This window comes from Myzus persicae, unplaced genomic scaffold, assembly GCF_001856785.1.
Source record: "Myzus persicae strain clone G006 unplaced genomic scaffold, MPER_G0061.0, whole genome shotgun sequence".
Classification (NCBI taxonomy): domain Eukaryota; kingdom Metazoa; phylum Arthropoda; class Insecta; order Hemiptera; family Aphididae; genus Myzus; species Myzus persicae.
The window spans coordinates 1,027,685-1,171,863 of NW_019104266.1; the positions used below are offsets into that span (position 1 = coordinate 1,027,685).

Consider the following 144,179-nt stretch of genomic DNA (forward strand, 5'->3'; position numbering starts at 1 on the left):
ATAACAATTAGTAATTTATTTAAATTCAACATACAGAACATTATTCTGCATTATGCAGCAGACATTTTATAAATAGCGTCACAATTTTGTCAACATCTACAACACTTGTAGCCTGTAGGTTTTAGTTAATTTTACCTTTTTGTTGATGGTTTATCTTGTATTTAATTTAATTTAAATGTTGTGTTACGTTGCGTACTAATAATTTCTATTCAGTTTTATATAATTCTCCAGATGTAATTAATGTATAATGCGTAAAAGTGATTGTTTTATTCAATCTTTCAAATATACAAAACCACGATGATAATTTTATTATTTTATAATTGAATACAATTTATCATTTACCAAGTATATTTTCACTTAAACTGTTTATAAATTGTTTGACTAATATATTTTTATGATTTACAATACAATGTGTCGCCAAATTGCATTATCAAACATTTTTTTTTTATGAAAGCTTGACTCGTAGAGAGGTTTTGTACAATCCCGGATAAATTACGAAAATATTATATGTAAAATTGAATACCAATTTACATTTGATATTAGTTCCCAATAAGATATTTAATGTGTAAAAACGAGGTTCACAAGAGTTTATAAACCGTCTACCAATTTTTAATTGGTATTAATTCAGATGTATCTTAAGTTCTAAATCAATACACATAGTATATTTTAGATAAAGTATTATAGTTTGAACTGCCTCTAATGTTGAGCTTGTATTGTGAATTTGTGACTATAGGTTGTTTAAATATTTAACCAAACTAAAAATAGAATAAAATATTTGAATTTCAAATACTTGACAAACTAATACAATATTGTTTATCATATTATATTGTATAATTACTTATTATTATAATATTGCTAAAATATCATATCATATAGGTATTTATTTATCTTATAAGATTTTAAGCTTATATCGAATTTAAAAAATAACGATATTACTGGTACTGTAAACCTATTATATTTTATGAATTTCAAATAAGTTTATCTCTTCATTGACAACTGCGTCAAGCGTATACTTAAATAATACTTCACAAATTCACTATACTATCACAATAATAATTAATTTTTCATGAAGCTTTGATCATCCATTTATTTAACAGCTTGATGAATTTATTAATGATAGTGTACTTGAATAATCACAATCAATATTTGAATGCTTATGTTTTCAAAATATGCATCATAATTACATACCTAATGAATGGGTGTGTTTTAAGATTGATACAGTCTCAGAGTTTTCGGTCTGTTTTCAACCGAATGCCAATGAATAGTAATTTTAAGGATGAGGGAGAAGGTTTAGGGTAGTAACTGGTTAGTGATTATTGAATACAGAAATTCTTGATTCTGAAAATTGTTGAGTTGAACACTCCACAGCATGTTTATACTTCATATTAATGAAGAAAAAGTAAGTCGAATAATGTGCATGAACATTTTTATACGCTTATATTTAAAAAATATTAATATTAGATATAGGTACAATATTTTTTTTTCTATATAAATTGTAACAACACTTACAACACTAAATAATAAGTCATTCTTAATAATATATACTAGAACGTTGATTACGTAGCTGTATTATATTGTTGGTTGGCCATTGATATATTATTTAATCTTGTTCTTTAATCTTTTATACCTGCCGACTACCATATTTAAATTATCGTGACGATTTTGCTTTTACTTATTTCATATGCATCCGCCCTAGTAGCTATATGTTTTAATATTTATCATAGTTATTGCAGCTGAAATGTGATGTTAATGGGAAAAGTTGCTAAATTATTGATAGTCCGAAGTCAAACCTGATATAGAATTTAGATTTCGACTGGTGGGGATAGTTTAAGTTTTAATTGATTTGACTTTAACATGAAGAACATGGTATGTCTTAAAGGCAAATCGAAATTCCAGGTTTACACTCCTTATTAGTTGTCTTTAAAGTCATAATTAATCTATAAAGAATTTAAAGATTTGAATTCTGATAGGATACATATATATAATAAGATTTAAGAACTAAATACAAACGTATAGTATTGGTAACTAAACGGCAAGCATAACAAGTACCTACATATGTAAAACAACTAATACAGCTTGTAGAAATCGAACTAAACATTAAATTAAACTAATAAAGTATATTTATTACACAGCGCCTTATATATATTATTTTAATAATTTTATTAGATTATTCCCAGTGAGAAGTTAACTATATAATACTGAAATATGGCATAGCTGGTACTAATAAATGTTTACAACAAATCACTATCTATTGACTCTTAGTTTACTGTAAACTTAAAAAAAACCGTTTAAAATAAAATAGGGACATAATTAAAATATTGTTGTACTTTTCATTTGTTTTTTTTTTTTAAACAAATTAATCGATATTTATATGCGTGGGGTTACTGTCTGTATCTAGTGCTTACATAGATAACAACAATTCATTGGGATTTATATTTCACAATATACATAAAGTATCAACATTGCATACATGTACACTAGGTTTCTATATTCAGATTTATTCAAGGTTCGCGTAATTTTGAACATTTAAAAAAAATAACGGCCTCGAGTGTCTGGCAATTTTAAAAAAGGAAAAATAATAATAATAAAAGGAAAAAATACAAATGATTTAAACGTTTGCGGCATATATACAGTACGTACACCTCAAAAGTGGTTCGCCCACGATTCAAAATGAGATCGGGTTGCCCTTAAATACAATTCCATCGTAAATCAAATCATGGAGGCGCCAACATTCTGGTTCGCATAAATTAGAACCATAATACACCACAGGCGAGAGACACAACGTAAATAAATTCTTCTTTTCACTCTTATTATCCCGTGTATTTTACATGCATTTTGCCATATGGGAATAGTATCATGGGTATGGGACCTTAAAAAATAAGACAGACAAATGTTTAATCAAAAAGATCCTATTAAAATAAAATGGGAAAAACATGGTTGTTTTTAATTTTTTTTAATATTGAGTTCTTTAAATAGGCACATAATAATACCTATACTGTTTTCATATCAGGTATCTAAATTCAATTTTAATGTTTCCTTATGTCTTTAAGAATACAGCCAGAACACAGTGTAGGTATTAAATGTTGTCATAAAGAATTTTGTTTACTCTTATAAACCTATTTACCTTAATATATTTACCTATTTATATTTAACCTTATTACCTATTGTTGTACAATATTAACTTTCAAAAAGGACTAACACTAAGGCTTGTTATCTCTTTTTCATTATTCTGGAACATCGAGGAACTGATGATTGATTTTAGAACTAAAATTCAATGAAAATGTATTGCAAAAAATAATTTATGGTTATCGTAGTCCAATGCTGTTGAAAAATGAGTATCATGAAATAATCGGTATTTATTCTATTATTAATAAAAGCCTAAAATACATATAATATTATATATATATTATATCTGTATATATATATTTTAAATAATTAAAATAAATAAAATTCTTTAGTGTGTAAGTGAAGAAATTTGAATAAGTGCCATACAACTATTAAGGTAATTAAGGGCCATTACATAATATGATTTTTGTTCTGATGATATACGTACCTATATTATATTGTAAAATAGAATAATATATGATTATTATGACGTGCAATGTATGTAAATAATAAATGAAGTGCAACGTGTTATTATGAGTATATATTATAATATGAGTGTAATTATACTTGCCGGCTGCCACTACAGTATAGGTAACGTATACCTCTTTGGTATTTTAAAACTGCCTCTGCAATGAAGGAATTTTTAGCTTCAGTGATACAGTGCTTCACTTGGTTTTTTGTTCCTTAATTACATAACTTTACTACTAATTTCCATAAGCTATTTATAAAATGCTCCAAACTTAACTATGAGCTATATTGATTTTCAATAGCTGTCATTATTTTATTTAGCATTTAAACTTGATTGGCTTTTTCCAGAATAAATTAATAATGTTATGCATCAAACCTACAGTCCACAAAAATTAAAGCATATAAAATTGCACAACATTGAAGTGTTTGTCAAGTGCCTACCTATTCGAGTACTTGAGTATCTAAATACAAGTATTCATATTACTTTTTAATAACGAATGGGTTTATATGAGTGCCTATGATTTTCATTAGATAGACACTTATTATACTCACATAAAGAAAAATTTGATTAAATATCTATTTTAACTAGGCAACACAATTAATACTAATTTAAATTTTAAATATAAATTAGGTAAGCTTTAGCAAATTGTTTTCATGAGTTTTATTTGATACATTATTCTTCTAGCTGTGACTTGTGATAAATATAGAACAATCATGATTGGTATATTAAATTAACTATTTATAAGGTTTACCTGAATTTTTTTTTATTAGTGAGTATATAATTGAAAATATATAATATAATTATGTGCTCATCCAAAACCCAAGAATATTATTTCCTATTAGCATACTGCCTGTGTTTATAATGTTTAGGTATGAGCATTTACAATGTGATTTACTTAACATGATCACTATTTATTTTTGGGGTTATAGGAACTCAGTTACAATAATAATAATATAGTATAAAAGTGACTATATATTCAGACCATAATTTAAACGATTAGAAACGATTTTTTTTATCATCGTCCAATTTAGTACAATGAATAATAAATATCGTTATTCGTGTTTAAGATTTATTCAAGAAATTATGATTGAACGCTTAAGCGGCATAACGATTCATTATCATACACATTGGTGTTCATTATCTGTGCCTATAATTACATACCTACTGAGGGTTGAGAGATTTTAATACCTTCCCATTTTAAAGTGTACAAATCTCACCGCGATACGATGTCGTAAGTCACGTAGCTTAAGGTTCCTTATGCGGGTCTACAGCCCAAACACCACATGTGAAAATATTATGTACCCATAAAAATAAATATTTAAATATTATTCAGTATAAAGGAACGTTTTTTTTTTTTATATGTACAAATACTCTTGCGCTGGAATCTTCTCTCTTCCGGCTCGTTGAAGGATGTTCGTCCGTAATAATATTGTCACTACGATAATTCATCGATTTCCACATTCCGATAACCCTTCCTTACCATACAGTTCACGTGATCGTCACCGCGTTCTGTCTTTGGTAGAACGTTTGCGGTTCCGGCTCAAATATAAAACTGTATACCGATACCGATCTGGTGCCCGCCTGTTGGGACGTCCGACCGTACTATCTTAATAACAATATTATAAGTACTACATACGCATAAAATATCGTACATGAGTACATGACGTATGGCGTGTAGTGTGTAGATTATATACAACATACAGTATACATGCATGTCATGTACACACACACACACACACACACACACACACACACACACACACACACACACACACACACACACACACACACACACACACGATAACACGAGTTTAAGTAAATTGATCTCTATTTATTACACCAGAAGATAGAAATAGTGAAACTTGCGCCTGTCCGGCCGGAGGGCGGAGATAGATGAATATCAACATATTATTATCTACCTATCTATACAATCATATTGTTTAGGTATTATGATATTTAACTTCAAATTCATTATGTCAATTTAGTGTGAAAAAAAACTTTTAATGACTTTCCGCGTACTTTTTTTCTTTACACCCTATTCGTACTGCAAGCGACGGTCGATTATAAATATATAAATTACGAGTGCTCTATATTGAGGTCACCAACCCCTTTCACAGTTTCAAGTTTTCAGTACAAGACCATCCTTCTTGAACTCGTTGTATGCCGGAAACAGCGCGTGAGGGATTCATACACCATGTTTGGCGGCATATCCTTTTAGAAAAAAATTAAAACAGTAGGTAAGTATAGGTACAAAAACCGGAATTTTTTTCTGGTATAGATCGATATGCCAGTGTGTGAGCCTATTGTATCATCAAATGTGAATAATTAATTTATAGGTGCCTATAGCTGATACTACCTACATAAAATGTAGATTTTATATTATAGTAAGTATATTTTTTTACCTTTATAATACGATACATAACTAGATTTACGTTTAGTTTCGATTAATAGTTAATGGTTTTTAATGTCTGTAAATGTCTATAATAGATTAATAAAAAATTATGTTGAAAAAGATGTTGTTGTCTAGTACAATGTAACATTTAATATTTTAATTGTCTTACATAAAGCAATCAGCTTCATATATGTATCAGAGTAGTAATCCAAACATTTCCACGTACCCATAGGTATGTTTATCCGTTTTTAGATTCACATAATATATTCTATATTTCCAAGCTATGAGCAGAAACCTTAAATGTTTAGTTTCTGGTGTCCGTGGCATGAGTGACTTTGCTTTATATTACTGTTTTTCTTATACACGAGGTGCATCCTGTCTTCACTGCGTATGTTGCTTGTTTGGAAGACATATACTTCGCAAAGTGCTTTTTCCAATAAACATCACATTGTGATGTTTACGTTTCCGTAGTTTATTCTGTGGAACGTAACGATTTACTCTTTTCTTAAAATTGAAATCAATACAAAACTTACATACTAGATAATGGAGTAAGTTCAATTTTAGTAAATTACTGATAAACACACCTAGATAATTCATACAATAACACCCATGAAATTTGCCACTACTCATTAAATACATTAAATCAATTTTTCCTAATACTTGCGTGTAAAGTAAGAATTAAATATTTAAATAGGTATTATTATTTTATGACTAAATAATAGTATAAGATAAATAAATAAATGTAATTTGGTTTTGTTTTTACATAACTCAATTGCGCTCGAGTAACGTATATACTATACGTATACTATGAACCTATATAATAGCTGCAAAATAATTATCATAAGAATTGTTTACTTAATAAGTAATAAGTATTACGAAGTGACAAAATATTGTTTAAAGATTATCATGTATAATTATACTTATGATATGTCTAATAAAACATAATTAATTGACAACTTAGATATAAGTTAACGATTAAAATATTTTTTGATTAACATTTAAAACTTTGATTTATAATAATATTAAAATTAGTTAATATATGTTCAGTCTTACCTATGATAACCAGGAAGTAACTATAACTCAAGACTATCACATTCGTAAATGCAACTAACAAGGCCAAAGTAATGAATTCGAACACCTTGGATTGCTCCAATCACCCACGTATATTTTCATCTGAAGAGTAAACACTCTTAAAATGTAAACGAGTAAACATGTTCATATTTTAATAATTTTACTACTTTTAAAAAATATCTTGAATGATGAGAGTTTATTGATATTTGATATAAATTAAATTAACATTTAAAATTTTTTGAAAATGTCATGATCTTCAATTTTTTTCTTACTTCATTAACATGTAACGTCATCACATTAATAAAGAAAACATCAAGTTTATTACGTAAATAATCATATAAAAAAGTGCATTATACTATTTGGTACCTAATACCCTATAGTAGCCTAGTATTTATTATTAGTTATTCCCTGAAGCAAAATGCTTATAATTTCGAAAAATATTACTGGGACAAGGCAAATAAAATAATTATTTAAATCTAAATTAAATTCAAAACAGTTAAAAATAATACAAAATAGTTCTTATTTCCAATAAATGAAATATATTAAATACCATTAAATTTCATATTTTAAAGATTTAAGTATACATGTAAATCATACAATTATGCTTACTTACTAAATTATTGAAAGTTTTAACTTTTTGAATTTAAAATTATTTTACTGCACTATCTATATAAATTATAAATATTTTGAACAATAACTATGAAAATAAAATACAACATTCATAGAGTAAGGAAACCTCATATTTGATGAACTTCAATAAATTATTAAAAGTTAATTACTTATACCTAATATTATTATATGAGTATACTCGTATATTTCTGTTAATCTCTACTAAAGTAATGTTCATTATTTGAAATAAAAATAAAACATTTCGCAGAGATATACTATTAGATGTACATAATATGTTTAATGTTTATACTTAACAAAACAAGTAAATAGTATATTTGTAGCTCTATTGGATATTTTGGAATTTAAAAATATTACAAAATATTTTAATTATATATAATATATATACAATATATTATAGGTTGTTATAGGTACTATTATCTATTCTACTAATATTAACCTTATGATGATGATGATAATAATATGATAGTTATCAATAACACTGTGCAAGGGCTTATAGCCAGAAATTTCATCAGGTGAAGAAACATTGGGTATTTTTAAAATTGTTATCCCAATTTAACATTTTGCTAAACATAAATATATATTTTAAAAAAGTTTTTAAGTTGGATGACGTCGGTGGCTGAGTTGTCTATAAAGCGGTTTCAATTCACATCACCTTCGGTTCGAAATAACTAAACTCTGAAGACATCACTCTCTGGGAAGAAGACCGCTATAACATTACAGAAACAGAAAGGTGCCCAAATAAGAATTCTATTAAGCAGGCGACCAACTTGGCTTTTGGACCTACACTATATACAACCTAGCTACATAAGTAAAGGTAAACAGCCATGAGAAAAAAAATTAGCCTTATATCGATTGCTAATTGTGCAATTTATTGTTTCTTATAACTTGTAAACATCTATAGGTAATATAATAATTCTTAAATCTGAATAAACATTGTATATTAATATCACAGTCAACACATTAAAAAAACTATACTATATCCTGTAAGTAGAATTTGGTTTAATAGTGGTAAATGCTTATAAGTAATAGGTAACCTATTGGCTATAGAATGTTTTCAGAAAAAAAAAATATAACCACAAATATGAAAGTTACTTTAACTACCTTCATAATTTGATGTTATTTTTACCATTTATAAAAAAGATAAAACATAAGAAAACAAATTAGAATTTTTTGTTTTAATTATTTCACGTACATAGGTTTTTTAAAAACAAATTATGGATTTTTTAGTTGATATAAGTTTTATAAAGTTAAAAAAAATGATTACTGAAATGATGAAATATAACGCTAAACGTCAAGTATAAAATTTAAGTAGGTAGTTTTTTTTAAATCCATGCGTCAATTTAATTTAATTGCGTGCACAAGTATATTAAAATGTATAAGAATTGCACGAGGGCATTCATGTAGAGTATTTTCAACATTTTCAGTCAGCACAAAGTAATTTGGTATAGGCATATAATAATAAAATAATTATAAAAAAAAATTCAGATAGCAGACATCTTTATACTAAATAAATGTGCACAAATTGTATGTAAGTTGTAATGCTTAAATTAACTCGGATATGTTTGAGATACAAACAATTATTTAAATGAAAAAAAGTAAAATATCATATAAAACTGGTACATCTACATTATAAGCAATAAGCATATTAGTATATTAGGATAACAATTTAAAAACGCTCATTTTTAAAGCCTTATTTCTGTTTCTTTACAAAATTTGGTATGACACAAATATTAGTACTAAAAAAATATGATTTCTAGAACTTAAATGTTTTAGCAAAAATACTCAATCGTGGTATCGTGGTAAAAGTGTATAAACCATAATACAAAACACATACTTCGTACCTATCCGGTATTCACCCCACCCTTTTCACTAAGACACCATCCGTGCATTTGTTCATAAATACAAATTTAAGAAAACTTAAAACTGATAAAGTTATCATAGGTAATTACCTCCATTATTGCTTACCATAATTTATGCAATCGAAAAAATTCCACCGTCATGCCTAAGCGTCATAAAAACCTTTTCACCACGACTATGGCTATACATCGTCGATAAATATTTTCTGTCACCCTACGGCTAAAATTTAAATGCCACCCACTTCCGTGTTAATAAATTAGTAATTTCGGGGAGTTATAAAATATTGTTATACTTAAAATATTTTCCACCCTTTAAATATGCTACCTCAGGGCAGTAAATGCCTAAATTGCATAATATAAGCTAACCTTAAATGTTCAAGCACACCGAAGTGGTAGGTGCGTAGTGTGCGCAGTGGCAATGACGATTTTATAATAATTATTATAGCCGTATATTATTGAAGCGAAAAATTATCGCAGCGGTTATTTGGGACTTGAAAAATGTATAAATGTTTACTTTATTACAACATTTTGGGTTACGCCAATTTAGCGGAGTTATTGGTATTAAAAATGAACATCCCAGTTATTTTGATGTTACTAAAATAATTGACGTTAAATTTTCACTGTCATCTACTCAAAAAAAGTTTATTTTTAAAATTGCATATGTAAATAAATAACAAATATTGAATTAATGCACATAGTTTATAGTTTACAAGCGTATATCAACTAAGATGTAATTCAAATGTTTTAATGTTTACATTTTCATCTTTAAGCTATTGATCCCATAAAAATTATAATAATTTGTAAAACCAAAATAGTAATAATTAAAAAATGCGTTTGTTATTAAAATAAAAAAATATCCAGTCTGATAACACATATAAAATAGGAGAACAGAAAAAAAATTAAATTGGAAAAATATAGTATTTTTCAAGCGCATTAAAAAGTATTTATTTTTGTACACTACATTGTATTAAAATAATATGATTTTTCTTCTTGATGTGACAAAATAAAAAACATATTTTGGTTTATGAATTAAACTCAAGGGTACCTGCAGTTGTATGCTAGTGAACGGTCGGTGCATACGTGCACAGATCTGCTTAAAATTATTAAACTTATATTAGTTAGTAGTTACCCACTAGTAGGCACTAAGGTACCCGCTCACTTTTATTATTTGTACTATTATGATAATATTATTTTTGCGATCACTGTCCCGAGCGCGAGTACTTCGAATTGCCGTCGTCGACACTAAATAACTTATATTTTATTAGTATTTATAGGTATTTACCGACTGTCGTAACGACAAGCGATGATAATAATAATAATAATAATAATAATAATAATAATACGAGACAACGTGTTCTCTCGGGACAGACCAAAAAGAAAAACACGGTTGCGGTTGCGGTGAACGCCCGACTAGGTCTGGAGGCCTCCTCACTGGGTCACTATGCTCGTGTATACACTATATTCCGTGTGTTCCTAAACTTTTGCATATTGTTATCAAATCCATCGGGTTTCATTTCAGTCCATCCTTTAGAATAGCAGATTGCCGATAAGTCAATCGGCTTGATTACCTTCTCCCCCAGCGGCTGACCAATCTGATGAATTTAGGAACACACGGAATATCTACACTCTACGACGTGATAATATTATATATTTTGTGGAACGCATTGGCACTGGCGATAAAATTACGCACGTCCATCGATAATAAATATCATTGATAATAGATAACGTTGTGCCTAACCCATTCCGTCAGTCGGCTGACCGCGATGTTGCACCCGTGGTCTGTTAAGTGGTATTGACGAGCGCCGCGTCCGTTGTTTTGATGTATCGTACACATGCCTACCAACTAATGTCTGTCATGGGTACCTCATCTGGTTATTATTTTAATGCGTGTAATCATTGTAGTGAAATTGTCTTAGGCGTTCGGTTGTAATTTTTTCCGTGGATATTTCGAACTGGATATTTTTTCTTCGCATATTACAGAGCCGCATATTTTTACCCGGATTCTACGGGCCGAGTGGGCGGGCGGGGGGCAAATCCCCCCGAGAGCTTCCTCTCACCCGTCGACTGTAATTTCTTTTTTATCGAAATTTTAACAGCAACAGTACGCGAGTACACCCATGTTGATATGATATGCCTTATTTAATATAATATGCGGTGTAAAAAACACGTGGAGTCGCAGGACGTGTAACTGACAACATTACTGTGTCCAGACTGTACGCATGATGGATCGACTGGAGTAGTGCTATGTAGATGGTTTGTGGCAATTGTTTGAATTGCACGAGGTTTTTTTATTGGTCTCCCCCCCCCACCCTCCCCTCTCACCCTATTTTCAGTATTGCCGGCTACGCGTCTGACGGTCCGTAAGTATATTATGCACACTCGTTTATTAATAATTATCATGAACACGTTGCGGTTCTCGGAAATACGGCATTCGGTCGTGACGGCGGACGGTGAACGCGAGAGGTCCACTAGAACGGAATAATAAAAACATTATAAATAATATTAAAAAAAAAAAAAATATTTATAATATAAACATCACGTTAAATCGGTTTATAGGTATTATTATATTAATAGGACGGTATAATATTATGTAAAGGTGCTGCAAAGTTGTGCTACGCAGTTTTTTTTCGACCAGCCCGCCAATCAGAAAAAATAAATTCCTGCCAGGTTGTATCCAACTCGTTAAACGGTACACAGGCGGATTTCGATCGTATTACACGATGGTATGGGTACACAGGTTAATAATTATCACAGTGGGTATTAATAGGTAAGATTTTTACTGCGGTCGTTACTCATCAGTCGTCAATCATATATTAATATTGTACGAGCGTATAATATGCATTCATTTTTACCATCATATATGTTATTAAATATTTTGAAGTTTTTTTCTGAGGTTAGGAACTTTTCATTAGCTTGTCGGGAGTATTCATCATGATATATTGACTGACGCTCGCATTACTGCCGTTTGTAAAGTTGTATAATATAGCAAAACGTGTATCGTACATTGGATTTATCGAGTATTGGTTTGTATGGACGTATTTATTTATTTTTATTTAAATTTATATCGAAAGATTACCAAGCCTTACTAAGAAAAACTCGCGTGGAGGCCCAGGGTTATCTTAGTGAAAACAGAAGATGCGTTATTTATCAATAATCAGTAAATATCAAAAATTATGTTTGGTTATAAATAATTATAGATATTATCTTTATTTTTATATTAAAAAAAAAAATATTTACATCTATTCAAACAGCGTTATTGAGTAAGTAAATTTTAGAATGCAAAAAAGAATATTATGCATAAATAAAGATAAAACACTTGACTGGAGAAACCATTCAGTATTCACTAATAAAACTTCAATATGATTTTTAATATTGATCTATTTTTAAAATCTTTTTTAGATTAGGTATTTGCATTTTAGAATGGGTCTCTTGACCGTTTCGTTTTAAGTCAGCAATGTTATTTGGGATGGTGATAGCCACTGGTTGATGGTTGATGACATACGTGATATTAATAATGGATTATCGCATGTTGAGGGATTTTCACCCGAAATCGTTTGTATTGGAGGCAGTGGACGCACATTTGACCTCATATATAGATGTTAGACTGTAGGGAGATTATTATATGTATATAATATGTATATACAGCGTGTAATGAAAGAGAAACACCCTATAGATTACCGGGAATGGTTGCATGTTTCTAGATCAATATTACTTAGTTTAAAATATTGTAATATAAATGATATTATTATAAAATGGTGATATTATTACCTTTTTAATCCTTGTAGCGGTTTCTTTATTGAAACCGTCGTTTGCGTCTGATGTGTGAAACGAGGTGACCGATTTGTATTTTAAAATAATATAAAATCTTTTGATTAAGTTCACTATTATACATTTTATTTAAAGTTTTAACATACATTAATATAAATCTTTCTCTTAAATTAACTTATACGATTACGCTTTTCTGTATGGACGATTTGCGTGGTCTGTCACACTGGCGCTTGAACGTATATACAAAAAGGCAATAATAATACGTCTGAAGTGACGACTGAATGCTGAGTTCCTTATATCTAATGTCGTATGTGTGTACGAGTGTGTGTGTGTGTGTGTGTGTGTGTGTGTGTGTGTGTGTGTGTGCGTATCGTATTGTTATATTTTATTCTATTTAATATTTGTAACTTATTCTTATCCTTAATGACTAATAATTATTATAATTACTGTATTATACATATCACATTTAAAAACAAGATATGATGGCTTATGTGCACATCATTCCAAGTATGACGAAATTTCGAGTAAATAATCAAATTTTGAAGGACCTTCCTATCATCACCGGCCCGATGAAACACTTCACCCAATTTTCGACGATTTCGAGTCAGCAGATAGGTGGGATATGCAATTCAGGTAATTATAGTTGAGTAATAAAATATTGGTAATCATATATATCTATATACATATATATATATATTATATATATATATTATGCATAGCCTCTAATGTTCATTGTGAGAATAATATGAACATTTCATACACGACGTAAGACTATTCGAAGCTTGAAAAATCAAAATAAAACCTTTGTAAAAATTAAATATTGAACAAAAATATTATACATCACTATTTATTGTATGCATTACCGAAGCTTTGTATTTTTGATTGTTCAATATATATATGCATAAAGTCATATAGATTCTATAAAAAGAATTATTATATTATTTAAAATATAAGTCACTTATTATTCAAAAATCTTCAAAATCTTTTTAGTCTTTTCCAGCCATTTATAAATGCATGAGACATTTTTAATTTTTACATTTTTTTTTCAATTATTATTGATAAATAATTTTTCGCTCTGATGTCAAAAAACCTGAAAATGTAGTACAAATTTCTGATTCTCAAAAAATTTCTATCCTACCCATTTTCAGGACACATTTTTCATGGCGCTACTCGCTACTGTAATAATGGATGTCCGTTATAATATATAGGTACAATAAATTCTACCTTAACATATAACTTTATCGGACTTATATCGTTTGCACGTTAAAATATCAAACTACGGTCGTAATTTGTGGACTCAAACGTATATACGATTCTCCGAGTATATAATTTATTATTGCCATCAAGACAACGCATATTTATTGAATTTTTTAATCGTTTCGTTATTTTCCATGGATAATAAAATTGAGTATAATCCATGCATTTTACAATTATATATATACCAGCAGTCACGTTATTTTGTATGTGTATATTATATATATTATTATTTCTTTTTTAGATTATTTATTTAATCAAATTAACATATTTTACTAAGGACAATTTTTAAATAATTTATCTACCTTTTTTTAAGCAAGAGCTTGTGGTGGAAGCAGACAGTTAAAAGTTACAGTATTATATAACATTTTAAATTAAAATAGAAAAAAATGTGTTGTTACATAGATATATTAGGTTTTACAAATGTATATTATACGCTATTAAATACAGGATGCAAGTAACCATTCAAGTAAAATATATGTGTTAGCATTAAAAACCTTATTTGAATAAATATTTATTTTTAAATTTAAAGCCATACAATTATTATAAGTTGGTGCAAGTAGTCTACTATGTTTTTACCAAAAGATTTCTAATAATAAATAACTTTGTCATCAATATAACACATTTTTATTTTTTTCTGTTATTAAAATGTTATATTTGATTGATTGGTTGTCTTATTTGAATGATGAATTTCACTTCATTTTTAGAATTTGAAATGCCACGATTAGCTCACAATATAGTCACCCGAATTGCGTAATTGTGAAATGTTCAAAACTAAACAAAATATATTGTTAAATCAATTTTTTTTAAATTTAATTATTTGAATTGGTTATTATATTTATATTAGGTACAATTAAATGTTACTAATTCATTCGTATTTAGCTTTGTGGCAAGTTTACCCTGTTGCCTGGGGTTGCAATTTCTTTAGTCCATTTAGGGAAGTGGTAAATTTATGCCTATTATTATTGTGTATTAATTGTGTCAAGAAATAAATACATTTATTTTTATTATATATTTTAATTATTATTATAAACTTCTGTTAAAAGTTTAAAAGCAATTATTACATCTCAAAAATGTAAATTATTTTAATTAGTCTGAAAACAATATAAATTATTACAAAAATATTTAACGTCAACTATGAACTAAGAAAGGTGTTTTGCGTTGGCATTATTGACAATTTAATCAGAAATAACAAGTAAAACAGATTTTGAAGAAATGATCACTTTATTTTCAAACCTCCAATCTAGGAGAAAGTTACAAATGTTTCAAGATTATTATTATTAAAACAATTAATACACTTAAGATTTAAAAAAAAATGCAACAATAATGAATACATTATAATTTTATACCTACCATAACTTTTTGATTCATTCAATAATATGATATCACATATAATGTACAATAACATTTTTTACTACTGTATAAAGTGACGTTAAATGGATTTTTCGGCGAACACAACAGTTGTTCATCCGTCACTCAACTTTGGAGAGATCTCGGGACGAACGCTTCCTGCAGTGGACTTAAAAATTCGTCAAAAGGGTTGTCCAGCGAACACGACCAGCCGGATACAAAAGTGCAGACATACTACACAGCCGCGAAAACAGTGAGAGCGGAGTGGGTGTGCGAACTTCCAAAGCACACAACGACGTTTAAAAGCCGGTGCCACTTTTTATAAGACTTTAAAAACTCTAAATGTCAATAGCATCACAACCAAACATTCACCAGATCTCTTCGTCTGGGACTGACCGCTGTTACCATCGGGTCCGTTCTTGCATCTCCACGGCGGCTCCGGGTTACCGTGTGTTGGAAACCAATTGTCTCGTGGTCCGGCGGATCGGTCGAGCCGTTTTTAGACTCTCCATCACCAAACTGTGATGTCAAACTTGTGTGTCAAACTTAACTGCAGCCCGTCGGATTCGACTGGCCAAACCGGTAGCAAAGATGACGAGACGGACGACATTGTCTCGATTTCGTTAACTTCTATGTGGTGGCAAGTATCATTTCTGACACGTCAGACGATTCGACAGACGTCGAAACGTTCAATTCCGTGGATGTGACTGACGGAAACCCAATATCAAATGCTCTACTGCCAGAGACTTAAAATATTTAGCAGACACCAATTACTTATTATTAATTAGGTACCTATTTAATATTTATATTGATGGAAGTGGTAATGTTTACATTTGTGATACTTGATGAAAAAAAAATTATTATTTTTTGAGGATCTACGGGCGTAGGTTTGAATGATTTCAAGTATTGCCATTTTTGTTAATTATGCGTAATATATGTATACTAACCGATATTCTAAAGCTGAAAAGTTAACATACAGTTTGAACACAATCTTGACTACAAATTTAAATTATTATTTATAGTTTGTAAAACTAGCGGCGGCGTGCAAAAGCTAATATTCGCGTCCGCAAATTTTCGTCACCCATAAGAGCCTAAGACGTAATTTTAAATATAGTACACACTTATTATTAACTGATATAATATTATCGACTTAAACATCTGATTAGGACTGGTCACCACCGTAATATGTCACGAACGAATAACGATAAGACAAATAAAATAAAACCAGTAATGCAAAACTAGCCATTTTTATTACAACCGTTTTACAGAGCGAAAGCGAATATATTATTAATCGACATGCGTTTATGGTGTACTGTAATCGAATATTATAATACCGAATGGTTAGCTATAAAAAATTCGACAACGCTGAAATGATGAAACGTCCTGTCGCGCCGAACGGCTCGCGCCTAAAAGTCCTTCTGGCGATGAGTCATGTAGGTATACCGTATACGTATTACGTGTTGTTCTTGCTTACCTACGTATAAATCGTATAATATAATATTAAATTGATTAAAAAGTGCTTCGGCTGTTCATATGTATAATATGTATATGCTTTAAATAGGATTTCAGAACTAATTGGATGACGACAATACTACAATAGCCTGCAATAACCTATATTAGGTATTTCCTAAGGTAAATTCATTTCGATGTATTATATGACATTAACCTATCGATTGTGCATATTGTGCCCAAATGAGTGGAAATATACTAACGTGGCATACGTCTATTGCACTATATTGCCCTATTATAACGTATATTGATGTACTGTAAATCATACGATATATTGTGCGTAAGCTTATTGAATTTGATCGGGTACATTTTTTCTACTCAAAAGTCTAGTGAAACTAAAAACCTGAGCTAATGAAAATATTAAATACGGTTAACAAAATATAGGTATACACTAGGAACTACACTGATTCGAGTTCGATTTTAATGTGACCTAGGTAGGTATGCTTATTGTGGTTGTTCAGCGGTATCGACTGCAGAATGACATTTTATTAATGTAGGTAGGTAGGTACTAGGTATAGGTAATTATTATTATATTATATAAACGTAATGAGTCAGAAATGTACTGATCATTATCCGGCTTATTAGTTATTGTGGTATGCACTTTCCTCGTAAAATTTTAAAAGTACTAATACTCGTATCATATATTATATTATTGTACATAATAATAATCACGAGTACGTTAAAAGTGGCACTGCACTATTTTTTCTAAATTCCGCGAAATTGTGGAAATTCTAAAACATATTTTCTACATTGGTACGTAGTACTACATAATTTTATACGAGTAGATTATAGGTACCCGCTCATTATAAAAGTATTATGTTCACTGGTCTATATACTATACAGGTACAATGACAACTATAATAAGCGTTTTTTTTAAGACACGCATACATACACACACACACACACACACACACACACACACGCACACTTTTGCCCATCATGTATAGTTCTTGAGAACTACTGGTATCCGTAATATAACCTGACCTAACCGTCGGAACTGATAGGAAATGTTTCGGGGATCGAGACCAAGTACCTTCATATTTTTATTGTATTATGATAATATTTACATTAAAACAGAAGCGTACACATGGGTGCTAAGGAAGCTTCACCCCATTGACGGTATTAAAGCATAAACTGTTCTTGATATACAATCACCGTTAAAAGAAAAGTGTTAATTGTTTTCGAAATAATGATTGTTGTACGTTAAAATATCATCCTGTATAGGTATATTATATTATTATAATAACCTAATTATTTTTCTCAAAATAAAACTCAAATAGGCTAGTCCTTGCTTACACGTATTCTTATTCAATACCTATAGGATATAGTTCATCTATTGGTATCATTACACGTCTTGTTAGTGGTGTGTTATGTGGTACAAACTACAAACTTAAAAAATGGCTGAAATCACCAAAAATTAAGATGTGGCGCAAATTACACACGTTTATACATATTTTTTTTTAGTTGGTTTTGGTGCAAATTACATACTCCCATTTTCATTTTGCACCCAATGCATTGTTTTTGAAAGTCCCAGGCAATGTTTTGATTCTGGATTTATTTTTTAGAGCATTTAAATCCAGGCCATAGTTATAGCCGATTCTTATAATAGTTTTTATGATTAAACACTTATTTTCTGTATAGAAGTATATAAATAATATAATATAGACTGAGTCTTCCGTAAAGACCTTATGAGATATACACGTGTATGTGATAATATAAGTAAGTTTTATAAAGAAAAATCAAACATAGATGTTATATATTATGTATATATTTATTGTAAAATAAGAATTATTCATACTCCGAAAAAATAGACAGAGGAGGAAATTGGTCCAGTCGGTCCAGATTCGGTTTTTTACTAATAAATAATACATACACATATGGCCCATATTAATATAATATAATATGTTAATATTCATCAGAAAAAATAATATTTAGAACTAATCACGATAAACTATACTTAAAAATAATATACCCTGTAAGCTGTAATCAGTAAAACCACGAATTAGTAATTACATTTAATATTTGAGTATATCTATCTACGTTAATAATAGACTCATTATATTTGGCGTCTACAAATCGTAGAGAATATTAGAGAAAATCAACTAATATTAAGGCACCTATACTTAATATTGTTGTATACCAATGTTGATCTGTGGGTAAAAGTGGTAAGCGTAAGACCCGTGGTTCGAGTGATAAATTTAGGCGGTGGTGATCAATGTCAAACATGCAGAGTATTAGCTTTGGAAATACAAAATGTTCACTTTGCTGATGTCAGTGAGCTGCACTAGCATCCTGGTATTTTAGCGGGATTGGGCTAAGGTATCGTTTCTTGGGGGAGTGCCCAAATATGCCAACAGTGGAATTTTCAAATCCTCAAAAATAAAGACAGAATGCCATACATTCAACGTAATGTATGATTCTTATGTGTCGGATAAAAATTTTTTTTTCTCAAATGGTTTCTTGTAAATGCAGCTATTTCACGTTTATCCTGTTGTTCAATTTGTTGACGTATGTCAACTTATGGCATTATCTGAGTTACAAAAATAACCTAATAATATTTATTTTTATTATTTTTATAAATCATGCTTACAGGATTATAGTCACATAACTTTTTTCAAACAAGTTTTTATGTACTTCTTGTATGTCTCGTAGTCTCGTGTGCCTCCTTATGTAAACATTTGACGATATGGGGAAGTAAATTAGACATTAGTACATATGGTCTGTTTCTAAGTTAACCATACAATTAGTTTCATAAGACTCGTGTAAGAACTAAAAACAAGCAATCAGGTTGTGGTTTCGATCTTGGTGAATAAATTATCCCCCCCCCTAGTATTTTACCCAGTTTTGGCACTGTGGTTATACGTGCCCATAATATACACGTCGTGCCATTGCGTGTCAAATCCAATGCGCCCCTGCAAGTACTTAGTACACCAACGAAAAACATTTTATATGGTATTTTTACATTTTTCATTTTTATTTGGGACTCGCGAGTGGGCTTCCTATGACTCAATTGTCGACTCTTGTAACAGCTCATCTTAGGAACCTATATGCCACGTACATAGAAGAGTTTTTTTTCGTAGCGACGACGACGCCGATGATAACGACAACTAACAAGTGGAGAAACGAAAAAAAAACACTTTTTCCAACGCGTAACGACTGTTGAAATGACGGCGACGGTTGATAAACATTTTAATAATAGTAATAATAATATAATGACCGGTGCACAACGCCGTACTACGTAAAATACGACAAACGCGGCGGCGTTGGTGGCGTGTGCCGTCGAAGAAGAAGTCGCCGCCGTCTTCGGCGCGTACGAGAAACCCACGGGCCGGCCGGGGGACCACCGGCAGCGCTGAGAATTGAACCTTGTCTGCATAGGTGTCGGACACGTGGTGCGCGCCGGTTACGCATGCGCGGCACACCGGCCACACTACGGCGGCGGCGACGGCAGCGACCGGCCGGCACACTGGTGTGCTGCGGTGCGCGCGTGTGTTTTATACAGTGTCCGCCGACCGTCGGACGTCTTACACGCGTTCGCATACGATATCTGCCGGGTGTGTTCCCCCCCGACGACGCGGGCGAAGTACACAATAAATAATAACAATATTTTATATTATTGTTGCTCCGTTTTTTTTTTCTACGGACGGACCGCGAATAATTTTTGTTTCACCGATCGTAATTTTTTTAAATCATTTAAAAAATATATATATTCAAATATATTTCATATTATGTTTACCGGCGAAAGTTATACAATCACAATATAGTAGTATTACCGCCAATACTACTTATTACTACTAGTACATTACTACTGCGACTACTACTACTACAACAGCTGCTACTACGACACCTACTACTACTACTACTACTACTACAACCACCACCACTACTAGTACTACTTCTGCACTACTATTAATATCATAATATACTGATAGTAAAATAACCGCGGCAAAAGTGTACCGAGGTAGTTTGTTGGACGCGACTCGCGTGTAATAATATATTCTAGTCGTATACGGCAACATTAAATTGTTGTTGCATTAGACGACCGCGACACCGGTGACTGGGAGAAAAAAATCGTCGCCGGTGGCGACAACGGCGGCAGCGGTGGCGACGACGACCACGGCGGCGGCGGCGGCAGCGGCGTCGGTGGCGATGTCGCGATCACTGTCCGCGACAGACGACCCGTTTACCACCCAGCACATTAGCTGGACGATTAGCTGGTACACCGTATAGAAGTGTACGCGACAACAACAACAACAACAACAACAACAACAACAATAATAAAAATATTCAGTGAAAAAACAGCGTCAAGCGTGCACCACCACCAGACGACGACGACGACGACGACGACGGCGGCGGCGATACATTACGGTACAGACAACCGCGACCACAAGCAGCAACTGCAACCGAATCCGCGACTGCGGCGACAATCGTCTGCAGCCTGGCCGTATAGTCATGATGCCGGTGCAATTATCGGCCGCCCGATGAGTTGTTATTGGCCGCCAGTCGCGTGTGTAACGACGTCGCCGCCGACCTGAGCGTTTGTGGGAAGTATGTGGAAGACACGTAACCGATACAATTGGTCGTGGTCTATACGTATTGTCGTTGTTGTAGCCGCCGCAGCCGTAACGCTCGCGATGTCCGCCGCCGAACCACGCGAATCCGCCGTCTCCTCGTCCTCTTCTCTGCGTTCTGCTTCCTCTTTGTCGTCACCACCGTCGTCGTCGTCATCCTCATCCTCCTCCTCGTCTTCGGCCGCCGCTACCAGTGCGGTAACCATGGTCACGTCACAACTGGAAAGAGCGCCGTTCGGCCGCGACGGCACCGAACAGCAGACCAACACTCCAGGTAAGTCTGTCACCCTGCTTATCCTTTTGGCGTACGAGTCCTGCTATTATTGTAAACGCAGCCGAGTCGCAATAGCTTAAATCAAGATGGTTCGAAAAATTTGACTTTTTGTTTTATTCCCCATGGGGTTCGGTTAGGTTAAATTCGAGTTAGGTATCTCGAACAATACATTTTACGTCGAAAAATATGTTTTTCAACCTTCATCTTCGAGTTATTGCCACTTAGATGTACTTTGTGTTATCTTATAGTCGTCTTGAGTAGGAAAAGTTTTGTTCTCCGTCCGAAAATAGTAGGACGCGGATGTTCTTCTGGCACGTCCTGGGGTCTCCCTACTCTGTAGTAAAAAGCTTTTCCACACAACAGACAGATCAGTTATTACTTATGAAAATATACTTATATATGCCCGATAACGAGGCTTATCCTTCGATAGCGTTCAATGATTGCGATTTATGATTCTATCCAAATGCAACACCTGTTGACTGTACTCGTTTGTCATGTCTTCTTTTTTATACAAAAAAATGTTGATACCCACATGACACATACACCCGTACTTGTTAAACGCAACTTTTTTTTTCAAATTTCAATTTGAATAAAACCGGTATTATAATTGAATCATCAATAAATTGTTGGTTGGTACACATATCTAACATAATAATAATAATAATAATAATAAAATATGTTCTTAAGTACCTACCAAGTATTACAATGGATTTCCGTTAAAAACCGTGTACTTGTTAGACGTTAGTTCGACATATTATTATTACATTGACAATCATTTACTTGATTATTTAAGTTGGATTATTTTTTTTCACCTTCCCCATTAGGTACTTTCCCTTTTAATAAGTGGCTTTAATATGAATTTATTTTACATTTATAATAATGTAATACGCGCAGAAATGATTTATGATTAAAAACTCGTTTTATTTACGTTCTCTTTCTATTGGCTCTTCGGTTTGTTCATAAGCTGATGTGGACAAAATTTTAAATGCTATACTCTCAACTCATAAAGTCGTAATTATACAAAAATGTAATTTGGGAAGTAGTCGCGCACTTAAATTAATACGTGGGTTGTGTTATAATACTACGGTATAATATCGTTTATTTGTTTATGAACCTCGACTTTTTATATTATTTAACATCGAACGACTCATCAAATTAACTTACAAAATACAAGTGCACCCAAACGCGAGCTACATTAAATCATTTGAATCATCTAATGTTTGTAAAAATAAATTCTCGCTATTCTTTTTTCATTGGAATTGCATTTGAATTTATTTGCAGATAGCTAATTAATATTATTATTATTATATTATATTTTTATACAATTAAATATTGAATAGGCAAACATAGATGATAGATTTTATATGCCTGTAAAATATACATTATGGGAATGTATAATTATTCATAAAGTGAGTGGAAATTTGAGTTCTAATAAAATATATGTATATAATGAAATTGGAGAATAATCATACATTGAGTTGTAAATCATTGCCATATTATAATAAAACAAAAAAATGATTGCGCTATATATAATAAATAATATTTTTTGATTAAAAACAGGTTTGAATGTTGAATAAAATATAGATCTTCTCTATTACCCTTACCCACGTTAAAATTCCAAAATATTTTGGTACTTCGATTTATTAACTATATAGATTCTATATTTCGTAACCGTTTTAAGTCCATCGGTACTACGAGTGGGTCTGTTTAGAAACAATTCTTTAACTATAACCAGCATAACGTGTATACGTGTATTACACATTAAATCGTTACCTACTGGTACTATATTATATATACACCTACATTTGAATTTGGAAAGAGAGGTAAACTTATGTTTAAATGAAGGATAATGGTGAAAACTATTTATTTATATGCGTAAATTAGGATTTTTGTTCTATAATATGTTATACACCGTCTACGTCAATGAACTCTTAGATATCAATTTTTCCCGCACATGTCGAAATAAACGTAAGTAGGTACCGCCTATATAGACATTATTATATTATATTGATAGTATTCTCATATGTCATATAATATACCAATATCATAATTTTCCGATAATTTATGTTTCGCATATAATAATATATCCTGGTATGGATGGATTGATCACCACCGGATTATCTGAAATCGCCTACGAAAAAAACTAAAAATAAATAAAACTATTCAAAATGTCCCCCTCTCTCATACACACTTCTTCAAACAATCTGGCCACTCGTTAATTACTTGTGGCACCACTTCTAACGGTATTGAAGCACCTGATTTTATCTAATTAGCTTTTAATAATTCGATATTTTGATGTAATAAGAGCAGACCTTCTTCTCTAAAATACTCCAGAGTCGGCAGCCCAAAGGGTATAGGTCTGGACTTCCAGATAGCTAATCTTGGCTAGTGATAAGTTCAGGTAAATTACCTCAAACCAGTATTGTGTCGTTTTTGCTCTATGAGCCAATAGCTCTGAATTTTGTTGAAAGATCCAATATTTTACTACAAGCAATGTATCACTCTAAGGCTTCAGTACTTTTTCTAAAACGTCACTTTGGTAATGAATCGCACGTGTTTTCACTCACTGCTCACAGTAATGCAGCTGAGTAACGCTCTCATATTATGACACTTGCCACCAAAAACCATCACTGACGCTGGATGATTTCCCCTTTCTACTCTTTGAATTTTTTCAACAGCCTCTCGAAACTGTGAGCATACTCTTTATAACTTTGAAGGTTTAATTTTTTTAATTGTAAAGAGTATTTGTTTGTGACCATTTTTTCGCGTACTGATGAAGTAACTTCTTTGGTCTCGTCGCTCTAATTTTACATAGAACTCCCGTCAACTGCTGACCAGTGCTTTTCCGATAAGCACCAAGACCAAAGTCTTTTTTAATTATGCTTGAAATGGTTCCGGGGGGGTGAGATTTTCATTTATCGAACAATGATCAATAAATGTATGGACCCAACTTATGGCACGACTAGGTATATACTATAATAGGTACTGACTAAAAATCGCGAGGTAGAATATTATTTTCTTATGTTGGACCAGTACCAAAATGACGAGACTTAAACGAATACAATTTTTATAAAATAACCGTTTGACTAGCTATTGAAACACGGAGCCATACTGGTTTTTTTTTTTTGATTATCAAATGAAGTTTATGTTATATTGTGTCATTTTATTTTTCCAGTAACAATAATTGTTATCACCGCCACGCGCGACTAAATGCAGTGTATAATGCACATTGCATTTGCACGTATATTCTAAGAGCGATCAATTAAAATATGTTCTGCCGAGATGAAAATGGCGTGTTCCAAATTATTATGCGCGGTGTATACATTATTATTAATTATACGGGGAAGGGAAAAAATCATCGAAAAGCGTTTTAGCCGTGACGGCTGTCAACGTGTTTTCGTCGGACAGCCCGTGGCGGCGGCGGCATGCGCTTATACAGCTATGTAGTATAATAATATACGGCGGAATGATTGTTAATTTCTTTCGTTTCGGCCCCATACGGACGACATAAAGACGCGAACGAATGCGCCTCAGCCGCCGCCGCCGCCGCCGCCGGGAGAGGCGGGTATAACCCTCTCGGGCTCGCGGTGCACCATCATAATAATAATAATATTATAACTACATCGTCCGTACATTGGCCGCCGTGTGCTGCAGGTTTAAATGTCACTTGTGAAAGGTGACCGTCCTAAAAGGACTTGAACGGGTAAACTGGTATGCGCCACACAATTAGCATGCATTCTCCGCGACGGTGCGACGTGGAACGAAAAATATGTGCGTCTGTTTATTTAATAATAAATTATAGGCATATATAAATGTAAAGTATATAAGTACGCTGACACGTTCGCCCGTGTCAGTGCCTTGTCGGTCGGATCGAAACCAAACAGACTTTGGATCGATGGGATACGCGTGGTTGTATTTATTGTACGATTTATCTAATAATATAACAATAATAATATTATCATACGTACCCATAATATATTATATCGTTCAGTAAACGTGCATGATGGGTGGGTGGGCATGCAGTTTAGCGGCTGCTTACTCGGTTGGCCTCGACCACGATATTTTACAAAAGTTTCGATGTCATTTTTCAAAAAAAAAAAAATCAAATTCAGTATCTATACTTGGATCGGTAGATGGGCATGTATAGGTTAGAGTGGTTAGACGTAATGCTTATAAGCAGTTCCGACAGCGTCGTCGATGCCACAATAACAAAAAGAAAAGACGAACAGTATTATATTGGGTTAATAAACAGAAGATTACAGACTACTTTATCCCCGTTGTGTCCGTCTGTCTTTGTTAGGTACCTATAAGTACGTATAGTTACCAATATTGATACTAATTATTCCATTTTAATATTTGTATTTATAATTCAAAAATCAAAAAACTAGAAATACTTACATTTAACTAGAGTCTTATTATTATAAATATTTCAGTACTACAGTTGAATTAATAAATAATTGTATAACTGTTCTTTTCAAAGGAAATCCATACGGCCAGTATCAAAAAGTATCGAAATATGAGTAATTTAATATAGATTCATACTAATTACCAATATTAGAAAATAGGTACCAAAATATTAAGGTTATAGCCTCTTAGAGTGCGAGCTTTCCTAATAGGTATGTTATATTTTATACGCAGATGTCGATTTTCTATTTTTCGTATTTCGATTTTTGTTTCTGCGTGAACTCGTCTCAAGGAGCATACAATTGCAAGTCACGAGATGATTGTATTGTCTTCTATTTTTATATACGGTTGTAACGCACATTTTCTAAGCATCTATAATAACATAATGTTATACATAATGTATGCGCAATTAATGTTATATATGATATATAATATATAAATAATATATACATATTTCATATATTCTAGGTTAATCTCATCAATCGAAAATTCAATTGTAAACAATTTGTCATATCGATTTTTATGACGTTTACACGAATAGTAATTTATTTTGTCTGTACAAATAATACAACTTTCTATAGATATAATATTTAATTACATCGCATACTATATTTTATATTAAAGAAACAGATTCCATCCTATTTGAAAAAATGTAATGAGTATTGTGTACTAAGGCTTTTGGTTTTTAATACTTAATATATTATTATTCATCTGAAAAAGTTTTAAATTTTAAACTGTGGGAATAAATTTATGCCCATAACATTTTCTCAAAACTATTTAAACATAGGTGATGTGTTATTAAATAACATGTTTATTTTATATATGATATATCTACTAACAAATGTCATCGTCAAAATTAGCCATTTTTATTTACAGATATTTAAAACTTGAAAACTGTATAATATACAATTTGTATTTATATTTAATTTTTATTTGTATAAATCATAATTATTAGGTAGGGATAGACTATCTACTAATTACAAAAAGGCTTTTAAAATTAAAAAAAAAGAATTTAATTAGATTGCATAATTATTGTACTTAAAATATAGTAAGCTGCATTGTTATAACATATTATGCAATCAATAAAATTTTTTTATCTTTTATAAAATCTTAGCATACGTTTTTAACGGATTATCTCGCTTTTTCCTATTGACAGTCTTAAAATAATTTTTTTTCCATTTGTTGAAACGTCAAACAGCAGATTGCTTATAAAGTATAATATTATATGATATTAGCAAACATTTGTTAAAATTAGGAAATCAATGACAATTTTGAATAGTTATGTCTAATTAAGATTAAAATTAAAACCAAAATGTATTAATATGAGTAAAATTATTCTATAATCACCTAATTAAAATTCAAATAATTTTCCAAGTAAAAAATTCAGGAAGGTAACATTATAGATTATTATATTTATATATTATGTTGTTTACTAATTGATGATCATTTCTATGACTAAATGGTATAGTATTGTGTTGAGTACCTAATACCTGCCAAGATTCAGGTTACACTATAGTCATTACCAATATTCAAGTTTATAAGTGTTAGTTCCCCGAATGCGTCGACGCAATATGAGTACTTAACACCAAGTTATCGACGTATGAATAATTAGTCATTGTAATGAGATTGATTTAATTTAAGTTTTTTAAATTGTTAATTAGATATTTTTTCATAAGAAATGAATACGTTTTAATCAATCTAATACGCTTCTGCGGTGATATTATTTATTTTAAACATGATATGTGATTGTAATTGTACTTAACATTTATACAATGCACATAATATATAAATCCACTATACTTATATACGTGTCGTATTTACGGGAGGAGGGAGGGGTTACAGAGTTCATGGATCCGAACCCCCTCCATTGATATTTTATACAACCATGTTCAATTTTAAATTTCACGTTATTTAAAAAAATAAATATTATGATATTATGCTTTATGCGTGCTTGCCACAGTTAATAATTTACAAACATGATAGTTGCATGTATTATATTATTATAGTTAATACATAAACAAAAAAGGGCGTAGATATTACAGTTAAGTCCTGTGGACAAAAATATAGACCTACCTAAAAGGTTAGGTTAGTAAAACGACTTAATTAAAACCAAAAAAAAAAATTAAAAGCACACATTATGTCAAACAATAAAATTATTACTGTATGGAATACTAAAACATGTATTTAATTATTATTCACTAATTAAATACAAATGTATTTTATTGCTTTGAATTTTTCTTATTCATTATTATTTATTAGTAGATATTGTCAAAATCACTATCGAATGTCGACGATCTACAAAACCACTGGTTTATATTTTTATGAAAATAATAATCTCATTTTATTCGCCTTACTTGTTAATTATTTCATATTGTTATAGTACCTAATGAATGTTGTAGATAAGTAACAATAGGAAAATCCAATACCAACTGTTTTATCGGACTCTACTAAGAATATTATCGAACAAAATCCAGGCATAAATATAGTTCCGAATTTGGGACTGAACTGTATATAACTCTAACGAAAAAAGGTGCAGTGGTAGCGGTAAAATTCTATTGTCTCGGCAATACTGCTGTGATTGAAGTAAATATTTCGTCCAGCAGCATTTTATCGATACCACCACAGTAATAATAACATATTTTTATAAATTATACAACATTCGTCGATAAGTACTTATATAATTTTCGTTTGTTGGTTTATCAGTAATCAAATTTCAAATATCATGATGATTTTTGTTATCAATTTGGTTATCTATTATTGTGTGTTATTTGTGGTTGTGGGCAAGTAATAATAAGTAATTATATTATGACAAAAATATGTTGAGTCTTTTAAATTTAAACCATATATTACTATTTACCGATGTATCATCATTTTTAATAAATTGACATGGTCTTTTCCAATATTCAGGATAGCCAAATTTGAGAAACTGTTATTGCAGGCTGCAACATATAATCGTCCAGAGACATTTTTTTTGTCCCATTAAAGAATATATTGTTCGTGATTTACTATCTAATAATATATATGAAATATATACTATAATATATATTTGAATTAATTATAATTAAATACGACCCTTTAATACATCGAGTAATAATTTCTCAAAAAACTAATTATAAAACTGATATAATTGAAAATTTTGAAACTTTGAATATATACCTACATTTTGAATAAATATAATAATATTGTGCGTGCCCATCATTAGTGATTGCAATGTTTAGTTTTTATACAAAATGTTCAATGAAATAATTAATATGAAAACATACTCTGGACGGGTCATAGGAGAAATGATACATTTTTTAAATTTATTGTAGCTTGTGTTCAATTTGCAAGTTTATGTTATGCAACAGTATAATATAATAATGTATTATATATAATTTCAATGTGGTATCCATTTATATATTTGATATCAATGCTGAATAATTTTATTATACCACTATTAAACTTTTAATTAAATGCGTATATACATCAACTTTGATATAGGTAAGTCTCTTTTCGTTATGAAGTTTCAATCTAAACATATAAATTGGTGGTTTGACATGTTTCATTTGAAACATGGTGATGTACCTAGTTATTTCTTTAATAACTGGTAATTAAATGTTTTGACGTTCTACGAAATACTGAGTGAATAAATTTTAGTTTAATTAGACTGATTCGTTCTTATTTCACAGTAGAAACTCTACGAAACTCTAAGAAACAATGCCGGTTAAATTGCAATGATTATGACATTAAAGTAGTTTAATAAAAAAATGTTATACAAACTTAATTTGCTCTCTTCTAATAATTTCAGCCAGGAATATTAAACTTTTTGATACAACAAAAAAGTATTTTACCCCCACGTCTCTATTTCACTTTAACAATATTCTCTTAAGGTCTTCCCTTAGGCATACACCTACACGTTATTAAATTAATTTAAAATATCTAAATTTGGTTGAATCAAGTATAATAAATTTAACAATAAAAATATATTGACAGAAGTATTGTGGTATTCGTGAAATATTTTAGCTTATAAAGCATTAACATAAGATACATCATGTATTATAGATTATTATTTTTAATTGTATAGCAATTACAACATGTATAATACACATAACTACAATAACTAAAATATGTAGTAATAATTTAAATATTTTGTTTGTAATAATGAAACTATTATTGTTATACTTAAAAGTTTAATTACACATTCGCATTTTCTTGAGAATCGTTGCATACAATTTTAGATTATAAGAAACGTTTGAAAGTATTTAAATTCTATTTTAAAATCGATAACATACATACACGAAAATAAAAAGTGTATTCGGGTATTCCATATCATTTTTTGTCAGTGTTAAAATTTGAAGATTTAACTCGCGGTATCTAAGTATATAAAAAAAACAATTAATTAAGTAACTATTTTCTTTAAGTTAATTCAAAACAAATTTTATAATATTTATTTACTGAAGTTGGTCAAAAAATAATCCAGGAGTAGGTACTGCGTATTATTTTATTATGCAAAGATAAACAATACTATACATTGGTTCTATTCCTGAGAAAAATTGAGTTATTTCTATTGAATAATTGTTTTAATCTGCAAACATTTGATTTTGATGAATAAACCTATAGCATCCTATGTTAAAAAGTTAAAAGATTTTTGAATAAATCATACCTTGAGATTATGCTTTTTGTAATACCGTCTCCGATCAAATTATATATAATTCTTATACAGTGATACCAATAATTTGTCTATGTGACTTTCAGCTAATCACTTATGAATAAAAGAAAAATTACTTGCAAAAGATCCTTAAAATTAAAGTTATGTACTTAATTATTTTTTTATTTTCAAACCTTTTCAATAAAATAACTAATTAAAAACTGTGTGATATGTGAGAGCGAATAATTTATTTAACGAAAAATATGGCTTCAAAATTTAAAAATATTATTTATGAACTTTTTTCTTAGGGGGGGGGGGATAATTTTTCTACTACCATTTTGTAATACGTATATTTTTATGGAATTATATATTTTTTTACGATATGCGTATGCACGGGCAGTGTAAGTTAGCATGAAAAAGAAGCCACCCAGCGGTAACTTTAGTGTGATGTGTTATACAATGTGTTCCGCGGGGGTAAGTGCCCAGTCGGCGTTATATGATAGTGTACCTTAAAGTATGAAAAATATCACCTTTAAGAATTGGAGGGGGCTTAATTCTTATTATTTTTATTGCTTTCAAAAATTATAATTGTTGACTACTTTTTTGTCATTTTTTAAATTTAATAAAAAATAGTTTGTACATTTCTGTTGGAATTGTATGTAAGTTTGTTAATGGCTCACTAAAATAGGTTTAAAATTTAAAAAACACTACGGTAAATAGTTGAAAAGTTTTGAAGATATATCAAAAAATGTGTGATATAGGATCTGTAGTTTAAAAAAAAAATTTTTATTTGCCCATAACTAAAAAAATAACAAAGTTCGAACCCCCTCCTTCAAAGGGGTTTTTCATAACCTAAGTCCTAAGGTATACTATAATATGAAGCCGGACGGTCACTTCCCCAAGGGACACAGTGTATATAAGCACTCATATAATACATGCGTAATATAATGTGTAGGAAAATGTTTATAATTAGTATTTATATTTAATCAGTGTAGACTTTTAATTTACTTTAGAACTTTTAATGATTAAAAATTTAAGTAACTTACATGTCATGCTATTTTGCAGTTTGAAAAAACTCTAGGTACAATGTATCTTAAATTACACAATATTATAATTGCATTTTGCTTATACTGTGATGTAACTTGTACTTGTTAGACAATGAAGTTTTACAACAATATATTTTTAGCAAAACATTAGAAAAGGTTGCTCATCTTAAACTTATTTACTTATTGATATAAGCATGTCTATGTTTTTATACTAGGTTTCTGGAATATTCTTAAATTACATTGAAGTGTAAACTTTGTCTTTGACTGTTGAACTTCGTCAATTATTGAAAACATTCCAAAAAGAAACACAACTAAAGTAAATTTGGGATGTTCTCACTTAAATTAATAACTTTGAACTATGCAACTGTGTTTGCCGTATATATAATATGGTAAAATTAAAAATAACGAAAGGTTTTTTTTTATTTAATGATAAGTTTCTATTTGAAATAAAAAGGAATAAAATAATATTAAAAAGTTTTAAACTCTAACATTTTTTCTACAGATTTGTGGGTGTAATTTCATATTTAAGAAGATGAACTTATTTTATAAATGTTCCATGATATTATTAAATTGTCTAAATTTAGCTAACTTATATTATTAATATTATAAAATCCTTTAAATTTTCCGATCAATAATTACCGACCGATAGTATTTAAGCATCATAATTTTTAATACTACAATTATGAATTATGATGGATTGTATTAACACACATAGATTTTTACGACTTCATTTGATTAATACACCTCGCAGAGTACGTGTATATATTATGTTGTATAAACATATACACCTAATGGAGAAGGCACAGTAGCCAAAAATATAATTTGAAATTGTATATGCACGACACCTTATAAGTGGCATGATGTAAATTCACAATTGGGTTATCACGAAGTGCTAATAATGTTTTGGGTGTTGGTATCCGACTATGATATTTTTAAACTTTATTCCGTACGCAAAAAACCTTCCAATTATCAGAGTAATTATATAATAATATACCATAATATATATGTATATTACATTAGACGGTAAGTGGAAATGGCGTGTACGTAATATATGCGCGTACAACATAATATCGTTGCTATTTTTCATACTCGCGTATGCAGAATATACTATAATAATATGAGTTGTGCGCCGAGCAAGACGCGCGTGTACACAACAGTAATAATAAGTAATAATAACGCAATAAACAAAAGGAAAACGTAAAAGTCGTAAAACTTAAACGCGCCTTTAATAATGTACGAGTGTGTGTGTGTGTGTGTGCGTGCGTGTGCGGGTGTGTGGTCGTCGGGGGGAGATGGGGGGGGGGGATACGGCGGCGACCAAGGCATTTCGCTTTTTCTCTGCAAGGGTAGTTCTCCGGTTACGCAGGTCAGTGTCCGTCTGGGCCGACGATGGTCGTTACGCGAGGTCAGTCGTGTCACGCACCCACTTACGCATCGCGCAACGACTACCGCCTGCACCCGTCGCGAACAACCCTCAGCCCCCGCGCTGACAGACGACGCCACGCCACCGACGGCTATCAGCGTTTATAACACTATACCGAGCATATACCGAGTATACCGTACAATATATATATATGTATATATATATATTTACATGTACATATTATTATACACGTATATATATATATACATTTTAATGTATACGCAAACACAGAAAATAAGTGTATATACTATATAATATATTATATATGTTGATAGCGTATATATATATTTACTTTAATAGCGCCTGTGCAGTCGTCCAAGGCTTCCCCTGGGGAATCGTTTTATAACCAGAACTGTGTATAATATTATTATATTATACGCACAAACACGTGCTCACATATACACACGCGCACACGCATGCAACCCAAACGGGCTAATGTACATATTATTATTATTATTATTATTATTATTATTATGTGTGTCTGTGTGTAACTGTGTTGAGAAAATTATGATATACAGTGTGATTACGTGCGAAATGAGCAAACTTGCATCGACCCTCCTATACATGGTGTGTATACAGCGCAGGGTGCATCACGCACAAACTGGCGAGAGTGCAATCTGGGGAATTTACACACACTCTCTCACACACACACACACACACACACACTCGCGTACAAAACTCGACGAGTGCATGTGTTTTCGTGATAAGACGGCGCGACGGTACAGTCAGTTAGTGTGTATGTGTGCTTGCGTTTTATGTGCATTGATCGCTTTGGTATAAGCACGCAATAAAAATGCAATGCCCTATTGGATGTCAGAATCAATAACCAGCCGGCGGCTCTTATATGCATACTATAGGCACAATATAAATGCCGAGTACGTATGTATTATATCGTGTCCATTGCGTAGCTACCTATAATATTAAAACCAAGTGTAGTGAGTGTGTTACAGACTTATAGTTTTTGTGCAACCGAGCCCCCCCCCCCACGCGGCCGTGTTGACCGTGTACATACGCCGCCATTTAGGTACGCCGCCGCCGCATCGTCAGATTCGTGTTATTTTGTATAATACTACGTGTTACACACCGTTTTCAAATTTTAAACGCAAAAGTCTAAACTACATTATCCGGTGGTAACGCTGTTTATTAACCACGGTCGATTAATAGTCACACAAAACCATATACTGCGGTTTCCACGGTACCCACAATTTTATACCCTATATAGACATCCAATTATAACAACAGTCGCAGAGACAGTCAATCCGATTTGCCAATGTCGAAACATGACTGTGTGCATATATGACGCTGTTTGATTTTGAGTTAAATTGGCTATCACTTACCAACGATGAGACATCTAATGTCGGCTTTACATGGCTACGTCGTCTGTCGTGACGTGTCCAACAGTTGAGCTCTAGAAAATCTAGAATAATAGATAATTGCACGTAACTTAAAGTACCTACCTATATGTGTGCATGCATCTATACTCTATAATGTATATAAAATTTTATAAATAAACATACGTTTATTATTACTGATATACAGTGATATGTTCGGCAGCCGAATGAAGCATATTATATGAATTATATGACTGTATATCACCTATTAGGTACTTGAGTTTCATCGAGATGTATTATCAATATACGTGATATATATATATTATATATATAATATACTGTTTATCATGTAATCGAAATTTCTACATAAAATATATCTATTCAAGTTTTTTTATAAATCCTTTTACGCTTGGTAAAAATCCACAAAGATTACCTTATGACTTAAAATATTTATTATTACTTCATGACTTTTGTTGACGAGGTTTAGGTTAACTATTGATTATTATTGTTGGTTTAATAAAAATGATTATGTAAACATAATTTTTATCTATGCATGGAGTATAATATGCGATTATTTATAATATTTTATTGTATTATTATATAACCCAATGGATTAAAATCATTATTTCGTAAATTTGAATATTTTATATTGGTACCGGTATCCGTCAGCATTTATCGCGTGTTTTATCTCTGTATTCGCCGTTTTAGCATAAATAGACATTAGAAGGAAGGGTGGCTTACACGGGTTTAGACCCCACTCCCCACCCCGAATGGAATTTTGTAAACTGCGCACATAAACCGTGTAATAGTGGGCCACTTAACTTCTGATAAGCCCTCCCCCACATCAGCTGATCCTCAGACTTTTTTGTCCCAGACTTTTTAGCCTAGGACTTTTTTCCTAGGTCTTTTTTACATCGGATTTTTTTACCGCGATTCCCTAATGATGTACACACTATGACGATGATTTTATTAATTTAATTTATTTATTTGAAGAGTTTTTGTAAATCGTAAACTTTTAGATAAATAGTAAGTAAATATAAAAATAAACTGAACAAAAATGAATGAGGCTTAATAGTTATAAACCTAATATTATTATTAAGTTATTAATTATACATTCACATAATGCTGAATGTTGCTTTTGAACTCGATATTTGTTTATATTATATTTTATTGATTTAAATTATATTTTTAACAACACACTTTTACAATAAACACATATTATAAGGTTAATATAGAATTAATTAAAATAAAGTAATATATATTAAGTGTATTTTATAAAGGCTGAGTACTTGGGTGAAGGAGCCATCCATTGATGGAACTTCATAACGTGGAGCAGTAAGAGTTGAACAATCAATGAATCCTGACACCACGAGGAGAGAATTTGACGTAATATTATTTGTTGACATTTTTGGTTTTTATAAGGCTCGAGGGAACTGCAGCTATGAATCTTGATATAATAGGATTTAAATTAATCGAGGTATTTAAGAATTGAGATTTCATTGTTAAAAGAATTGGTTTGAATGATTGGTAGTCCTCGGCTACATATGCATACTGTTTTGTTGGGATTTCAGTGGCTAGTTTTTGATGGCGGTGTTCAGGATTTATTGGTGGAGTTGAATGGAGTTAGTTGAGGACGTTTTTGGTTTGAGATTGTTGTCCTTACGGCTCAGCTGTTTGTTTAATGTACATTCTTTGTATTTGCAGGGTGTCTTCTGCTGAAAAGCATTTAGCTGGAAGGTGGGGCAATTTTGTGAAGGAGGGGGTGGGTGATTTGTCATACTTGACACTCATAGATAAGCATAGTATGTTATTTAGTTGTGGCCAAATAGGTTTGTAAATGTTATCACTGTGGTAATTTTCACTTAACATGGAAATCATTTTTTAAAACAGACACACTGTTGTTGTTCATAAACAAATATTTTTTCATTTTCTTATGTACGAATCGATTTTGGTTTAAGTTGTTTATAGAACGTTCATGTTGCACTACAGTACATGATAAAAATTAGGAAAATGTAGATGCGAAATCAATGTTAAGTAATGTCCAATGACATTCGCATAGTTGTATACGTACTGTATATGTATATATCAGACTTTTAAAATACCCCATCTATATGTAGTACTATATAATATGTCTAATATAAGGATTTCTTTTTCAAACAATTTTCAGTAATTGCATTCGATAGAACGCGTGATAAACTCAAAGTTATAAATTTTGTTATGGGATTTTAATGACACATCCTACCGATGAAGTACCTTTATAGTATATAATATATAGCAATACCAGCTATGTAATGATAACGAAACGTCCAGAGCCGGTTTATCGAAAATACGGGGTGACTCACTAGCCAAAATAAGTAATAACACATCAATAAAAATATATCACCGTGAGAAATATATACGTACTAGTTGATTGAATTAGTCACCATATTATGCAAGTCCGTTTTTCCTTAGAAATTTTACTTAACGACAAAACTTCTCAAAGTGTGTTAAGTAAGTCATAAACAAATGGATTTCGTTTGTTTATGACCGAAGTACACACACACACACACACACACACACAAGCTAATGCATCGGGCGTAAATAATAATATATTATCGGATTATCCATTACATTTTATTATGGTTTCACTATCTCACTGTTAAATTTCAAATTAATTATATAATGTTAAAAGACAAAACATACAGCGGTGGTGAGGTTATATTATTGCATTCGTAAAACTGCATCAATGTGACATATGTCGAATGAATATTAATTAAATGAATTATATTATATTATATGCAGTGGAGGTATTGGATTCAAGTCGTTTGAATGTTCGATATTTTAATGTACATTCCCTCTACTTTAAACCATAGATAAATAACATTATATTTGTTAATATTATGTGAGTATAGCAGTAGTTGAATTATGTTTATGTAAGGTAGGTAAAATTGCCTTGATATATTACTAGTACTTACCTAAATCGCATTGTATTTGTTTATTATACTTACATTCAGTATTCACAACTGTCAACTGATACCTTAAAAATATTTTCTTTCATTAATCTGTTCTCATTCCTCTATTTCGTAGTTATAGAAAATAACAACTTGATTAAATATTTTTCGAGTGGACAAGTTCAATTAATGTATGACTTGCAATTATATTATGTGCATATATTGTATAATATTATATGTACTTATGTGTAAACTAAAACTTCATATAACAAATTATTATAGATTATATAGAAACTTTCTTCTTCTAATTAGATACTTTTATTTTAAAGACATTCAAAGTTCATACTTCAAAACAACAAGCCTGATTCAAGAAATAATAAATAATTTCGTTTTGTTATTTTCAAATTATAATTATTTGGGATTCTTAATAATGTTTTATATGTATATTGAAAATGTATTGTTGATTAGAAAAAAATAACGAACTTTAATTTTAATAGAATATATTATATGGATAATTTATAACATTGAAGTATTTTACAGCTGTCAAATATTATCTTATAAATTATGATTGTTAGTTTAAATATAAGCTACATAAGGTTAAGAATAAGTTTTTACATTTTTAGTGCTTATGATTTAATTGATTATTAAATATTACTTATTATTATGATATAATTTAACTATACTAATTGAATATGCCACTTCCATTTGGTCTCCATCAAAGTATCTCCTTTCAGTGGTCCACACTATTATTTTAATACATAGAGTCGAACATGTTCAAAACTCTTTTCTGCAATTTTTGTCTTCCAAAGTAAAATCCAGAGATTCCCATTGTATTATAATTAATTTTAAAATATTGAAGAATATATCTAAATCTCTATTTTCTACAAAAATTAATAAATAATAAAATAAACCATGCAGTAGTAATAAGTAATAACTAGTAAAAAACTTAAATTTAAAATGTATAAAAAATAAAAATAAATAAAAACACTTTTAGAATATGCTTGTATATGCTTGTAGTTCTTACCTAATCTGATTGGAGTTATACATTCACTAGTTAATAAATTACCGACAACGGGTAGATAGGTACTAGGTAATTCAGTAGTATATTCATATCGATATATATAATTGAAACGTTTATGATAAAAAACAACATTGTAAGTATTCTTTTATAATCAACATTATTATTTTATCTTGTATGTTTGATATATTATTACGTATTTTAATTCTAAATAATACTGTAATAAGTAAACAGGGTTTGAACTCCGTGAATAAATACATTGTTTGTTAAACATAGATCATATAATAATTGTTATTATAATTTATAGTATAATATATTCACAATTAATCCTCAGATTGAGTTTCTAACTTCTCCATAATTTTTCTAATGTTAACATTTTATTGAGAAAAATTGATCTCCAAAGTCATCATTTGAACTCGATCTATTGCAATGCTATACATGAGACTTCTTTCTCTCAAAAAATTATGCACTGAAAAGGTTTAAAAAATAATAAATTATTGTAAATGTTTATTTTAATAATTTTGTATAACTATTTTTTTCTTGCTACTAGTGGAAGGGAGGGGGGGGATGTTGTAGGAAAAAATCAGAAATCGGAGTTGATTAAGTATATAATGAATTGAATCTTAAAAAACTGTCTTTGATCATACATAAAACTATTCTCGTCGCTTTTACCATCAGCCATCAGACAGTACCCATATTATATCAACAATGAAATTAAAAATGCATTCATATAATGGTGTAAGTTACTAAGTTCTAATATTGTCATGATGAAAATAGTATTAGTACTTAGTACTATATACTTATACTAATACCTAGTATTAGTAGTATTAATTAGTTTCGATTATAGATTGTCATCTGGTGGAATGTGCATATTGATATGATTTAGTTATTAGTTGTAAGTTTAAGATCTGTCGTCTTTAAGATGTACACGTTAAATAAAATCTTACCTATTGAAGTGGTGAGCACTATTTATCAAGCATTGTAGAAATCTATTTTATTGTATAATTGAACAGTCTGAGTGGTTTGTGCAAATAATCCAGAGAAAACTTTAGAAGTACAAAAAAATTCTAATTGTACTAATATATTCAAATAAAAAGATATATGAGGACCCTCCACACAAAATTATATAGAACTTAATGTACTTCCAAATCTCTGTACAATCAATTTGCCACATTATACGAGTCAAATAAAGTTGCGAGTAAACACGTCAACACAAGTGAAATTATATATAGTGCATGAAATTATATATAGTGCATGAAATTATGGTAAGCAAAAAAATTTGATAATATCATTGATTATCTAAGTCCAACTATGTTTAATCCTATGCCATTACATCCTAAAAAAATGTTATTCGTAATTTAAATAAAAAACAAAGTAATTTATGTAATACAAATAATTACATTTAATAACTTAATGTGAAACTTATAAACTATAGTTGTATTTATTTTGTATAGGAATTAATATATTTATCTTAAGTTTTGTATTTTTCTAAACATTTGTTCTATTTGTTGTATCTCATTTACATGAAGTAACCATTTATTTTTACATATCAAATTTTATTTTTAATGATATAATTTTATTTTCTAAAATAAAATTTAAATGTAGGTAAGGAAAGTGGTTATATTTTTAACTTTCTCAAAAGTTAGATTTATTTATAAACATATATGAATACATTTTTAATTCATATTAATAATTGGCATTAAAAAAATAAAAATACTTTTTCAAAGATTATACTGCATTTAATGGTCTTGTGATGTTAAACATTTAAGTTTTAGAATAACCAATGTTTCATATTCAAAGTTTTGTGCACAGTAAATTTGTTTAATACTTACAAAACTTAATTGGTGTAGTATAATATACAGTACCAACTTTTATTTTCGAAATATAGAAACATCTAATTTTGATTGCATGTTACAATAAAGTATAGATTATTTTTATGAACCATTTAGGGTATCACAATCCAATTTTGAACAAATAGTTAACAAGCTATTCTGTACAAAGTTTCTGAGTGGAGGGTATAAAGATGTTACAACTTAAAATTAATGTCCAGACAAACGAATAGTTTTACCTTCCTACACTAAAAAATTACTTTCCATTTTATTAATATAAAATATGAATGCATATTTCACGAGGCGTTTATTAAAAACTGAGTTTAATTTTTAATTTTTTTCATCAGCCACTGCCACGGTACTTTTTTTACGATTATTTTATATACTAAGTATGATTACAATTTAAAATAACTTAGACAGATTTGTTGAAATGATTATTACATTTTAATTAAATTACTGGTTGTATTATAAATTATGAACGCGTTAAACTGATTTTTTTTTTTAAGTAAGTATATAATTTTTAATTAAGCTTCAATTTGTTAAAGCAGTAATTAAAAAATTATTTAAAATTATTTAAAAAATTGTCATTTGTTAATAATTTTTAAATAATCAGCTTATTGTGACTTCTGAGTTATGAGTGTATAAATATTTGTACTTGAGTGGTTCACTAAAACACATCAAAACAATCTGTGGGGTAATAGTTACCAATTACTATACATTTTTGTGTGTAGTTTTATGTAGGTGCTCACAAGGATATAATCATAGTTCATGTCTGATAGATTGATCCTAATCATTTCGAGTAAACAACTATTTTATTTTTATTTGAAATAATTTCTTAATAATTATATTTTACTAATTTTACTGTTTATCGAAGTGTGTGATTGTATGTAAATTTATGATCATTGGTTTGATGCACAGTAAATCAAACTTTTGTTTTAATACAATTTATATAGCTTATGATGTTTACAAAGTTGCCGCAGTTATGCATTTTTTCATGTGTTTCACATTATATTTTTGTCATGTACTCAGTATGCAGTATTTGTTATGTTATACTGATAATCAATATGCTGCAGAAAAAGTTTGTATACTTTTTCTCAGAGCGTCTAATTTGATTTTAATATATTTTAATTGTATCAGTTACATTTTAAATTAAAATCTTCTCGAATTAAAATTATTACATTATGATAAACTTATCGCCTATACAATTTATTATAATATACACGTTATTTATATTATATTTATTAATATTTTTCTGCTTTAAATTTTTCAAAATAATTTTTATTATTTAATATCTATTACTTTATACCATAAATAATGTATTTTTATAAATATTCTACGTATTCGTGTATTTTAGTGATTTAGCTTAGTATTGGCTCGATTATCAATGGAATCTCTCCTTGGATCGAATTTCATAAATGATGGTTGATTGTTGACATTACTGTATGCTTTTACTTATTTTTGATTTCTATTGTTAGTATAGCTTAGTTATATGTATAAGTGTAGTATTATTAAGTTTTAGCTATTTAATTACCAAATGGTTGAGTGGGTATAGGATTTCCGTAATTCAATTTATAACAATTTATATTGAAGAACAGTCCCCAGAATCAATGGTCTCAGTATATACTACAATAATATAGCTGGTACTCAAGTATAGGTAGGTACTTACACATTGCAGTAGACTACGTATTTCATTACATTTATGAGTTACTCGTTAAACATTTGATATGTTTGGAATTATGTATTATTTGAGAATTATTTTTCGAAAACTTTTAACTTTAGGTTTTTTTTAATCAAAATCGTAATATTTCGAGAAAATGTGTCGCGTTACAATATTATGTATAATAGTTTATACTCTATTGGCTAATATTTATATTATAAATGTAATAATATGTAAAATAACTCATAAGCAAAAGATAATGTAGAGTTGTCTACAGTTAAAATATAAAGCTATTCAGTTAATAAGTATTCAGTGACTAAAAATAAATGTTGAATCATTATGAATAAATGTCATTCAATTATTTTGAATGCGATTATAAATAGTTGTGTGGCCAGGTGTGGTTAAATGTATAAAATAATAATAATAATAATAATAATAATAGTGAAAATATACAAAACGTGTTGGAACAATAAGAAACACATTATTTGTGACAAAAATTGAATCGGTGTAGCAGGTGTAGCCGTGTAGGTATCTAATATCTATATTTCATAGAGATATCTTATTATACATTTGGTTATTTTTGAATTTTTTTCCCCTATTTGCTATCACCAATAGACACAATCAATTTAAGTCTAAGTAAATTTTTAAGTATAGATTATAGTTAAGTATTCGAGTAGGTATATAGAAGAGTTGACAGGATTTAGACATATAATTGGATTAAAACCTAATTCAATTAACTTATGGCAATCGTTTTTGCCCACAATGTTTCGCTTAAAGATATTTTGGTGCTCTGTTTAAAGAAAGGTTATTCTATGGTTATCATTAAAATATGAATATAATAATATACACATAATATAATGTTGGTTTTTCTTTTTGTTTAAGGTACATCAGGTGGCAGACGACAGCATTGTCCGTGGTGCAAAAGAGCGTCTGGCGCGCTCCCCTTACCGGCGTCCTCGTCGTCCTCGTCGTCCTCGTCTTCATCGTCGTCCTCGTCTTCATCATCGTCATCGTCATCTTCGTCCTCGTCGGCGGCGACTTCCGGTATCAACCGACACCACCATCGGCGGAAGCACCGTCCGCGAGGCCGACGGCATTACGACAGCGCCACCAGGTCTAGCCTGGACAAACAGCGGATAGAGGCGATCAAAGAACAGATACTGTCCAAGCTAGGAATGACCTCAAAACCGAATATCACTAAGGCGCGGTCAACGAGGTTCCTGGTGGAAGCGCTGGCCGTCGAACCGCTGTCCGGGCTGACTGCCGCCGACCCGGACGCTGCCGCCGCAGCCGGTAATACACTGCCACCGAGTACACGGTTACCGACCACCAGAGACGCCGATTCGGAGCCCGACGATTTTTACGGCCGCACCAGAGAGATCATCGGATTTGCGGAACCAGGTGAGTGCCTGAAAGCTCATTATACTATTATGATTACCGTCATTATCGTACTCACACCTACGTAATATATTATAATCCCGAATCTCATCAAATAATAATAATATAGCCCACCCGAGTAGTGGGCTAGGGCTGCAGAGGAAATTTCGTCCGGACGACCATAAAGAGATGTGGTATGAGGCTGCACTATACTATATTATAGTAATAGTTGTATAGTTGTATGTATAGTTAATATCCACTCGTTCCTAAATCACGTCGTTTAGATGTCTTCGAACTCGTTAATATGTCAGTAGACGCATAAAAATTGTAAATATTTTCGTAATAAAAAAATAATAATAATAATAATAATAAAACAACAATATCAAATAAAAAAAAAATAATTACACGTTCAGCCAGTTCACACGGTAACTGCATACGTACACCGTTTTCCGTTTGTCGCGCTGGTATATAATAATAATTACACCATGTTTTACATTATAAGCGCCTGCTTAGTAGCGTAATAATAATAATAGTTTATCTTTATTGTATTTTCTTAAATTTGATTTATTTGAAACACCGTGTAATAGCATAGCCCCCCGGCCATACAAGTCATTGGCTTCTGGCCTGCGACCCGTGCATAGTATTATAATGTATAGGTAGTAGGTACGACGTACCTTTTATCTTATACGAATAGTAAAAAATTACCTAATCGAAAAAAAAAATATGAAAATAAATGAACACCTATTAGGTACGATGCATTAGCAAGATATCACGAACCAATGACTTTGGGAAAAATATAACAATTGTTTCAATAGCATTTTGAAATATCACTTTTTTTATGTCAGGACGATAACTCATCTAATTCAGCTATGCATTCTATATATCAACTAAAATTCCATTTAACTTTGACTGCAGTAGAAATATTTCTAAGCGAGTTTTGATTTCATTTAAAAATGGGTCAGGTCTGTTGGAACAAGTTTGAAAAGAATAACAGTATTTTATGTTTAACAGTGTTACACATTATTGTAGACAAATTACTCTATACACACATTTTTCATTTAATTTAATTTTCAATCACATATTTATGTCCAAGGATAGTATTGTTCTTTCATTTACATTTTATTTTTTTTAAGTGCAACATTTGTCTAACAATAAGCTCTGTAAACGTATGGCTTATTAAAAAAAAAAAATTTTACTTCGCTTGACACTTTTGTTTGCAAAACTATTTAAGCATAGAAAAGGTTAACTAAATTATAATGTTGTAGATAGGTAATGTATCTGAACGTCAAACAATTTAAGTTTTATAGTTTATGTGTACGTTAAAATAAAGCACATTACTACATCAGTCATCACATTAATATTTGTTGATAAAGTCAAATTCCAACAATAACTAATACGTTATGGTTTTATTCTAAATATTTATGTATTTATTCGTTTATAAACATAAATCACAATAAATGGATATCCTGTGAAGTAAAAAAATTGAGAATCCCTGGGTGAAAGTCAAAATTGGCTTCCACTTTTACGACGTTATAAATTATGCAATTGTTAACACTTTTGGATTAAATTTAAAAAATGTAGTACTGCTTTTTTGTGCCATTTTACGTTTGTAGACATAGTAGTTGTTTAAACTTTTTAAATAAAAATACATTATTAAATTGAAACATTGAAGTTCTCGGAACTTTTTGTATAAAAATTGAATTTGTGATTTTTTCATGTTTGTAAAAAATGCAAAACAAATATCGAAGGGTATTAAATAGATAACGATATTATTTTCAAATGTCGCGAACTCGCGAATAACGTCATCTTGCATACTATTATTATATTGACGAAAAGATATTATACAGAAATGCGTGTTTAGGCATTTTTCCATCTACAGAAAATGATTCTGAGAATACTATCGTGACTCGTGAGCATTCTAGAGATGTTTATGGTACGTAATAAACATCCAAATGGAAAAGTTTTCACTGAACAAATAGTAAAAACAATCGGAGCGTATTATATATGTATGTATAAATTATATTTTGCCCTTCTGTACGATTTGCGTTTTATCGTAAGCTCGTGCGAGCTGTACGGCCTGCCCAAGGTACGTGATAAAACAATGCGTATAATACAGTAATATTATAGGGTAATGATGGATCGATGTGCGGCAGCCTGTACACAATGACACGATGTAGGCAAGTAATTGTTTAGTACATCAGTACATGACATTTAAAATGAATCCATACAATTTGAATGAACACAATTTTTTAACAAATTTTTTACAAACGACTTGTGAAAATAATTCCGTTTGTAATTTGTCTGCAATAAGTGTTTCATATTTGATGGCATACGATTATACTATTATATTGTATGATATAATATAATAAATAATATTTATTTAAAAATGTGTATATTATTGTGGTATATTAATTCGGTTAGCTCATTAACATTATGTGAAATTAATAATTATTTATATTTATAATAACCGTTTTAAAAATAACATATAATTGCAATCTGTATAGGTACAAGATAATTATTGACAAGTATTAAAACGGAGTGGGTATTTTAATTTGAGATTTATCGCCTGAATAATTTTACACATACATATCCAATTACCATCATGCTATCAACGTGATCGGTAAATACAATATAATCCACTTATAATTGATTGAAAACTAATAAACACACTGGCGTGAGCTGATTATTATCGTAAAAAACACTCATGTAAATTGACATTAAAGCACTAATGTATACCGATTAACATTTTAGTAATAATACACTACATCCATATATTATTCAAAAAATACAACGCGCGGGCACTACATTAAGTCCCATCTACCGTCGGCGAGATTACACGCACTATATTTACACGGCGTGTAAAATATGCCTACACAAATGAAGTTGAGTTATTTGAAAAAAATAAATACATTTTCGAACGTTTCGGTGAATATTCACAATCGTCCATCGCGTGCCGTGTGATATACTACCACTTTATACAGACGGTTTAAGCTCCGTTTGTAGTTTGACGCTCAATTTATAACATTTATATATCTATCCGAAAAAACAACAAACGGACGTAGGTATACGGCTAGATCAAAGTGTGAATGAATCGGTTTCCCCGACTAGGAAAAAAAAATAATGATGACTGGAAAAATTAAATTCGAAGTGGTATAGGAACCGAAAACATAATCAACATAAAAGCAATAATTATGGATTGTCCGATATAGGCACTTAACCTATAAGTTATCGTGAAATTAGTTTTTAAATATTAGGCACGCTTTGATAATTATTTATTATGTAAGTACTTTATTGTTCGTTTCAAAACAATAATAATATCAGGATGCAGGGGCGTTATTGGCTGGATGCAGTTGTGCACTTGCATGCCATAGATTACATCATAGATCCCATACTATACAGATTTGTTATTGAAATTGATAACACTTGTATAACACTAGCAATAACACCAGTAATAACGATCGTTTTTTTTTTTTTTTTTAAATGAATTGTTTTTGAATTTAAATACTTTTAAGCTATACATATGTATTGAAGATTTTAAGTAAAACGTATTATATAATTTAATTTTACTACCTATAGTACCTACTTATAGCACTTAATATTCTAAATTTCTTTTGAATTTTATAATGTTTAATGAATTTTAATTGAAAATGTTTTCATTAATCTATGTATTTACATACCTATAGTCGTTTCTTTTATGTTAAAAAAAAGTGATTAATTATTAAAATTTCGTTAGGTATGCTTAAGAACAATTTTTAATTTTAAGGTACCTATTTTGAGAACGGTTTTGATTGTGGTTGCCAGTTAGCTATTGGTAAATTTCTGTAACAGTATTTTCTTAAAACACCAAATTTTTTCTTGTTAAAAATAATATGGACCTACAACTATTATTTAATTCTAATCGCCAAACATATTTATTATTTTGGATTACATTTTGTATTGTTTTTTGATGTAAATACATTTTTTTGAACTTAAATCGTTTCTTATTTTATCGACAAATATCGATATTATAATTTCGTTTTATATTATTGCGACCTATACAGTATACATTATAGTCGGATGGCACAGTTTCTTCCGAAACCCTATCGCAAGAGTCAAAATCTTTAACGTGCAACGGCGTACCCACTGATGGCGGTTAAATTACGCTCACACGAGCAGAAAAAAATCTAAATATATTTTAATTAAAAAAAATTTCGCTTTGGTAGCCGCTAGTCGAATTTGACGTCTGCGAACGAGACGCGTTACGACTTACCGGGTGCGCGAGCAAAGTGAAAACGCCGCCGCGCCGCCGCCGGGTCCCAGGACACCCATCGCTCCTCCTCCTCTTCATTCTCGTATATCCCGACATCGGCCGCCGGGCTCATACTAGTACCAAAATAATATAATATGTATAGCATAAAATATTATTCTTGCAAACGATATTTCTATACATAATATTGCTGACGGGCCAGTGTTCGGCGTTAGCTTTTGGTAAGCGCATACCTGGTATATAGTTATACATACCTTATACCTAACATAAGTCGTATAATAACCTATATTGTAACGGTCGGTCCTCAAAATTATTTACAAGTGCGTTTCTCATCTGCACGTCGCCAATTTCAATAAATGCTCACACGATCTGCAGTATTTATGTACATGTTTATCTATTACCCACCTTGATTTATTTCGGCTCATCTAACTTAACTTTTATCTAGATTCTAGACAAATGTGAATTTATCTTAGTAAGTTATCTGTAACTATGCCTAAAAATATGGAGACTGATGTATACGGTGGATTAGAAAACAAACTAAAAAAGTATAACAATTTGAAATGTTACCATCTTGAGAAAAATGTATAACGATTTTCAAATTAAGCATGACAGTGTACGGCTAGTTCTGCTTATGGCCGCTGATGGCAATAAGTGCGATATTTTTCATAATAATAATATCATGTTCGATTTGTCCTATGGATTATTTACAGAAGACATTGCTCCAACCTGGCTGATAACTTTCTTTTCCAGTTGTGGGGCGGGGGGAGGAGGAGGAGGAGGTGTGTTCTTCCCAACATCCCCGTGATGGGTGCCCATAATACGTACTGTTGTACAAACTATTTATTAAGAATACCACGACGGTACGCGGGAACGGTGGCGCGCGACTGCCACGGCCGCCGAGAATATTATAATATTATTATTTATTAATAATGATACGGTACTATCTTGACAGTCTGTTGATTTAAAATGATTTTATTTAAATGCATACGCGTCGCAAGGTCCGCGGTCCGGTATGTACAGTGGCGGTGACGGCACGCGCGGAGGGGGTGACGGCTCGGGGGCAAAAATACCTATCATATGCCGCAGCAGCCTCCTTTGAACTCGTTTATATTATATATTTTATTATATTAGTAGAGAAACCCTAGATCCAGATCGTTATGTCGGTAATTTATAGATACTGGTTCACGCCCATGTATTTATTATTACATAATATAATCTATAATGCCGCCTAATAAATGTGGTTATTATTATTATTTTTTAACTTATTATTTTTTAGTCTTCTTTTCAATATAATATTAATATGTAAGTATGTAGCTAATTGGGACACTGTATACTACACGTATTTGCCAACATGTAAGTATGCATTCGTTGTGTATAGTGTTTGTACTGCACCTAAGTATGTGTATGTGTGTGGTGTAGCCGTGTAGGTATGTATAATATTATGACCGTCTATATGTTTATGGTGACCGTGAGAGTTTTCAACGCACACCACTCACGCTAAAGAGGTAGGTATATTAATGTCGTTATAAAAACCGCGGTCCCCAGCGCCCAGCAGCGCACCGGCATCACTCGGCAGCCAAACCAACACATATTACATTGTAATATACGATTATAATAAATATTATGATATACTGCATCACCATAATAGTATATATTAATATCTACCGGCGCCCTGTAATGTATACCGTGGAATATTATTGGAATTTCGATACGGCTATTACACGCGTGCAGCACATCTATGATACACTGCACGGACGCACAGTCCCACAGAGATACACGCACAGACCCAATGAAAAAGAGAGAAAGAGAGAGCAAGTGAGCGAGAGGATGTGACAGAGTGAGGGGAAACACACACACACACACACACACACACACACACACACACACCCACACACACACACCACGGGCTGGAAATTATGGTTTACCCGTGCATTAGTTGTACGTATTAATGTCATGTTTATTACTAGATAATTTAGGTGATGAAGCCACTATAATATTCTCAGCCAGCTGATGTGTTTGCGAAAACAATGTTTTTTTATAATTACAAAATACGCATGCATAATAATTAATAGTTATTACTAATATTACTTTATATCAAAATAATGCAACACTAGGTACGATTTTGTTGTACATATTTTATGATTTGATTTTAATTATCCAATGTAGAATGCTTGACTAAAATCGTCTATAAAGTATCAAGTTCAATTAATAAATACTTATTATTTTATATTTATATGCATTTTGAAACTTTTTTAAGAACCATAATATTGAGCTAAGTGGAATTTCTCAGGAGATTCTTAGCACTTTAATTCCGATCATACAACTTTAAATGTTTATATACATCTAGTTTAATACATCTTGTATACTAATTATGAATAAAACTTAAACTGTTAGTTTAAAATTAAATATAAATACCTAACCCAACTTCAGAATAATCTATATTACATATAAAAAATATGAATTATTTTTATTCAATTACTTAAATTTAAACCTATAAGAAATTTACTATGAAAAAAAGTAGCGATGGTTATATCAATACGACTGTAATAGTTATGCCATAGAAATCGTTTAATAGTAATTGAAAATTATTTTTGAAAAAACACCGAAAACCGACTGAGAAAATCAGTTTTTTTATATGCGTTGAGGATATTTAAATGTTGAGTTGTAGTTTGAGTATTACGTATAACCTACTCACTACACACTGAGCTACAGTCTAAGTATATCATTATGCAGTGAGATTAGTGATAGTAATATCTAATCAGTCTGATAGGTATTTTTAATATTATAACATTTTATACGACAGTCGTTAATTATTCACGGTGATTGGTGAATACCTATTTCAAGTCTAGACATTATTAATAAAATATGGGTGAACCCAAGAGGCCAAGACATAAAGGCGTATCTAAAATATGTTTTAGATACGCCTTTAATTCTCGGGTTGTCGTATTGTTACAATAATATAATAACGATATTATATTGCTCAATACCTGCTGTCGGGTTTTTCACCGTTAATAATCATCATCCCGTTCTTGATAATAATAATAATAATAAAGTATAATAACAATATGCAGGCACAGTCGTTGGGCTGACGGGGTTTTCGTCACGATGATGAAGATTCTTACGAGTATAATAATATGTACCTATAACCCATATAATGTATATTATGTAGAAAGCGTGGGACGACCACTGCCGCCGCCACGCGTCGTTTTCGTTATTACTTATTACTTATTATTACTATTACCATATACATCTATATAAATATATACGTATTATTATATATCAAATAATATTATATTATGTAACCCGCGCATGTCATTCTACAGTGTAATAATAGTATGGTAGCTTTTGTCAAATCGCGGGCGACAGATACATATTATTATACATTTTATTTTACGTTCTAACAATATGCAATCGCATATGCCATACGGTTATACGGTTCCGAAATCATTATGGAAGGTGGCCGAATAAAACACGCCGGGCTTTTAATGTGATTTTTATGTTGCGGCACACAATACATCACATAAAGGTTATTCCTTTATCATCGTCGTGTGTATTCTAAAAGTCACTATTCTATCTGTGATTCAAGGACGCGTGTATACATATTACTATTATTATATGCGGTGTACCCACACTTGTATATGTATAAAAATAACTACAGCTGGGAAATACGGTTTTTTAGAGCCCCGTCCCCGAAAATTGTATTCGGAAAGTCGAACAAATAGTAATAAAGCATTTCGGAACGTAAAACTTTACGAACACGAGTTCGACAATAAACGAATATTTAGATATGTGAATATGTATGATTTTATATTTTGGTCTATTTTAAGTTTTAACATTAATTTTTTAGAATATACGAGGACATATTTTATTTACATATCTTATTAAATTATTTTATTATTTTATATTTATAACAAAACAAAAAGTATAAAACTTATGAATCATAACTCGCTATGTGTATTCAATTTATCATATTTATAAGTTTTCAGTTGGTATCCTATAATAGTATAAGTATTTTTATCATTAGTTAAACTAAAGTTTCATTCCATTTTTTTGAACAACTACAATTAAATTAAATTTATTTTTTTAAATGTTTTGATTAACTTATATATTATCTATAATCTATACTGTCGATATTATTTTTTAATTTCAAAAATAATTATAACTACTAACTTCTATTTTTTTTATGAGGAAATCATGCATAATGGTGTACTATTCGATTCAAAAATAGCGTGTTAACTGTTAAGCTTACATCGGGATACAAAGATCAAAGTAGGGGGGAAATGTCTCTTGTGACAAAACAAAGTTGAGATAAAATGTAATAAATTCAAACTTTGAATAAAATATTACGACTTATATTTTTTTTTACATTTATTTCCACACAACACCCATAGATGATTTTAAGATGATTTTTTTCTACCGAATGGATCAATGTGTTTTCTCATAAATGTAACTTATAATATAGGGTAATCGTGAAAACTATTTAAGGCCATTCATTTGTACATCATGTTTTTACACACATTTAATATTCGTTTTATAATCAAATCTTAAAAGTTTTCTAGATATGTTTCAATATTATGTTTAAATACAATTATTGAAATATACAACATAGACTGTAAGCAAATATAAGCAACTATAATACCTAAAAATTCTATGTGTTTGATTATAAATACAATATAAAATAGGTTCCTAGTGTGGCCCAGTGGTTGGCCTCAGTCAAGCATCGGCCGGTGCCTCTAGCTCCCGGATGGGTGACCACCCGGCTATATAGTGATGAATCCTCGTTCCATCTACACATGCCCCAAATCAACCCCTCCCCCCCCCCCCAAAAGTAAAAAACCGGCTAATAACCATATCACAATTATTAATTAATAATCACAATAAAAAAAATGTACATAAAATATGTATATGTGAGCAAATTTCAACAGTGTTAATACTACGGATTTTACCCTAAAATAATTTTAAACACTGTAAGAACGAATAAATAATTATACTTATAGCCCTGTACACCCAGAAACCGCAATAAATATCGTAATGACATTATATTTTCGTTGCAGTTTCATGACTATAAATAATGCTTGGCCGTTTTGTACTTACACTATGTAAAATAATAAATCGAACTGCATGCATTTCAGATTTTAGCCATATACTAAGACACTTCTCGTCAATCTTATATGTTATCTGTCCAGTTGACTCTGGATCTCAGCCATTAGGTACTATTTTAAATTAGTTAAATCTGTTCTTGAAATTTCATCCATTTTTTGAATACCAACTATTAAATTATTGATAAAAACGTTCAAACTTATTCTCCCAAATTATAATTATGTTTCACGTCCTTACACAAGTTGATGAAGTATAATAAATAATTCTAACTAGTTTGATTTTCTTTCAGTAAGGATTTAAGTTTAACAAACAAACAAAACATCTTGGATTTATTTTTTATTGCCATATTCATATTTAACTAGATAACTGCACTTAAATGGTATATTCTTGTAAAACATATATAATATTATTGTGAGCCATAAATAATGTGTTATATTGTTCTCTGTGCTGTTTTATTACGGACAGCACTTAGGCATATATATATATATATATATATATATATATGTTCTATATTCTACAATATTACTTGTCATATTTACATTTAATTCAACTCAAAAAGTTGAGTCTCGGGTCGTTTATTATAATAGAACTTAGTTTGACTATTTATTATTTTTTGTTAAATACTTATCGCATAAATTATTATTAGCTTTCGTGAGCACTGAAATGTTTAATTTTTTAATTTTATTTATAAATGGTAACGTCTTTCATTTTTGTTTTAAGATAAATTTTTTTTCTCAAAATGTTTTATTAGGCTATCTGTTACAAGTTTGATCAATCTTATTAGATTATAATAAATAAAATAAAATAGTTACACTGAAATTCGAGTAAATAAGCATCCTAGTGAAGGTATTCCAAAGTTAAATAAGATAAATTAAACCATACAATAATTTTTATAACAAAACAATGTGAGTTACACTTACTTGTTTATTCCCAAAAAATTAAAAATAAGAAACACTAAATATATTGTAAAACTTACTATATTAGTATATTAAAATATGTAAATACATATAGACGTTAATAAGATATTAATTATACAATTCCATAAACTTAAACTTTTAACACTCTAATACAAACATTATTGTAATATATATTTACGGTTAAGCCCGTTAATCGATTATTGGTGTACACATATCAGTTTCTTAGTTGAGACATAGAATTACCTTTAACTTTTAAAGTTAGTTGTTTTTGCAATAGAATTATTAAAATTATATTAAGTTTAACAATTTTAATATAACTTGGGTAGTATGAACATTTAACATTGTAATCTTCAAAAATTCTAATTCCAGAGCCATTCGTATACCGTAGTTCACAATTTAGTAGAAAAGATTAACTAGTTTACATAATTGTATTATTTTCCTAAGTGATGTAGCGCTTCGCTGTCTCAGCTATGTTGTAGTTGGACAAACGAATTAGTTTACATTTTAGAAATAACGAAATATTAAATTTGTATTGGAAATATGTTTAAAATTGTTTCCTAACGAGTATAGGCAATGCCAATGCTATTAGTTCCAAATTGTTGCAAAGATTGAATAGAAGTAGTAGGTAATTTAATTTAATATTTATTCATAGAAATTATACCTACTGTTGTTTTCATAAAATGTACAAAAATATGAGTGTTTATCTATAAAGTTTTATTTTATTTGGACATGATTGTAAACTTTTATTAACGTTTTAACAGTGGAGTTACTACAATACCATGAATCGACTTTTCACATAACGTCCTAGAATACGTTTTAATTTCATAGAAACCTTATTTCATTGTTTTCTTCGCTTGAATTTTACTACACAACTATAGTTGTTGTCTTAAACGAAAAACTTACAACGTACTTACATTCAGTTGTAATCTAGTTATTTTCAACATCAACGTTTTGATGGTTGTTAGTGTGGAAAATGTTGAATGTATACCTAAACAAATATATCATATATAATATATATTTTTTTTTTTGGCTTAAATGTCCATAAATATTGTGGGAGTTTGTAATTTGTACCAAAATAGTAAAGGAATGTAATTTGCCTCATCGTAGATAGTCAAAAATTGTTTTTGTAATTTGCACCAAAATGAGTATCTATATGATGTATTCCTTTATCAATAATTAATAGGCATCCTTTATACTGATTATTTGAGTGACAATACTATTGCTTATAATATTAAGATTTTAACTGTAGCACAAAAGTACATATACTTTTACATTTATTACAGATAAAAATAATGAATAAAAAATGCTATAAAAATCATTAGAAGCTCCAATTATCTAGGTAGAGTTAAGTTCTAAACAGAATCTTGATGTTTTCTGTCTATTCTATAAATAAAAACATGATAAAATAATAATGTTTGGATTACAGTCACTCCTTATCAAAATCTAAATATTGTATACAAATATTTAAAAATTATATTTTTACCTAAAATAATGCAATTATTACTGTATTTTATAATACCTTTGTCTTATAATAAATTATTGTTACAATATAGCTTTTAAGTCAAAATTTTTACGTCTGAAGTACGACGGAACGGTGTAAAAAGGCAAGTAAAAAAGTTGTTACTGTTCGAGTTTGAAATGTACAGCGTTTACCAGCTATGTATAATTTATTTGTTAAAACCATAAGGCTCAATATTATAGCATCAAGGTAAATTTAATTTAATTATATGAATAATAGGGAAATAGTTTTCGTATTATGAGACGGCATATAAGGTTATACATAAAATTAACAAGATCTTTTTTATTTCGGTTACTATAATTACTAATTAGTTATACTAAACTGTCGCCATCATAATATGTCGTGCCAAGACTGTCGAGATTCACTAGTATAAGCATAGATGACCCGTAGAACCTACGCTCAACGACATTTAGTGCGCAATTCATTATACAGACCCATACGCAGACATACTACAATATTTTATAAAAATACGCGTTGTCATCTCACAATATATTATATTATTATATCATATAAAATATAAATACAAATATATAATATGTGCCGGGCATTAAAATATTATAGCACATATTGCATATAAACTGCGTATTTAAAAAAATAAAGAAAAGTCAAGCATAGACATGTGCTTACCTATACGTCGTGTATACGTAAATGTATATAATATATATATATACACATAATGAGTCATTCTCCATAAAGTCCGTCTAGCCTCTCATGCAATACGAACGGTATTATAGAACCTGTTTTCGTTTTATATATTACAATTTATTATTTTTTTTTCCATATTTTTATTGTACATAAAATGACGCCACCGTAGCGTATAAGCATATTGTTTGTCTGCAAGCGACTCAAAAGGTATACCTTCTACTCGCACACAAACACACAAATATAACATACAGCAAGACGCGTGTGTATAGTACTCCTCTTTCGACGGCGGCGGTGGCGGCGGCGCCCACGCAGCCGTAGGTAATGCCGTATAGTGTGACGCGAGGAATTTTAACGGCCGTGTATGAAGTTAAAGATTTTTTTCGTCTCACACGCGCACACCACGCGGTTTGCGGTTTCCATTGGGCTGTTCACGCCGAACGCATTCTGTCGAGTCCATTATGTTTTATTATTTCATTTGTACCACGGCTGCAGTCGGCAACAGCAATAGCAATAATAATAATAATAATAATCACACGTCGGCTGGTTGTTGTTATAACCACACACACTTTTTGAAGGGCACTTGGATTTAACTACACTGCAACTTACTTAGATTTCGATGAAACGTTGTCGAAATGATATAGGTTTTCACTATCAGAGTAAATTGTTAATTTGACTGTATTGTGCGCATGCACACTACTGTTGGTTTAAAGTTTTACTGATTTCATAACCATTGTACCCAATTCTTTAAAATTGACTCACAAAATGTTTCAAATTTAAATTCAATTTTTAAACATGTTTATGATTTTTTATTTTTGTATGTAAACAATGAGTCTTCACTTTTACACATAGTTAGCTAACAACTACTAAGTACCAGTATTTTATCTATTTCTTATATTGTTTTCTTTATACAAAAAATTATGCTGTAAAATGTTTAAAATTTTATTTTTACTGGAAGATAATATAGATAACTTATAATTATGATTTTCAATTTCTTCGATATTAATATCAAGATATTGTTTAATCTAAAATTACTGATATTGACGATAGGATATTTAATAATACAAGTAAACAAGGTGTCATTGTGGTTGTAACTTTATTTTTAATATCCATACGAGATTACAAGATCTAAAATATGTACCAACATAAAGTTATCAATAATTGCCACCAACGAATTAAATTAATTTTTTTATTCGTATTGGATCATTTGGCATTTAGTACATAATTTAAAAGGGGTTTGTCAAGTTTCTGAGAAACTTACAAGTTGTCTATCAAATTTCATATGACTCTTTAGTCCTTATAGGGTTTGAATTTAAAAAACATATAAACTGTTACATATTGTATAAATTACATAGGTGTTTGATTAATTCAAACTTTCTTCTGGATCTAATCATCTTTATAGCTTCTTACCTACTATACTATACTACCTATACCTACTATACAATTAGTTTTCTTTCTAATCTATTCATAAGTTGTCATAAATGTCTAACAATAAAAAAAAAATTCCTTTTTTATAGTAAATAATTTACAACTCCCGACGGAAATTTACCATCGTATTGAAAATATAATTTACTTTTGATACAGTTCTCTTTTATTCTTATTATTATATTCGGCCTAATGATCGTTTTGAAAAAAAATGGACCTACCTTACACAGATAAATGAAGTACAAAGCGTCACTTTTTTCAGGATGCGAATAATATTTTATTATTATATAGGTATGTGTTTTCGTGCGAAAAAAAAATTATATTTATTTAATGTCAACCACGACCAGTCGCGTGGCGTCACAGTCGTGCCGTGTATATTATTATATTACATATTATAATATAAGTATGTATACTGTATAGCGACACTGCCGTTGACGTCTCATTTAAAACGCGTAATGTGCGTTGGACCGGTCTACTTGCTGCCGACTCGGTGCGGCAGGCTCACCCGCCCGCTCGACGACCGTAGTGCGTATACCTCATTTGAATATAATAATATAGTCTGCCGTGTGTGTATATATATTTATATATATATTAGTATACCTCATACCTATAGTTGTCGTAGTCTACTGCAAGCGCCGCCGCAGTAAGTAAAAAATATGTACAATATAATATATTATCTGAGCACACATAAAGTATATACCAATATATTGATATTATATACAACAGGGATGATACATACACAATATTATTATTATTTTTATGCGACGAAGGACGGCTGCAGACATACGACGTGAATATATAATATATTACAATAAATAATATATATCACTCGCCCGCCCGTGTGTGTGTGGTGCAGTGTGCGGGAGCGCGCGATATTGTATTTGTTGAATTATAATTTTCACGATAATTTTCGTGTTTTATTATTCGGATAACATATTAGTATGGCGATATTATCGGAGTGTGTCTGAAGTCGTCCGCGATCGCTGCGCACCGATGGGACTACGGGGATGTCGCGACCGACCATTTATGTTAGTGTTAAACGTTAGTGTAATATCAGTTAGTATACCAAGAAAGTTGTGCGGAAAATATAGACATCGTGTTATACATGAACGAGATAGAGACGACGGTGGCGATAATGAAGACGAGTCTGACGATGTGGTCCTCCCTCTGCAGTATGCACACACACATACACAGACACACGCACAACTCTTCTATATACGTACACGATATATGTATATATATATATGTATGCATGTAATGGCGTGTATACTGTATATTATATTGATTAACTCGGGGAACACATAAAATACGCGGACCCAAACGATTTAATGGATTCACATTAGTTTTATACGGCAAACCTATATTTATATATATTATATATGTTTCACTCGCGCCGTCGACGTCGTCGTCGTCGTCGTCGCCGCCGCCGCCGATGCCTCCTCGCGTCGTTCGCAGTACATTTAATGGTCTACAGTATACATATATTTTTCGCGTTTTCTGGCGTGCATAAAATAACACATCCGAAACCTAATCGATAATTATTATTATTGGGTTTGTGGTAAATTTGGAGACACGCTTTTCGACCGCTCGCATCTCGCCGAGGCGTCGAACGTCATATATACATGGGTATATCGTTATTATGTGCGACATTACGTTTTAGATTTTTCCGTCGCCCATATCGCCGCGGTATTACGACTGTAGTTAAATGTAATAGTTACATAATAATTTAATACAACTATGAGCCATATACGCCCGCAGTTGCTGTCGGTGTATCGTGTATACGTAACGCAAGTGGCTCTTGCAGCACTCATCTCGTGTTTTTCGAAAATAAATGGGCGCACGCGGTGACAGAGGTGGGTCGGCGAAACAGGGGTTCGGAGTTACGCCGTGGCTAACACTCGAACGAGAGGCCGGTGGTTTGGAGTCGATGGTGTGACTTGTGGGAGAGGGAGCGGGGTACGTGGAACTTAGCTCATTACAAAATTCGCGGATATTCACGCGAAGGGCCTGACTGACCAAAAAAAAGAAGAAAAAAAACTTTTGTGTGCATTATTATTAGAGTTGTTTTTTTTTACTAACAGAACGTGATGATTTAAGGAGGAGTGAGAGGGACGAAGGATGAAACGATATAATATGAGTACACGAGACGGAAGGGACGCGTGTTGGGGAAGTGGTATATAATATGTATGTTGTATACATATATATATATATGTGTGTGTGTGTGTGTGTGTGTGTGTGTGTGTGTGTGTGTGTGTGTGTGTGTGTGTGTAGGAGCAGCGTATAATATAGCAGTGGTGGTGGACGAAGTCGGCCGTCGTTGAGCACAGAAAGGCGGGAAAGATAAGCGATTGGAATGAAAATGTTTTGCGTGCCGCTGTGGGGTGATACGGTGCTGTGCGGCGCGGTGACGGGGGACGGGACGTCGGCGGCTACGGTGGCGGCGCGGCCAAGGAGATGGGTTGCGGGAGGGCAGTGGGGCCGCGATGACTGGGAAAGTGGGGCACTCGGCGGAAAAGGGATTTTCACTGGAGCCACTTGCCATCGATCGTGTCTGAGACCTCGCAGACGCACGCACACTGCAGACACACTCGCACGACTTAGGCCACTTGTCCGACGTCCTTTTTATAGCGCTCTCACACACACACACACACACACACACACGCGCGCGCACACGCACACACACACACATACCCACATACACACACACGCACACACACTGCGCAATGCATATTATGTATATTATTATATATATATATATATGTGTGTGTGTGTGTATATAAGCGCGTACATAACGATATTCGCGCTTGTGGGGGGGGGGGGTCGTGTGGTGGTGGTCGGTCTGAAAACGTCCTCTATATAGGGCTGTAAACGGTCGCAGCGGTGTAATATGACGTGTCCCCGGTGACGGAAGGTATATAGAGCGGTAAAAAAGTAATCTAAACCGATAAACTTGCCTATATGTATGTGTACGCACACTATTATGCGCTATGCAGTGTTATGTATTTAATGTTATTTATATATATATGTATATATAATATTTTTTGCTGAGACGTCGTGCCGCCGTACCTATTATACGCGACTCCGCACGTACTCGCGACTATTGATAAAACAATATTATAGGCAGTGCAATATTAATCGTCATAATATGATTAAAATAATACACGATCATTAAGGCCGTATTATAGTGTTTGAAACTCGATTTTTCTCTCTATTCTAATTATTCAGATCCTTCTAATTGTGAAATACGTTTGCAAATGTCGCATAGAAAAATATGTTTTCTCGGTATGTTTATTTTATCTTTCACAGTTTCACGTGACGTCCATGAATAATTTTCAAAAGATTATGTCGTAACATAACTGCCGTCGAGCATATTTCATTTCAATAGGTCTATACACAACATATTATATATTAGGTATTTAGGTACCTGAAGAAGATTTTGAAATTAATTAAATGGTGAATTTATTTTACATGTTATATTTAATATTCATACAATACTATGTTTTCAATGTATCCTATTTAACATTGTTTTTTCGTTATAATATAATCATTGGGTATTTTAAACGGAATGTAACATTTGAACCGCTTTATCAAATCAGGAATCAAAGCCAATTTGTTCCAATTGTATTTCCTTTATTGTTTTTAATATCCAAAGTTTTTTTAAACTTAATATTTTCTATGTTTCAGACTTCAGATTGAATTTGATTGAATTTTGTTAAATATGCATTTTTACTTCTGTATGTCTTGATTTCGTGTATTCTGAATGTATAGTACATAATTAATAGTACTAAGATTTTCTAAATAATAAATGATTATCAGGTCACTATTAATAAACAAAAAAATTGTATTTAACTACTAATACATGGTATGGTTAAATATTATTTTAATACTTTAGTTTATCTACTTATATTATACATTCTAGTATTTGTTAAACTACATTTTTAATTTAAATAAGTATTCTTCGTTTTATAATATTTTCAAATGCTTTTAACAATTGTTTTTTATTTACTTCAGTTTTATTGTTTTTATTTACTTCAGCTTTATTGTTTTTATATAATATACAATTTAAACTCAAGTCTCAAATATAGAATTAAATTTGTTTTCTGTTTTTCAATTTTGTATTTGAATATACGTATTTAAAAATGTCAGTACTAGGTAATTATATCGTTAAAACTATGAATGTCTATAAATAAAAAAAATTAATATTACTGTAATTTGAGATTATTATTATATAAGGTAAAATTATAATAAAAAGTATACCACAATATTTAAATACATTCGGTATGATGGAATTGTTTAATACATTTATAACTCGAGTTGAGATTGTATCAAGATATTTCAATTTCTTTTGGGAGGAAAGTGATTGAAATAAAATAATACAATACTATATATATAATATTATAGATATATATATATATATTACTAAAATGTGAATATTTCTATATGCAATAGAAAATCTGAGAAAATGAAATTGAATTTTTACGTTCAAGAATTCTTGATAATTTATTAACATTGTATAAATTGTTTAAATTATATAATATTCACTACCCACATGTTTTAATTAAAAGTACAAATCTTACCTTGTATATAACTATCATTTTAATCTTAGAAATAATATTATTCTCGCATATATTATAATAGTATTTTACACATTTAAAAGTAAAAAATTATATCGCAGCTGTTGTATTACCTACTTTATAAAAGTTGTTTGCACAAAAAAACATAAATGCGTGTGCGTAAAATCAATATAATGAGTATTATTACAGTACAGTTTGTTATACAATATATAAAAATCAAAATAGTCTTGCATGTTAGCGTATTATATTCATTTTTTGTTCTTATGTAAATTAAATAATGATATATTATGATGGTCATTTTTGAAAATAATTGGTGCCTTTAAAAAAAACATAAATTTTAAAGTTCTCCTAGACCTTGAATTTTGAATATCTTCCAATTACTATTCGAGATTTTGGAACGTCAAAAAATATTCGTCTAGAATTTTATTTTATTATAACATACATAAATGAATACATTTTTTCATTGTCATATAATATTACTGTTAGAGTAATATTGGATACGGGGGCGTTAAGGATTGACAAATAATTTTTTATCCTTCTTACCTATTTTCTACTACTCGAGAGATTGGATTTTACAATATGAATATTTAATACGTAACCTTGTATGTGTATTTGGAGTGAAAAATTAAAGGCTACCCTGTTCAAGGTTGGTGCACGGTGCTCGGTGTTCATATGTAGATAGGTACTAGGTACATCCCGCGGTAGTTGAATATAAATTACTGATAAATTATTTCACCCAAAAACTTTTCCTTGGTAGGTATTATAATATATTTAAAGCTTAAAAATAAATTCTAGAGACCTGAAAATTGTATTTTATTTTTTAACTTATAAGACTTACAAGATATTTTTTTATGGAATAATTTGTTTTCTAAAATATGTTTGTATGAATAGGCACGGTTTATACTTGATTGTGTAAAATATATTCAAACATATACAGGGCGATTCACCAAGCTTAAAATTCACCAATGATTTGAAAATATGGTAACAAAATATATTCAAATATTCCAAAAATTAGAATTTTAATAACTGCATTGTTGTAGAAAAAAGGGAACAATATATACAATAATAGTTGAATATGATTTCGACGTAGTATTTAATTTTTAAGATTCTAAAAATGAACTGTCATAAACTATTATTAGGTATACAGCTTGTACATATGTTAAAGTTATTTAATTAATTTAAATATTTACCTTATATGTGAACACATTTGGCCTAAATATGACTTCGTAAGAACAAACGTTTTTTTTGCAACTAAAACAATTGTCGTACTACAGTTTTTATCTACAACTTCATTTCGTGTCAACTGGAATACAATTTTGTTTAAATCCTGGAGTTAGATAATCGCCCGAGCTTTAACACAAATCGCAGTTGTTATTATTTTGTCGCAATAACGACGTAACTATTAAACATTATATATTTTGTTCTTGTATAAAGAAAATATTACTATGTAAAAAATATTCGGTTAAAAAATTGAAGCTATAATTATACATTCTGCAAGAAATATAATCATAAAAAACAATACGATTAATTTAATTTTGACTAATATTAAAAATAGCTTAAAATTAGTCTAAATTTGTATATTATTTCGTTGCGAATAGAAAATATCAATAAATAAAGGAACAACAAAATGTCTTAAATTTCAAAGAAACATTTTGTTTTGTATGAATGAATAACAACAAAATACCAAAAACCGTTTGAAGAATAATTATTGTAAGTTTTAAGTCCAATTTCGTTCAAATTGGACTTTTTTAAAACAATTTATTTTTGATGTTTTTAAATTTTTATTCGAACAACTATTATGAGGAAAAACTGAATAAATATTTCAAACATTATATTATAATATTCTATCAAATATCAACATAGGTCAAAAATAAATTAAAATAATTGGATATTTCAAATATTGTTTAATATCTATATATGAATAACTTTAAAAGAGCAAACATTTTATAACGTCTAGAAAATGGTCACATAGGTAAATATTACAATTAAAAAATGTTAAGTGTTTGCATTTATGCTATTCCGAATTGTAACAAAAAATCAAAATCGATTGATTTTGACAAAATTGCAGGTGTTGCGTTGATGTTCCCATTTTCCTACTGTTATGTGTTAGTTTTTCTTTAAATAGAAATAGTTTTAGTTAAGGTTTTTTAAATTTAAATGAAGTGCTGGAGTAATTATTCTGCTCTAAAACGTATAAAAAATCACACTTCTTTGTAAAATACTAAATCCAATACATACTCTTCGCTCCACTTAAAATCTAAAGTCAATTGAAATAAATAATAACTCCTAATGATTTTACATATTTTATAAAAATTCAGAACTATTAAACTTTTGATACTTAAAGTCTGGATATTTGACATTTTATTTTAATTTGATCAGAAAAAATGCGTTATATTGGTATTTTGCCATAAATCTGTTAAGATGAGATTCAATACTGAAATAGAAAATTAATAAACTCTACAATATACAACTTTTGTAAACATAAATCGATTTTATCGTAAGCTTTTAAACCCCGGAAACACCCCACTACCCGCTCGAGTGGATAAATTCAAAAACGATGCCTATTATATCTATAAGTTCCTATTCTCACGAAATGTACTCCGTCCGGATGGCAGCAGCAAGACCGTGCACCACACATTCCGACATTTATACGCAGTCAACAACGAAAATAATTATTTTATAAGGTGCGTTAAAAACTAAATTCATCGAAATATATTTACCAGGAGCATCGTCAATGAGTAGATTTTCTTCTCTAGAGACCAAACTAAAATTACTTATAAACCGCATTTAAGCTTAATGCTTATTTACAAAAACTGTAGGTTCATTAACCCCTACAAAAAAAAAAACAATAATAATAACGTAACATAACATACATGCTTTGCCCTAACCCAGCACAAGCTTAGATTTCACGGTGTAAATTAATTGTAATACGTTTGATTTTTTTATAGATTTAATTATTTAAATAATTAAATGTAATTTATTGATGAATGATCTATAAAAACAACCACTTTACATAATATATAGTTAAAATATTGGAATCGTCTGGTTCGATCGATATGCTGGTATAGCACATTATAATATAATCCCGTCACCGATTGTCGAGAAAATTCTTCGTGCTAGATGGGTGTACGTGCGTACGTGTACTATATATTATTATATACGTACACAGATATATAGTTTTGTTTTCCGAATATTAAGTTTCAGTTTTTTTGCTTTTTTCATCGCTATTCACTGACTGTAACCATGACGACTGTGTAACGTATCAGCGGAACTTATAAAATAAAAGTTATCCTTTTCGAGTTTGTAAAAAAAAAAAAAAATACCAAATAAAATAACCGAAAAATAAAAGGAAACTTTTATTTGATGTACAACGTCAGATAACGGCGGCGGTCTCGGCGTGCACAGAGGAGGACCTTATAAACTTTTTCGGAAAGCAGCTTTCAATGTCATTTTTCCCAGCCACTACGATTCTCACATCGATTGCCCGGCGTCGTCGTCGTCGCCGCCTCCGACGACGACGCCGCCGCCTCAGATTTTTACAACGAGACACGTAAACTGCCCCCGGGTCGCATAAACGTTGCTTATTACATACGTCGTTGGCGACCGCAGTGTGTGTACGTGTATTTATAAAACCAGAGAATGACTGTGAAGATGACGATAATAATAATAATATGCTTGAGGGAGGGGTGACGAGGGAGATGCTCATAGTGAGGACCGTTATGTGTTGTGTGGATCGCGGCGTCCGGGAGAGGGGCGCACATAATATAATACTATATATGGGTGACCCCTACCCCGCCGCTGACGGTCTGTAGTAAATTATATATATACATATGATATATAGGGGTTATCGAACGTTAGTCCGGCTCGGCGCGTCTGCCGGGGACCAAAATATCTGGCTCACATAATAATAATAATAATAATAATAATAATATACGTGAACCACAGCTGATAATAAATAAACACCGTCCCCAAAGAAGTGGGTCAACTCTTGGTCGGCGAAACAAAAATGGTTTTAATATTTATGAGAAATTCGTTGGACAAAAAAAACCAAAAAAAAAAAAAAATGATAATAATCATAATAATAGCAAAACTTTCGATTTCCCCCCCAAGATCATATTATTATAATGCTCCTCTGCGCTTCGAAAACGGGAAGCCCGAAGATTTCGCTCAAACGGATACCGGAAGGATTTGTTCGCGACTCGCCGCCGCGTCTGTAAATTTTCTAACGATCCTTGCGTCTTCCACGAATACTGTTATTAGCGTGGTATTCACGTGCCACGTGCGTATTATATTATTATACACGCGGATACCCTTCTTTTAAACGCCATACTTTAATTAAAAAAAATAAAAACCAAACCAAACCCATTTACTATTTTGATTTATCGTTTTCACCTCGGGCTTTTCATGATAGTATATATAAATTGTATATAATATGTATACAGTGTACACTCTTTTATATATTATATTTTTATGTATAGGTTCCTGCGTGGTATATACACGATATATATTACATATATGTATAACACACACGGGCTGTTTACACGTCGATAATGGTCTAGTAAAATCATACACAGCCATGCATTAATAATCGTGGCTCTAAGCACTTTTGGACTAAATTAAAAAATAAACTTTGAACGCAATTTAAATATAATCTACGATGTGAATTAAAAAAGTTTTCGTCCTTGAAATATGTTGTTTAATCTCCATTTACATGAAAAGGGTTTAAACACTTGGTTTGTGTACTGTGTCTTGAAAAGCTTAAATATAACACATTAGTGAAAGTTCAAGACTTGCACTGATTTTCAAAAAAACATTAGATGGCTGTACATGGATAACATTTACAACAGCGATATAACATAATATATTTATTATACTATAAATTACGTTTTTCCGTTCGTAAAAATATTAATACTATTTTCACTTTGACATAAAACTATGATTTATTAATGCATGAAACAATACGCCGTTAATAAATTACATACTTTTGAAATTTAATTATTCAGATAATATGAGAATATTAATAAGCAAAACTATTCATTATTTGCATATGAATATTAATAAACGAATGTAGAAACCTTCAATTCATATATAGTGATAATAAGTAATAACAAATATTGAATTTATTCACGGAATTTAAATCAAAATTATTTATATATTTGTTTATAATAAGAAATTAATAAACACGGAAACAAAATATTCAATTTTCTACAATATAAGAATATTAAGAATATTATTAAATAATACGTAAGCTTGTTTTTCAGGAGCATTCATTTATATATTCTATTCTTGTAAAAATAAATTTTATTTTAAACAAGGGCATGTTAAGCTGACGGTGAAACATACACGTATTTTGATATTGAGGTTGGATCAATGATTAATAAGAGCAAGATTCGTTTAACTGTTTAAACGTAAATCATCAGCTAAAGATTTAAGTTTAGAAATAAAATGCATCAAACATGTCGGTGGGTTGAAGATAAATCAGAAAAATTGTTGAAATTGCTCACAATAAATTAATCTATCGTTTAAACGGCGAAAAGAACGCAACGGTTAAAATTTTCCTGAGAAAAGTACAAACAAAAATAGATCACTTATTTTTATATGATTTATCATGGTTTCACTTTAATACTGATAATTTATTATTAGTAGGGCGGAGATGTGCAGTCCATTATCATAATAGTTCACAAGTCAACAGCTCGCTCGAGTTATTTGTTCTTCAGCCACGGTTTATACATAGTAAAATATATATTATATTGTCACACTGGTGCGGCTGAATATAGCAGCAGCTATCGAATAAAATGGCAATTCGTTTAATTTAAGTCTTTGCACAAAGATAACGAACCGAAGGTCCCGCAGAGCGCGTACCTTCCCAACACTATCGTGTCGGTGGGAAAAACGGTGGTCTGTAGTAATACGATAAGAATAATCTAAACTTAACTATACGGAATAATTTCGGATGAAAACCGCATAATAGTTAATATGTTGCTGATGTTGGTAAGTACCTACCAACCGTTTAACCCAGGATAAGGTTAAACTGGGATTAGAAAAATGTAATTTTCTAATGGCACTCGTTAAATTGATATGGACACGCGCATGCAATTGTAAGCTACAATTATGTATGTTCTATGGAATGATCTGATCGAGTGCAATTCGGACATTCGCCGTTTTTTGACTAGAATACAATTTGAACATTACATTCTTTAAATCTGATTTGCAATTTGAAAATTTCGGTTTAAGGTGAGGAATGCAGTTCGACAATTCCCATAACCTATAACTTTTGTTTTTCAAACGGATACTTCTACTGCAAATTATTTAGTTCTAGAAATTTGAGGTGTATCTCTAGGTTTTTTCCTCAGTATTATAAAGTATAAACATTTTAATGACTTAAAACTGTTAGAATTTTGAGTCGAGCACATCAACAATTTTTAAAAATGTGTATAATCCGTAAGAGCTTTGAAAATATCATTTTTTAATAGGTAAAAAATGGGGGCACTCAAACATGGTAAATCGGCATGTGCATATTATAATACCCGTATGAGGGCATTCGTAATATTGATATGACCCGGTCATAATATTGTATAATGTCATAATGTATGCGGATACGATATAATATACTGTCGTGATTTTCGTAGTGACATATGAATATTTCACTTTATTTTAGGACAATTTTTTATTATTTTTTTTGGCAGTTGCATCGTACTGGTACGGTGCGTTATACGCATACACTATACAGTCTCGGCCGGGGCCAATACAGTACCAATTAAAAAGCTCGACGTCAAAGGCCACGTATGTAATATATGACATGTACGTGTATATACTATGTGTATGTAACGCGTACAATATATATATATGCATATATATATACATCATAATATTATTATATAATGTACGGTCCCCCGGAGGAAGAGGTAGCGCGATGGGATCGGCGAGGGGGTGGCGTCATACGGCGTGTCCGTAATAAAACGCGCATATAACGTCCACGACCGCCGCCGCCGATATTATATGACTAACGTGCACATATATTATTATGAGCGTAAGTCACAATACGTGTACCGCACGCTAGCCGTCCGCCACCGCCTTTGCTCGGAACGGTCGCGCGCTCGTTATATAATATGTATATATATTATGTGTGTATGCACACACACACACACACGATATAATAATAATAATATAACGTCCCGCGTGGGGGTTTTTTTTTTGTCTCTGTTCGGTATTATCTTTTTTTTTTTTTTTTTTTTTTTATTGCCGGCGTGAGGACATCGTTACCGAGCCGTCGAGCGCCGCCGCCGCCGAACGTATTTTATTATCGCCGCACAAGACCCCATTGCGTCGGTGCCGGTCCGTCCGGTCGCCGCGGCACGGACCGTCGCATATTATATTACATATTATAATATATATATATATATATATATCATTATGTATCGAACCGCCGAACGCCAAATCCATAGATAATACTTATTTTTTTTTTAAATTATAATTATTATTGTATGTCGCGGGTATATAATGCTCGTTTGGATACAATGTCGACATTGCCCGCCTGGCCATGTGCTGCGACATTGGCCACCCCAAATTTTAATAAATGTTGGCTTATGTTGCAATACATTAGCCGCATAACACTATTTCAGCCAAGGACCTTTGGATAATGTCTTAACAATATTATATAATTATATTATGGGATTGTATTTAAGTGCGATCGCCGATCAGAGATTCGGAGACTATGAAATCAAGGTGTTGGTATCCTCACAACTGATAATATTAAATGATATTATTATAGAACAATAACTTTAAAACATAATATGACAAATAATGCACGAACATGCACAATAATTAATAATGATTATACATTCAAGTCGGTACGCGCGATCCGTACAGCGTCAAAAGAAAAAAAAATGACTTCTGTTCCGAAACGTGCAAAATATATTATTATAATGTTTATGTCGCGTCGCGGGTGTGCGAGTTCCCGTTAAAATCTCCGTTTTTATTGCCCGGCTCGGATCGCATAAAATAATATATTGCTATACGTCGTGAGTTACACAACATTACAACAACAGCCGTACACTACCCCTAACCGTGTATGGGGTATTACAAGGACCGTAACGCTCGCAGGGACATGGGTTTACTGCACCGATGATGTGTGTATATAGGCCGAGTATATATATTATATCGTTTTTATTATCGTGTACGTATATTGTATTATGTTCGTATAATAATAATAATATAATATAAAGGGTGCAGCGGCGCGAGCGTTTTCGGCCAAAGTGCGTTTCCGAGAAGTCGTCGCCGTCGCCGCCGCCGCCGGTCGGTAAACAGCCGTCAGCGTCGATGGCGCAGACTGGTCGGCGGTGTTGGGGTAGGGGGAGGGTGCAATAACCCGGGAAACGCAACGCAATAACCGCGAGCACGAGAAACCGTCACGATGTATGTATAATATCATACAGTATGTTTCCATTTACTGTCGCGGCAGTGTGTACCGACTATAATCCTAGTGGTCGGATATATCTTCCGAGATCATAACTGAATTTGAAATGGATTTAATCTGAAAATCACAATTCCACTTTTTTCTTTCAATGAACTCTTCAACCCGTAAAAATTACATTTTTTAATTTTGAATATTAAGAATTGTAAGATAGTCGATTTTAAGAAATTTTATAAAAAATTAAAATATGTTTTCAGAAGTTTTATGGGATTATAGACGTTTTTTTCTATATAGGTATTCAATTGGCAAGAGATTATAATATTCTTGACGAAGAAAAAAATGTTATTATTCGAGTAACGCTTTATTGACAAGTCCGTACTACACGTGGTGGAGCTCTCCGCTTTTTCCCGAATAGTCACAAGCAATCACTTTCAATTTTTTTTTAAAGTCGTTTAGATTTTTATCCATACCTCTAAAGCCGAAATTTTCTGAATTGCATCGAGTTGATGTTTTAATTTAATTGAATACATTTTCGAATTTTTAGACAACAATCTTATGATTTTTCAAATTTCGTTGTGATTTATGATATTTTTAATCCGTCTCTAACTCGTTGTAATTCAGACAATTATGGTTTTTACATCGTAGTCTAAACATCAAGATGACTTAAAAAAATTGGTCCATCCATCAAAATCTGATCCATTTGAAAAATTGCAAGTTGTAGTTGTTGCTTATTGCTTGTGCGCACAATGAAAATACGAAAAAAATGTCTTCAAGACATCAAAGAAGCGCAGTATTTCAGTGTTGTATATTATAATATGTTCACACGAAAACTCCATTTCAATCCGATGTCACTGCGGGACTGAAATATTTCGTGTCGCCTAAAATGAAACACACTGTATACCTACGCCACGCGCACACGATCGTATAATATAATATCATGTGACCATTTAATACGTTTTATCATAATACATAGCTACTGACATTAAATTTAGAACTAATATCACATTATTATTATTATACGGCGGAGATCGGCTCAAACGCGCGCTCTCAAACTCTGCTGGCGGCCAGTTATATTTTTTATTTTTTTCCGGGGGTGTGGGGGGGGGGGCGTGTGAATACTATATCGGCATAATAATATCATGCCGACGTGGCCGTAAAGCTGTTTTTATTATGTATATCCTTTTTGACTGCTGTTCTCGGAAAACACATCGCAACGCCGCCGTTCGTGTGCAGGCCGTGGCCATCGCGTCGGGTCCCACCCCATTAACCTGCAACTTTACGACGACGGTTGCATGTTATGTATAGGTAGGTACTGCAGTGTAATAAGCAATACGATGTTACATATATTTTGCATTACTATAATTATAGGTTTCACACGGTTTGCGTTATTGATATTTTTTGTATTAAAAGTTTTTACTGCACAATATTACAAAAAGAAAAATGGACGCTAAATAATGTATTTGCTAATTCTTTATGTAGTTAATTTAAATGTATATATAGGTGGTCCCAGTTTTCTTAGAAATCTCATGAATGGATTATCGTTTAAACCTATATGCATATGACATAAATATATGACAAAGTAGTTGAGAAAGTTCGTTGGTTGTTTGCATTTTTAGGTCTTTATGTAAGCCCCATACCAATGCTTTGAAATGCTTCAATAGTTCGTTTATTGTATGTTCCAGTTTTACTCTATACGGTTGTATACTTGTATCTATATAAGACCAGACACATTTATAAAGTTATTAGAATTTGTTGTTAGGGTTAATTTTGGATTTTCAATAATGTTATATTTATTTTCGATATCCCACGCAGTTTAAGCTGTAGGACGTGGGTACAATAGGTTCATAATATTATTATTCTGCGTAATATATATATAAGTGCAGAATATGAGGGGGTTGTATTAATAGTTACGCCACCGACTCCGGGACGACGGGCATTATTATTCATTATTATTATTATTATTATTATTACTCTTATTATTGTGATTATACGGTGTTTGGGGCTTCTACGCGAAAGCGATGCGCGTTTGCATACTCGTAGCGCCGTGTAACCAACGTATGAAACAGTAAATTATTTTTTTTAGCATCGATATTTGCTAGTATCGACCGTCGGACATCCTAGTAATCAACCAGTTAGATTTCAAATTTCGTATCGTATAGTAATTATTGTTGTCAATTTGTCATTATTGACAGAATAAATCCATCTACTCCGTGCATTGACCATCAGTAGTAGTCGTTATAAGTTTTTTTCTTATACCTTAAATGGTAAGTACCCATATGGTTTTTTTTTATTTCAAATTAAGTTGTTACGTATATGTGTATGTATATTCGTGTTATTGGTTTTTGCTTTAAAGATCACAGTATAAGTAAATCTATTTATTTATTAGCCACGCATTGTAAACGATTTTTGATTTTATTACATTAAAATGTCAAACTACTCGTTTAAAAATGTACATACCACCGATAATATACAGAATTTCCATATTATTATACTGGCCATATGGCGTGTAATTATATTATTTAATTCATAGTTGATCCACCCTGCCGTGATTGCTTAGTTATAAAAAATATATCAAATCCAAAAACTAGATGGAGTGAAGTATACAAAATATTAACATTTATTTTAGTATTGTTTTAATATTGTAAAATCATTAAGTATGTCGATAGAATTAATTAAGTTAAAAAAAACAAAAATAAATTTATTTGAATTAAAATTACAAAATATATCATCATACATAATGGATGCGCTATTCATGATATCCGTTGATAGCAGATGATGAAAATCGTAGAAACTCCCCAACAATTTATGGGCATCTATACAGGGTGGCCATGCAGGTTGTAATGTCACCGTAAAAAAATGCACCGCGACGTTGTGTTTTAAGAGAACGGTCATCCGTCGTATATAAATACATAGCATCAACGTATCAACCATTTATTTCATAGAACATTTTTGTGGGCTGTAACGTGTCAACTTATCTATATTATCCAATTATGTAAAACATCAAAAAAATACAATACAGACACTGCAATATTGATATTTTTAACACATATCTGTCGAAATAAATAAAACACGTATAAATAAAACTGAATAATAGAGAAACTTCTCGTCTTTCGATTTGGCAATTAGGTCAATCAACTATATTGTATTGACCCAGAGCCTACAGTGCCTGTCATACGAAAAATAAATTGTCCACGTCACTCGAGTATGATATTTTAGAATATATAGTATGTATAGGTACATATTATGTTTTAAATGATTCGACGTGTGTCGTGGCCGTTCTACAGTAATTAGTATTAATAATATTAAGTATTTACACTATTTGTAATATTGATATACGAATAAATAAGTAAAATAAATTGTAATAATTAATATCACAGAAATCGTGTTATTTTAATAACACAATATTATATTGTTGTCAAGCCATAATAATTATAGTAACCCGTTTGCGAAACAATTTTATAACAGTTTAACGACGTTCAGCGTAATATTATTTTGTTATGCATATTAATATTATGCGATAATGAGATGCTCGCATCGCGATACTAAGACCATTTAATATATTTACTATTACTATTATTATTATTATTGCATATACGACGTCCGCGGCGTTGGTATTTTTTCTCGCAAACGTGAAATAGAAACGGTTTCCGACTCGTTGAATTATTTGCTTTCGATTTAAATAGACGCCGACAGTTTTATGCGTGTAATGTGTATATTATCTGGCGTAACGGAAAATATTCCCAATGTCCCCATGTCGAAGACGGCAAAATAATTGCTCGGCGCAGTATTTACGACGAATATTCATAAAGGTCGAGTGTTGTGTTATACAGTTTAGTTTAAATGTGCCCCGGACCTCTTTATAGGACGAACATTAAAACCAACATTGCCAAGCCATTAGCGAGACAATGTCTAGACGCGCGTGGACAAAGACGCGGTTTCTGAAAGTAAACCGCTGAAACAGGACGACCGGCGCTATTTCGTTTGGTCGAATTACGATATCGGACTTAAATAATACTGGTTATGTTTAAAAAGGGCTGCTATTGAAAATAAAACGTCCCTGCACAGACGCGGTTGGCGGTACAGACAATATTACCCAGTCGTCTCGACGAGTGTGGTGCGTCGTACATAATATATTATTATATGTGCAAATACGTATTAGTGCATTACGCGTCTATTTCCGTCGGTACGCCGGATGTCCTTTATCGCGTACGTCTATTTGTCCAGTGGTTATGTACACGTAGTCTCTCGGCAAATAGTGTTTCTATAGTATATTATTCTGTTTAAAATTCTAAAATGCACTATATTATATAGGTACTCCGATAAGATTCAATTGAAATTGCAAGACCATACCATGCTACATTATTATGAGAATCTTTTAAAACTTTTACATGTAAGCCTACACATTCAGCGCGATTGTCGGGGCTACTGGAAATCATCTAAATCAAACTATATATAATAGTATACGCAAAAAGCACAGTATATCTAGAAAATAACATCGTAAGAAGTATCGTTAGACAAGTATCCAGAGACAATATAATTTAATCTGTTTAATATTTATTTTGTCATTTTTCTTTACTCATTCGGTCCTTTTCAGACGTATGAAATTGTTATATGGTTTTAATTAATTTCGACGTTAAGTGGTGTATTACACAGACACACAGTTATTAACTGTCCTCACCCACAAGGTAAATACATAATGTTAATCAATAAAAAAAAAAATTGCAATATTTTATTCCATATTGTCTAAATAGTCAAAAACAATAAATTACTCCGCATCTGCCTCCGACGTGACATCAAGTCCGTGCAGCGTTTATAAATTGTTGTTGATTATTTAATTGGTGTTTCGTTCTCGATATAAAAAAATATAAATGCAGCGTCGTATTTGACGTAGTTTTAATATTTATAAAAGGCTTTATCTCGTGTAATACACAATAAATACATTTCTCCGACCCCTACGACAAAAAGTTTAAAGTTTAATTAAGTTTAGAATCCTGTATATTTATTACAATTTATACAACGGGACATTTAGAATTACGTATAGAGTCCGCATCGTCTTTTGCAACTATTGCTACGTTATTTAGTAAAACACTTTATTACGACGTTTTTAACCTTGACTTCTGGTTTTAAGTAGAAAACCGCGATCGTATTGATCAAACTATAATTAAAAAATTATAATATTGAATATTTTGCGTTCTAACGTAAAATGATGTAGTATTCGAGGTTTTGTGTCCATAAACTGTTTGATATTTTTTTTCGTGTTTCACGCACGTTTTATTTTAGTTATATTTTCTGGATCAAGATTTATTAGTTATATAACAACCGATCAACGCATTCTGTTTTCACATCGCTGAGGTAAGGATCGCTACAATAACGGTTAATATTTACACAATATTTTCGTATAACCACCAGTGAATATTTACGAATTCGGTTATCCACCCATCTACTACTTCGGCGACGGTTATAAATGTGTAACATAAAATTGCGACATTGCGCGGTAATTCTGGTAACGTATGGTTTGCAAAACGCGGTATTTAAATCGGGAAGCCCGCATATAATATTAACGCGCCTATATAAAATATTATAATCGTATGCAACCGCGATTTTATTATAGTGCTCATATAACGCACCGCACGTGTTTGTCGAGTAGTATAATAATAGTAATGATATGGTCTCGTATTATACGTATTTTATTATATATTATTATTATTATGTCGTTCGAAACACCCATCCGACGAGGCCGCAGGAGAGAATTTAATTTCGATTGCGTATCATATTATTATTATCATGCCGAATACTTTGTAATGGCACGCGAGTCTTGAGTAACGACCATCGCACACCGGCGAGAGCGTCTTAACAACACAATAAACATTTTATCGACGCGACGCGTTTAAAACCGCTTCCTATGTACAACGTACCGCGACATTATAATATTATTATTATAGTGCACACTTGAACCGAAGGCGGAGATGACGAAACGACGACGAAGATGACGAAGATATTTATTAGTGATATGCGAAACGTTCACGTTATCCGGAAAACCAACGTTGGGTTGTCATCGCGACTTTCCGAGAACCCGCACGGGTTGCAGCAACCACCGAGAATAAAAGCGAATATTGTAATACAATAAACGGCGTCCGATTCTTGGAAAAGGTCACGAATTCCCGGTGATGGCAAGCAGGGTGGTATGACTCCAAAGTCTGAATTTCAAACGTCATCTTCAAAATCAAGTTTTGGATGATGCGGAATAGTTCCAGCTAAGTAAAACGGAACTTCGTTTATTGCATTCTTGGGAAATTACGAGCATGGCGCGAGTGTGTTATTCTTCTCCGAAATCGTGATAACAGTAATATTATTGTATTATATGACATACTTACGAGCAACGTCAACTCACTGAGTTCAAATCACTGAAAAGCAATATTACATTATACATATTATGATTTAGCTTAAAACTCTATCGTGTTTCGTGGATAACGTTTGTTTAAACCCTAAACTAAATTATTATTATATCTTCCGAGTTTTGAGACTGATAAATAATAATATTGCGCTCTATAGACAAGGTAAAAGAACGGTTGGTGTCGTGCGCAGTGTGTATACAAATATAAAATATAATTTAAACAATAACGAAGAATACAAATTTAAAATAATACCGCACAACGTCGTCCATTGTGGTAAAATTATTTTTCTGAAAATCGTGCTCGATGATATAATATTATGTGACTTAAAAGTTAACCATAAGATATAGTTTGTATGATTCGATAAAGTGGTACGTCTTAACTGAATCGAGAACAAATTAATTTTGGACTTGCTCGACTTTTTTTTTACTGTACTAGTCATAATATTTGGCACAGTGCCAGCAGTTCGTACAGACTCGTAATTGATATAACTTTCCGCTTTCTTCAAATAGTAGGTTATATAATAATTAATATAGGTATCAAAGTGTGTGGTGTACTAATATTCCGCGTTTAAAAATTGTTATAACCTTATAGATAGACTTTCTTTAAGAGGACGTTTCCATGAATATATTGTATTTTTGTTAGCTCCGTCTTACATGCGTACAACATGGTAAATTTATTTTTCTTCAGTAGTTGTAATAGTGTGCTGTTAGATGAGAAAATTATCTGTGCTTAAGCGTTGGTTTTTAATCGACATTTTAATTTTCAAGCGATTTATGAGCATTGTTAATTTTAGATATTTCACACACCCATATCTTGCTTGAAAATGAAAATATTAAAAAATTATCAAAGCCTAAACATAGATAATGTTCTTACCCAAAAGTTGTATAATAGGCCAATTCACTCTAATGTCAAAACTAACAGCACACTATTGAAATTAATAAATGAAAATTTGTTATGTCGTACGTTTGTAAGACGGATACAGAAAATGGATGGGTTAACATCTTTTAACCCTTAACGAACACACCATCCTTCAACCTCTTAACATAATGTTGCAACTTATAATAATAATAATAATAATGACGTTTTCTTGTAAAATGTTGTCGCTAAGTCGTTGTTTTTGTCTTAGGTATGCATAGACTAGACTGTATTACTAATTTAAAGTTTATAAAGTTCAATTTTTACAACCTCGTAGAGTATTATAATTTATAAATATGAAATGTAAACACCACTTCAAAAACCACAAGTATTCGACTCGAGCATCGTATATAGAATTACATGTTTAAAAAGTTGCATATTGTTAAATTACGGGTTAGGTACAACTTACCACGTACTTAGGTAACCACGTTGTTTCCAAACCCTTGTGATTTGAAAGTGTTTAGTGTTATAAATGTTATCGATATTACAAAATAGATATTATACGATATAATGTATTGACGATTGCACACAAGCTTGTTTTTATTAATTTGGTTTGAGTCTTAATATCAATAAGGCTAAATTAAATATCAGGCTATGATTGATAATATTATACAGTCAGAATTTCGAAATATTCGTAATATAACATACATATTTTAGTATTGCCTGTTGGATTGCATATAGTTTTTCAAATTTGAAAGACGAAATTTTGTTCGTAAAGATAATTTTCCAACATTACTTTACTATTATTATTTTAGTATAATATAAAATGTTAAGTTTTATTTTGTACTGTTCCAGGATCAACGTTAAACGGACAAACGTTATTAGAATTCCCGTGGTCACAGGATATGGGAAGCACTGATTCTGTGAAAGTCAAGTCTGCGAAGCTGTGGTTTAGGTTAGAATACAGGCCGGACGTACCCCCGGCCGCGCGTAGGACCCATCACAGTCACAATGTAACTCTGTGGCTGTTCAAAATAAACTTCCGCACGAACCCAATGCGGAATACCACGTTCCTAAGTGGTAAGGTATGTTTCGCAAAAAATACACAACATTTATTACAATTAGCGTAGTCGTAGTATTTTAGTAGATTATATTATCATACCGCTTAGATTTGTATTTTAATTCCTACAAAACAATTTGATAAAGAACTGTATTATATACGTTTATAAAATATTATTAATTATAATTCATATTATAATTCATATATTGTCTGCATTCTCTTTTTAAATTATTTAATATGATTAAATATTATGTAAGACTTCAGTTTTCTTTCAATTAAAAGGAAGTTCAAATTTTTAAACTTAAATGTTTTTACTATTACAGCTAACACTAATAATCATATATATAATTTAAAAAAATGTTTACTTAATATAGGTGCCTACTATAATTTGTTAAAAAAATTTCTATTTAATCTCGTGATTTTTTAGTATAATCATTCTTAGTTTAGAAGAGTAGATTATTCTAAATCAAAGTTATATAATCATTATATATTTTATGTTAAATGACATCTCGAGAATTAATTTTATTGTAATTTAAAACACATAATTTACAGAACTCGATGTTAACATCGTAATAATTATACTTCGGCAATGATCGAGTGCGGATGTACGTAGTAATCGATTATTGTAGTTGTACTATTATTATAAAGAATATCACATCGTCCAATGCATGTATAATTCACAACGGTTGGAAATGATTCAAATAGGTCACTAAAACCTAGTCTAACCCCAAACAAACTGATAGAGTGTATATAATAACTACTAATAAATCTTTTGACATACAATTTAATGCGATCGCTAAAATAACGCTATAATGTTTCCTAAAACAATAAAATGTGTACGCAATTACATACTGCCACGGGTGTTCAGAGTGCATATGGTAACGTTGAGTTCGGAATGATATATTGCGGATAACATATTATGATAATAATATTAAAGTGTTGGAGCGCTACGGTTTAGTACCGCAAACATTATAATATTATATGGTTTAAAACGACTATTATAAGTAAAAATGTGTACAATTGTATTATGTTGTACCCAGAGGTTTGGTAATCGATGCGAATTATTTTTATCAATCACCTAACCCCGTGTGTTATCATCCGAGCGTAACATGGGACATAATAGTATACCGAACGGTGTAGACCGTAGCTTATAACCATGTCTTGGTTTTCTTCTCTTCCACTCTAATCTCCATAATGTGATGCATGTCGTGACAAGTCCTCCTCAGACTCCCGTGGGCCAGACAGCCTTCCACGCACGTCTACGCACGCCAACTGTATTATATTATATAATACGTATACGCACGTTTCCGCTTGCCCTTATTGCTACGTGATTTCTCAACGGACGCATTTCTCCCATCATTCTCGTCTAAAACATTTTTCTCGCTAGTCGCACCCAATCACTATCCCCGCCAAACACCCCCATTATGTACCAACACGTCGCACTGCGTAAACGCATATTATGCACATTGCATACGACTCTTACAAGAGGTTGGTGGTGGGGCCATTATACTTGGAGCTTAAGATATTTTTGAGAGCCTTAATTCGATAGAAAAACGAGAAGGCGGGGACAAGGCAATGATGTCGTCACTCATCACGTTATGTAATATGTGACAAATATAATAATACATCTGTTACAATAAGAGAAGGCTAGGCATTTATAATCACATATTATATAGAACCTAACAATGGGGCTTGGGTTCATTGACGCTCGTGGGCGAGTCTGAACACATTCTGGGGAAGGAGGGGGAGGGTATTGGCCAAATATGTCCACACAATATATTTATGTTTGTAGTGTAGTTATTACTGTCTGTGTCAACTCCCAAGTTCACAATTCTGGTTATACTATATACTTATATGGATATGTAACGGCGGAAACTCAATCACAATTCCGTTTGTTTTCGATAACTCGATTTTAAGACATGACAGATTTTATAAGTGGTCTGTGATACAAACGGTCAATTAGTACACAGCTCATAATTTAAACATATGTGGCGCGGTAAATGGTTATAAGCATATTTACAAAGTCGTAGGGGGATTTGAGTTTTGGTGGAGTTTTCAGCAGTGTCTGACATAAATCCTGCGAGTTCGGCGAAAAAAAAAACAACTTGTATTTTGCCTCATCGGACGCACCGTAGTGCTAAATAAGATCAGAACCAAAATCGTTGGACTACACGTCTGATTTGCGGAAGACGGCGTTAATTTCATACGAATTTTGAACGCATAGCTAATGGTTTGCGTAGAACGTGCGGCTTAGTTGTTTTTTTAGACTCTTAATCCTTCCAAACCACCCTTAAGTCGCACTGCAGTATATAATATAATGAGAATACTGCAGCGGTAGGTACGCGTAAACAATGGTCTACACTGCAGCCAGCATGCAGTACAGCATAACGTTATGAAAATATTAATATCCACATCATAAAATAATATTACTAGAATACTAGGGGGCTTTGCCTTCGGTTCACTTTACTTTCCAACCGCCCCCCCCTCCCCCATCGACTTGCATCTTTAATTTAATATCTATAATTTGAAACGTTTGCACATAAAATACGTGGAATATTAAATGCGCATAAAACTTGTTATACTATCACCCCTTTCATAAAATATATGGCTGTAGTAGTTTTTATCCAAATAAACGACGGTTAAACTCAAAGATTTTTTGACCGATTTCAATAAAGTTATGTCAATTCTTCGAATCTTGAAAGTTGTTTTTAGCTCCTTTTTCAACCTGTATGCGATCCTATAGGGTGGTTCGATACACATAAATTTCGTTTTGACTCACGAAAATCGAATATTTTTTGTTTATACAAATGGTTTCCACCGTAGTCAAAGATTAAATTACACTGTTATTTAATTTTTAGTAATATGGCTAATTTTTTAATTTTTTTATACAGTATACTGGTTTTTTTTATATAATACAGAGTGCTTAAGGTCTATAGGTTACGATCTTATAATTTTTTATATATTTGTATTGCGTATTATATTGTATATTGTACACGAACAGGAATTCGACGAGCACGCCACGCTGGCGTCGTCACTGTCACTGTCGCTGAACAACCTGGGCTGGATATCAGTGGACGTGACGAACACGGTGCGCGAGTGGTACGGGTCCAGCGGCAAACACCGGTTGAGGTTCCACATCGACTGTTCCGGGTGCGGGGGCCTGGTATCGCCGGTGCTGTTCCACGACACCAGGCAGGCCAACGAGTGGGAAAACCCGTTCCTGATGGTGTACACGGACCCGACGGTGGCGAGGCGCGTGCGCCGCCGGGCGCTGGACTGTTCGCTGGCGCAGCGCGGCCAGTGCTGCAAGCAGCGATTCTACATCAAGTTCCAGGACATCGGCTGGGACTCGTGGATAATCGCGCCCGGCGGCTACTACGCAAACTATTGCCGCGGCGACTGCGGCGGTGTGCACAGGACACCGGACACGTACCTCAACTTTTACACGCAGGCCATCGAGGACTACCGGAAGGCCAAACACTCGTCCATATTCCAGCCGTGCTGCGCACCCGTCAAGTTCTCGTCAATGTCGCTCATCTACTTCACCGACGACGGTAACATCATCAAGCGAGACCTGCCCAAAATGGTCATCGACGAGTGCGGTTGTCCCTAATGACGACCAGACGAGAGTGGACGAGTACGCGCGCGCGCGCGCGCAATTATTATTATTATTATTATTATTGACGATATAATATTATTATTATGACTATTATCATATTTATTTTTGAATCGCGTACGCACCGCGTTTACCGTGAACATGTATCATTATTATTATTATTATTATATACTTGAAAAGTGTAATGCGATTACGTCGCATATTGTCACTCCGATGTGTGACGAATACGCGGGACAACGTGCATGGCGTATATATATTATATTATAATATTATGTCCCTCGCTCGACGTTCTTTTCTATTGTTCTTCTCCTTTTTCTTGTTCTTCTTCTTGTTCTTCTTCTTCTTCATCTTCTTCTTCGTCTTCATATTTTCTTCGTCTTTTTCTTCTCATACTTATTTTATATTATTATTATTATTATTATTATTATTATTATTATTATTATTAAAATCATTTTATTATTTTTCTACACGTATTTTCCATCGCTTCCCGCCAAAGTCACTAATCACCGAGCACAGCGACAATATTTTAGCCAACCCCCCACTATTCAAAATGATACTTGGATAATATTTCGAGCAGATACATAAAAAAAAGTATTTGATGTGTATGCGTCCCTAAAAAAAAATGATTTTTATATTGCATGGCCCATGTGCGTCCCATTTAATTACATTAGCCCGGGGTGCACCCAAGAGGTGGTGGACACCTGGAGATTACACCCCAATACTTTGCTTTGAAGAATTTTATTTTTTTAAATCGTATAATATTATTTTCAATAATGTTGTCAATTTAACATTAAATGTTCTTTTTTTATTGAGAGTTTCATCATAAATATTTTGATACTGTCTTTTCTGATACTATCTTTTCTAATACTGTCCTTAATTAATGTAGTTTTTTCTAGGTTTTGATGAGAGAATTGAATATAAATTGTCTATCAATTTGATTTTTTTTAAATATTTCTAAACATTTACATAATCATATGTCCGGATAAAGTTCATAAAAATGACGAATTTCAAATATCAACGATATAACTACTTACGCAGACGGTTTCTACCAAAAATATACACAGCGACAACAAATGCGGACGCACTTGGGTTATTAAAAAGACACAATTTTGGAAATTGGTCACACTCTGATGACTTTCTTTTTATTTAAGCATCGTACCATTATTATTATAATAAAATGACTGTTATCTTATTATATTATTACAGAACATATTTTTTTCAACAGTCTTCGTTGTCAATGATTGACGAAACGAAAGAAAGCGGAATAGACGATTAATCAACAACGATCCGGTACATATTGATAGGTATTACTTATTATACACCACGTGCGCACAGGGTCGTCGTCGATGCGTATTTCGAATCTAGTTTTCTAAATTTTCGTAGAGAAAAAAAAACCCGAAATGTAACGATCACCCAGACTCGACCGAGCCATAACGTGACGGTACCTATATATATACGCGATGTACGTGTCATAAACTGATTGGCTTATAATATTTGCCCAAAAGCGTTCGTCTTCAACCACGGAGAAACCGAAAAAAAAACATCAGCTGACGGCTTTCTTATTTTCTATTTCATGTTTTTCGTCAAACATTCAATGCTCGCCCATCTAAAACGCACAGAGGTTTATCGACGAATTACAGCTTTAGGAGATCAGCGTAGACCTGTGCAGCGTGCATTTCCGTATATTATGCGTTCTTAATATTATGCACTCGCTTGACCTACTACATCAACTAACACCGCTACCCATCTGTGGTTGGGTACATTATCGTATTATACAACATATACGCCGGCGTGATAAACCCGTTAGGTTGTTTTTCGGCGTGATTTATATAATAATAATGTATATTATTTTGACAATAATTGAATGATATAAAAATATGTACATGTCCCGCGGTACGGAGTAAAGTAAAATAATAACGATGTCGAATTCCAGTTTACGTAACTATATATTATATTGTATTTTATACTGCTGGGCAAAAAAATATAATTTTTATTTATATAGGTGTACGATGAACTTTGGTCATACAGGTATACAGGTAATCTATATCTATACTAGATATCCTATAGCTGCTGCGGAATGTGACACTGCAGTGGTCAGTGACATTTTAACCATATAGTCGCACGTGTATACAGATGTATGTCCGCGTTCGTTTTACCGCCGTTTTGTTCACGGATTTGCGCCAATGAATAATCCTATTATTAACGAGGCAGCTCTAAAATAATGACAAAAATAATTTTAATGATATTAAAATAGAACTCTGGCACGTCCGTTGAATTCGTGATTACAGCAACGGGACGAAACTGCTATTTAGTATTTTTCATGTTTATTTTCCACAGGGCCCGAAGTAACGAATTACATTCGGTTTCCTCGACTTAAAACGATGCATGAATAATAAACAAATATTAACATGTGGGATAAATCGTGTGACAATACTGCGGAAATGGTCGCATAGATCGTAGTGAAGACCATATAAAATAATATGTATAACGATCGAAGGATGTGACGGAAAATGTTCCGATTATTATTCATGTCGTCGAAACGCAGACCATAAACGGGCGTCGTGTTATACCGCGTGATTATAATATTATATCGTATAATACGCTCGGCGTGCATTCTTGGGGAGCCGGAAAACATTTCAGATCGGGTGATGGGGTCGGTGGTTCCGTGATTCTTGCATCGTTGTAAGTTAATGCGACTTTAATTTTGTAATTTTTTGGTTTTCTTGATATTTCGGGGAGAGGGGAGGTGGGGTGAGAAGTCTTGACCCCCAAAAACCCGGCTGCGTTCACCTCTGGCATTCGTAATTCAACGCACTATATATCGTCACTAGGCTATAATATACATAATAATATAAATCCAATATACCTATCGCTGTTACAACTCGTAGCTAATTATATATTTCGTGTGCACACACTTAGGAGCATATTATATACATATATATAAATTGCATAATGTGTGCATGCGTATATATCGTATACGATAGCGTATAACATTATTTTAAACCATAAATAAATATATATATACTTATCGTTGTAATTGTATAGGAAAGTATTAAATAATATTCTTCTTCGAACGCTTCGGAAATAATAATAATAATAATATTAATTATATAATATAGTAAAATTGAATTAGTAGCAATTCAAACTTCGTCTTATACAACATGTATATAGATACATTATGTACCCACTACACACTAGCACGTTCCATTTATAATTGTTGGTTTTATTAATGTTTATGACGTGAAAAGCTTAACTTACGATACTTCAATATTCCATAATATTATATACATATATAGGTACATATTATTATAAGTAATTATAGATTATATAGATTCTAAATTATTAATAACAATAAATTTTAACAAATTGTAACAATAATAATAATGATTGTAATTATTATTATTTTAGAAAAATGTTCTGTGATCTCTTATAAGGCGTTTGTGTGTAATAATTGTTATCGAACAGAAATCGTTTATTATAAATTAAACTCCCCATCGGCCATCATCAAAATGTTACGGGGCAAAGTGCATATGGAATAATATAATATATAATGCATTTCCTTGGTTGTCCATAAAATTAATTATTTAAATAATATAATTTTTTAAGGATTTTTTTTACTTTTTGAAAAACCAAACACCGCATATTATAACCGATCTCAATTGAAGGGAGGCCCCACGTCGTCGAATTTATTAAAAACGGCGATGGGGGAGTCAACTCCGAAAAATAAGATAGTGTAAAGGTTTCAATTAATCAACAATCTTTTGCAGCGTTTTGACGTTTCAATGGATTAATGTGCTTCACCGAAGTGAAAACCCAAGGCCTAATCTCCCCCTGTTTTCTACCACCATTGTATTATATTTTAAAGTGTAGTAAAAACGCTTACTGATTAAACAGACTATACGGTAATTTTTCATTTTTAGCAAAAACCGGCAAATGCGTTTCATCAGCAACTGGCAGCTCTTTAACCAACTTTACCATGGTACCTATGTGAAACTAAAAACTTATTTTGGTATTTCCCTTTTAAATGTGTTATTCTAAATTATTTCACAGATGTTGTGAGTCGTAATTACTATGATTTATTATATATTAACACCTCCAAGTAATCTGTTCTATTGGCATCAAATATAAAATGTAATGATATTATTATATTATTTTGTGAATGCCTCCCCCATATAATGTATAGAAAATCTATCAATAGAGTTTAAGAATAAATATTTAAACTAAATTGATATAAACAATTATTATCATACGTATCAAAATAATTAATTTAGTGAAATCTAATATTTAAAAAAAAAAAATTTTTCAAAAAAATTTTATCGAATGGCAAAAATAATCAAATAGACCTGAATATTTTAATAATATAATTATTTCGGCTATGAAGGTACCTATCAGAACGATCAAGAATATCCGATTTAAAAAAAAGTTTCGTCCGACGAACGTGACGCGAGTGCTGCTTAATTTTTAAATTTTTTCGAGTTTAATTGTCTGGACGCACTCGTTTTGTAAATTACCTACACCGCCAGACAGACTAAATTACTAAGAATCAGTACGATACACCGACCGCGACGCTAAGTTTGTTCGACATTGTAGTATCGTTAAATATATTATGTACGGACATCATCGTAGTAATGAATTAATATTAATTACCCGCATTAATAGAAATGTCCCCGTGACCTTTACGCGCAGCTCGCATTTTATGTCATTTAGATTAATTTGAAATGCCTTAGATGAGTTTGTTCAGAGACTGATTCCGAACAGTAGAATAGTGTTATTGTGTTAGGACTTAGGGACGTTGTTTTGTTTAATATATCATTTGTTTTTCTATCCATCGAATGGACAAATAATAATTTGATAAATCAAATGAATAGGAATACTAGATAAATTTTTAAAAGATCTTAAATTAATTATTTTAAAAAAATATGTAAAATTAAATAATTATACCTAGATAAATGTTGAGAAATAAACTTTTCATTTCCCTTTATGTATTTATTTATTTTTTTTTTTGTACTACAAATATATTTATAATAAACGATATTTCTATATATATATATATATATATAAATATAATATTATATATATATTACTAGCCTGATGTATTGTGTACATTTTGTTTTCTAAAAATTATTTTGCCCACATTGTGATACTACAAGCTTTGGTTACTTGTATTTCTTATAAGTTATAACTACTATTTTTAACTATTATATATAATATATATTATATAGAATAAAATATAATATAAATATTATATTTGCACGACGTATAAAAATTAACGGTACGATTTTAGTTTTTAGTTTTTTAGTGTTGTTTCCTTGCTATAATACGTGCTTTTATGAATATTGTAGAATTTATATTGTTGTATGATAAATAATTACTGATCTTATTATTATGTATAGGGAAAATAAAAAAAAAACATCTGTTAGCAATAAATTTGAAACACGATTATTGTAAAATATTATTTATTGACCTTTTATCATATTTGTTTACTCATTTTTCTACATAGATCACCTAATCTAGTTCCTTATCCAATTCCTCGACTTCTTGTGCATTATGATTTTAAAAGGTATTATTCAATTTAAAGTTTAAACTGAAGAGGATTAAAATTATTATCCTTGCAATGTTCAATTATCGCTGATAAAAAGGACAAAATATATTGGAAGTGCTGACATTTTATAAGGCTCGCAAGCTCCGTCGTTCTTATTGATTATATACTGACGCAACTATGGCAAAAACCTTCTATTTTATTATACATAAAATATAACCATCTTTCAAATTAATGATTATGAATATAAATAAAGATACAGTACAGAAAAATGATATTACAGAAAAACCAGCACATTCGTTGCTTTAATTCGCAATATAAAATCTGTATAATCAAAATATATCAAATAATTTATTTTAAGAAAAGTGTATTCATAATAATAACGTTGTGTTTACTTATGGGAAACTCTTTTTACAACAACATGTATAAAATGTGCATTGTACAGTCAATTTAAAATATACACCATATACATATTTATAAATTATAAGTAAGTACGTTCTACCTATCTTTACGGTACAAACTATTTAATTCATTTCAAGACTCATTTTAATTTCATGATATTACAGAAATAAATTTGAGAATTACAACAAAAATAGTCAAATCAGTATCGGAAATATTTGAAAATTGACATATAAATGCAATTAGCTGAGATGGTAATCAATATGCGTATACTTAAAGGTGAGTTTATTTAGAATATTCAAAAATGGATTTTGATATTTTTGAAAATGTAGTGTTTACAATTCATTGTCGAAGGATTAAGTACAGTATGTTTAATGATGAAATAATTTAGATTTAAAAAAAGGTCATTCTCAAAATTTAACGATTTATATTGAAACACAAAAAATGCTGCTTTAGAAGGTATAATTACGCAGTCTTTCCATTTTTAACTTTTAAGTCATACAGCTGATAAAAAACATTTAAAACTAGTTATTTTATTCGAAAAACACATAATAATTATATATTATGTTGTTTGAAAACCGACCAGATAAGTTAAGTATAGTCTACACTCTATATTTGTATTAAAGCATGATCATTTATATAATAATTGTTTTAAAAAAAATACTAGAGGTAAGTTCAAATGTCGAAGTGTAATTTATACCCATTTGAATTCTATTTAGGTACCTACCTATGTCCTATATAGTATATAGATTTTATTATATTTCATGATCATTGGCAAGTATATAAAATATAAAAGTCAATTATTTTATTAGCTATTACATTTTTTAAATTTTATTTTTAATATCATTATGTCGTTAACAAATGATGCAAATAGGAAATGGTGTCCCCAAAGAACACCCGAGAAGACATGATCATAATAAGAAAATGTTTTTAAATTTCATAGTTTAAAATATATTTAGTAGAAATAAAGCAAATCACAAAAGTAAACCAATTTTTATTCAATTTATATAATTATAAGTATATTGTAGACGCTTTTAAATAGGTACTTTTTACAGTTTGTACTTAGTATACTACCTATATTGATTTGATCATCGGCTTCTACATGGGTACTTCAAATAAATAAAGTTAGTTGAAATAATTAATTCTACTGACTCACTCACAAGTCCTTAATATCAAATAGAACACTCTGCATACAACATACATTAGATAAATTTTTAATTAACGGTTGTTAAAGATCTATAAATATATAATAAACCGTACAACACTTTTTGTATTCAAATGGTCCATTATTTTTATAATTTAGAGATTCCGAGGAAATTTCAGAATGAGTGTTAAATAAATTATAAATGCAATGTTACTAAACACAATGAGGAAATATTTTTTTTTGTACTCCATAGCGTTTTGTAAAAATGTAATTTCTTTCTTAATACATTAATTATCAGTTAAACTATAATATTAGACATATACTCATATTTATTATATTATATTTATTATTTATACATTTTTTATTTATGAATGAAATTCTTTAACCCTGTGCTAATCTATAGAAGTCCGACTCAGTTTAACAACTCTAACAATTATCATACCTATAACTGTTACTTTGTTTGTTCGTTTTATACACCTATATATAATATATATTATATATATTCATAAAATTAAATTTATGTTTGCAATTTTACCGAAAATATAGTCAATACATAATGTGAGACGTGAGTACCATCATTACATATATATTATATATATTACACATAACCGGGTAATGGAGTCCAAGTGAAATATAACAATGGCTTTGGCAGACGCGCAAACGATTCCTAGGACGATAATTTTCTTCTTTTTTTTATTTTTGTTTCTTAATTTATATCTTCTAAGAACATTAAATAAATGTTCTAAGTACTCCGAGTTCCGATACATTACTGTTCAGAAAATTACATCTGTATATTATGTAACACAATCGCACTCAATATAAGCACTGATTTTTATATATTTTGAAAACTGAATATTAATTATAAGTGCAACCGATACATTTACCCACAGAGTAAAATATGTTATATTATTACAATATTTTAACAGCAAACTCAATCTCATTGTCATCAGCACATTACATTCGTCTATATGATATTCCCTTATTTATAACGAAGAGTATGATTTTACCTTTTCATTTCTAACTATTAAAAATATACCGTTGATTTGTTGCGTAATATTTTATTCATTTTAATTGTGCTTTTATTCGAGGTCAAACCATGACACTGGCTCTGCAATTTATACACAATAATATTATGTTAGTACAATGCAGCGAAGTATAAATAAATACGAGAAGAGTTAACAATTTTTAAACAAGCAACACAGGTTGGGATCATTATAAATTATAACCAAATATTATTGAATGAAAATAAGTAGAATATTATAATTATTGTATTGGATGACACCCATTCAATGACAATGCACAGTTATTTACACTACAGTATATACCTAGTACTTATCTAAAATAAATGTAATACCTAATATAGATATATTGTATAAACTACTTTAAAGCATACAAGCGGTGAGATTTAGAATTTTGGAATGGGAGGATAAATAATTCAAATTTTAAGTAAAAAACTGATGCTTTTTCAATGCTGTTATTCAACAATCTCATTTGTCGATACTTATTTATTTTTCTCTGTATCATGATAACAAGACCAACCTAAAAATTATAGGCATTCTATAGAAATTAATAGTACTATTGGGTGTTAATATTAATAAATGTTATTACCAAATTAATAAAATAATTTATTGAATTGAATTAAATATTAATTGCATTGAATTATGTTCTTTTAAACAATTGGTACTTTCAATAGTGAATAGTTTAAAACAAAAGTTAAGATGTCCTCCATACCCCCTCCCCATTAAATACGCCCCTGGTATAACCACGTTATTGTGAAATTTAACATTAGAGCACCTGCAACATATATACACATATTGGTACAAATATATGTATAATATAGATTATAATTCAATAAAAAATGTTAACAGAATGTATTGTATTGAAATAATTGCAGATACGTACACCTTACACTACATGTCTACATATACATTATATTAAGATGTTGTGTTGCATAAGCATTTATAACATAATTAGAAATTAGAATAATATATTAATTTATTTTATTCGGACTGCAGTTATACACATTTCCAATCAGCGTATAAAGTGAATTCGAATTAAACTACCTACACATATATCGTCGGTGTACAATAATATGATATATATTCTTAATAGTTTTGTATTTTATGTTTATTGTTTAACGACTTAGGATATAAAATGTCGTATGCGAAAACACATATATTTTTTTCTACGTACGTACGCGTGTGTGTGCGTATGCGTGTCTGAAGACTGGAGCGGAAACAATGCGAAATGCATATCTGAAATAAATAATCGGGAATAATAAATAGAAAGAACAACGGCCGGTCCAAGTTAGCACTTCCGACCGGGCTCATAAAATAGACGGGCCAAAAAAAAAAAAAATAATCCGATGGTACTGCTAGCCAACCTCCCTTTTGCCGCTCTATCTGCTTCAATATATATATACATTACATGCACCAGATGAACGGAAAAAAATACAAATATATTTATATACCTAAATATACAATATAAATGTGTGTGTGTGTGTGTGTAAAATATAAAATAATATAGTCATTTGTTTGCAGTGTTTATAATATTATTATAACCAGACTGCTCATACCTCATTAAAGTTCTACCTTTACTCCAAAAATTTTGTCACACTCGACGATGTTTTTGCTTTGTATTAATACCCGTGACGAAATACCAAGAGACAAATACTTATAGTTGGGAAGTGCAACTGTGCAACTGTATAAATTATTTTTCATTTGCAAAATTGCAATGACAATTTCATTTTAAACTTAAAACATTAGAAATGTTCAGTTTAAATCATAAATCATCTCCTTAAAACTTTGAAGTTTAAACTGTGTATTCCAATGATTTAAAAATAATTCTAACTTAAAGACAATGAGTGATTTCTTTAGTTAAAGTGATCTACGTTCTATATATTATGATTCAAAATTAGCACATACATACATACCTATAATATATTATGAGCATTAGTGCATGAAAATAGGTAAGCTTATATGTATAGTAGCTTAAAAAAATGATCTCGTCATATTTTATGTTTAAGTATAGAATTATATAATGTCTTCAAATTAAAAGTTAGATAATTATTAACTAAATATACCTAACGCCCTAACTATATTACATAATATACGTACAATACCAGCATATGAATACCAAAAACGAACGTAGACATAATTAAAAAAACACTAGAGCCCTTATTCTTGAAACAATATAAAAGTATATAGCATAATATAATAATTTACGCGTGGGCCACACTCTTAAACACATATTATATAATAATCTAGGTATTTGGAAATATAATATTTAATTTAATTTTGTGCTCTTGTACCGACAACTTACTGACGTAATGTACTTCCAGTAAGCAAAACATTACAACGCACACACAGGTAATGTATACGGAGTACGCAAACAAAAATTGTGAATGGAATTTATACGATTTTTAATGTTTCTCCCACGCACAAACTGAAATTAAACTGTATTATAACAGGGTGAATTTTGGTCATAAAACTACACCTCGCAGTGCCAGAATAAATTACCAACCAAATAATAGTTGTGTGGTGACATTATGATATGAATAAAATACAAAAGTAGTATAAATGTTTAATATTGTAACGCAGACATTCAACAAACGTAAAAAGTAAGAAGTTCAAAGAATAATTATAATATGTATTTCGCATAAATATCTTATTAACCCACTTAAAAACAATTATTTTAACAACGTCTATATTATAATAATACTTACTTTCCATTTATACTGGTTAGTGATTAGTGATTACTGATTACCTTTGTTTTTTATATCCTATAGGTACCCGTATATTTTTTAAATAATAATTATATCCATTTAGTTTAGGAAAGATTTAATTTTTGTTGTGGTAAAATATGCTAATTATTATTTCATAACAATTCTTAAGGCATTTTATTACCTACTTATATTTTGTATTGGTTTAAAATATCAAATATAAAATACAATGTACTACATATTGCATAGAACTTTAACTATTATAGTTGTATATCACTCAGGCACGCCCGGAGGGGGTGGCCAGGTGGTGCAAATGCACCACCTGAGAATTTTAATAATTTGGATTTTTTAAATAAATAATAAAATATAAAAATTCCTTCTCTGTAAATTTTTAATTTATGCCCATGATTATTCCCAATATAGTAAATATTAAATACTTATTAGCTATTCAGGCATCTGACTATTCTGAGATACCACCGTCTGCCGCATTTTAGTACTGTGTACAGCCACGTCTAACCACGCGTCTATTATTAATACATTTATTTTGGTCATCAATAATATTATTATGAATTTCGTTATCTGACATCTATTCTGTGGTACACTATTATTTATATATATATATATATGTATGTGTGTGTTATACATCTAAAATTCTATCTAATTTTTATATTTTACAAGAAGTAATAAATAAAATGAGTTATGTTTTAAATATATTTTGTTATACCCATTATTGATGATAATTAATATATGTCATGTAATAAGTTTTAGGGGGTGTGGGGGGCAAAGCCCCCCACATCTTATATTGATATTAAAAATATTTTGCACCTAGTGAGCTACATCTCTGCGGGCGTGCCTGATATCACTAATTTCTTATCAATAAGTAAGCTATAAATGAATAAATCATGATCATACACCGATATTTTAAGGCACTATCGTGACCCAAATACTATATATGTCTATACATAACAATTAACAATATATAGGTAGTATAGATTAGGGATCAATGGCTTGTGGGTGGACACAACTGTCAAGATTTATTTAGAATATTCTATAAATCTATATTTGTTCAAATGTCTGTTTAAAACCAATACTTTTATCTCAGATTATCGTAAAATACCACTACTTGCAATTGCAAAAATTGATTTCAAAACTTTCCTGTACTTCAGAAGTTAGAATAGTAATCAGTATCAGTATCATCCCGATAAATGTTTATTCATGAAACATTTATGTAATAATGTAAAACTTTACTTGAACAATAACGATTATGATACCACCATTATTTTGAAATTGTTAGAGTAAAACGAAAATAAGCATTTAAAAAGAATAAGGTGGGCAGTAGCTGTACAGTACGAGACACTAGTACTGAAGTGTACTTCGTCTTTGATTAAGTCACTAGTCACTGTAATATATTATGTGTTAAATTTGAATTCAAAAATAATTTATTACTCATGAAAAAAATGAAAAACGATTTTGAGCGAACACAGCCTGTCTATTTTATTATATGAGTAATTTATTTTACTATTAGTAATACGGTAAGTAGAATTAATTTTTAGTTTTTACCTTAAACATTGCATTTGAAAATGTCATTGTTTGTATATAATATAATAACATAGATAAGTTAAAAGTTGTAAGTACCTAGAAATAATATTTTTTTCAACAAAATAACTGAAATTGTTATTCTTTGCTTAAATATTTAAATTTTTTATTACAAAATTGAAAATAATCGTAATTTTGATGAATTTTGTTGGTAAAAATTTGAACTTCAAATGCTTATAAAAACTATGTTTCATTGATATTTTTAAATGGCTTTAATAACAACTTACTAGAAAACTTATACTACATTTGCAAACCTCTTGACTACCTGTACGAAAAAGTTTTGTCGACCTAGAAAGTGTCAAATATCTATATAAATAGCTCAAAAGGAGTCAATATATTTTGAAAATGTTGTTTTGTATTGAAAATTATTACAATATAAGCATTTAGCACAATTTTAAAATATCCAAAGGGTTATTTTTTTTTTAATTACAAAAAAATAAGGCGATCGGTAGACATGAAATCGCTGTTATTTTAGGGTGAATATCCAACGTTGTTGCAATTTAAACTTCAGAGTTCAGACGCTTGACTTTTTTTTTTTAATTTCTCTTATAACAATTTATTTGGAATCTTGTATTAAGTTGTCAAAGAGTAGGTATGAATATTAAAACTATAATTTGTCCGGTTGTGAATAAGTTTGGGAAGCGCTGATATAGACTATGTAAGTAATCACTAATCATGTACAGCCATAACGTTATGTCATTAATTTATATTAACGTACCTATAGTTTTAGGTGAGTGTTTACATTGAACTCCGCATACCTATACGGCTATGCCTAATGTTTATAATGTCTAACATTTTGAAACTAAAGACTTGCATCAATATTATCAATAATATCAGTTTAATATAATATGTAGTTAATATATGTATATTAGAATATATTAATTAAAAGCATCAATTAAACGAAGACTTAGTAATTCAAAGCATTCTAAGAAATGACTATGATCGGAACTATATTCGACGAGTTTTGAACTCTGAGAACTCCGGTACAAAAGAAAATATTGAAGCCTTTTTAAAAAAAACTCTATTGAGGTAGGTAAGTACCCACTACCCAAATATTTGTTATTAATTTACAATATATACATATACAAATTAAAATACATTTTTAGCCTAAGCTTAACTAGACTCTAGTTGATCTTTGCTTGTAATTGTTATAAAACTTTTATAGGCGTTTTTATTTTAAATACTCATACTTACAATGTAATACATAATTCATATAAATATATAGTACATAAAACATACTATTATGTATACAATGAGTTGTCTGCTTACTATACTTGCTAATAATAATGTATAAGTATAACATTTATCATTAAAAATGTGTATTATAATTTAAATTAATTATTGATTAATGGTTAAAAGAATATCAGCATAATATTTGTTTTCTGTTTTTAAAATTTGGGCTATAAAATGTTCAGTAGAACCAACCTTATGTGGTAAAATTTAATATTGGAGTGAATTGACCTATTACAAATATAGTCAATAACATTACTTGTGTTTGTGCATACGATATTTTTAAAGATATTTGAGTTTCTATTCAAGTTATGAGTATTGAGTACCTATGTGAAATATTTAAAAATGATCATTACGTTATAATATAATACACAAATAATTGAGATATTGTAAAAAATCAAACGTATTATAAAAAATACCGGGACAAATATTATTACCTCTAATCTAGTCACGATAGCGTTTTAAATAATACATTGATAAATTCCCCACGTATTAGTGAATATTTTAAACAAAACCCAAATCGATATTTTATCTCAGTTTAAATTAACACATTATTATAAATAGAGTCAGTTTGTTTTGTTTGGCGTTTTCGACATGTACGAACAAAAGAAAAATCGTGTAACGATTTGTCGAGACCTTAAAAATCGTTCTATCGATCCTAATTTTATAAAAAAACATAATAACAGGTGACGAGACATGGGTTTATGGTTGCGATCTCAGTCATCTCAATGGAAAACAAAATTTTTCTCTCGGCAAAAAAAGCTCCCTAAGTGTGATCAAATGTCAAGACAATGCTGATTGTTTTTTTTGATATTGAAGGTATTGTTTATTATGAATTTGTACCCTAAGGACAAACAGTCAATCAGGTATTTTACAAAGACGTATTAATATGTTTGGGAGACAAAAATCGTAAAAAACGCCTTGAAAATGGCGAACAAGAACCTGGTTTTTTCTCCATGACAATGCGCCAGCCCATTCAGCGCTGTCGAAAAGTGAATTTTTGGCTGATAAAAAATACCTGTAGTTGTCCCACACCATCCCTATTATCCTGATCTGCCCCCCTGTGATTTTTTTTTTTTTCCCAAAACTAAAATTTGCACTCAACGAACAACGATTTCAAGATGTAGAAGAAATTATAGCGAATACGGCAGCAAGACTCAAAGTCTTAACTTCGGTGCAGTTCCAAAGGACTTTCGAAAAATGACAAGAATACTGGGACCATTGCATTTTGTCCGAAGGATAGTATTTCGAAGCAGAAATAATTAAATAATGTGTAACTTAACTTTTGTATTTATTAAAAATAAAATCCTGGTATTTTTTTATCACACCTCGTACATAAGTTTTATAATAGGTAACTCACTGTCATATTATGGTTAACAACACATGATTGGTATTTGATTAACGGAAATGAACCTATGTACCTAGGTACCTATATTATTTAGTACCTGCAGTACTATTATATATTTATATATTATACATAAATACCAATATACCATAGGTAGTAGGTCTCAACGTATGGGTCAGAAGGGAAATAAAAAATATGATGAGCTGACAACCTCCATAATATTGTTTTAATTTGTGATATCATCCATTAGTGGCTATTTTTTAGCTGTATCTTATTTTTTACACATTTTAATTTGTATCATCGTAGGTTAGGTTAGGTGGGGTTACAAACCAGTGTCTAGACAGGCCTGAGTACCTAATAATGACATGTGTCAATAAAATGAGTCCTAAAATGTTTGTTGATGGTAAACTAAAGGTGGCTCTATTTGACTGTTCAGCATACAAATTTTGTTCAGCCCCAAAGCAAAAAAAAAATTTTAATTGGGCCCATGTTACCTATTATTTATTATGCAACCATGTATAGATGTAGGTAACCATACAAAATGTTACATACAATCGACTTGCAATATTACCTGTTTATTGGTTTACGCCAATATATTCCAGCTCCGAGTTCAAAACAATAATAGTAACTCGATATCACTTTTTCCCATTCTAACATTTCCTAAATTCTAACAATGATTTTTTAATGGAGCCTGATGACGAGTGATGATGTTTTTATGTTTTTCATAATTATTTTACATCTTTAAAATATTTTGAAAATTATCGTTACGTGTACAACACTGTATAATATTGACCGTTATCAATTTTTAGAATTTCGCGCCATTTCTTTATTTTAGACATTCTTATCATTGAATACAATTCGATATTGATTACAGGTACATGAGTACATTTTGCATTATTGCATATTTATTTTTGTTATTTATTTGTTGAAACTTTTTCGTTACTCAATATTAAAATATATAACTTTATGCTTTTGTTTTAACTTTTACTTGCTGAGTTGAATGTATTAAAATAAATAAAAAATCTTGGTACTAAAATGCCGTGTGAAATGATAACGGTCCAATTGGGCCAATGTGGAAATCAAAGTAAGTAATTTAAATACTAGGAATGCGTTGCCTCATTGACAATTGTAATTCAGCTTTATTTGGACATATTATGATGATTTAATATTACCTTGTGGCTTGTGTTAAGTTGGATTCGAATTTTGGAAAAAACTATGTGCCGAACACGGTATCAATCCAGAAGGAGTCCTGGAGCCTTTTGCTACAGAAGGTGTTGGTGATCGAAAAGATGTTTTTTTTTATCAAGCCGATGACAACCACTATGTTCCGAGAGCAGTTTTGCTGGATTTGGAGCCACGTGTCATACACTCAATCATGTCTTCCAACTACTCAAAAGTAAGCTTGATGAAATTTTTTGAGTATGGTGTTGCCGTTCTAATACTAATTTTATTTAGCTTTACAACCCTGAAAATGTCTATTTATCTAAACATGGTGGTGGTGCCGGAAACAATTGGGCATCAGGTTTTAGTCAGGGTGAAAGATTACAGGAAGAAGTGTTTGACATATTAGATCGCGAAGCAGAAGGCGGTGATAGCCTTCAAGGATTTGTGTTGTGCCATTCAATTGCTGGAGGAACAGGTTCGGGAATGGGTTCATTTATACTTGAACATTTAACTGATCGATATCCAAAAAAAATTATCGAAACATATAGTGTATTTCCAAATCAAGATGAAATTAGGTAAGGTTAACTGTTTCGTATGTTTCAAATCAGAATAATTAAATTGTTGTTTCAAACAAATTTGTATTTATAGTGATGTAGTTGTACAACCTTACAATTCGTTATTGACTTTAAAACGACTTGCACAAAGTGCAGATTGCGTCGTAGTCTTAGATAATACTGCATTAAATCGGATTGCTACTGATCGTTTACACATAGAAAATCCTTCATTTGCTCAAATAAATTCATTAGTATCTACAATTATGTCTGTTTCAACAGCTACTTTAAGGTAATTTGTTAAATTTTATTACTTGTACATATTATTTAGAATACTGAACTTATAGTTTTGATCTTATTTAGATACCCATCATACATGAACAACGATTTAGTTGGTCTCATTGGACCTTTGATACCATCACCACGTTTACACTTCCTTATGACAGGTTATACACCATTAACTACTGATCATGAGGTACTTAAATTGATTTTTTTTTATATTTTGCAAAATGTATTTATATGTGTTACATAATATAATATGATTTATATTAATTTCTATTATTTTGTAATTAGGATGCTAGTATTCGTAAAACAACAGTATTTGACGTAATGAGACGGTTGTTACAGCCTAAAAATATGATGGTGTCCACAGCTCAGGAAAGATCTACTATACCACATTGTTACTTATCTATATTAAATATAATCCAAGTAATTATTTTATATATTTGGTTAACAAATTAAGTTATTAAAATAGTGAATAATAATCATACAATTACAGGGTGATGTCGATCCTACTCAAGTATACAAATCACTCCAAAGAATTAGAGAAAGAAAAACTGTAAATTTCATTAATTGGGGTCCATCCAGTATTCAAGTTGCTCTTTCAAAGAAGTCACCTTATGTTCCAACTGCGCATCGTGTATCTGGTCTTATGTTAGCCAATCACACAAGCATATCTCAAGTAGATACTTTATATCTTAAAAATTAAACTATTATAATCCAAGTTGGAATATTAATTGTTAATTGTTTTCAGCTTTTCCAAAGAGTCCTGGATCAGTATGACAAACTACGACACAGAGAAGCGTTTTTAGATCAATTTCGTAAACAAAACATGTTCAAAGATGACCTATGTGAAATGGATGATTCTAGGGCTGTAGTACAAAATCTTGTAGACGAGTATTTGGAAGCCACAAAGGACACATATCTTCAATGGCAACCTGTATGTATATAAAATAGAAATGTTTTGTGTGCGGTATTGTATGAAATGCATGAAATAGTATTATGAATATTGATACCATGTTTTCATTTTATACAATTATTGTTAATTGTTAACAATCTTATTTAGGTATGATGTAGACTACATCATGTAGTTCAACAAAGTTTATAAAAAACTGAAAATAAATATTAAGTAGTGATTTGATCATTAATAAGTTAGCATTTTACTGTGTATAAAATTTGTTTTTAGTGGATCTAATTTGCATAACAAACTAGACTATTTTGCAAGTTGTTAACACAAAGAATTTTTTGGTTTCAACAAAATATTGATCACTAAGATAACTATGTCTCACTTTTTAAATTTATGTTAACCTTAAAAATTTTAACTTTAATAAAAATATCAAAAACTAAATTTAGTTTACCACATCAAAATTAATTTATCAACTTATAAAGATTTTCGTCAAGATGTTTTATACTTGTTATCTAAGCTCATATATTATTATGTGAACCAATTGTAAATTTGAATGTATGTCATTATTAATTACATATTATGTATCATACTACTGCTTGTTATAAAAATTATTTACATAGATCTAATTTTGATTTTTGATTTTCAGAAAAATGTTGTCAAGAATTAGGAGAATCAAAAAGTTCATTAATTTACCATTTTTCAACTTACTACTAACATTCATCACAATTTTTTGAGTTATATAATTTATTATAATTATATCTATTTAACTTTTTTTACACTTTGTTGAAAACTTATTGTTTATATTTACTAACGCATAACATAGTGATCTGAGTTCCCTGTTTATTGTATTTTTTTTTTAGTGTTACTAATTAATAATTATAATGGTTCAGTAAATATTGAATTATTATAGGAAAAATTTGCTTCTACAAAAATAATTTATGTTTGAATTTTATGTGGTTATTATTACTACATGCATATTTAACAATTATATTGAAAATAAATGATGCTCAATATAAAAAGAACAGATTTTAGTCAGAGAAATTCTCAATGTTAAAATTAAATATAATGTTTTAAATTTTCATTGTTGGTATTTTTTTCAAAACTTCTTCGATGTTATATATTAAAATGCATTTGAGTCTCATGATATGTACAAAAAATTATTTAGGGAATTAGGATACGAGAAAATTAAAAATAAGAGTTAGAAACAAATTCTTTTATAGTGTCATTTTATGTACAATATTGACTGATTGTTTTTAATTTTTTGTACTTGTGTCTTGTGAACAAATTATTTAATAGAGATATTCTATAGTTGTATGTATAAATAAAAGTAATATATATTTGTCATAAAAAATAGTTTAATGTTTTACTTTTTTTAAATAAATAATTTGACTATATTTTATTATATTTGTAATATTATTAGAAGTTATTTAAATTCCAAAAAATATGTTCAAGATTTCAACCATATTCAACATTTAATTGTAATAATAATGACAAGGCTGTTTTTTTTTATTCATTCTTAATGCTGCTTTACCGCATTTTTCAATTATTATTTAAAAATAACCATATAATCTTAAAGTTATAGCTACATTAGTTATAGGTTATAGCTATAGTTTTATTTATGGATTATAAATGTAATACGAATATCAACCATGGTAAACATTTTACTTTATATTATAACATTATAACTGTAATACATTTGAAGAATTATAACATACATTTAAGAACTCTGAAAATTCTGAAAATGTACATAATGTCAATTTCTTTTTGTAAACTTTGATCCGTCGATATTAGTATTTTACATGGTAACTAATATTAAATAATTGTTCTCATAATATTCAATAGATTATATTTCTGCCATATTTTTAGACATAGGTAATATAATTGTTATTTTATTAAGAGCAAATATTGTTATGTATTTATTATTTATTCAATTCCATAACAACAAATTATATTGAATAAAAAGATAATATTAGTTAATTAAATAACTCCATGGGAAAATCTCAGCCAAACTGAATTGTGCTCAAAAGTTATGCTTGAACCAAAATTCACAGGAAGCTGTGCTGAGATTATCAAGCTTGATCTGAGTGGTGAACTGGTGATTACTCATTGCACACTCAAAACACATTTCAACAACTTTTTTACTTAAAAAAACGCACCAGACCACCTAAATGGTACTAAAATTACAAAACCATCGGTACTAGTTAAAATACTTATAAATGGATATTCTCAAATTAAATAGGTAGGAACCTGCAACCTAGATATATTCCTGACCAAGGATATTTCCAATTCCTAATGGAATAAGATTCACTTACACCGAGGTACAACAGCAGCTATTTATAAATTAATGTCAATAAATAAAAAAAAGTTAATAATCCAGTTTTTATTTATTTTTAGTTAGATATTAAAGTTCAGACTTCTGAAGGATTTAGCCTTTAGGTAAAGGCCCTGTAATCTGGCTGCAACTTTGAACCATAAACACTAGTAGATAGGTATTGTATAGCTGTATACAAAAGGTTTACTTTCACAGTTTCACTGCTTTCCTTTAGCATGATACCTATTCTACCTATCGAGAGTATTATTTTTTATTTAAATATCCAATTCCAACATTTGTGAAAAAAAAATGTAGCTATTTATCTTAGATAATTTATAATTGTACTTTAAAAACAACTTATGAATTTTAGGACCTAATATTCTTATTAAATTTTTAAGTTTTTGAGTCAGAAACAAATATTTTGTCAGCAAAAATCAAAATGATGTACTAGTTAAGGACTCAGACATTTCAAATGTTCATAAATAACTCAATGAGAGAGTACAATATACTAAAATCTCTGTCTAGAAATGTTTGATACAATAGAAGTTTGGTAAACATTTTAAGACGTTACGGATTCACAGAAGGTAATAATGAAGAATAAAAAAAAAAAATACTAATAAAATCAATTTTATGTGCATTTGTATTTTATAATATATTAACAGTAAAATAAACTAGACTAAGTAGTAAGTACGGTAGAATCCGCTTAATTGGGACACCTCATAAAGGGGACAACCGCTTAATGGGGACGAATTGGCATAGTCCCGAACGAATGTATTCGTTTAAGGCAATTTAACTTCGTTTTTCCCGGACAAACCATCGGTTATAACTTATAAGTGACAAAAATAAAAACGTTTGATTAAATATTCTGACCTAAATTATCTACTTCTTATCGAAACTGTAATTATTTTATCTTTATAGCTTATTATAATATAGATTATGTCAATCATTTATTTTTCTTCCACTACCACAATAAGAGTGCGATATTACGTTTGTACGTACTAGCCCACGTACAAATTCGAAAAACTTTAGTTAGCGTTCTTTCGTCTCTGTGTATTAACGTATGCGTGTTTTGATTGATCCCAGTTTGTGATGAATTAAGTATGTTGATCAATTCATTTATAATAAATATGTATACATAATAAAATAATTATCTAATTAATGTATGATATGTAATAGGTACCTAATACTAAATAGTAAATATAGTGTACTACTACTAATAATAAATAATAATAATAATATGTAATTAGTAAATAAAGTATGAATTAAGTATGAATGTGTGTATTTTTTAAATAAGTTATTATGTATAGACGTATATGCACTTTAATAGTTTTGATTTACTAGTTATTCGGTTAATCGGGTCCGTCGGATAATGGGGACAAATAGGTCACCGCATAATGTGTAGCAATATTAAGCGGATTCTACTGTATTTAACTTTTAAAATTTGCAGATTTTTTCACCTTCTTATTTTGAGCTTATATTTAAGCCTCACTCACCTTAGACAAAAGATTAACCTGGAACATATCAGATACCACACATCAGATCCAAAAGATTAATATTAAACTCTCGTTCTCGTATGCTCAAATCTATTTTAGTAAAAAACAAATGCACTAGTCTAAAAAATAAACTTATAATCTGCAAAACATTCTTAAAACCTATCTAGTCTTCAACTATGGGATGCGGCAAAAAATCAAATCTAAACAAAATCCAAACATATCAAAATATCAGTCAACTAACTAATGCTCCACCATACATTTCAAATTGAACTCTCCACAAGGATCTTCATGTTAAAACGACCGAAGAAGAATCAGTCATTTTTTACAAGCGATTTTTCTCACGCTTGGTAATTTATAATAACCCATTAATTAGCAACTTAAATACCTTAACGCTTCTTAATAGTCCTCGAGGTCGTCTGAAAAGGAGATGGTGCAGAGATCTATTGCAACAAAAATTCACTTAACCTCGTCTCTCTCCTAATTTCTTATACCTCAACATCACACAATCACCCCTCATGCTAAGAGTCACTAGTGACTTCTTAATCACGTCTACCGTGTTATTTTTAAGTCTCTTATCACATATACCTATTGTGCTACTTTAGTATAGATTTCATCTTTCTTATAAAAAAATAAAAAATAATATTTATATATGAATTATTTTTGTTATTTATTTAAATTTACTATCTACCTATATTTATTAATAATCTTAATAATTATAGTTATTTAAATTAACTGTTTTTTTTATTCATTTTTATCGATTGTGTTTATTGATCAATATTAATTATTATAAATTATGTTTATGAGATGTTTTTCATATTTTCATGAAGGTTATTGATAACAATGTTTAATAAACACAATATTAATTTTAAAAAAAGTGGACAAGTGGGTATCGCAATGCTGTAAACTAGTTTTCGAGTGTGTCATTATGATGGATGTGTTAGATTTGAATTTAATGATAAATCGTTGAATGCGATTGCCATCCTAGTATACATGTATAAATAATCAAATGTAATAGATCATTAAAAAAGTAGCTGAATATGAAATATCCTAAAAAAATTAAAACCAAATGCTCATGAAAAACTAAAGATACCTACTGTCCGGTGAACTTTTTTTTTCTGATATAGGTGAAAAAACTTATTGAGAATCTTCTATTAAAATATTAGCAATGTAAATGAAATATTTTTTAATTTCTTAATGAAAAATAATTAGCAAAATTTTGAATTTTAGAGGTATATAAAATATATTATTGCATTCTCATTTAATTATCACACTGAATAATATTGATATTATGACCTATGAGCATCAAGTAACATACAAATAATTATATCAGTTACGAGTCGCCGACCAATATTATATCATACTTTGCAATAATAAATAATATGTCTGTTTATTTTACATAATGATTTAGTCGGTATTCTCGGACATGATTGTGAATCCGAAGACCATATGACGTGTACATAAATTATAAATTAATATTTAACATTTATAAAAATTATTAGGAAATTATAGTTATTATCATTATTATTTATATTTATCGGCTCTTTGCGCAGAAAGAGACTTCGATGATTTTTTCTATACTATAAAACTTTTAACTGGCACAAATTCTTCATATAAATTGACACTTACGGGTTACAACTTTCAATTACATAAATTATTTAATCCAATTGTTTCATAACTTGTATAATATTACATATATTAACATGTATATCAGTACTTAAAACTTAAAAGTAACGAGTTCCAGTTACATGTTGGTTACGTTACTAGGTGCAATACTATAGGTACGGACATGTGACATGTTTACTTTCCTTGTAATACTCTTTCCTGATTGAATTTGTTCATGAATAAACAATGGCAGAAGAGGAGTAGCATCTATTGTTATTTGTTAACATAGAGCCTCCTCTTCCGTCAGTTATATAGGACAAAAAATTAGATTAGATTAAAACCATAAATAATTAATACAAGTGGGTACTGTTATCTAATAATATGGTTGTTTTGAAAAGGTATTATTCTAAACATTCTAAATCCTATAATAAATTCGTAAAATTCAATAGATTAAATTTATAACTTTGAATTGAATAAAATAATTAATTATAACAGTACCTACCTACTTTTAAATGTTGTGTTTGCTGTAGATACGACGTACGACATTACAAGTACCTACCGATATATATTGTATAAATGGGAGTTTCGTACGTACGCTGTCAACTGTACTGCGCGCGTAGTCGTCGAGTAGTTATACTGTCTGCATAAATATATAATTGATTTAAACTTTAAAGTAATTTGTTTAAAAAAGTTGTAGTTATGGAACAGTGGAAAGGCAAAGTAGCAATAGTAACTGGCGCCAGTGCAGGAATTGGTGAGGCAATCGTTGTCAAGTTGGTGGAATACGGTGTACACGTTGTAGCGCTTGCTAGAGGAGAAGAAAAACTTAAGGTAATTGTTATTAAGTAGGCACTAACGAACTTACATTTTTTTCAATCTGGATTTAAATTTAAATTATAATTAATAAATAGTAAGAACTAGGGAGATCGTGTATGATAGAAAAGTTTATCCAATTTATATTATAATGTAGAGTTCATAATTATTATACAACAATATAAATAATTATAAGTGTACAGAACATATTATTACATTTACATAGACATATACTAATACTATTTATAATATATATGATTCATATAAGTACAAAGACAAGTAAAAACGGTTGAAATTTTGAATATATTCGTAAATACAGTTTAGTATTACAGTTTACTATGATCATTTAATCAGACCAAAAAAATGTTGAAAATATTTTTAAGTATGGAATTAGGTTTTTTCAAAAATCAATTAGATTTTGTTAAAGATGGATGATTGATTACGTTTTTTCGTTTTTTTTAGCTTGGAATTAGGCAAAAAAATTAACAGCGAAGTATAAAAAACCACAGGATTCATGGCTTAAAGTATTTAAAATATCCAAAATAAGCATGAAAAACTTGAAAAACATTAAAATAAGCAATAAAGCAATCCCAAATAACAGTTACCCTCTCAAGGTCTCAAACATAGGGCATTTAAGAAATAGGGTTTTGGTCTTAAGACTTATGTTTTTCCAATTATACTATAAAATAATAGGTATCTCTGCATGTTTTAATAAAAAAGAACGAAAAAAAGAAATAAAATGCATAAAAAACAACCAAAATGAGCAAAAACATGCAGCTTAAAATGTCATAGTAAATCATAGTAACATCAACTAATATAATATTAACAAACCAATTTTCATAGCACCCTGCTAGATTTTAAGTCAAGAAAAAAATTACCAAATGCTATAATAAGTCCCGAACCTTGGTTATGATTTATGTCTTAAAATATGTAATATATTATATTATAAGCCTTTAGCCTATAAGCCTATTGCAAAAATGTTTATTATTTTGAATTTTGATGACAAACAATACGAAAAAAATAAAACATGTAAAATGCATTTCAAATAGTCAAATAATTGTTTTCTTCAAAGTCATATTGAAAACTGATACGACATAAATATTTAAATATTTATTTTGGTTTACCTGTAAATTATATAAATGTAAAAGTGGTTTTATAACATTTATTGAAGAAATTAGCAGAATCACTAAATGGAAAAGGAAATAATCAAGGAACTGTTCATACAAAAGTTTGTGACGTGACAAATGAACAAGCCGTTAAAAATGTATTTTCTTGGGTTGATTCTACACTAGGAGGTGTTAGTATTTTAATCAACAACGCCGGAACTGCAATAATATCAAGTCTTCTAAGTGAGAAAAAACATTAAAATTTAATTGGTGTCTTGTTATTATACAATTAATATTATTAATTGATTTAAGACGGGAAACTGGAAGACTGGCAAGAAATTATGAATTTAAATGTGTTAGCATTGAATGTGTGCTCAAGGGAAGCTTATCAATCAATGACAAAAAATAAAATCGATGGTCATATTATTCAAGTGAACAGGTAAAGGGGGATAGCTAGTGTTCAAAATTATAATTAATTAATTAATTAATGCAACTTGATGAAGTGTAGAAAATATTGAAATACACATGTTCTAAGCTAAAAAAATAGTGAACCATTTTAATTGTTTTATTTTACTTTTATACCTATACACAGTATTGCAGGTCATAATATAACTGCATATTTTGCCATGAAAATGTATAATGCTTCAAAAGTCGCGGTCAGCGTCTTATGTGAGGGACTTCGTCACGAACTACAGTTAGCAGGGTCAAAAATCAAAGTGTCGGTATGTACGTGTCGCAAACGATATGAAGCCGATATTTCACAGCCACACATACGGTACTAGTGCGTTTTTCGATTTACATTTTGTTTGTACTCGCATCGAATGGCTTTTAAATCCTTCTACGCGAATGAACTTAAATAATGTAAATCGAAAAACAAAAAAACGTAGTCGTGAAATGGCCTAATTACGCAATATGTAATGATCCAGTCATAATTTGTACAATATTTGTAAAATACTTTAATATTTTAAGAGCATAAGTCCGGGAGGAGTTGAAACAGACCTTTTATTACGCCTTCTTGAACGCAGTAGAGAACCAGGTTCGGCGTATCAAGTAAAGGATCTAAACATACTTAAAACTGATGATGTCGCTAACGCAGTTATAACCACTTTGGCCACTCCGCCAACTGTACTTGTAAGTTATTTTGTTGGGTATACCTTTCTATATCATTCATATAATTATTATTAACGTTTCTAATAACCAATTAATGTCAAATCAACAAAATAATGAAAAAATATTAGTTTTCATAATCGCAGACTAAGAAAACAGACTTTTAATATTATGCTTAAATGATCATTCTAGTTGGGTTCCAAGTACTAGGGGCTAATCGTATTTACTACACTAGTCAAGTCCGAGATTATTTTAGGTTTATCACTATTATTGGGTCCCGGATTTATTCAGGTACTACACTAGTCGGATCCCTAATATTTTTTTTATAGTGAGGAGGTATTAGATACTCTATACTAACATTTTCCTTCCTATTTTAAGTTTTAACAGACTTAAGGAGCTAGGACTATAGATGTTAAGACTGTATATAATAAAAGAAAATGCAAAAAAAACATTTTTGACCTTAACTCTGGTCTAATTTGATCATAGGTTTGTTAGGTCCTAAGTTTGTCGGATTGGGAAAGACAACGTTAGTATGGTGTGGTAGCCGGTAGGTACTTAGGTACCTAAAAATATTAGGGAACTAACTATTGTAATTCTTAAAATAATTACTGACACAACTAGTATAGACATTTTTACCCAATTCGCGTGCAGCCGCTTTAATCACTTGCCTATAGTTGTACGCCTTATAAATTACAATAAAGTCATCTATTTATCTACATAAACGGCTCGCGGCCCCTTATTACCTATTGTGTATTTGCATAACGACACTAAGGCTGATTAACTAATGTAATTAAGATTAAATTAAGTTATATTTATAATGTAAAAAAATAAAGTGTTAACATTATATTCGTGTATATCAACAGATAGCTGAATTGACCATCATAGCTAATGGATCAACAATTCAATCACATTTTCAACCATCGCCTGCAATTGTGGAAAACATATTAAATTCATAAAAATATGTATTTCATATTAAACACGACCACATTTTCTTGTATTATGATTGATTATAAATTATCGTAATTATTGTTAAAAATTACTATTACAAATAAAACAGCAATTCAAAAAATAAAATAATGCGATCTGTTTTAATTTTTTATTATATAATTTTGTCAACCGATAAATTATTATATTTCAGTGTTACTAGTGATAAGCTTGTTATTTATGTATAATGTTCATGCAATTTAAATTAATTTGTGTGCAGTTAATCCATAAAAGTTTGAGGGGAGAACTCCGCCTAAATAATTAAAGCTACATCTCCGATCTCCGTAAACACAAAAATAAAATTTGTTAATAAAAACAAGTTTTTTTTCCTTAGATGCTAAACTGATTCAAGCAGAAGATTCCCGGTTAAACTAATATTGATTCGCCTGTTATACTATAAAAGGTACTCAGTAATAATTACTACTACTTGCGTTTGTTCTTAACTTTGTACATTTTTGACTAAGCCTGCAAGCTCCCTGATCAGAATCGTTTTCAAAAATATGGTCTTAGACGACTCAAATCGTGTAACACACTGTTTTTGCTGATACTTTGACACCTTATTTGTACTAAAATCATGAATAAGTACCAAACATCTGTGAATAAGTGAAATTCAGTTTAAAAAATAATAATCAAACATACACTTATAAAAACCAATACACTCCTAGATCAGCTCAGAATCTACATCGCGAACGGATTAGGGATTCCACTGGATTTAGGTACACCATTGCATCGCTCGGGGCACTCGACCTTATCATTTATGCCTGCTGGAGCAAAAAATAAATTAAACGGAACTCATGACACCAATTCCGCGTTGAAACATTTTTTAATAAAACACATATCACGCACATTTACTGAGGTTAGATTATTATTTTTCCACGTTCGATTTTACAATCAAGAACTTTCCAGTTCATTACGGTTTTTTATTTCCACAACAGGCGTATAACCGGCGTTCGTGTAAATAACTGTCCGGAGTCATAGCATCACACCCACGCCCGTATGACCGTGCCCTGTACTGCAAGGGCTACCCATCTATATATTTAACCGCGGTAACCCGGGTGTGTGATGCGCGTGCCAAATGACATTAGTCACGAGCGGAAAAATCGAAATGTATATTATGGTAATCCATCGTAATAACTGGCCGCTCTCTGCAACTTAAATGTTCGCCAATATATATATCATTATATGGTGGAACGGGCAGGGAATACAAATGGCGCGTACCCATATACAGGAAACCGAAAACAGATTCACTGCATAGTGTAACACATGGACGGGGTCTATTATGATAATAAACACACATAATACACCGGTAGAGGTACATAATATTATTATATATTTATACACCTATAGGTTGGGAGGGGAATCGGTTAACATTGAATTTTCACAACGGCGTCGTATATGACAATATAATAATGCAATACATCTGCCACGCCAGTGATGTAAACGCATGTAAACCGTATTCAGATAAAAAAATTTCCGTGCATATATTATACGGACACTATATTATATACTTGTATACTTATGTGTATAGGTACATAATTTATCTGTGTACAGGGTGTAAGTTGTTTCGGCGTGTCCGTCCTCGCCGCCAATGACTATAATATTTCTATTTTGAATAGGAATATTTTGGAAAATTACATTCAATATATATAATATATTGATATAGGTACTTTAAATAAGAAGCGTCTTATAAGATGAAAATCTAAATGGTCTATTTGGCCTAGGATACTGGAACTTGAAGTAAAAAAAAAAAATTACTAAAACTATTATTTTTGCATTTCTCGCTGCAGGTGATTTCACAGGTAAGCCAAATCATAAAATCCAAGTTATTTGCATAAATATTTTAAAGTCGAATAACTATAGCTGCGTTATAACAATATTTTCATTAGGTTTATTCTATAATATTACGTTTCAGCAGCACATACGACTGGCGGGTGATGAAGCCATGAAGGAGTACTTACACGTGTAGCTTAGTAGACGGGTGAGTGGATGTGTGCGGAAAGACATCCTATACATCACAGGTGGTGCGTATATATAGTTACACAGGAACTTATATATATAATATAAATATATAGAAGATATATGTCTGTTACTACAGGCCACAGCGCCTTCGGTTTCGATCGAGTGTACTGTCATAATAATAATTACAATATATATGACGGTATAATTCGATTATTTGAATACTATTAAATCCTCAATCACTCGCACATATCATTATTTTAACACGCCGTGTGCTTCCTATTATTATTACTACTATTTTATCATTTTTTTTTTCTTCTACCAATATACGACCATGTATAGGTACTAGCTGGTAGGTAGGTAGGTAATAGGTATACCTCATATATATAATATTATAACGCCGTATTGTCATCCTGCACGACAGCATAATATGATGGTATATTATATACAACTGTAAATATTATCTTGTTCGTTGGAGTTTTTTTTTTGACACTGTTCACCTCATCTATAAATATACGAATATTAATATACTTGTATTATTTGCAACTCATACATATAGATATATGTATAACATACAGAGTGTATCTGAAAGTGTGTTGGCCAGTTGGTAAAAAGCCAGTTGCACTTGCAAATTCCCTGCCCTCTCACACTTTTCCCCGTCTTAACTAAACTCAGGTTGAGCGGATAGGTTATCCAGTTTCAACCTCACCGATACCTATCTACCCTGTTTACTTGGGCACAAGTCCATTTCGTATATAATAAATGAAGAGTAAAAAAATCACACAAATAAGATCAAATCGAGCAATCTCAATATCATTCTTATATATAATTTTTTTTTTTTTTTTTTAGGGGGAACCCACGGAAAAATGGGCGTGGGGGAGGGGGTACGGTAGGGAGTTCTTTGTATTGGCTTAGCAGGCTTTTTATGTTGGTAGGCTTCTAACAAGTGTTTGTGTGTGTGTGTGTTGCAACTTTTTAGATAGAAATAATTACCAATAATAAGTAAATACAGTTTCAAATAATAAAGGAATTTAATAATTTAAAATATTATATTTTACAATCGAAAAATCTGTATTATAAATATGCTTTAATTATTTTACTACCTACTCAATGCAGATTATTGATATTATTTTTTATAAATTACTCCTGTTGTACTTCGCCAGCAAGAACTCTACTCTGGTGTGTACCATTTAAAAATCATATTTCAATTTGTAAAAAATTTATTTTGAATCATTCTAAGAATCTGTTTTATGATCATAAATTATTTTGAAATCACGGTACTTTTAAATGGAGTGAAGACTGCGTTGGGTTTCCAATATTTTTTTTTATTTCATTAGATAAAACTGACCGCGGCATCAAAGGCAATTTGAATGTATTACATTAAAATACATTTAAAATTAAAATTCACAGTTTACAGTTACATTTGCGCATTGAAAAGAAGATACATAAAGATATAATGGTGTATTATATATAGAAACATCGTATATTTTTTCCAATATTCTGTTTTTGTCTATATTATTGTTTGACCGTCATTAAAAATTGTTCTCAGTAGTTTCTATACTCTATCAAAACGCGTCCATGATATTAATCAAGTAAATACAGTTTTCACTAGTAAATATTAAGTATACTAACTAAAAACAATTTACTACCCTATAACCTTACATGGTTTATGTTTAGCTTAGTTCAGATTGTTCAGAATCGTATTTTTTTTTTAGAATGCGATAATATTTGTCTTTACTTTTAAACTCAATATCACAAGTCGCAACACATTCTTTCTCGTGCATACCCACCATATTGGATAACTTTTTTCTTTAAATCCGAATATGTATCATGCTGAACGGCGACGAGAATTTATACCAACGGGAACACAATATATAAATTATATACACATTCAAAATTATATTTACATAAAAATAATTGTTTCAACCGATGAACACAATGCATTTTGTTTGAAATTCAAAATATTTTGATTGCGATTAAACTATTAAAGTATAACTGAAGCCACGTTGATGACAGTCAATTATAGTAGAACACTTGTTTGTTCAATAAATAATAATAAACATTTTTCTGTGTAATGAATTATTTCTACAGATATACAGCTGTATATTTACTGTACTATTAGTATGTAGAGGCAACTGCAGTGACATATTCTATCACTTAACTTTTAAGTTGTCAACACACAAGCGCACTTATAAATTATTTTAACACATTGATGTTCACAAGAAGCTAACATCATTCTTATGTTGTAATACATGGGTTCGATCTAATATATTGCATAAAAGCTGCGATTTACTTCGTCTTACACATTATATTCGCACCTATTTCGTCGGTGTATCAAAAATAAGTTCCCCATACTAATAATTTTAATTTTTTTTTAAACACCTTATTTGAATTAGATTTCATATTGTACATTTAAATTCATAATATATACATTATAATATACCGTCGCATGTCTGTGTTTTTTAGTGTTCACAGTTTAATTTTTACTTAAAATATACTTACAACTATTTCTTCCTTGATTTTATAAGAGTTATAGAAACTCTATTATCATCACAATAACCAAAATAAAGGTATGAAAAAGGCATGAGACTCTTTCTTAAATTAAATTTGTATTTATTTTAACGAATAGATACGTCCTTTTGATATCAAAAATAATAGTATAAAAATGTCCTACATGACATATAATATGAATAATGGTGGATGATATAATATATAATATATTTATATTGAATATTGTTTTATGATATGTTTAATGTATGTATTTTTATGTTATTCAAATTTAGTAAAATGATTATTGCTATACAAATTGTGTCACAAATTGCACTATGGTTTCATAATTTAAATTTAAAAAAAAATATCCTCATCTTTTTATATTTGCATTAGACATAAAAAAACTTCAAAAAGAGAACATTTTTAATTAAATTTGTAGAATTTTATATCTTTCATCGGTTTTGTAATACAAAGTCTTTACTTATAATTTATAAGCAAGTGGAAGCTGTTATCGCCAGACTAAAATGTATTCTCACATTATTGTCTCGTGTCTGCATTCCATTAGGTTTACTATTCATTTTTTGTTGTAAATTATAATTTTTAATTCGAGTGAGTGAGATTCACTGAAGAAGTCACGTGCAAAGCGTATACTCAAATAAAAAAATCCTTGAATACAACGTCTATAGGTACCGATTTTACAGCATGTATACAGCTATCTATGCTTATTATCAATCGGAACACAAGTATGAAAACATTATTATACATTATAATGATGTTTGTGGTAGAATTAATCATCTCCCACCCTGATGCAAAATAACGTTGATCCGGTGTCAAATAATTTGGTTTCGATTATTAAATATTAATAGGTTTTCACGTGTTGTAGTATATATGATGAATGAAATATGTGATTTATATCCTTTTGATGTATGCTATTATATTTGTATATTATGTTGTTTATGTCTTTGACGAATTATTGTCCATGTCACGCATAGTATTAACTATTCAGCACAGTATAGTAGAGTTTTAGTAGTAAAACTATAATAAATACCGGAAAGAGTGGCTCGGTCGTACGCAGAATCTGCGCCAACGCTCTGAACCGGTCGTCGTTGCTGGCATTCGGATGGGTGACCACCGGGTTTTTTAGCAACACATCCTTGCCACACATGCAAATAATTGTTTCAAATCAACCGTTTCTCCCTAAAAACAGCTAATGGCCAAAGTTGCCGGGCTTTAGATCAATAAAAAAATAAATAAATAAATACCGGAAACCGGCAATAATATTACATCCATTCACATCGCGAATTATTTGTTACCATTTACTACAAAGCAGTGTCTGTTATTGTGACTTGCGAGTTGACTAATAGGTTCAATTGGTACATTATATACAATTTAATTCTATAATATAAGAATATATATATACTATATTCTATTATATATTATTTATCAACTATATTGACGTCTTACAAAGTCAACATTTTAGTATTTAAATTTTAAATCATTCACCTCGGGAAGATTTACATGACCTTAAACGTGAATTAATAACATTTAATTCTAAAAACATTTTTTTTTTATTTATAATTTGTTATATTTATATGAAAAATAAATTGATATGACATGTTACATATGTCAAGGATGACAGAATTGAAGAAATGAAAAATCATCATCAGATGAATACTTTGTCATAAATATTATTATAAACACTAGTACAATATTCTGAAGATTCTGTAACAAAGAGGGATACTACTACAATTATTATGTCATTTCTTCAACACATCAACCTTAATATAATTGAAACCTATTCCTAATGGAATTTTCCATTTGAAATAATAAATTATTATCCATACAGCAGTTATAACACTTTATATACATAAAAAAACATAATGTGATCATTTTCTGCAACATTTATCTTCCGAGTTCATTTTTATGTGTTTAAACATTAAAATAAAGTTTTGATAAGAAAATACGTGCCAGAAGTAGCTAATATAACTGGTATAATAGTATTATTCTTGATTATTGGGTACTTATATAAGTTTTTAGCTATTGTCGTATTGTCGTAACTTCAAACGGTTACAAATAATAAACTATTTATTTTGTTCATTAATTTACAGGTACATACACGTCATAAACATTTCGAGAAAAATATGTTCCAGAGCACTAAGTAGAAATAAAACCTGTAACTCGCATATTATGCTGTATATTATAGCTCGTTATTGAAATAGGTCAGTGTAATAGATGTGTTAAATAATTTAACAGGGTAAAAATGGGTTGTATGGTCTAAACGATTTGTTTTATACATTTTTGAAAATTGTCTAAACAATTATGATATGATATTACAATTACAAACAGTACCTATAGAATCCAGGTAAATATTATGTTAAAGATAATTTTTTTATCATGATTCATCAATGCATTAAAAAAAGAATTCATAAATCATTATACCATTCAAAAAAATATACCGAGTGGAGAATAAGGATGTATCCTTAATTACTTCTATCTATGTATTTATAAACGTATTATTAGTTTTTTCTTAACTTAGTGGGTAGAACTGATTTTTATCAAAAATATTGTAATATGTCTAATTATTCTAAGTCATACCGTAAATTAGTGCACTAAATAAGTTTGTGTTACAGGTACATAAAATCAGAATAAATATTTCAAAAACTTCATTGTCTCTAAGGTTCCAAGCCTCTGAAGTTAATATTTTTAAATTAAAATTAAATTACTTATATAAATTCAAGTGAAATTGTTATTTTTTGTTGAAATATTTAACTTCTTCATATGTTTAAATTAATAAAAATAATGTCTCTGCATTTCCTTTTTTTTTATATTTTTACACTTTAAAAGCTGTCAAACAACTTATGAGTAGAACCTTGCACTAAAATAAATTCAATATTTTTGTGGGAGAAACAAAAATGTCATCATTATAAATCGTCATCTATAATACTCTCATCATTATAATATCATTTACGAATAATGCATTTCCCGCTTGGAAAAATTTGGATTGCTATTTAATAATAATATTATAAAGCAAATTACTGAGATAGAAAATAATTAATTTCAATAATGTAGTGCTCTAATCAAATGGTACAAAATAACATTTATGAAAACCACTGAAATGATATTTGAGAAAATGATCGCCCTGTAGAAAACTGATGTATATTTTGTATTCAAAATAAATTGACCTCGATCACATCATAGTTATCATGCACATTCATGAATGGAATGTCGACTGTATTTTTCCCTTTTTTTTAGTACCCTAAAGACTTGGTCATTGCCAAGGTTAAGTGTTGATAATTCGTTATGAAGATTTGAATTTTTTTTATATATAATAATCCATATATTATGCTCATAAATATTGTTATATTTTACATATAATGTTTATTAGGTATTTTATATTTATCTTACCATCCAATGATGCAAGGTTGACACGAGACAATATTATTATGATGAACACCATCATGTGGCTCGTTTAGTCACTACTCACTCGTCATTGCAGATGAAACTGTTTTACTTTCTAACAATGAATATATTATTGTATACAACAAAACGCACAGAAATATAATGTATATTAATAGAATCGTGTTTAACTCGATTTTATAAAATTCTTATCGTTTAAAATTACTATATAGTAAATATATATTCTGTAGCATAAAAGTAAATATATTGTATTTGCAAATCGCAAATAATACCAACTGAGTACGCAAAATTCAAAACTACTGAAGAAAAGAAATTGAACGTCACATAATAAAGAAATGTTAAACGAATTTGAAACATTTTAAATATTTAATACATTAGAGAATGTTATATATGAGAGATAAAATACAATTTAAACCTTGGAAAAATTAATGCGGAATATTAAATTTAAATAATTTTATACAAAATGAATAATATTGGGTTAGGTATACAATGTACATGTCATACGAATGGAAATTTAAATACCTATTCGACTGTTGTGGAAATTCAAATCATCTTAAAGAACTTATAAATTATTTAGAAAATGATAATAGATGCATTATTATGATATAATTATTAATATAAAAATTGTGTAGGACACGCCAGAGCCACTCTTGGATTCCTGGTGGAGAGGATGACTCCACCGTTTTTCAAACATATGAAACTTATCTCTCCGTCCAACAAACAATAATTTCAAACTCTTTGAAATATGCTCAAGATAGGTTCTAACACAGGATATCCCAAAATGTTGACGCCGCACATTGCACCTAATCAATTTTTGTTTGCTCAATTAATATGTTGGTAACCTTCTTTAAAATAATAAAAAAAAATTTCGTCTTTGAAAAAAAAATAAATAGTAAATAAATAGTACAATTTAATAATTTAAATTGTATACAAGTATATACGCAGGCCTATAATACACTATCTGTAAGCATTACATTGTAATACAGTGTATATGTAAAAATAACTTTAATTATTACTATGTTAAGATTTTAAAATGCGTTTAATTGTATATTGATTATAATATAGGTACATACACAATTTATATAGGTACTTAGATGATATTATGTATATATGTAGAAATATCCATGTATTATGCACACCTGTACACCTTATAATATGTACCTATAGCATATACACACATATATTCATCATTTTGTAAATTTAGAAACAAAGATTATCTTTTGATGCCGTGTTCAAAATAGTCCTGTACATTTCGTGTCATCGTGTGCTATTCAGTTTTCACTTTGTAACACTTATCTATTTCCCGAGCATCGGATTATATTGTAATCAGGGGCAATTCAAATGAGGAAGAGATATAAAAACCGCATAATATGATATTACATAAGAAATGAGGTTGAGAATTCATGAATATGTTCAAAAATATTCGAACCAAAGGTAAAATTATAAAATAGAAGGTTAGGTACCAACCTATATATTTAAGTAAAGTTTTAAGAAAAATTATCCTACGCTCGCTAATTTTCTAAAATCAAATGTTTTAATATTTGGTAGATGAGAAATTATACTTGAATGCATTGTTGAAACAAAATGCATAGTTATAATAGAATCATTTATGCGTTATTTGTTGTAAATGTATACAGTACCAAATGTATTAAAATGTATCGACCAATACGTGTGATTGCAATGTTTGACATTACAACATTTACAAACAAGCCTATTGTTAAACAGGGTCAACAATTACGAATCCTAGCTGACCCAAAGTGGTCTTTTAAAATTCAAAATAAATGCATTGTAAATGTGACACTGACTCTGAGCATTTAAAAAAAAAAACATTTACAGTTATTAAAATGTGTATGCTGTACACGGACAAAATGCTAATAATAACATTTCATTCGTCGTACGTTAAAATATAACACGTATTTCACTGATGTGCTATACAAAGATTTCATACCTAATAAATATTATTAAAACCATACTCATATGAATTTCAGGCGTAGTAGTGGATTCAGTTACACTACATTGTTCGAATGTATTATTGTCCGGTGGAAATTGTCTTGTAGTGCTATGTAGGAACATTACCTATCTCAACAGTAGTTACTAGTTATTACTTATTAGTTACTGATCGAAAACATTTTTTTTTATATTAGGCTAATTAAAACTTCTCTTGAAATGAATGCCAAACAGTGACATTAAAGGTATATTACTATATGTCTATATTATAAGCATACTATATATAGGTTCAAAAACTAATTAGAAATTAAAATCAAATACCTACCTACTAAACGATACATTATAGTTTATAAAATAGTTAAAATATGGTCCAATGTGTTTTAGTTTTGAATTAAAAAAAAAAATATTGTAGTTTCTATTGCTGATAGAAAAAAATATTTTACAATTAACATAACACAACTCTAAATTTGTAAATTTGAAGCCCTATTTTATTGAAGCAAAACGTTTTAAGTTATACTTTCATTTCGGTCAGTAAATCACAATATATACTACTATACAGTTATCAAACCAAATCGTGTAAATTAAGAGAATGTCTATAATCGATATAAAGTGGCAGGAAAAGTCATTATTCGAATATAGTCGTGCATAATCCGCTTATAATTTACCAATACCTAATTTTATACTGTACTCGATGTTTCAGTCTTCCAGACCGAATATCCGAGCAACTTTGGTAATGCATTGATATGTTTCTAGTCTACAGTACCTGTGGTTTTAATGATAATTTATCTTTAAATTATACATTCCATTCGGAAAATAACATACGACTTTACTTTTGCTAGGTATTGAATACTTTCAATTATTGAGTGATCGTGTTTGAAATGAATTTCTAATATGAAAAAAAAAAACGATGTGATTTGTTGCGCAATAGAAAATTAAACAGTGTATAACAGAGAGTAATCGTTGATATGCTTAAAACAAATCTAGGCGACTAGCAATGTAAGCGTTAGCGTCTATAGTAATATATTCAGAAACGACTATCGTGGATTACATTTTATATACCATTCTTTTTATGTACAAACGAAGATCGAAGATGGACGTTCGATCTTAAACATTAAATTATGTATAATTTATTCAGTCCTTGGTCATTTCGGTTGCAAAAATAATGTGATCTGAGCGTTGCAATGTGCTGTCCTTTTGTGTACGAGCAGAAGACTACATCATTATTTTCCGAAAATATAATTTAAAATTCGATTTATTTTGAATAGCTTTTGCAAACTTACATTTCGCAGACAGACGTTTATTACGTAACAGTATACGATATTCGAATAATAATAATAATTATGATAATATAACAACTTTCATTAGTAGAACATGGATTTAACGTATATCGATGCACAAGTGCATAAACAATTCAACTATACCTAATATTTTTTATGAAATTATTATTTATTAACTAGATAAAATACAATCTATTGTTATGGCTGTGGATTAGGTGCTTATAATTGCGGTGCTTAACATTTTCACACAATTAAATTGAAGTCATTTGTAATATGAAGTTTTTGATGTATCTTTTTTTTAAATCAACAAATAAAGATAAGTACATATAATATATTTAATATTATTCAAATCTCAAGGTTTGCCAAGGGTAAGACGTCTGTCATTAATTAATGTAAGCTTATTATATCTACCTAACTATAGTTAAATAGTTGAAATAAAGGGTTTTAAATGTTGAAGATTTATTGTAATATTATTTACTGTTTTATTGAATATTTCTTATATGTCTGAAACAATGTGTACAATTTAACAGCTTAATACAAATGTGAAATAGGTATTAAATTGTATACACAGCGTATATTTTATGTTTATAGTTTGAGATATCTATCATTTTTTGACAACCGGAGTTCATTTATTATAATTATTTCAAACACAAACAGTATTATCATTTGTATCTACACACACGTGGTCACATCTCCAGCAGCGATAAATTAGGAAATTAATTGCCAACATCAAGGTTTTACTTAAACTGTGTATATTTATTGCAATCGACATTTTCAAGGACAAACATAATTTACATAATATTTATAAAGAATACACTATATTATTGATACATATATTTATTATAACACATTTATTTATAAATAGTAAACACTATGCTAAGTTTAAAATGTTATACATCGTTGAAAATCATATGAGTTCAAAACTATAAATTGCCTTAAAAAATTGTAATGTCGTACATTTTTCAACCGAATAATTTTACTTTTTCATCAACAATCAATAATCAGTCAAATATTTGTCATTTTATGTATATTCAGAGTTTGTAAAATGTACAGCAATACTTACATAAAATATGTCAAAATTAAATCATACATTTTTTGATAAGAAACAGTTGTTTTATTTGTTTATTTTTAGCTATTAAAGAATGTCAAACATTTTTTGGAGATCATAAACATATTTATTGCATACACGCAGATGCATACATGTGTTTGATATTATAGTACATTTAGTAAACAATTTAATCTTCTAGATTTTAACACACACAAATTCTATAGTATAAATGTAATATTTATACGAATTATTTAATCATACATTTCAAATTGTTCTTAGCATAATATCGAATAATACAATTATTAACAAAATAATATAAAAGTATGTGCACAAGTATTCACATAAACTACAACTTACTAGTCAATAAATATTTACAAAATTAACAGAAATAACAATAAATTATCTTTGGCTTATATTCTGATACAGGGATCGGCGTCGGGTAAACTTTTTTCATATGGACATCAAAATAGAGACAGACTATTTTACATTCAACAAACTGCATTATTTTTATTCTAAAAAATTAGATCACGTAAACTACCGATAAGACTTCAAAATATTATTATAAATTTTGATACATGCCAACAGACCGCATTGAGAGTTGCCAAAGAGCACGCGGGATCTAGATTGCCAAACCCTGTTCTAAAATATATAATTATTCCCTCACTGTATATTTTATGCACAAATATTAAATATCCGTAAAAAAATTTATTAAGTCTTACATAACCTAGCTAAATTATTATAATTTTTTTTAAAAAATATTTTCTCTAACAATAATGAATTTTAAATTCTGCGACCTTTATATTATTTTAAGACTAGAAAGGTAATTCACAAATCGCACTATGAAACAATCGATATAATATATATTTTTACTAAATCATACCGACTTAAATAAAAATAATAAATAAATAAAGTAATCAACATAAATAATTTATTTTGAAACTATCTTGGTAACATTTTCCGGTCTAAAAATTAATCAGTAATCGCTATTACTATTAATAAGGATGGACGAGCTATAGCTATTACACGTTGTCGTCTTACGTAACTGCAAAACCACACACTCCTAACCCAATAATTGGAGTGGGCCTAAAGTTACGCAGGACTCATCAAATAATTGCCATGCACACACATTTTTCACAAATATAAATTTGCACACACACCCACATACACACACACACAAAAGCTTAATCCGTGTCGCTGAAAGCGCTTCATTTTCGTGTCCACTGCAGGATCACCTGCGTTTCGAGCAGATTTCGACTCACTGTTTCCGGAAGTTCCTGGGTCTGAGTCGGAAGGGAAAAGTGACAAACGGCAATGCCAGGTTCCCTTTTGGCACGTCGTACGATACATCTTCGACCGGAAGTAGCGTATACTTGTTCAGCAGCGTGCTAATTGTGCAGAACGACAATAGCTGCACCAACTTGTATCCCATGCACGACCGTTTTCCACCGCTGAACGGTATGAAGTAGTCCGGTTTCTCCAACCTCCCTTCAGCGTTTATGAACCTTTCCGGGCTGTAGTGTTCGGGGTTGTTCCACAGTTCCGGGCTCATGTGCAGACTGTAATTGTTTAAGAACACCGTCGTGCCTTTCGGAATCCGGACACCTGTAAAAATAAAACGGTGAGTAAAATCGATCGCACGTTTGCGGAATGTCGTTTGTAAGGACTTACCATCAACCGAAGTATCTCTGTTGGCCAAATGTGGTACGATTGGTGAGGCGATCAGCCGCAGTGATTCGTAAACGACGGCCTCGGTGTACGGCATCTGAGATCGGTCGGAAAGGCCAACAGATCCGGAAGCCCGAACCACGGCATCAGCTTCCTCTTGAATGCGTCGCTGCACGTCCGGTCTGTCCACCAGGAATCCCAACGTCTTGACAATGAAGTTCGTGATGGCCGCATGACCGCCGATTATGTCCTCTAGCGAAAAAAGTCCGATGTCTATGTCGAACCCGTCGTCCCGGTCGGGCTGCGTGACGGCATCGAGCAAGTTGTCCACGAAATCCACTGGTTTGGAGCCCGGCACCCAAGCAGCTTTCCTCTTATTGAATATTTCGGTTTCCATGAAATTGCGGATTTTTGAGCTCCATGTTCTGATTTTTTTGAAACGCCAGTGGTACAGCGGCATCAGACTGGGCAGGAAGTCACAGGGTGCTCCTTGGTTTACCTCGTAGAACACGTCATCAAAATTTCGGATAAAGTCTCTGAACTTGTCGTAGGATCTGGAGAATCGGGTGGAACAAAAGTACGACATGAACACGTTGGCACACGTATGAAGCAACATGTTCTTGACGTCTACACATTCAGTGTCAGCCATTGTGTCTAAGGTGTCGGTTAAATCGGCCAGTTCGGTTTTTAAACACTTGTCCAGTCTTGTATACATGTTGGACGTGGTGTTGGGAAAAGTATGAGCTCTAAGTAGTTCTCGTCGGGTTTTTTGTAGCTGAGACCAGTCACAAAACGCCAGAGCTATTGTATGAAAAAATAATAAAAATAAATATGACATTTGAAAAAATCTACTAATTTGAATTTAGTTTTAAATAACAAAACATCGTTTTTATTTTTTCGTTTAACCGGATAAATTATACTTACAGTTGTTTCTATCGCCTTTGAACAACTGGTTGAACCGGCGGAATGAAGGACGGCTGTCGAAATGGTCGCCTTTTATCATTAACACCTCTCGAATATTGTTTAATCCATTGACGACAACGCACGGAACCGATCCCAGATCCATGCGAAAAACGGATCCCAAGTCAGCCATGATCTCATCGAACACTCGATACGGTACCTTATACCGGGCCATCAGGTACAGATGGCCAATTATCGGCCACGCTTTGGGAGCGGGTGGATCGACGAGACCCGTGCTGTGGTCCACTTGTTTCGTTTTCAATTCATCTCGAATCAGGAACAATAATACGGCAGTTAACACGAAGAGCAACAAGTACGTTAAAGAACTGAATACAAACTCCATTATAATAATAATTATTATTTATATTTAAATACTTTTAGAATTGTTTCGGTTTGTTTAGTTAAAATTAATTTTTTTTTTTTAATCGTCGGTAATCGCACAGCTCAAGCCTCAAATGTGTGTGTATGTGTTGTTGGTGTGGCTGTTAAACGTGTGTGCGGAGCTCTTGCGCTCGACAATTGGTGTGTCACGTACAGTTTTTCCTTTTATAATAGCCACACGACCAGCATCAGCTGACTGAGAGCATTCAATAAGGCAGATCGAAGTGATTTCCATTGCAAATCAGAATTTTTCCCTTTCATCCTGTTGCCCACCAGCGTGTTCACCTACAATATGTAAAACCCATCGCTTCGGCTAGACGTACATATTAAACAGCCATCTTTGATCGGGCATGACGTAATCTATACACGGATGTTGCGCTCGTTTAGACTTAATTTTAATATGTTTAAAACTCCTTTGGTAAAAAAAAAAAAAAGGACAAAACATCACGCTAAATACCTATCTACTCAAATGGCCTAACCTAACATAATGTGTGTTACAAAATGTTTAATTCAATAATTATTTTAAATTATTATTACCCTTGCTGCTAAAGTTTAGCTGATGAATGCAATTATGTATATACATCCTAATATTGTAGAATCCTACTATATATGTTTACAATATCATAAAAATATTACTTGTAGTTACCGGTTGTCTCTAATACTACAAACTATACATAAAAACATATCTACAATTTTAAAAGAAAAACGTTCTAAACAAATCGACTCAAGATAATATAAATATAATATAATTATAAAATAAATCTTATAAGTTATAAATATATTTAAAAAAATACTCTTATTGACAGTTTTATTTTTGTATGAATTATAGGCAGTAACGTAGCGTAATAGGTTGTAGGTTCCTATTTATCAAGGATTGGTAAATCTAGTTCTGATGTTTTTAATGTATTTTTGGATAAACTGAGTAGAAGTTTTAGATAAGTTATAGGTAAACTGAGTTCTCGTTTTAAAATATTTGTAGGTAAACTGAATCACATAAATCAATATAGTACGTGAAGTGTCTAGGTACTTAGATTGTTAATCACTAAAAACTATTTGTTATTCAAAATACAAATTATTCAAATTAGTATACCTATAACATTCTTATCACTTATCAGTTATCATCTCTAAAATCATTATAATTTCCAGTTACATATGGAATTAAATCAATTAGATATCATCAAGAGTTCAAATTTTGAAAAAGATGCAACCAAATTCAAATTAAACATTTGAAAAATATTGCAACAATAAAAAATCCTGTAATGCCAAATGTGTGCTGTATAATATCATTATTATTTTGGCTAGATAGCCTATTCATGTTATCTAGGAAACTGCGGAAAAAAAAATTTTGATAAGCTAACTTCATAAACTGTCATATTCCTATATACTTATATTTATTATTGTTGTAATTTTTAAGTAACGAAAGAAGTCATAATTTCTTTATATTAAATATAATTGTATAAAACCTATACAGGTAAAAATGTATAGGATACAGATTTAATGAATTCAAGTAAAAACTTTTAGTTTTCATTAATTTTTGTGATGAAAAAATTTCGTACATAAGCCGGTGACCAAACAGTTCACACTCATTGTTTGGTTATTCCCAAAACAGCTCAGGTACTTAACAATACAAATTAAAAATGAAACCAAACTCACATGACTCGTGTACTCGGCGAACAGAATAATGCTTGAGTATATTTAGTCGCTTATACATGACTCGACAGGAAAAACAAAAAAAAAATTAAGGAAAACGGGAATTTTTACGCAAAAACCATGGCAACATCATGACATTTTCACAGAATGTTTGTGTCAGCATTTTCCATACACCATACAATTTTCAAAATATTTTGACTTGTGTTGAACTATTTATGGGCGTATGAAATTTTCGATTGATATTTGTTTTTTTCAAAACTGCCGTCGATAAAAATGTTTCACTCAGTCAAACGACTTGAAAATGTAAAACAAAGTCTCTCGTAAGTTGTTGTTAGTGGAAATTAAAAAAAAGTTAAGCGTAATTCCACAATAACTTTTTATGAGAGTTTGAATTTAGAATTTTGACAAAATTTGTAAAAATCACGAAAATTATCAAATTATTTTGCGTTAGAAATACATTAAAATTTTTCTTTTTGTAACTAAGATTTAAAAATGTTATACAAGATTCCTCAAAAATAATTTTGTAATAAGTTTGCCTGCCTTTATTAAAAATAAAATTTCTACTGGAAAGTCAAGTTAAAATTTTAGGAGCGTGTGTGAAGTTGAAATTTTTGAAATTTTTACAACTTAGGATATTCACTCATGAAGATTTCATCATATAGCGATTTTCTTATTTTGCTGTAATTCGCAAACAAATAACTGTAGGAACTTGACAATTACACCATATGTTTATTTTATCAATTTGTATTTTCATATTTTTTTTCTTAAAATGTCAATAAAATTGTATTTATTGAGTCAAAAAACATAAAAATTTAATATAAGACTCCTCATATATTATTTCAATTGTAGTTGAAAAATATTTAAAAAACATAGGCACGATATTTTTTTTTATAAGCATTTAAAGTTCAAATTTTCACAACATTTATCAAATTGAAAATCGAAAATGATTTTTTAGTTAAAAATGTATAAAATTTTCAATTTTTATAGCTAAGGATTGAAAATTTAAAACAAAGTTCCACTAAGGCAGTTTTTTTTCATAACAAAAAAATTATAAATACATTTATTTTTTATAGACATTGTAAGTTCAAATTTGGACAAAATTACACATCAACACTAAGCATAACGATTTTTGTCATTTTGTTGTAATTGGGTTCTAAAATAGCCCAATTTTACATGAGTATTTTAAATATTTTTCCAGCATCACTGATAATTTAATAATATTATTATGAATAATATTAATTCAACTTACCAGCTACCGTATAAATAGTAATTAATGAGTAATAGCAATGTACAATATCCTAGACTGACAAACCGTTTTTGTTCAGAATCATTTTTCGTATACAATGATATTGTACTATTAAATTCAAATTGAATATAATTCATTACAGGGATGTTCTGTACCTGCCATCCACTTACCCGCTTTTTAATGTTAAGATTGATATGTCTAAATCATTTTTTAAATTATAGAATCTGAGATTCACTTGCATACCTGGTCTAAAACAATAACTACCCGTGTATTTGGTCATTAACAGCATTAATTGCAGTACCTATAATATAATATATAATACATTATAGCAATAACACATAATAATACGAATAATGGGTTTAAGTCTTAATATCATTAATTTATACCGGTTCAAGAATAGCATTCACAAATCACTCTTCTGATTTCTAGTTGAAAATGTTAACACGCAATAAATCGAATTTATATATTATCTTTTCACCGATGTTGTATTTTTTTGATTTTAAGTAATTTTGTTTACTAATATTAAAAGCATGGCAACAAAATATTTAGCTTGTTTATACAATCCAATACATATTAGACACTTTATTTATAAATTTATTTTATTCATATGTTGATTTTAAAATATTTTAATATTAATTTTATTCTAAAATAATATTATCGTTACCTAATAAAGTTTACAAAGTAACTATAACTATACACAGTATTATTTAAAATATAAAATCCAATATACTTATGCCTATACGGTTTTATTTATCTAGAGGTTCTCCGGAGAAACAATGCAGGATTTAGAAGATGTTATAGCCTATCAAAAGGAATATATATGTCACATAAATAAAAAGCTAGAAGATTTTGAGTCAGTGGTTCGTGAAAGAGATGACTTACGAGAATTATACAAACAATTTGGAAAAAATAATGATGAAATGAAAATTCAAAGTAGACAAGTGTTCGAAGATCTCTTATCTAGCTATGAAATTCAAACCGAAACGCTTAAGAAAGTTGCAACTGCAGAATACCAATGTGAACTTAGGAACGAGAAACTAGAAGACAAAATTAGTGATATAGATCACGAACTAAAAATTCTAAAATGCAGTGAAAACAAATTACAATCAGAGTTAGCAGACTCCGAAAACAATTTGAAATGTGTTCAGAATGAACTATGTACAACTAAAGTAAATACTCTCAAATAATCTCTTTTCATGATTTTCGAATGATAATATAACTGTAACGAAAATTGGCATCGTAAAATAATTTTAGATTTTGTAATCGTTTTATTATAATCTATACATCAATTTCAGTATTTTATGAAGCATTAAATTAAATAAATTAAAGCAAAATATAATATTATAAGTATTTCAATACTATAATATACAATATAGGTATACCGGTTTATTATAAAAAGATACTCTCGAGTTTTAACCCTTGGGGCAGTCTATTTTATTCTATGATGATGCCATTTAAAGTTTATGTATATTGTATGCACAAATATTATTTGTTGGAGTTGATTTTCACCTCTAATTTTCAAGCACAATTTAATTTGACCGACATATTTAACTTTGGTACAACTGCATTTTATTTGACGTTTTGACTGTAATTTGATCATCTTCACCTTATTTGATCGAACAACAATTTTGAATATAGCTGTTTGACTTGTTTCACTGTCACTAATCATACATAATAATAAAGAAAAACGTTGTTGAACTATTATGCTTTGAACTTCAGATTTAATCCATGTTACTTTTACTGCAGTATTTAGAAATGTATAATTTACGCCATTAGGAATTATAGAGCTCAATGCCCATTGAAATTTGGTTCTTTTTTTTATAAGCGTGCAGTAGGTGCGTAAAGCTAACGACAATCGAATCTACAATCAGAATAATATAGAATACTCAGTACACTTTATAGTTTATAATGATGTTGATAAGTTATTTGCACATTTGTATTTGTATTTTTTCAGTTGGAATTAGAAGAAAAAAATAGTATGATTTCAAAATTGGAGACTAATTTTAAAGGAAAAGAACAGGAGCTACATACAGTTAGTAGAGAACTCGATGAGTGCAAAACAAAATGTACTAAATTAAATCAAGCAAACGAGAATTTGAATATGGAATTAAACGCCACACACAAAATTCTAATTGACACAAAATTATCTGTCAAACATTTGGAGGAAACGTTTAAACTAGAGCGAGAACATTTATCAGACAAGTTGGAAATAAGTTGTAAAAAAATTGACGACTTAGAAATGCGTAACGATAAAGCCAAAAGGGACTTAAACGGTGAAAGAAGTACAATCAAAACTTTTTATGAAAAAATAAAAGAATTAAATAAAACAAATGAAAAAACTAATTTGGAAACAAAAAAACAGTTTAAAAAATTACATGACAATTTATGTTCCTTGAAGGAAAAAATCAATGAGTTGGAGCAAGAAAGTGATTGTAAATGTATGGAAATAAAAACATTAAAAAATAAACTTGACGAGAGGGAATGTCAACTCAAACAAATGAATATATTATCAGAGAAAATTAACCAAATCGAAAAAAAAGTCGAATCTTCTTGTTCAAAAAATGTAACCGAAACTAATACTTGTTGTCGGAAAGAGAAAACCAACCTTAATATTTGTTGTAGATGTGAAGATTACACGACACATACGTGTTGTGGTGCACACGAAAAAACTGTTATTCAAAAAGATGACACAAAACCGAATGAAGGTAATATTCATAAAACCATATTGAAAAATTTGATATGTGAGCTTGGAACTCTACTACATAATAGTTTTTAAATATAAATAACAGAAAATGAAACTGAAGTAAATGTTCCTATCTAAATTAAACTATAATAAATATAATGTCAACAAAAATGCTACACAATCAATACAATTGAATAGTGGGAATGCCGAGTTCACTAAAAAATTATAAGCCTGTTAGATAGCTTAATTTTTTTGAAAGAACTGTAATGATTTATGTCGATTGAAGATAAAGATTAATGACTTTCGAATTTATGAAAATGTAATATAAATATACCGAAAAATAAACTTGATGACTTATGAGAATGAATGTCATTATTTTTCTGATTATAGTTTATAATCAGGGAAAATTAATATTCTTTCTCATTGAGTTTATTTTTCAGTATATTTTTATTAAATTTCCATAAATTTTTAATTCATTGACACTTCAATCAACTAAATCATTACATGATCAGTTCTTCGAAAAAATTAAGCTATCTAACAAGTTTATAATTTTTTAGTGAACTCTGCAGTCTCACTATTCAATTATATTTATTGTGTAGCATATTTTTTGACATTATACCCATTATAGTTTAATTTAAGTAGGAACATTTATTTTAGCTTCGTTGTCTTTAATTGTTCATGACTATCTGTTGTAAAGACTAGTTCACATTTAAAATGTTTTAATAAGGTTTTATGAATATTATTTTTAGATCCATTCGGTTTTGTGGCATCTTTTTGTGTGACAACTTTTTCGTTGTTCGATGCACCGCAACACATACTTGTCGTGTAAATTATCAATCTGCAGCAAATATTAACTTTTGGTTTTCTCTTTCTGACAACAAGTATTAGTTTCGGTTATATTTTTTGAACAAGAATATTCGACTTTTTTCGATTTGGTTAATTTTCTCTGACAATATACACATGTTTGAGTTGACATTACCTCTCGTTGAGTTTATTTGTATTTATTTCCACACATTTACAATTACTTTCTTGCTTCAACTCATTAATTTTTTTCCTTCATGAAACATAAATAGTCATATAATTTTTTTAACTGTTTTTGTTTCCAAGTGAGTGTTTTCATTTGTTTTATTTAATTCTTTTATTTTTCATAAAATGTTTTGATAATACTTCTTTCACCGTTTAAGTCCTTTTTGGCTTTATCGTAACGCATTACTAAGTCGTCAATTTTTTTACAACTTATTTCCAACTTGTTTGATGATTAATGTTCTCGCTTTATCTTAAACGGTTCCTCCATATGTTTGACAGATGATTTTGTGTCAAATAGAATTTTGTTTGTGGCTTTTAAGTCCATATTCAAATTCTTGTTTGTCTCATTTAATTTATTGCATTTTGTTTTGCTTCATCAAGTTCCCTGATAATAGCATGGAGGTTGCTGTTCATAGAACTTTTCTCCGCCGGCGTATAGAAGACAAAACATGTCTATAAATAAAATATATTTGTTTTTACTGTTGATAAAGAGTGTATATTATTGATTTACTTTGCAATGTTGTGTAATAATAATTATTAGAACATATTGGCCATTTATACTAGCATAGTTTGAGTTGAGTATTCTTTAGTCTATTGGATTAGCAAATTAGTTATCAAAGTGAGAAAACCATACAATTTTACAATAATATTATGCTGTATTTTTGAAAATAAAAGTTCCATTGAAAATTAAATGGATTTAAAATTTGATTTTTCTCCATATTACAAAATAAATAACTCTATAAAATGGCTATTTTAGAATTTCAAAGGGTTTTTTTATTTTTTTTTATTTTAAAACATTGTACAAGAGAGGCTTTTAGTCATATTATATAACATTGAAGAAACTGCCCTAAAATATCTGATACATTTTGAATTAAAGCTACTGACTTTCCAATTAATTTACATACTGTATAATCAATAACCATTAATTATCATGTATATTATATTATTATTATGCACAAAATGGTATTCGATCTAAAATTCAAGCTAAATAAATGTATAATAACACGTTATTATAAGGTAGGTGCCTATAATCACTATATTAAAGTGAGTTTTGCGCTCATGTTATAACAATTTATTGTACATACTTGCCTAAAAATAAATAAATTAGAAAAAATGTATAATTTAACTTTTATGAATAGTTAACACATAGTTTTAAATAGCTTATAAGTTAACTGTGATTTTTAATAACAATCTCCGATTACTATCCGAATCATTGGGGTACGAGCATAATTACTTCTTTAGCAACGTTATACATATCTAGTTTTATCAACATTGAGTATACAGTCATTTTATGCTATTTGTCGTAGGTACCATAATACATTGTACATACAGACATCCATATATAATAAAATAAATATGTACTTCTCTCGCACCCACAACTATATGGTAAATATTATGCTTAGATATATTTATACAAAAACCGGTTTTGTCTAAAAATTTCAGTTTTCCTTATTTTTTTCTTGGTTATTTTGAAAAATACCAGATTTTTTTATTTTTGATCTCCCAAAGTACCAACTAGATCCAACTTATTCCCAGAAACCACCCTCAAAGTTGATCATCGAAGTAGAGTACAATTATTTTTGTAAGTTATTTTGGGTTTTGTTAGGCTTTATGACGTATTACTCTATTACTATAGTTTATGTACGCTAACGAGTCCCATACGTTTTGGTCATTTATCGTAGGTATTAAAAATTCGTGTGCGCAGTTGAGTTGTGCATTAGCAGTAAGCAAACGAGTATCGCCCCTTTTGCGGAACATCAACAACAGATGGTTCCCAGGGCGATACCCGTTTGGGTGAACCACTGCTGCAGATAGTTCCTCAGAAGACTACGTCCGAGGATTATCGAGAGTTTACTGTGGGCGACTCGACATTGGTCTCGTTTATTGAGGACAAATCTATGAACCGATAAAAATGCATAGTATTATTATTATTGTTGTCAATATTTCGTATAATATCTGCAGACGCAACAGCGAAACGGGAGCGCGCGTAGGTCACACGCGAAAACGCGAAATTCACAGCAGCCGCCGTCGCTGGTCCCGCGCAAAAACATAAGTAGATCAGGGCAGCACCTGAATAATATTATGTCGTTTGATTCCAATATATGCGCTTGCAGAAGTAGTAGCAGTTGTAGTAGTAGTAGTAGTAGTAGTAGTAAGGTAGTATTAGTATGCCGTAGTATAGCCAGTGGGTATACGCAGTCGTATAGGTGTAGGTATACTCGCGCGAGTGTGTTCCAGAAATAACGGTACAAATCCGTTGTCCGCGATCGTGATTTATTCATCAGTGGTGTTGTATAATAAAATAGTACACCTGTGCACGCATTGAACGCGGTACATATATTATTATTATTATTATTATTATTATTATTTGTTATTACGACGCTCGAGTGTGCGGCCGGACAGCTCGATCAAAAATCAAAACACTAGTCGGAGAAAATTGCGATGGAGACAGAGAGGAGAAAACTACGAGAGAATGCGTGGACGACGAGATTGAGAGAGAAAATAAACAATTTAAAATCCCGAGCAGTGCGTTCCGAGAAAGGGTGGTCGCGCCGTGACCGATTTAACAAACGCGCTTATTTTGCATAATGCATCGTATTGTGATTGCGCGAGCACTGTATACGAATCACAGTCGTGTGTATCGCATTATTATTATAACCGATTTAAATGTCGACCGCTCGTCGCGCGCGGGCCTTCCGAAATACAAAAGTTTTCCAGGAAAAAATATGTAATTAGATAACGTTTAACGTGGAGCGCGTTTCCCTGGTCAACTCTTCATGGCCTCGCCTAACTTGCAGAGGAAAGAAACTGTACGACCGAATTCGAGTTTATTTCGGTTTCAACTGCTTCAAGGATTCGCAAAAAATACAGACGAATGACGATGTCAAAGATAACGAAGCTTTCATGCGAGAGAGGTGCAGTCTGCTGTTACAGTATACCTCCGCATATGAACGTGTAAAAAGCTGGCTATTGGACCATATATTTGTACATTTGAGACTTACAAAGTCATTAATTGGCCACGAAAAGATTATCATTAATTCTCCACGTGAAAGGAAAGAATACCACACAACAATCAATAGAGAAATTATCCTTATTGATATCCTAAGAAGTGGCGTAACTAGTGAATGGCTAGGAGGAGTGATTTGGCGATATAACCCCTAGACGGTCCTAAAACTATTTTCTTAACTGTATTCATTTGTTTTTAGTTTATAATATTTATAACATTCATCATTTTGAATTTTGGTATAAAAGTTATTTGCGTCAAGTCATATAAATACTTTTAACAGCGCGTTTTCTAATATATATAGCTATAATAAGCATATCGTAATAAAGGATTTAAAAAAAATCAACGAAAACTAGATGTAAGAATCATTATAAACATGATATATCAGTGTTTATTTGTTTTTGAACTTTTTCTCATCGTGTCAAATATGAAATATTTACATTTCAGTACTTCACCACCCATAAAATGGTCCTATAGTTACTCAACACGCAATAGGTAAACAAATATACTTGGCATGATTCGTTTTATTTAATGTAGTAAATTGTCATGATGAATTTTCACAACAGTTAGGTATGTGTGTTAAATTTGTGGACACAGTACATATATCGAGATTTAAAAAAAATGTATTAGCATAAAGTCGTTTATTTTTAAATTTACCGTTTACGATTTTCTCGTAACAGTAAATGATCGTTATCGATGAATTCCCGTGAAAATGCTTCAAGAAAATTCCCAAAACACGTCACCACGATCGACAAATACATTTAACGAATTCATTTAAAATTGTATTATTTCACTCAAATACGTGGAAATCTAACTTCATTAAAATGTTTTTTGTATTCATTTTTCAAAATATGCAATAGCAAACAATAGTAGTTTGATCAGATCCATATTGATCTTGGATTTTAACTAGGTATGAAATGTGTGCCAAATAAAAACATTAATTTTAATAAAAATTGATTTAGCAAAACTGAAATGCATAATTTATTAGTTTCCGAAATTTACTCGTAAAAACTATTATATTCTATTATTTTATTATACTAAACATTTTTTTTTTGTGAATAGTTAATAATCAATTAATAATCAAGTTATATGAATGGATATTAAAAACCACAGAGCTCATTTCCTACATAGATTATGGAAGCATAATTGCAGTTTAAACGCATAGTTTAAACTATAATGGTATGCTAGAAAAATTAAATATTAATATTATAAAGCTGAACAGGATCAGACCACTTGACGCACATAGTGGCGCTGTGATATTAATTTAAAATTAAATAATTATTTTCTCGATAACTTTTATCGTCATCATTTATTAACGACTGTAGAATCCAGGCGCTCTTCCATTTCATCTCATAGTCAACTGGATGGTTAATATCGATTTTCCGCGTGTGTGTTTTAAATTTGGAAAACTTATTATTTAAATATATAATATCGTAACCATGCGTATTACGAAAACTATACATAACTACAAAATAATACAACATCTCGAGCGGATATCCATTGTATTATTGACAATTTTCTGAAATAATGGGTGATGGATCTGTATTCCGTCTATATGCGTACGGTCGACGGGAAATTATATAAGGTACTCGTCGAGCGTTTAGGCGCGGTTGACGATTTGGATCTACATAGATCTATTTCTGTAGTAATAATAACTCGTAAGAGTCGTAACACAATAATACTGAAACAGGCCGTGGCGTCCGTCATTTTTCGTGAGATCGCCATTATTATTGTGGGAGTGTTTAAAATTGACCCAAAAAAAAAGTGGTCAAAACACTGTTGTGTATGTTATTGTAACTATAAGATACAGTAATGCATAGGTATAGGTACATTCATATACATTATACGTTTTAGGTCTATTAGGGTGTTCATATATTATATTATGTCGGAGAAACCCGAAAAAAGAAAACACGTTGACGGACGGCGACGGAATATTTCGAGTGTTACGACGTAACGATTTAACCACCGGCATATCGTATTGTATTATTCACCTACATTTCTACGTCCTTGGAACTGAAAATCAAAACAAACGTAAATAAGAAAAAAAAATTCGAGAGGAAAACAACTAACTTACGCGCATTCGGTCTGCGGCGGAGGCGGCGGCGGCGGCGGCGGCGGCGGCGGCGGCGAATATGACGCCAGGCACAGGTACTTTTTACGAGAGAGGTAAACAAAGTAACAAAAACGGATGTAAGACAAATGACATTAATATTATGGATGTATGAACGGTGAGGCACAGGGGGCATTATATTATTATCCGTGACGTGTTTGGGCGACGCAAAAATAGCGGTAAATAGAAAACAACGACGGCCTCGTAGAACAATAACACTCGGGCAATTCGGCGGCGGCCATTCCATGCGAATGGCGTTAAATAATAATAATAATAATAGGTATTGATAGTAAAAAAAAAAAACACGCGTTGAATCAATAATGTCTTCGACATTACGCGTCTTGCGAAGTGGTTTCACGACGAATATACCATGAAAACGATCGGGGCGTAATATTAAATAGTGATCATCTAAATATTGGACTCTGTAATTTTTTCTGAAATTTAAAAATGTTCACTCTATTTATAACGATGTCTGTTAGGGAGGTTTTACTTTAAAAATATATATTGACCATGACTACGAATAACTATTGATTGTAAATACTATAATATAAATATTGCATTAAAATACATTTAATTACTATTTTTAATCAATGGTATAACTTATATTGTGACATATCATTACAATAATATACGTATACTCATGATTTATCAAAGAATGACACAGACGTATTTAGAGTGGTAGAAGAAGCAATGGGATACAGGTGGTAAAAGTTTTGGGAAGGGCATTTTTGAGTGTTTATTTATAAGCAAGACGTTATACATCTGTCCAGGTCTGCTCATCACAATAATAATTTTTCTTCTGACAATATGTTGAAATTCTGATTTTCGGAATTTTTAAATAAACTTAAGAACCACTTTTTCAAAAACTTAGATTCGTTATACAGTTTAAGCTCCTTAAGGTAACTAAAAAAACTTTCATTGTATAGAGACATTACATTTTCCGCTAATACATATACGATATACGCTAATTTTATATAAATATAGATATATTAACATTTTCAAAATATTTAGTCTAAATTCAAGTAATTTATACTATATTTTCCACTACTCATATTTTACGGAATTCATATGTAGTCATATTATACCTTTTAATTGACAAAAATTTGTTGAACATGTCGAATCAAAAATTTGATAATAATGTAAATGAAAAATTAAAATGTACACCATCGTTAAAAGTAAAGACTTACCTATCTACTCATCTCCGTTCAGAATCGTTGTATCGTATACATGGTTAATGGTTATCATTAAATTCAAGTTTGAATATTTAACACATCCGTTCCAACAACAAGTCAACAACTACTCAAACTCAATTGTTATTGTATTATTGTTGTTAGGGAACACTTGAAACAGTTGAAACCTGCAATACAGACGAAGCTGGTTCTTTGCAGGTTGATTTGATAATAATAAATAAAAAATAAATTCTTTTTAAAATTGTTATCCTACTGAATAGTATTGTATTGTTACATATTTAATGAGGTGGGATGATAAATATGTGATTGTGCCGAAATCCCGAATACGTCTCCGTACATACATCGTCGTATACCTACCACAAAATTACAATACTGGTGAAAATGTTATTGTGCATTAGATCTTAGGTGCCCATACGGCCATAATGCGGCTAAGCGATTATAATATTATTATAATCGACGTTAAGTAATTGTTTGTATAATCATCGAGTATGGCGCATTACAATATGGTGCGCGAACGTTGGTAAAATGCGTAAAGAACGAAAAAAAAAATACCGAAAACAAAATACATAATAAATAATCGTGAATTACAATATGTTATGGGACGCCTACGCTGCCGAACATATAATCGTGCGTAATGCTGCCGTCAACAATCTGGATCACGCGCATTATTTAATAGCCATTACGAGTTTTTCGGCGTCCCGCACAAAATATAACCTAGATCGGAGGCACGGATAGTATAAATAATAATGTGCTGATGTGTTTACCGGCTCTCGCTTTAATATATTGGTCGGACTACAGAACGGGCAAAGGGTCCGGTTGTAGTGTAATATCTTAAGAATATCGATTCCCGCGCGTATACCTATGTATAACGGAATAGGCCAATATAGTGCAACACACTCACAAATTTCTCGGTGAAATGCATATAGGTACAAAATAGGCAGGTACGCCATAAACATCACACAAATAAGCGAAGTAAATTATAGAAAAATGCTTTACGAAATCGCCGCATTATGATTAATATTTATTACGCCTCATATTTTATTCGATGAGCCGTGGAGTATTCAGGAATTTTTCACGACGCCATTGGGATTGGGGGGGGGAGGGGGGGGGTTCAGATAATTTCCCCAACACAGTACCGCGGAGGAATTTCCCGCCATTACAGGTAAAACTGAACTGGAGGGGGACTATTGGAGGGCTGAGAGGATAATAACATAACATAGGTATATAATACACTAGATGGTAATTCTCAAAATATTGTTTTCTTCGACTCTCGACCTATATGCCATAATAATGTAATATGCTGCAATAGAGCGACTTTCTTCAATATTTGGCTATTTGGTATTGATAATTCTGTATTGAAAAATATTGTTAGACGACATACCTATTGGAATTACCTATCTCATTTACAAGACGGAAAAGTTGTATTAAAATCATATTTATTATTTCTGATGCTAACATCCCTTTTTTTGAATACCATACCATATTCAATAATCCGCACATCAAACGAAGCGCTATTGCTTCCGTTTCTGACATCGCTCAATCACTTTGCGTTGAAATGCCCTATTTCGTTAAAAATTACTTTTAAAGTTTTAAAGAAAACAGAAATTCACCATTGACCAAAGTTTCTAATGAATACGCGACTCACAAACACCACGGGCCACCGTTTCTAATTTATACGCATCAAACCAACTCATTTTTGTTGATATTACAACCGAAAACGACTACAGTACGAAGAAAATAATCCCTTTATCAAATGAATTTTCTTAATTACACGCAGTGCTGAGCACCGGCTAACTGGTTTATTTAGTCGTAATAAATACTTGTTAACGCAAATTTATATTTATTATACGATACTTATAAATATATCAACGTATAGTAGGGAGTTAAAGTGGAGATATTTACACAGATTAACAAAGAAAATATATGAGTGCAACAACTCTCCGAATGTTTGGCATCTATGCCTCATCTCATACTCACCAACAACAAACTATAATAGGAAACCAAATTGATAATGCTATTAGACCATGGGCTTAATTTGTGGCTTATAGGCCTACACTATAGGGAAATAAGTTGTAAAGGAGTCCTGAAAATGTATCGTGCTTAAATGTTATCATGTGATGTTGAAACAATTATTATGAGATAAACGTAGGAGTTTAAAATTTAAAAATCTTAAGCAAATTGTTGTAGCATCATGCTGGTACCACCTATTTTATAATTTTCACAACAATGTATAGCTTACAAAAGTATACGTTACTTACACAATATATTATTTATTTGTCTATAATATTTTATTTAAATAAGTTCATTCAAATGCATATAAATTATTATTTTTCAAATATGGATTTAATATTACAAGTTTATTGTGGCGAATATTCAGTTTACGTATGTTATTAATAACAAAAAATAAAATACATAAATCTGATTGATGGAGAGATATTTGCTTATAAATAAATTACATACATTTGCACATTTTTTTATGAGATTGCAAATTGTACTTGTTTTTATGTTCCTATAATATACATTTTAATGTAAATACTGTACCTAATAATAATGACTTTTTTTTGCTGAAAGCCTGTCAGCAGTAAGCCCAGTGTCGCAAATAAGGGAGGGCTTATAGGGGCTTCGCCCCTCAACTATCATACGATACATTATACACTAGAGATTGATCGACGATATACCTACAGTATATTGTATATAATATATAGGTGTATTACATACATTATCCATGACAAATGTCTTCTGGTTTTCCCCGACAGACTTATACGTAATATCTATAAAAAAAAATCAAGTGTATTAGGGTCTGGAAATGTTTGATATTTTTAACACAATGTACGTGTTATACGTATGTAAGTACGATGGTATTTTACGTGTCACATGCGATATGCGAGAAAGCTGACGAGCCGTTTAGATAGAATATTGTACAATACAATTATCGAGGACCCAACCTCACCGGCAAGAATAATATATTTCCGTTGCCCGTTGGTATGCTGTTGCTGTAGTGTGGAAATATTATTATTATTATTATTATTATTATCATTATTTTTCACTTTTTTTTATATTGTAATTTAATTTTAAATTTATGTAGTCGTTGACCTGGTTCTATTTGGTTTCGCATCGTGAGTTACGTGTTACAGTGTCAACAATAATGTATGCATAACATGTGACAATGTCACTATGGGGTTTTTTCCGTCCTATAAACGTATTGCGATTACGGCATTTCTGTACGCTGTGTTTTCGGGATGCATTTGTGAGTAGAGTTTACAAAATATTGACGACTATTAACGAGACCATGTAAGAACAATTTTGGTTTTCGATATACGCACCACGAAATCAGTGAAATCTTGTAACATATAAAAATTAAGTAGTCAACATTCAATATGAAATGATGAACCTATCGGTATAGCAGAATTAATAAGTTGCGGGTTAATAATGAAACTTGATGGAAATTGGGTTTTAGTGATTTTATGAGTGCGTTTTGTGAAAAAAATTTACTTTTAGTAAGTATTTCGGTTAAAATTCTATTAAATCTTTAGACTTAAAAATTAATATTGTAATGCATATAAATTAATTAAATACGAATAAAAGTATAGTGTAGGTAATAAGTTTTAACTATACAAGTGTAGTAAAATAATATTAGGTATAGTTTCTAATATGAAATGGGTTGTACATTTCAATAAGTATTCTATAGAATGTAAAATAAAAATACAACAGTAAATTATCATAACAATGTTACAAAAATATATAATTATTAAAGTAACCTTTTTGATATAATCATAATCAAATTATTAGACATTTAGATGTTAAATTCATAGCATCATGCCGAATTTAAATTTTTTTAATTAATCTATGACTTAAAAGCTGTAAGTTTATAAAGTTATACTGCATTATTTAAAAAAATATTAAGGCTAAAATTAATGAACTATAAAATAATTGTTGGTTCCAAATATTGGATACGTACCTATAAATTATAATAAATTATAATTATATTGTTCTTGTATTGAGTATTCTTTCTATTATAAGTATGAATGTATGATATGGCACTTTTATATCATCTAACTGGTTTAAATATTTTAATAGTAACTTACAATACTATTACTTTTAAGTTTTAAGTAGATGTACCTAATAAGTAATTAGTATGTTTTCTATATAAAGTGGGTATTTTAATTATAACAATTTATATGTGCAGCGGAATATAGACAGTGACAATAATTAATGATCCATATAAAATAATCATTGATTACTAACATAACAAATTATAAAACTACAAACAGTACTACATACATTTATTTATATTTATGTATTTACAATCCTCAAGTTCCAAACGTAAAAAAATCCTTAAGTTTTCTGTTGATATCATGGAAGTAATAACTATATTGTATAGGAATATTTTGTACCTTGCTCAATTACACAAACGAAAAGTTACATTATAATTTATAAATAATGTAAGGATTAGAGTAGAATTGTATTTAAATAGAATATTCAAATCTGATTAACATATTCGAATTGATTCGACTCGTAAGTTGTATTGGTAGGTGAAATTTGATCATTACACAAATATAATACAATATAATATCATAATATAATATTGCATGTACTATTAAACACACATATTATTCTGGATTATTGACCACCAAACAATAGAAGATAAAATAACTGTTTTGAATACGTTCAGTTTACAGGTTTACATGTTATCTATTAGACTCTGCACTTGTGCTTCGAGGTCTCGAGGTCATCTTGAAATGTGTGTAACTTATCATAATGGAAACCATTCATTATTTTAATGAAATTTTATGATGAAAGTACGAAAATATAACTATACCAATATATTAGTACTAATTAAAATATTAACAAAGATAAACTGAAGCGTAGTTTTTTAAATACCTAGGTAAATATTTATACTAAATAAATTTTATAGCCAATAGGTAACCTCCAATAGATACTCATCACAAACTATTTAAGTTATTCTTTTTATGCAATAATTATTATAAAATAAACATAATATACAATTTATTATGTGGTTGGTAGTCATAAACCATATTGTATTATTTTATTACAAAAAAAATTGTTTGATAGTCATAAAAGATGATCCATTTCAATGTCCACACTAGTTATTTTGAAAAATCTAACCTTGATTAACATAATATTTTGATGTTATTGTAAAACAAATTTTTATTTTTACTTCTTTGAATGACAACATTAATTTTTAATTCCATATTCCTAAGACCCAAGCGGCAAGCACAATATTTTTCGAAGTACTTACTCAGAATTCCGATACATATACCTAGAAATGTAATTTCGAACGAGTAGTTAATTGTCTATTTTTAAGTAGTATTTAAAGTTTGAATATAAGTACTGAATCAACATATTTCCGTTGACCACTACTATGACTACACTACTCCACGCATCTAAAGTTTAAGTACTGATTACTAACTAATTAACTGCTCATTATAATTAATTAATTAATTAACTATACCTATACAAAAAAAAATTTTGAATATTGACTAGAATAAAAGTGATTTCATTTGTAGGCTAAAAATCATTGTTGTTGAAGCCTTCTAAAATGAATAACAATTTGTAATATCAAATTTTGTAATAGTAAAAATGTATGAATAAACAAGCCTCCTATAAAAAATTATATATTATGTTTTTTTTTATAAACTGTTGAAAGATCATAAAATAAAGGTAAACCCAAATTAATACATATAAAGTATGCTTGTGTTTAAAATATATGTGTAGCTAAATTGGTACAATTAGGCACTTGAAATAATAATTACATACAAACGTTAAAACTAAGTACTTTATATTGATGGAATTAAACGTACAATTCACCAGCCTTCCCCTCCCCAAGTTGGAAAATTGTTGTTTTATTTTGTTATAAATTTGTGTGATTTTTGTCATTTTCCAAGCGCCACCTCAAGAATAAAAAACTGATTATTTTTATACTTAGGGGGCATGGAAAATTTCTTCAGCCTGCAATTTTTTTTTAATTTGTCGAAAAACCAGTATCGTATAAATTTTAAAAGTGTTCCCACAAATTCACACAAATGATTGGAGTAAAAAAGAACAAATTTCCAACTTGGGGGTGGGGGGCTGATGGAATGTACGTTAGCGTTAAGACTAACATAAAACAAAATTGTTTTGTTATTGTTATAGTGATGTTACATTATATTTTACATAAATATATA

The 144,179-nt window shown here is 30.5% G+C and overlaps 5 protein-coding genes across 7 annotated transcripts; 4 read left to right on the top strand and 1 right to left on the bottom strand.

Annotated features, from left to right (window-relative positions):
* Positions 1-20,844: 20,844 nt before the first annotated feature.
* LOC111040630 (inhibin beta chain-like) lies at positions 20,845-82,990 on the top strand. Its single transcript, XM_022324598.1, has 4 exons — positions 20,845-22,249; positions 43,397-43,915; positions 78,833-79,062; positions 82,039-82,990. The coding sequence occupies exons 1-4, from the start codon at positions 21,955-21,957 to the stop codon at positions 82,648-82,650; spliced, it is 1,656 nt and encodes a 551-aa protein (XP_022180290.1). The 5' UTR covers positions 20,845-21,954; the 3' UTR covers positions 82,651-82,990.
* Positions 82,991-98,501: 15,511 nt separating this feature from the next.
* Positions 98,502-101,827, top strand: LOC111040688 (tubulin gamma-1 chain-like). Its single transcript, XM_022324693.1, has 9 exons — positions 98,502-98,711; positions 98,818-99,023; positions 99,083-99,366; positions 99,440-99,634; positions 99,706-99,817; positions 99,916-100,050; positions 100,121-100,303; positions 100,376-100,561; positions 101,175-101,827. The coding sequence occupies exons 1-9, from the start codon at positions 98,663-98,665 to the stop codon at positions 101,193-101,195; spliced, it is 1,371 nt and encodes a 456-aa protein (XP_022180385.1). The 5' UTR covers positions 98,502-98,662; the 3' UTR covers positions 101,196-101,827.
* A 1,989-nt stretch (positions 101,828-103,816) lies between these two features.
* LOC111040655 (farnesol dehydrogenase-like) lies at positions 103,817-110,034 on the top strand. Of its 3 annotated transcripts, XM_022324640.1 has the most exons (8): positions 103,828-103,937; positions 106,465-106,561; positions 106,626-106,765; positions 107,919-108,096; positions 108,166-108,292; positions 108,446-108,575; positions 108,823-108,984; positions 109,824-110,034. In XM_022324640.1, exons 3-8 carry the CDS (start codon positions 106,634-106,636, stop codon positions 109,914-109,916), a joined length of 822 nt encoding a protein of 273 aa, XP_022180332.1. In that variant the 5' UTR covers positions 103,828-103,937; positions 106,465-106,561; positions 106,626-106,633; the 3' UTR covers positions 109,917-110,034. The 3 variants fall into 3 exon arrangements, with proteins under 3 accessions (XP_022180333.1, XP_022180332.1, XP_022180330.1); XM_022324641.1 differs by lacking the exon at positions 106,465-106,561 and having other exon boundaries at positions 103,817-103,937; XM_022324638.1 differs by having other exon boundaries at positions 106,465-106,765.
* A 12,813-nt stretch (positions 110,035-122,847) lies between these two features.
* LOC111040697 (cytochrome P450 307a1-like) lies at positions 122,848-125,711 on the bottom strand. The gene is made up of 3 exons (XM_022324705.1): positions 124,669-125,711; positions 123,748-124,545; positions 122,848-123,681 (listed from the first exon to the last, which is right to left on the bottom strand). Exons 1-3 carry the CDS (start codon positions 125,045-125,047, stop codon positions 123,335-123,337), a joined length of 1,524 nt encoding a protein of 507 aa, XP_022180397.1. The 5' UTR covers positions 125,048-125,711; the 3' UTR covers positions 122,848-123,334.
* Positions 124,956-131,493, top strand: LOC111040649 (WEB family protein At1g12150-like). The gene is made up of 4 exons (XM_022324630.1): positions 124,956-125,017; positions 128,740-129,150; positions 129,936-130,263; positions 131,414-131,493. Exons 2-4 carry the CDS (start codon positions 128,758-128,760, stop codon positions 131,491-131,493), a joined length of 801 nt encoding a protein of 266 aa, XP_022180322.1. The 5' UTR covers positions 124,956-125,017; positions 128,740-128,757.
* The last annotated feature ends 12,686 nt before the right edge of the window (positions 131,494-144,179 follow it).

Excerpts from the sequence above, each read along its gene's own strand:
- LOC111040630 (XM_022324598.1), top strand. The coding sequence starts at position 21,955 with ATGTGGAAGACACGTAACCGATACAATTGGTCGTGGTCTATACGTATT. Across the intron at positions 22,250-43,396 it reads ACAGCAGACCAACACTCCAG|GTACATCAGGTGGCAGACGA; the intron begins GTAAGTCTGTCA and ends TTTTTGTTTAAG. Across the intron at positions 43,916-78,832 it reads CATCGGATTTGCGGAACCAG|GATCAACGTTAAACGGACAA; the intron begins GTGAGTGCCTGA and ends GTACTGTTCCAG.
- LOC111040688 (XM_022324693.1), top strand. The coding sequence starts at position 98,663 with ATGCCGTGTGAAATGATAACGGTCCAATTGGGCCAATGTGGAAATCAA. Across the intron at positions 98,712-98,817 it reads GGGCCAATGTGGAAATCAAA|TTGGATTCGAATTTTGGAAA; the intron begins GTAAGTAATTTA and ends GCTTGTGTTAAG. Across the intron at positions 99,024-99,082 it reads TGTCTTCCAACTACTCAAAA|CTTTACAACCCTGAAAATGT; the intron begins GTAAGCTTGATG and ends AATTTTATTTAG.
- LOC111040655 (XM_022324641.1), top strand. The coding sequence starts at position 106,634 with ATGGAACAGTGGAAAGGCAAAGTAGCAATAGTAACTGGCGCCAGTGCA. Across the intron at positions 108,097-108,165 it reads AATAATATCAAGTCTTCTAA|ACGGGAAACTGGAAGACTGG; the intron begins GTGAGAAAAAAC and ends AATTGATTTAAG. Across the intron at positions 108,576-108,822 it reads GGTCAAAAATCAAAGTGTCG|AGCATAAGTCCGGGAGGAGT; the intron begins GTATGTACGTGT and ends TAATATTTTAAG.
- LOC111040697 (XM_022324705.1), bottom strand. The coding sequence starts at position 125,047 with ATGGAGTTTGTATTCAGTTCTTTAACGTACTTGTTGCTCTTCGTGTTA. Across the intron at positions 124,546-124,668 it reads CAAAGGCGATAGAAACAACT|CTCTGGCGTTTTGTGACTGG; the intron begins GTAAGTATAATT and ends TTCATACAATAG. Across the intron at positions 123,682-123,747 it reads CAGAGATACTTCGGTTGATG|GTGTCCGGATTCCGAAAGGC; the intron begins GTAAGTCCTTAC and ends TTATTTTTACAG.
- LOC111040649 (XM_022324630.1), top strand. The coding sequence starts at position 128,758 with ATGCAGGATTTAGAAGATGTTATAGCCTATCAAAAGGAATATATATGT. Across the intron at positions 129,151-129,935 it reads ATGAACTATGTACAACTAAA|TTGGAATTAGAAGAAAAAAA; the intron begins GTAAATACTCTC and ends GTATTTTTTCAG. Across the intron at positions 130,264-131,413 it reads GGACTTAAACGGTGAAAGAA|ATCCATTCGGTTTTGTGGCA; the intron begins GTACAATCAAAA and ends TATTATTTTTAG.